At 36.3% G+C, this 130,991-nt stretch overlaps 15 protein-coding genes and 1 non-coding gene across 27 annotated transcripts; 8 read left to right on the forward strand and 8 right to left on the reverse strand.

Annotated features, from left to right (window-relative positions):
• Nucleotides 1-782: 782 nt before the first annotated feature.
• On the reverse strand, nt 783-2,604 carry LOC130735773 (uncharacterized). Its single transcript, XM_057587671.1, has 5 exons — nt 2,260-2,604; nt 1,878-1,973; nt 1,733-1,781; nt 1,473-1,596; nt 783-968 (listed from the first exon to the last, which is right to left on the reverse strand). The coding sequence occupies exons 1-4, from the start codon at nt 2,587-2,589 to the stop codon at nt 1,508-1,510; spliced, it is 564 nt and encodes a 187-aa protein (XP_057443654.1). The 5' UTR covers nt 2,590-2,604; the 3' UTR covers nt 783-968; nt 1,473-1,507.
• A 2,537-nt stretch (nt 2,605-5,141) lies between these two features.
• Nucleotides 5,142-7,505, reverse strand: LOC130740250 (probable polyamine transporter At1g31830). Its single transcript, XM_057592779.1, has 2 exons — nt 7,321-7,505; nt 5,142-6,863 (listed from the first exon to the last, which is right to left on the reverse strand). The coding sequence occupies exons 1-2, from the start codon at nt 7,321-7,323 to the stop codon at nt 5,409-5,411; spliced, it is 1,458 nt and encodes a 485-aa protein (XP_057448762.1). The 5' UTR covers nt 7,324-7,505; the 3' UTR covers nt 5,142-5,408.
• Nucleotides 7,506-11,349: 3,844 nt separating this feature from the next.
• LOC130740253 (acyl-CoA-binding domain-containing protein 1) lies at nt 11,350-13,073 on the forward strand. Its single transcript, XM_057592783.1, has 4 exons — nt 11,350-11,507; nt 12,219-12,336; nt 12,500-12,562; nt 12,840-13,073. The coding sequence occupies exons 1-4, from the start codon at nt 11,496-11,498 to the stop codon at nt 12,917-12,919; spliced, it is 273 nt and encodes a 90-aa protein (XP_057448766.1). The 5' UTR covers nt 11,350-11,495; the 3' UTR covers nt 12,920-13,073.
• Nucleotides 13,074-14,792: 1,719 nt separating this feature from the next.
• On the reverse strand, nt 14,793-16,285 carry LOC130740252 (RING-H2 finger protein ATL72-like). Its single transcript, XM_057592782.1, has one exon. It carries the CDS (start codon nt 15,442-15,444, stop codon nt 14,914-14,916), a length of 531 nt encoding a protein of 176 aa, XP_057448765.1. The 5' UTR covers nt 15,445-16,285; the 3' UTR covers nt 14,793-14,913.
• A 141-nt stretch (nt 16,286-16,426) lies between these two features.
• LOC130740251 (uncharacterized) lies at nt 16,427-20,790 on the reverse strand. 2 transcript variants are annotated; one of them, XM_057592781.1, is made up of 4 exons: nt 19,812-20,790; nt 18,137-18,192; nt 17,854-18,043; nt 16,427-16,971 (listed from the first exon to the last, which is right to left on the reverse strand). In XM_057592781.1, the coding sequence occupies exons 1-4, from the start codon at nt 20,463-20,465 to the stop codon at nt 16,621-16,623; spliced, it is 1,251 nt and encodes a 416-aa protein (XP_057448764.1). In that variant the 5' UTR covers nt 20,466-20,790; the 3' UTR covers nt 16,427-16,620. The 2 variants fall into 2 exon arrangements, with proteins under 2 accessions (XP_057448764.1, XP_057448763.1); XM_057592780.1 differs by having other exon boundaries at nt 17,854-18,046; nt 19,812-20,781.
• A 7,217-nt stretch (nt 20,791-28,007) lies between these two features.
• Nucleotides 28,008-46,338, forward strand: LOC130740255 (transcription initiation factor TFIID subunit 1). Of its 2 annotated transcripts, none has more exons than XM_057592784.1 (21): nt 28,008-28,596; nt 28,960-29,066; nt 29,907-29,969; nt 30,135-30,180; nt 31,756-32,004; nt 32,442-32,560; nt 33,941-34,097; nt 34,347-35,466; nt 36,551-36,753; nt 36,948-37,185; nt 37,912-38,248; nt 38,515-38,724; nt 38,942-39,034; nt 39,413-39,616; nt 40,586-40,789; nt 41,481-41,967; nt 42,136-42,320; nt 42,490-42,612; nt 43,428-43,490; nt 43,823-44,866; nt 45,678-46,338. In XM_057592784.1, exons 1-21 carry the CDS (start codon nt 28,551-28,553, stop codon nt 46,041-46,043), a joined length of 5,664 nt encoding a protein of 1,887 aa, XP_057448767.1. In that variant the 5' UTR covers nt 28,008-28,550; the 3' UTR covers nt 46,044-46,338. The 2 variants fall into 2 exon arrangements, with proteins under 2 accessions (XP_057448767.1, XP_057448768.1); XM_057592785.1 differs by having other exon boundaries at nt 43,434-43,490.
• Nucleotides 46,339-48,651: 2,313 nt separating this feature from the next.
• LOC130740256 (formin-like protein 14) lies at nt 48,652-57,858 on the forward strand. The gene is made up of 17 exons (XM_057592786.1): nt 48,652-48,880; nt 48,970-49,673; nt 49,775-49,996; nt 50,121-51,757; nt 51,978-52,104; nt 52,560-52,631; nt 53,471-53,569; nt 53,997-54,038; nt 54,138-54,218; nt 54,317-54,367; nt 54,451-54,532; nt 54,677-54,771; nt 55,371-55,442; nt 55,559-55,675; nt 56,500-56,568; nt 56,769-56,835; nt 57,206-57,858. The coding sequence occupies exons 1-17, from the start codon at nt 48,808-48,810 to the stop codon at nt 57,358-57,360; spliced, it is 3,765 nt and encodes a 1,254-aa protein (XP_057448769.1). The 5' UTR covers nt 48,652-48,807; the 3' UTR covers nt 57,361-57,858.
• A 630-nt stretch (nt 57,859-58,488) lies between these two features.
• LOC130740257 (urea-proton symporter DUR3) lies at nt 58,489-63,290 on the reverse strand. Its single transcript, XM_057592787.1, has 9 exons — nt 62,891-63,290; nt 62,599-62,706; nt 62,017-62,112; nt 61,808-61,890; nt 61,247-61,467; nt 60,766-61,028; nt 60,436-60,674; nt 59,437-60,086; nt 58,489-59,021 (listed from the first exon to the last, which is right to left on the reverse strand). Exons 1-9 carry the CDS (start codon nt 63,074-63,076, stop codon nt 58,726-58,728), a joined length of 2,142 nt encoding a protein of 713 aa, XP_057448770.1. The 5' UTR covers nt 63,077-63,290; the 3' UTR covers nt 58,489-58,725.
• Nucleotides 63,291-66,054: 2,764 nt separating this feature from the next.
• On the forward strand, nt 66,055-72,747 carry LOC130740259 (ubiquinol oxidase 1, mitochondrial-like). Of its 10 annotated transcripts, none has more exons than XM_057592796.1 (9): nt 66,055-66,454; nt 66,573-66,701; nt 67,917-68,405; nt 68,599-68,969; nt 69,089-69,301; nt 69,416-69,482; nt 70,634-70,659; nt 71,061-71,295; nt 71,410-72,747. In XM_057592796.1, the coding sequence occupies exons 1-4, from the start codon at nt 66,188-66,190 to the stop codon at nt 68,656-68,658; spliced, it is 945 nt and encodes a 314-aa protein (XP_057448779.1). In that variant the 5' UTR covers nt 66,055-66,187; the 3' UTR covers nt 68,659-68,969; nt 69,089-69,301; nt 69,416-69,482; nt 70,634-70,659; nt 71,061-71,295; nt 71,410-72,747. The 10 variants fall into 10 exon arrangements, with proteins under 10 accessions (XP_057448779.1, XP_057448778.1, XP_057448776.1 ...); XM_057592795.1 differs by having other exon boundaries at nt 69,089-69,278; XM_057592793.1 differs by having other exon boundaries at nt 70,634-71,295.
• Nucleotides 72,748-73,181: 434 nt separating this feature from the next.
• Nucleotides 73,182-85,442, reverse strand: LOC130740258 (uncharacterized). Its single transcript, XM_057592788.1, has 23 exons — nt 85,248-85,442; nt 84,597-84,879; nt 84,352-84,420; nt 84,131-84,268; nt 83,898-84,015; nt 83,406-83,488; nt 82,833-82,928; nt 82,401-82,569; nt 82,163-82,305; nt 81,956-82,042; nt 81,538-81,723; nt 80,754-80,921; nt 80,186-80,306; nt 79,989-80,058; nt 79,216-79,303; nt 78,965-79,085; nt 78,683-78,879; nt 78,426-78,534; nt 75,914-76,069; nt 75,388-75,490; nt 75,071-75,244; nt 74,255-74,400; nt 73,182-73,594 (listed from the first exon to the last, which is right to left on the reverse strand). The coding sequence occupies exons 1-23, from the start codon at nt 85,400-85,402 to the stop codon at nt 73,401-73,403; spliced, it is 3,174 nt and encodes a 1,057-aa protein (XP_057448771.1). The 5' UTR covers nt 85,403-85,442; the 3' UTR covers nt 73,182-73,400.
• Nucleotides 85,443-88,487: 3,045 nt separating this feature from the next.
• On the forward strand, nt 88,488-98,527 carry LOC130740260 (ATP-dependent DNA helicase Q-like 2). The gene is made up of 20 exons (XM_057592799.1): nt 88,488-88,746; nt 88,840-89,060; nt 89,493-89,639; nt 89,754-89,969; nt 90,614-90,718; nt 90,833-90,937; nt 91,073-91,195; nt 92,295-92,383; nt 92,780-92,816; nt 92,911-92,944; nt 93,531-93,583; nt 94,130-94,207; nt 94,541-94,606; nt 94,995-95,061; nt 95,145-95,198; nt 95,337-95,444; nt 95,579-95,643; nt 96,882-96,960; nt 97,378-97,601; nt 98,202-98,527. Exons 1-20 carry the CDS (start codon nt 88,674-88,676, stop codon nt 98,382-98,384), a joined length of 2,127 nt encoding a protein of 708 aa, XP_057448782.1. The 5' UTR covers nt 88,488-88,673; the 3' UTR covers nt 98,385-98,527.
• Nucleotides 98,528-102,370: 3,843 nt separating this feature from the next.
• LOC130740261 (F-box/kelch-repeat protein SKIP25) lies at nt 102,371-103,889 on the forward strand. The gene has a single exon (XM_057592800.1). The coding sequence runs from the start codon at nt 102,573-102,575 to the stop codon at nt 103,719-103,721; it is 1,149 nt and encodes a 382-aa protein (XP_057448783.1). The 5' UTR covers nt 102,371-102,572; the 3' UTR covers nt 103,722-103,889.
• Nucleotides 103,890-107,954: 4,065 nt separating this feature from the next.
• LOC130740262 (phytochrome-interacting ankyrin-repeat protein 1-like) lies at nt 107,955-111,007 on the reverse strand. Its single transcript, XM_057592801.1, has 3 exons — nt 110,349-111,007; nt 108,525-108,696; nt 107,955-108,425 (listed from the first exon to the last, which is right to left on the reverse strand). Exons 1-3 carry the CDS (start codon nt 110,478-110,480, stop codon nt 108,211-108,213), a joined length of 519 nt encoding a protein of 172 aa, XP_057448784.1. The 5' UTR covers nt 110,481-111,007; the 3' UTR covers nt 107,955-108,210.
• On the reverse strand, nt 109,592-109,724 carry LOC130741644 (small nucleolar RNA snoR86). Its single transcript, XR_009020530.1, has one exon. It is a non-coding gene; the product is annotated as a small nucleolar RNA snoR86 (small nucleolar RNA).
• A 7,899-nt stretch (nt 111,008-118,906) lies between the features above and the next one.
• On the forward strand, nt 118,907-121,258 carry LOC130740263 (trihelix transcription factor GT-3b-like). Its single transcript, XM_057592802.1, has 2 exons — nt 118,907-119,467; nt 120,261-121,258. Exons 1-2 carry the CDS (start codon nt 119,138-119,140, stop codon nt 120,852-120,854), a joined length of 924 nt encoding a protein of 307 aa, XP_057448785.1. The 5' UTR covers nt 118,907-119,137; the 3' UTR covers nt 120,855-121,258.
• Nucleotides 121,259-127,960: 6,702 nt separating this feature from the next.
• Nucleotides 127,961-129,518, forward strand: LOC130735774 (cytochrome P450 89A2-like). The gene has a single exon (XM_057587672.1). It carries the CDS (start codon nt 127,961-127,963, stop codon nt 129,464-129,466), a length of 1,506 nt encoding a protein of 501 aa, XP_057443655.1. The 3' UTR covers nt 129,467-129,518.
• Nucleotides 129,519-130,991: the final 1,473 nt, after the last annotated feature.

The following is a 130,991-nucleotide window of genomic DNA, read 5'->3' on the forward strand; positions in this document are numbered from 1 at the left end:
GGAAAATATAAAAGTGAATGAGTTTTGTAACTTGTCTTGATTTTTTTTTTTTTTTTTCATAATAAATTTTTTCAATTTACAATATAGTGATTTGAAGTTTTGTACTCTAAAAATGAAATGAATAATATCATTTTCTTTCACTTTAAATGGGTACCGGAGAATGAAATATCAAAATTGAAGTTATTGCGAGATTACAAAGTGACTGCACAAAATTCATCACCCATTTTTGCCTTTTCCCTTTAGTTTGTAGATTGGTATGGAGTTTCTTTAGGTTAAGCACATAACCAATGAGAATGAGTAGAGATTCACTCAAGAATGACATAAACAAGCTCAAAACACACTTATCTCGGAGAAGGCCACTCATTTAATTTTCCCTCTGCCTTCAATGGCGAAAATGATATCGTTTGAGGAATCTTATGACGATGCTCATAAAATCAAAATATTTTGAGATGTGGGAGATATTCATCAAGAATGGAAAACATGAGCCAAGAGATGATGTTGGGAACACTAAACAAAGGTCTTAATTTGCTGTGTTTGTTTAATGTGTATTTTAATTAAATACACATGAAACATTTAAAATTCTCTTAAATATAATTTGGTCTTAGCAAAAAGAAAATTAAGTGAAGTAAGCAAAAAAATTAAGAATCAAAATAACACAAGTAACATATTTGGCAGACAAAGCATATATTTTCTCATTAAGTGAAGTAGTTTCCTATACCTCATGAATACTCACTAAAAATAACTGCCTTGCTGCGGCAAATTTACATGCATCAAGACCACAATTATCAACAAGCCTAATTGTCAGTTTTTATTACACTGAACTGAATATTGCCTCATTCTTTTTTGTATCATATATGAGCTTTAAAAACAAACGAAGATGTCAACCAAAATGAAAAAAAGTTCAAAACAAAAATCCTCCCATGCTGAGTATAGCCTTCCAGAATCCAGGTTGCTCTGTTGTCCCATTCCTGAGCATCAAAATTTCTAATTTTAGATACTGTTAATATGAAAGGAAAGATGTCTAGGCTAGGCAGACCGCAGAAATCCATCATCAATCCAAATTGAAAGAATACTCACAAAATTCCATAAAATTAAAAAGAAATGGCAGGCACAAACCACATAGAAATCTAATAAAATCTCAATCCTTATCAAAATCAAATAGGTCTAAACCTGCAATATTTTTTCTGCTACAGAATTTCACTTAATATTTTTACTGGAATGTGTCAATACAATAGATGGACTCAAACAGAACATAAAGAAAAATCAGGCAAATTCATCATTTAATCTTAAATTCAATAGAAATAGTGTCTATAAATTCATCATTTAATCTCAATTCTATAAATATTTCAACAGAACATGCACACAATCATTCAAGCAATGAATCAATATCTGATACAGAGAGACTGGATTAATAGACACAGACACTAGCCTAATCTCATAAACCACGAAAGGCATCAAGAATTGACACTCACCATGAAGGAATCAGTAAGCATCCACCAGCTGAATCCTAATTCGACGAAATCCCATAGCGGTTTCGCAGGGAGTCAACAGCCTTCTCAAACGACTGCGAAAGCTCAGTGATAGAAGTCTTACATGCTGAAAGTTTCGAACAAAAATCAATACCAGACAAATGAATAAGTACTTGTATGGATATAGACTCAAATTCAGTATCAAGAGTCATAATTTCAACACAATGAAAACTAAGCCTAATTTGAAATTTCACTATACATACCACGCGATGCGCTGGCCTGTGCATCTGCCATGAACTCATCATAAGAAGCCTGAAAAAACAACAATCAGATTCTAAGATTCAGATTCTCAATTTCTCATCATCGTTTCCAAACGATAGTTTGAAGTTACAGTGAAGGAAGCAACACCTTCATCGCCTCTCGGCTTTCCGTAATCCGATCTGAGACTTTTTTGTATTCCTTCTCTGCTTCATCCATCACTTGCTGACATGCTTGACTCTGCATCTGAACATTCCAAAATAGAAACCGCTAAGCGATTCATGTTTAATCTACAGATCTAACTCAATTCAAACGAATTCGTAACTGGTTTTCCAGTGTTTGATTTAGCAATAATTTGATTTTCTAATTACGTTCTCTAATTCGATTTAGCAATTCAAACTAGATCTGAATGTTCTGGCAAAAGATCAAGCGTCAAGATCCTGTAGAAATCTGTTTGGCTTCCGAGAAAATGTGAAACGATCTCAGAAATACGATTTACAGAGATTAAGAGAAAGCGCGAGAGGGAAGAAACCTTGAAACGCTTGTGAAGGCGCGAGTGAGAAGCTTCGAGATCCTTGAGGATCTCAGATTGAGAGCGATCGAGTCGGCGCTTGAGATCGCCGATCCCTGAAGAGGCGAGACTCTTGAGTTCGGAGATGTTGCTCGGAGCTCCGTGATTGCGAGGTGGAGAGGTGCCGGTGGCGAGATTGACGGTTACTCTCTTCACGCCCTTGGAGGTGGAAGTCGGTCTCGAGAAAATCGCCGATTTCGGTGAATCTTCCGCCGGCGAAGCTTCCGGCGACGGCGTTTTGAGGAGATCGAACATCGCCGCTGGCTTGGTTTTCTTTCCTCTCTTCTTCATCTCTTTGATCTTCGAATTTCAAATTTGGCGGTTAACTTCGCGGGTATTTATAATATGGCGCTATTTCAAATCTGAAAATGCGTTTATGAACTTAAATTATTCCTATAAATTTTGAAAATCTATCATCTTAAAATAAAAAAAAAAGTATCAATTGCTCTACTAATATCAAATATCAATTGATTATTTTATTATATTGTAGTAAACAAGGGATGCTTTAACTCATGTTTTCCTTAATGACAAGAATAAGTGTAGTAAGATTCTCCGAATAGTTGATGATTGTCTAAACAAAATCAAAATACAAACAAACAACCAACAAATAAAATCGATCTCAAATGCATGATATGTATTGATAATTCATAGATTTTTGTAATTGAATTCAATAACATCAGAGCATAAAACATAAATAAAATGAAATAGAAAACAAATCAAAGAGCATATCGATAATGTCGATTAAATCTTTAAAGGCAATGAAAGATTGAGTTGCGTAGAGAAAAGTAGTGTCAGAGAGATATTGAGTGAGATAGACAAACAAAGAGGAAGTGTGAGAGAGAGAGAGAGAGTTCTAAGTAAGCAAAAGAGAAAAATAGATGGTGATTGTTGCATGTGAAATGAAACAACTACACACAGACAAAACATGAGAAAAAAATCTCCCGAACAATCAGTAAGCAAGAAATAGAGCATCTAGAAGGAACCTCGAACACATGAGACCCCAAGGCTAACCTCACTAATTTAATCATATATGGCCCATTATTTGTATGGAAAAGTTGGATAATGATATGTGTTTGATTTGGTGTTGATGTAAATGTAACGTAATTTCACATATTTTAATGTAAAAATATAAAATTTAACATGATGACTTTAATGTGGATCGGAAAAACATAACCTTATCATATTAAATTCGGCGTAATTTATATTGAGTTCATAAAAAATCTATAGACAAACACAAATAGTTTGTTTAAAAGTATTAAAATGATAATACTTCTTAAAGTATTTTTATTAAAATAAATTGTGATATGTTATTTTCTCATTTTCATAATATATAATGAGTATTCAACCAGACTCATTGTACACCAATAAAGTGTTAGTATAGTACAAAACAAACTACAAATCTCTTATACACATGCATCTCAACAGGTGACAACATCACAATATCCTTATTTGTATTTATCATAAGTTGTCTAACTCGCATCCATGTATAATTTCTGAGAGAGGATGAGAAAGGCTAAGATGCATAGGAAAGAAATTTGCAAGTGAGTTATTGAAATATCTTGAAAAACATATGATGCTGTTATCCCCATGTTTTGTCGTTTGCATGACGTCGCAGTCGTTGGTGGTGTGGCACATTGACGTGAGTGACTACGACCTGGCTCCACCAATTTGCAACACGCCACTATCACTCCATCAAGTAGGCCAACATGTGTTGGCTCGGTCCATAAAGACGGGCAATTTCATCACAATTGTGTATTAGATTCTCGCTGCTTCTATTAAAATTGTGTTAGTCAGCGATCTGTAAATACTTTTACAAATGACTTGTGATTCCAGAGACGTGTCCGAACTTATGGGATGGACGGAGTTGAACTCACCCGAACTTTTTCTCTAGCATCAGCTCAGCCGTGCTGTTAAACACAAAACGAAACGCAGACCCACCTCTGCGGTGCACTCCTGTTTCTTGAAAAGCTATTATAATGGACATGCATATTTGGTGGACCCTCTCAAAGTAAAACGTTTGTTTATAATAATACGCGTGCATTGACTAGGAAAAATCACAAAGCAGAATCAGCAAACTACTTTGAGATCATGTATGGACGCGTGGATTGATCCAACTTATCTTCAAATTTTGGATATGCACTTTAATTAATGTTCCGTACTAGGGAGATCTGACGTCGGAAACTGACAGAAAGTAAACCCTAGCAGAGTACTAAAAATATCACAAAAGGAATATTCTCATTAAATGTTCGAAATGTGCTTTTTACAAGGGGTTGACCTCTCCTTTTATAGAGGGAATGGTCATAACGTGGACTTTCTCTGTACTTGGGCCTGACAATCGGGGCCCAAGCCTCTATACATATAAGACAAAACTAAAGGAATTCTTCCAGCTGGCGCGTGGACCCATCCAAAAGAAGGGCGGGCTTCGACGTTGTTCCACAAACCCCGCCATGGCTGCTTTCGTTCATCTAAATGCTCGATTTGGGCGGGAATAAGGGATACTTATGTCCCGCCCCGTCCAATTAACATGTGCATAATTTTTCACGTTGACAAAAATTTAATAAAGTTGTATACCCCTTCTGATGTGATTTCAGAAAGTTTGGTGGATGACTTCAACTTGCATCACCACCCCATGCCAAAGAGATGGCTTTGAAACTGCAGGTTATTTCCAAATCGCCTAACAATACAGTCCTCACAGTGAAAATCGAACATAAAATTTTATAAGGTGAAGTGATTAGTCCTTGCTAACTGTAACTGAGCCAAAATCTTGTACACCCTTCTAGTGCAATAAACACTGTATTTAAGACATTTTCATGTTGGCAGCTTGAACAATTTGCTGAGCATCATTTTGTGAATGTTCAAAATATATAAAATTTCTGAAAAACAGATTTCATACAGGGAAACCAAACAAATTTATTTCCCAAGACATTCTAAATACTAGCTTCCTAGTTTCTAATTGTCATCTCAACTATAATCAAACAACAAAGACAAACAGCTATAAGTGCCAAAAGCATGGGATACAAACTGCACTTCAAAGATTGAAACTTAACTATTATGCTAAAAACCTTAAAGAGTAGATCTCATTCACATTATTGTTTTTAAACAAGAAAAAATTAAGTCACCAATTGAGAGCCCTCATCATTTATATCAGTGAGCTCAGAATTCTGGGAGAACTTCATCCATCTCTTTTTCTCCGCATATTTGAGACACGGCTGCATCACAAGGCCAATCGCCACAGCAATGAGGCTTATAACCAACACTTTGAGGGTGGAGAAATACAGCACAACACCAATCAGTATTGTAGGAGGGATACACATAAGAACTGCTCCTACTGTCCCTCCTGGTATCTTGTAAGGTCGAGGCGCGTTCGGGTATCTGATCCTCAACAAAATGAATGCATTGAACTCCAGAATCATTCCAAGACAGTACAAGAAATTTTCTGCAGCCACAATTTCTTGAAAACTCAGCCATGACAGTAAGAGAACACCGGAGGCCGAGAAAAGTATTCCGATAAGAGGGGTTCCATGGCGAGACCTTATCTTGAAGAACTCAGGCAACATTCCCCTTTCAGCCATCCCCAGCAGCTGGAAAGAGTCGCTGCTCATTTCAGCAACGAACATTCCCATGTTTGACATTGCTGCAGCAGCCTGAAGCCACCATCTCAGCCATACTCCTCCGATAATCAAAGCAATCTCCGAGAAGTAACCATCAGTCCACAACTCACGCTTGACAGGAACGGCACCGGTACCAATTAGAAGCGGGAAGAAGTATCCCAGAACAACTAGGATCACAGCATAGAACAATGCTTTTGGAAGAGTTTTCTTAGGATTTTCCACTTCTCCAACAAGAGTACTTATGGAGTCCCAATAATTAAGATTCCAGAATAGAGTATTCAAATACAAATTCCAGTCAACATCATGTAGATTTGCCCCTAACCATCTTGAAGGTTCTATGTCTGGAATTGACATAAACCCCATAACCACAAAAGGAAGGAGTGAGAAAATCCCCAAAGCAACAGCAACCCATCCCACAATGATTAAACCCCTATAGTTCAAGTAAGTAAGAATTATTGTAAGACCCCAGGTTGCAAGAACTCTAGGTAAGCCACCACCTACAGCAGGGACTGCTGACTTAAGATAATCAAGAAACAGAACTGGGTACAAAGCATTGTCTATCACCCCACTCAGCCATTTCATCCAACCTTGCTGAAACCCCCAATAAGGACCCAAAGCAGATGAAACCCAAACCACATAACCACTATTTTCAGGGAACATGGTACCCATCTCAGCAGTAATCAAAGCCTCAGGAACACTCCATATGAGTGGGAACAACAAGAAGCCAAGCAGGGACAGCAGAGGACCAGCAGCATGCACAGTATCCTCCACACCAAAAGGACCCCCTGAAACCTCATAGAAGATGAGGAACACAAGAGGAAGAACTGAAACTTTCTTCATGTGATTAGTCTTGGAAGAAGGGAATTCACCAATGGTTACATACTCTTCACCCCTAGTGAACTCCCTCATAGCAAAACAAGCTTGTTGTCTAGTATTAGCTGTAGTCCTCAATTTCTGCAATCAAAAAACCAAAAGCTTATACATACACCAAAAACACAGTTCAAAGATAACATTGCCAAACAAAGGATCAAAGAGTTTCAAGTCTCAAGCTATGAAATAAAAATCAGGAAGACACCACACCAGCTTTGTCAATTTTAGCAGCAAGAGCTCCTTCAATTATTCACAGAATCAACAAAAGGGTACATCACAAAATAAAGTAAAACGAAAACTTCAATTTCAGAGACTGTGATGAATCAAACACATACACAAACCCCAAAAAATAAAACGGATCTTGGACACAGATCTCAAATGACCAATCAGAAATAAGAAGAACAAGCCCCCTCAATCAAATTAACAAACCCCTTTATGGAAAAAACTAAGAAGAAGTTATTAATTCAATGAAAATTGGAACCCCATTAACAGAAAGAAGAAAAGCTGAGAAATGGTAGTGAGAAAAGGTTAGCGAACCAACCATGAAATGTTTGCTTACCCTGTCAGGGTAGAGGAGAGAGCATCCTCCGTGGTGAAAATCGAAGTTGAAGGAAAGCTACCATGTCTGCTACAATGCAAGGTTTCAGCGTGGAAGCGAAGAGGAAGAAGAAGAGGAACTTTTTTATAGAGGAAAACAATTCACGCTAGCTTCGCTTGGATTCAAGTGGGATGAAACAGGTCCCATGAGTAACTTTTATTGTTTTTTGGCTTAATTGCACTTTTGGTCCCCCAACTATTGCCTTCCTGCAAAAATCATCCCTAAACTTCAAAATTAGCAGAAAACGTCCTCCAACTATACATGCCGTTGCACTTTTGGTCTGCCGTTTGCCTTCCGTGAGAAAACTAACGTGAGAAGTTGATGTGACTCCCTCACGCGTGTCTCACATGACTTTCTTTAGAGAGCTTGATGAGTGGACAAGTCACATGCTTCTCATGTGACTCTAAAAGGGGGTAATCATGTCTAATTAGGGTTTGTAATTTCATAACCGTTTGAGCCTTTTAGAGTCACGTGAGAAGTATGTGACTTGTCCAGTCATCAAGCTCTCTAAAGAAAGTCACGGGAGACACACGTGAGGGAGCCACATCAGCTACGCACGTTAATTTTCTCACGGAAGGCAAACGACAGACCAAAAGTGCAACGACATGTATAGTTAGAGGACGTTTTTTGCTAATTTTGAAGTTTGGTGACGGTTTTCGCAGGAAGGCAATAGCTGGGGGACCAAAAGTGCAATTAAGCCTTGTTTTTTTTAAGGTAACTTGAATTGGTTTTTTAACTTCTGTTTTCCTTTATACTAGTAAAACTAATCTCTTATGTCACCGTTAGCTTATTAAGCGATAGAGTGATCGATGAGTTTTTCAATTCACAACATTTGAGATTTTAAGATAAAATAAATTATATTAGACCTAATTTTGTATAGAATCGGTCGAAGAAAGAAAAAATAGGATAAGTGAAAAGAAAATTCTCAAACAAACTCGTCTAGCAAAACTAGTACCTATATAACCTTTGCCGCAAGCAAAAAAACCAAATTAAGAGGGGTCTTGAGCTAGTAAAAACTCTGAAGTGTGACGGGCACCCGCTTTAGTTAGGAAATCTGCTTACTTATCAAATTACTTAAATGAAAAGTGATATACTTCTTTTTATGTTAGCAAAATTGTATCCTTTTCAGAGATTTTATTTATTGCATGTTAATAATAATATTAAATGATAAAAATATAACTATTTATCATTAGATATTTAAGCATTACATTTTCTTTTTATCAGATAGGGTGATTTGGAATGACCTTGTAAATAGATATTTAGGTTTCTTTTCTTTTTGAAAGAAATTTTACTTGTTTCATATGTCAAGCCTTATATAGATCACCAAGAAAGGAAAAGAGATACACTTTATGTTTATTTCTGTACAAGGAAAATAGAAAAGCAACACGACACATCTTTCTCAATAAATTTATCAAATATTCTGAAAACAAAATGTTCATTTCATAGACATCCCAGTTCAAGGGAGGGGCAGATCAGCTTGGAGAAAAATAATTGAGAGTTCAAAGTATGCTGTTTTTTTATAAATAAAAAAATTGCACATTCTAGAGATCCCTGAACTTTTCTCATCCAACCCACATATTCTCTTACTCTTACCACTTCAGCTGTTATTTGAGGACAATCAAAATATGCTTTGATACATAAATTAAAATAGTTTTTTTATGAACAATACACACATATATACACACACATATATATATATCGATAAAAGGGAAAAGAATAAACTAGATTATATACATGAACACTTACAAAACGATATTCAGTAATATGTATGGACCATTATATACAAACATTTAATTGAACAAACAAAATATTTAAATGTAATTCATTATATAAGATTTTTCTAAATTTGAGGGATATGCATTCCTCATTTTCATTCTTATGTAAGCGTTGTCAAATATTAAATTCCTATTATATGATAATAGAGCTTCTAATTTATTTGCATGACTTATACCCTTTTATACATTATAGTTCAAAGGTTAAGGATGTATTTGGTTTCACGTGTGACTGTGTGAGTGCACTTAAGTGTACATTTTCCCGACCAAATTGCTTCAATTCTTATCATTTGAGTACCTCATAGGCTCATACGTACCCCACGTGAGCAAATTGTGTTAAACATGCTCTGAGTTTTCATGATGGCTTGTGCTTTTTTATACTTTAAGTTTGATTATTTGTATAAGTTTGACAACTTTTTCAAGCTTTTGCATATTGTTGTATATCACCACATTTAAAGATGGATCACTTGCTTAAAAAAGCTAAAGAACAACTACCAAAAGCAAATGTTCAAAAGCGTGCTTTCAGTCAATATTGAACTCTTCAACTAATGAATATACACGAATAACATGAGTTAATATGAAATTAACTGGGCAGACTGAATAATATTTACAATTAAACTATAATTAGCTTAGAAATATTAATAAATCCATGCGGAAGAATATAGGTTATGTGAATATGTGAAAAATCACCATTTTTTATTAAAAGCGAAATAGTTTTTTTTTTTCTTAAAGCATTTTGATAGTAATTGCCCCACCAAATAGCAAGTAACCCTGCGTTGCTGTTGCTGTATATCGATGAATAAAGATTTGTTCGCACACTGACACTCAAGTAGTTCAACCGAGATATAAGAACAAAAGAGAAAAATAAGGAAATATAATAAAAAGGAATTGAGAAATAGAAAGAAAAAGTTAGTGGAAATGTAACGAAAGAAAATGTGGTGTGAATGTGTCAAAACTCCGTATTCAAGAAAAATGAATTGAAAAAGTTGAAAAAAGAAGTGAAAAGCAAAATTATATCTTTCATTAAGCGTAAGCAAGAGGTGTACTTTTTTTCATTTTGTAACAAAGTTTGTGGTGTGTATCGTGCTTTGGTATACGGTGGTTTGTACCTGAATCGTGGTCTGGAATTACAGACACGGAGGGGCTGGAAATGCAGGCGCGAGGCATCGGCGTCGTCATCGTCATCGTCATGAGATGGTTGTTGCGTTGCGGTGCGGCGGTTAATGGCGGTGGCAACTACAATTGACTTGGCTATGAGTATGGATCTTCCTCAACTGGAGGGTTTAGATCTTGGGCAGCATTCTCGCTGTACAGAATGTCCGAAGTAATATAAAAGATCGAAAAAGATAAAGCTTCACTGGGAACATTAGTTCATGAATTATGATCAGACACATTGCTTAGGAGGCTTATGAGAGTTGGGATGAAAACATATATCAAGTGACATATATCCAATAGACAAAAACAAACGGGCTTACTCCCCTTGGTCTCATATGTTCAGAGAGCCCTGTTCGAATTGCAGCTAGGCCATGGGCTAACCATTGTATTTGGGCTTCGCCTAAATTGCTAATGAATGATCTTTAATTTTTTTTTGACAGCAATGATCTTTAATCTTTGACACAAAAACAAATAAAAAAATTCATGTCTCTAGCTTCCTATCACATTCTTCAGCATATTTCATGTTGTTAGTTTATTTTTATGAAAGACAAGAAGATTAATTGTATAGATAGGAGGTGCATTATTTAATTTTAAGCCAGCATATATGTGTTTTTCATTGATACTTAAATTTGAATATTGAACATATTAATTATTTAATTTTCAAATGAACTACTTCAATGAAAATTTTAGAACTTTAGTGATATTAATTAATAAACAAAATTATGATCAAAATCAACAAGAGCGGCACAACAGCTAGATATATAACTAAACTTCTTAAACATATAGACATATAGTTCAGTGTTCGAGAATGCATAAGGAAAGGCATACCCCCATTGTGTTAGTAGTAGTAACTGATACATCGTCATCCAATCGAAATTCATTAAATTAAATATTGAATAGATAATGGAATATAACGAAATGTCAAAATTGAATTTAAAGGGAAAATAAACGATAAACCGTTTTACCTACGTTTTGAAAATAAATGGTGAGAGGAATATACTTTGCGTTGCGTTACTGAGACCGTGAGACGCACGTGAAACTGTTCCCACATCCTAGGCCCACACTCTTTGATCCATCCAATGTTTCAATTATAAGTACACCTCGAACGTAACGAAGCTAATCACAATCATCTCATCTACTATAACCACATCCAAATCACTCTCATTCTTCCAACCAAATCAAACAAACACCATGGGTTTGCAGGTTTGTCTCCAAATATCTCTGTGCTCTCTTATGTGTTGTTTGTTTTTCAATTTAGCTTAGATTGTTCTTGCCTTGTGTTTTTTTATTTCATTTCATTTTGTAAAATTTTTGTTGGGATTTTCAGATCCATGCCACTGTTTAATTTTTTCATGGGGTCATGGATTTCTGGTTAATAATAAGGGGGCATTTTTTTATTTGTTTTGATTGGTGGGTGTTTTGTTGAGGTTAACAAATAGATGGGAATTGTGGTAGGAAAGGAATCTATTGATCTGCATGTAGTCTTCAAGATACTGATTAAATTTTTTGAGGGTTTGATTTTCTTTTATGGATAAATGAATGAAAGCAGCTCTCAGATTGGTTAGGGAAATTGTATGTTTCAGTGATTCTGGTTATATTAAAAAATGATTTAATCAACTGTTTGATTAAATTATGGACAGAACCCAGTTGTTCAAATAATGTGATTAGCCCATTCTTTTACCTCTGTGAAATCAAAATTCATCAATACTACTACATGCTTAATATCAGGCAGTGGTGTGAAATCTGTTTTCTGTAGTGAACATGGATTGTTCTTAGAGCAGTTTAATCTGTATAGGAGTCTTATATTTGCTTATGAATATGTTCTGAATTTTGAACTGATTTTTATTCTTCTATACTGTGCTTTTAAAGAATGACAGTTTAAGCATCACACACTCCTTAATTGATGTCTTGCAGGAGGATTTTGATCAGTATGCTGTGAAAGCCAAGACTCTGCCAGACAGTACATCTAATGAAAGCAAACTTATTCTCTATGGATTGTTCAAGCAAGCCACTGTTGGACCTGTCAACACCAGTAAGAGTGCTCTTCTCTTAACCAATAGTATTCAAATCATTGTTTTTGACTGTTGAGTTCTCTTTATTACCTTACCTCAATAAGGGGTGAGATTTTTTAATCCTTCATGCTCCAGATATTCTTAAGGCTTCTCCTTGTTCATGAATTTGTATATGATTTATAGGCCGTCCTGGGATGTTCAACCCGAGGGACAGAGCTAAATGGGATGCATGGAAGAATGTTGAAGGTGAGAAAACAAAATTCAGTTTCAAGTGTCCTGCAAGTGTGTGTGTTCAACAGGATTTCACAAAAAACCACTTTTTTCACAAATGTATCCAAGCATAAAGCACTTCATTTTCAACTCATTTTTACTGTAATCAATTTTGTCAAAGTCAATTTTATTCCAAATCAATTGTGAAAACGATGATCCAAACACACTTTTCTATTAGACCGCAATGATCAATTTCTTTTTCCTTTTGGTACTTTAATGTTTTCTCATATACATAGAAATCTCTTTTTGCCAGGGAAATCCAAGGAGGAAGCAATGAACGATTACATCACAAAAGTGAAACAGCTGCTGGAAGAAGCCGGCTTGGCTGCTTGATAATATTGTGTCATGTGTTATTTTGTGATTCTGTTCCAAGAGTTTCAATGTGTTTGGAAATAAAACAATTGCAGTATTTGATGTTTGATCTAAAACTCTAATGTAAGATCTTATTTATTGGTGATGAGTTAGATATGTTGCTGCTTTGAGTTCAGTTAACTGTATCACTATTGAAAATGTTTGTAGACAAATGTTATGGACAAAGAGGCTTGATTGCCCATACTTCATGTTTGTCATTCCAATGGAAAAAATGACAAACTGTCTCACATAGGGTTGAGAAAACCGAAGTTTGTTGGCCTTTGGTTATCGGCATTTAACAAACGGGCTCAATGTGGTATAATTAGAACCATTTCAACTTTTGACTTCATTGCTTGATCTGACAATTTCATTTTCAACTCTCAATTGATATGAATTTGAATTTCATAAGATGTCTGAGTTTGGTTGACTATGTAGCTGCAGTGCTCTTATATTAGAAGAAAATAAGAAGTAGACTTATGTTTACTTGTGCCCGTAACTCAGAAATAGTACATGTTTATTTTTACTAACCACAATTGATGGTGGCATGAATGCTGTATATGGTGCTTGTGCTCATTTCTTCAGAATATAGCAGTTCGAACTTGTGGTTGTGTGTATCTCCGGCAAATACCACTATACACGAGTAGAATAAGTTGGTCATTTTTCCCCTTTCTCACCATCATGGTTTATAGCCACCCCCAACAGCCATCCCAACCACTTAACACCGGTTCTTAGCACTTGTTAATTTCTTCACCAATGTTGTTGCTAGACACGCTCTACCACCATATCAGCGCAACCTCCACTACGCCCCACTACCATTACCCAACTCCCTCCCCTCAACCGTACAACTCAATACTTTCCACTATATCAATCGTTTGAGACTAGCCACTGGCATCCTCCTCTACAACGTTGAATCTTCTACTTCCATTGATTCAAGGCGCCCACCACTGCCACTATCTCTCAATACCATTCACCATTGCTACTTAATGCCCTCCACCATATTTTCCGTCTGACATCCCTTTCACCGTGAGAGACTGACACCATTGTCATTTGGTACCCTCGTCCTCCACCACCACCATTTCCACACAGCATCCACAATCATCGAACCTAACACTCTCCAAGGCTACAGCCATTTGTACATTCCACCACCCCCACCTGACAGCCTTTACACATTGCCTTCTATTGCCACCACCACTACTACCATTGCCTATCATCCTTTACTATTGTCATTGTTGTTCATCACCCTCCACCACCACTATCTTTCATTACCCTCCACTGTCATTTCCACCAAGAAGGGTAATTTTGTAATTTGCATACTACAACCATCTGGATGAGGTTTGACAAAATGTTGAATTTTGGTCCAACAATTTTGTTTCATTATAATCTACCCCATTCTCTAGACATTGCATGAGCTTTGTCTTAAATGCAACCAGTATCCATACCAATATTTATGGGGCTCCTTTTCTTCACATGTTCAGTGATAAATCATGCAGGCCCTATGTTGTTGGGTACAATTTGCTAGATAGATCGTGTGTTGTCGTTTCAAATGGAAGGGCATGCAATAGTTGTTGGCAAAGTTAGGCTCTAACGTGTACAACCAAAGATGGAACTATTCAGAATCCACATGGCCTTACATAATAGCTATAATTTCCCTCACGAGCGACCACCTAATTTGATTTCATATACACACGAGGTGTCAACTTGAAAGCTGCAATAATATCTCACGTGCCTGCCCCACCTTTTCTTAGTAACTGATAGCTGATTTCATATACTGACTTATTGATCATATCTCTAGTTAATGCGAGACTTTATCATCTAAACAAAAGATGTTATGAATTATGATTGCTAAGAAGTATGTGAGCACACTATTACGAAAGTATGGAATCAAAGAAATGGCGCTCCAACCATGTAAAAAATTACATTAGCAAGCATATACATGTGTTTGCACTTGAAGGTTTGTCTCCTTAAAACTTAGCACTTCACCATCTTACCAACCCATTGTAGAGGACACCAACTGGTTGCATATCTATGCTGTGATGTGGCGCATTCAGTGACGGAGAAGGGGTAGCAGTAGCACTGGCGCGGCAAATGGGGCAACTTGAATGGGAATGGAGCCACGTATCAATGCACGGTACGTGGAAAGAGTGCAAGCACTCCGGCAACGTCCTCAGCTCCTCACCATCCTCGAAATCTCCCAAGCACACTGCACATGTGTCGCTTTCAAGATCATCAACGTCGTCACCGTCATCTGCTTCAACCTTCTTCTTGTGATACTTGTGTATTGGAATCAAGTGTGCCATTGAGGAGGACGCGTCGCTTTGGTCGAGGTTCAGCGTTTGAGCCGCCACATCAGGCTGCTGTTCTGGTGGGTTTTGGTTTGTGATGCGTTGGTGGAACATGCATATGGTTATGACATGGTAGGTTGAGACAACAAAAGCTGCTGAACCCATGGCAATAAGAAGGACGACAACGTTGTTTGACAAAGGATGATGACCATCGTCATCCGCCATGGATTAAAGATCATGTGACGATGCCAAAAAGAAATGGTGGCAATGTTCTTGATTAAGTCTTATAAGAAGTAACAGTGCCGGCCAAATATGACAAGCATATATTATGTCAATTAATCTACATGTATGGACGGTGAATGCAAGAACATTGTTACTATTATTTAACCTCTTCTGATTAAACATTTTTGTTCTTATTGATTTTGTCAACAGACTCAAGACAAATAAAAAATGGGATTTAATACAATTAATGACAGTGAACCAAATAAACAGACAAACAATAATGCCCTCTAATGCATACATAATGAACAATGTAAAGAAAATAATTTCATAAATAAGAACTGAAGGTAAAGCATTCAAACCCATTATGGTGTAGATTCATAAAATCATAGGTATGCAGTTTTTAAACTTGAAGTAAATATCTGTGCATAGCACAAATAGAATCCAACGATTTCCATGTATATGAGACAGTGCAATAATATTTCTCAGCATGGATGGAAACATGTCAGATTCACCTGGTTCTGCATTAACTCTCAACATGTGGCACACAGGAAATAAAATTAGAGCTAAGTTAACTGCTGTAGCAGAGTTTTCAAGTTTCAACTAATCAATGAAATTGAATGCGGAGTGAAAGAGGAAAATTACTTATCTTTTGCTAAAACTTAAAACCCATATCAAAATGCATTGATTATCACCATTTATATGATTTTAAAAGCACAAAGGACGTTTCCACAAATTAATACAATATAACTGCATTGGGCCTTGTCATTATAAGGACAATAGATTATGAGACAAAAAGAAGACAAGTGAAGAATGGATGAAGAAACATAGAAAGACAGACAGGACACATAAACAAATTAAGAAAAAGAGGGGATGTGTGCAGGTGTTTCTTTTTTTATTTGAAATGTGGAAAATATTAACTGATATTCTTGATTCTCAACTGTTACCTAGTTAAATTTGAGTAGTTTCATCTGCAGAAGGACATGCATTTATGAAGCTCATGGGGGTGAAGACTGAAGAAGAGCATATTTAAGATACCAATACAAGCAGAAGTGGTATATGGTTTCACATTGATATCCAACTACCACTTTCGTGTATTGAAACAATATACATACATACCAAAACAGATAATTTGTTAGGCTGAGAAGTGAGGCTGAGTTGTTCCTACCAGCTTCTCAGATTCTATTGAACAAAAGGATACCTAGAAATATAATATTCTCTTACACGAGAAGCGCCATCCCTTGCCAGAATCCCCTCGAGATCGCCAATGATTCTGGCCAACCATATCTCCAAATTTCGCTGGAGATCTTTGAAGTTGTTCCTTATGGAGTCCAGAGACCGTCTTGTGGTAGGCGTGGCCTCACTTTTTAACTCATCCCTATAAAGGCTCTTCCCAATTTCTGTTTGCAGTGCCATTAGTTTCTGGCCAGTCTCAGATGCACCCTGTTGAAGCCGAAATGCTTCCAGTAAAAACTCTGTTTGAGTTTGTGTTCGAAATTCTGAACTGAGAGAGGGTTCAGAGGGATCACTGGCCTGCTCAAAAAGAAAGGAGATGTAAGGACCAAGAATGCAAACGGTCTCCAAGTTGAAGTTTAGCAAGATGAAACAATAAAATAAAAATGTCAGCAGAAGCAGGCTTTGTTTGGGTGAAACATACATGCAAAGTAGTTATTGCCCCTTCCTAACATAAACTTCAAACTGAACTTTCTCCAGAACACATTAGATTAGTATATCCACATACATAAAGAAGGTACTAATATCATATTTTCAGTGCTTATTACACTCTTGGCTCATGATATTGCATCATGCTTGCATGAATTACTTGATTGTGATTCAGTTGTTGGCCTAAGTTTCAAGCACAACACAATACTATAAATAATGCAAGCGATCATTTCTCATCTCCCGGGATGAAACAGCAGATAGAGGTACACAAAAACACAAGGTAACGGTTTAAACAGATGATCAGTTGGCATTAAGCTTCCCAAACCCCACAAACAACCATTGTAGGTTTACCCCAATATACAACACATGGAATAAAAATGGCATCCATGCACCACAACCATCAATTTGGGAACAATGATCAATCCACTACTTGCTTAACATAACAGACAATTTATGAACAGAGCATCACCATAATTTATCATTATCCAGACTCCATAGAGGTTTACAGGACATTGACCAATTGAGAAAATGTACTGATGAAGTTTATTGCAAGACTGTTGACATAACACTTTTTACAATTCAATTGACATCAAAAGACATATTACAAATATAGATATCTTAAGATAATTGGAGGTTGTTGAAGTATTTTTAGCAAGAGTGAAAAAGAAAAAACTAGGATTCCAATTTATGGATTTATCACAATTTGCAAGGTTAACAAAACACAAAAGAAGCAAGGGAACATGAGTTACTTACTATTCGTCTACATAAATCGTCAATTTTTTCTGAAAGTGCTTGATATCTCTTTGCCTGCTTCTTTATTAAGGGTGCCACCTTGGATAGATCACTCTTAGCAAATTTCTCCAGGTTCAACAATTCGTGTTCTAGTAATTTAAGTTTAGAGGAAACTCCAGCTGAATCACCATCTACCTTCCAGGGAGACTCCCTTCTGGGAGAAAAAAAAATTACTTCTTATTCAGTTGGGGATTAATGCCAAATGATACAGAAAATATCTACATTTAGATTACCAATTATTTACCTTGCAACAAATTGTTTCGCGCTATACATTGATTCAAGTGACTCATGCTGTACATCCTGCAAGAGTAAACATTTAAAGATCAGAAACTGACAATAATGTTTGGTTGACAAATGACAAGTAGACTAGTTGCGCATATGATGCAAAGTAAATTACATAGATAAAACACAACAACAACATTGTGACTTTCATTTCAGGGGGAATATATACTGAAATGTGAAGTCAAATGACCTTAGGTTAGAGTGGCACTAGTTAAAGCATGTATCCTTGTCTTATGCCTTTTAACTTTTTAGGCAGAGTAGTTCTTTGATAACTTCCAAAAGCAAGTATTAGGAATGGAGGTGATTACTAATCTGCAATGTCAAATGGTTGAAGGGTGGTCGATGGATTATAACAAATACCTAATTTGCTAAGGAAATCCCTTCAGATTAATTCGTTGGTTGATGCTTCTAAGAAAAGTCATTTTTCATATACAAACTAACATTAGTGCTCTAGGGGCATTTCAACCAAGATAACAAGGAGTATAGAAACATGAAATTACCCACTTTATGGACAGGTAACAAAGGAAAAAAAAATCAAATTGACCAGAGAAATCAACTACAGAACCAATTATATCAATGCGGTAAGAAGAGAAGACTCATTTCCCCCTGGTGGATGCTTTATGAATATTGTTATTCTTTACTTTATGTGTTTTCTTGCTTTAAGAGGAAAAGAATGCAAGAAACTGGTATTAGCAAGCAAAAAGCAAGATGTTTATCCATCTCAACCATTACATACTAACACACTCCAACATCAATGGCTTAAGCAATTAGCAACCATGTCACTGATAAACAAACAACCGGAGGGCAATGCTCCTAGATGTCAGCACCGGATAAGAATAGTGACCAATCCCTGCTGAAATTGAAGTGGACCATGCATAAAAGCAATATAACATCCAACACGGGACAAATTGCAAACAGACAAATAACAAGTGAAACGATGCATGCATGGCTCCACCACTATGAACCTAACAAACACCATCTAAACTCCAAAGTTAAAAAAAATATAAAAACTCTCATACCCCAGTTTCCATTAAAATACCATTTCTTTTCATCATACAAAGCCAGCCCTACCGTACGAATCTCCAAAAGTTCTATACATTTAACATTGGAAATTGAGTAAAAAGTAGAGCGGTAAAAGAACAAGGAAACAAGGTCCAGACTCTGAGTAGGGGTTTCTTTAACCAGAAACCTAAAAAGCTGGTGACCCTTTTGAAAAAGAATCAAAACTTTTCACCACAAATCATAATTAATTTATGCTAAATTGTCATTTACCAACCACTTTATATTAAAAAATGCACTTTAGGCCCCGTTTGGAAAAGCTTATTTGAGCTTATGTAACATAAGCGCTTAAGCTTAAGCTAGTGTTTGGGATAGCTTATGAAAAATAGCTTATGTTTAGCATATTTTCATAAGCTATTCAGGAAAGCTTATGAAAAAAAGCTTATGTTTATATATAGTTTATTTTCAATAAAACTTTTAAAACAACTTATAAATAAGCTCTTATTACATAATGGTTGCTAATTTGGGTTGACAGTAACAGAATCAAAATGTAAGTAAAGAGAGCTCAAAAAAGGTAATGGCAGTGAAACATGATGCAGTAATTATCAATTTTTTGGTTGAAGATTCCAGAATGAAACCTGCCAGAGTGAAGCTTTTTCTGCCCAGAATTTGGAAGCAGAAGCCATGAACTCAGCATCAAACCCATTATTATCAACTAGGTGCTGAGACTGAGACTGAGAGTGGTGGTGTTTGTGTTCATAGATAACCTCCACTCCCTCTTCCTCCACATTCCTGGTGGTCCCCACCTCCTCCTCTTCCTGCTCATTGTGAAACCACTCCTGATTCTTCTTCCCACCATAGTGGTCCCTACTCTGGCAACCACCCAACCCTTCCTCATGAATCCTCCTCGACATGAACTCAATCATCTCGTCTCTCTCCGCCACCTCGCGCTCGAGCTCCTCCGCCCTGGCTCTGGACTCCTCCGCCGCGGCCCTGAGGCGCGCGATCTCCTCCCCCGCCGCGTCGATCCGGCGTAGCAGGCGCTTCTCCTCGTCGCGCCAGGCGTTGCGGTGGGAGGCGAAGATCTCGGCGACTCTGGCGTTGGCCTTGGAATCCTCCCGGCGGCGGGAGCGCATCTGGGACAGCTCCTCCTCGGCGCGCGTGAGGTCACGCGCCTTGGTGCGGAGGTTGGTGGGGAGTAGGGCGAGGAAGACGGAGAAGCTGAGGCCAATGTAGGAACGGAGGAGGTGAGCGTCATCTTGTTGTTCTTGGTCTGCTGCTGCTGTTGCCATTGCAATGGCAGAGGGAAGAGAGAGAGGTGTTTTTGGTGAGGGAGTGTTGTGGTCACAGAAGGAAAAGGCAACAACAGGTTTTTAAAAGTAGTGTGTTTTTTGGAGTTTGAGAAGTTTAGGAAACAGGGAGATAGAAGAACTGTGTGTGTCCTTTCTTTGTCGTTTGCTAGTGGGAGCTGGCGTCTGCATATATTGGGATTCTCTTTGCTGTTTAATTACAAGATGCCTCTCTTCATCATAGATGTGTATCTGAGTAGTATCAAGGTCGATGGTTGATTTGATCATATTTAATGATTTCATGTGTCGAAAGTCTTCATAAAAATGTAGTGATCAGGTGGTGTGTTTCTTTGGTGGAGAGTTAGATCAGTTGTGGTGCAAGAATTTGAAAGGTTTTTGTTTGATATGAACTCACACTTAAGTAGAGATTATTGTGATATTAAGTGTGAGGAAGTCTTACATTTAATGAATAAGAAAGCGCTTGATGTTGACTTGCACTTGATGAAGAAATTGTTAAGATATTAGGTGTGAGACCGGTCTTGGGCTTAGGAGGGTGGTTTTTTAATCTGCTTGTGTAGTGCTTGTTAATTCATGGCACAATTGGGTTAGGAGGTTTCTTATTTTACGTCAGTTATACGTGATTGTAAGGTTCTAGCGTCGTACTTTGAGTCTTTTTTTTTGCTAGGAAAACGGGTAATCAGACAACTGATTTTGTTGCAAAATTGTCTTATGATTAACCTGATGTTGTCTAGGTAAATGATGCTCGCCCGGGTTTAGTTGCTTTCCTTCATACGGATATATTGAGTGTTTATGCTGCTTAATATAATTTCGTTTCATCTAAAAAACCTAAAAAAGTGAGATTGAAATACTAAAAAACCTAAAAAAGTGTTAAGCAATAGGTGATATAAAATAAAAAATCGTGGTAAATTTCAATCATCTTTTGACTCAACATGTTCATCTCATCATGACTCAAAAGTGTTAAGCAATAAGTGCAAAGGAGGATGGTTGGTCGTATTTGAGTTCTATTAGAGCATCTCCAACGCTAGTTCTTATTTATTAGTTCTTAGCACTATTCATGTGGGTCCGTATTGCCACATGTGTTTAAGCAACTCTCAATCAATTTTGCTCCAACCATGAGTTCTTAGTTCTTACCACTATCCATTTGGTCTCACAACCACATTATTTATACTTTCTATTTTCATGAAGTAATAAAACAAAACTCATAAAGTAATAAAGTAATTTGGATGAGAGAAAAATAATTAATATTTTAAGCTAAGAAGTCAAAAAGCAAAACTTCTTATATAAAAAATGAGTTCTTAGTTTTAAGAACTAAGGAGTCCATGTCAGCACTTCCAATGGTAAAGTTCTTAGTTCTTACTCCCTCTGTCCCTAATTATAAGCTAAAGTTGTAAAAATCACACTTATTAAGAAAGCCGTAATTGATGCATTGGTTTTCAAAGAAAGTCTTAACTCTAAAATAAGAACTAAAAACCTTGCATTGGATATGCTTTAGACCATCTCCAATGGTTTCAACATTCAACTGTTGGGTCCAGGTGGGCCAGCATCCTGCCTGCAGGTAGCATTCGAAACGGGGCGATGTCTGCTACGCTAAAAGAAATAATGTTGCGCCCTCACTAACACCAATTGGTTTTGGCGTAGTGGTAAGCGCGTGATCCTACAAGTGGTATCAGAGCCAGGTCCCGTGTTCGAATCCCACGGAAGGCATGCTGTGCGGTCCAGGTGGGCCAGCATCCTGCCTGCAGGTAGCATTCGAAACGGGGCGCTGTCTGCTACGCTATAAGAAATAACGTTGCGCCCTCACTAACACCAATTGGTTTTGGCGTAGTGGTAAGCGCGTGATCCTACATCAACACCCTCATTCCTCCACTTTTTCCCTTCCCAACACTCAACATCACCTTCTCTCTCCAGTTCAACACTTCATTCAACTTTTACCCACTCCAATGGGTTTTTATTCAACTTTAGTAGTTGGGAAACTGATTTGGATGTGGATAATTGTTGGGAATTTGGTTAGAAGAATTTTGGGGGTTGAAATGGTACTTGTTGGGATCCATTTCAAAGCAAAGGGGATAATAAAAAGATAATAAGATGAATAAGATGATGGAAAACTTGATTTTTTTTCTGTGTCCAAATCAAACGAACCAAGTCTCTATTTATAGAGAAAAAAAAATTATATTTTTAATTTTTTTTTTGAATGAAATAATTGAGTTGGAAAGATTAGAATAAACGAAAATCGTCCGGACCAATAAAACTCTGCCACGTGTCCCACTGCAGACCATCTCTCTCTCCTCTGACGCGTGCGTGGCACGCGCCTGTCGGTGCCCAACCGATGCGTGCCACGCGTCCCACTTCCGGAGCCGCTGGGTCCCACACGCTGCCAAACCTGCAGCGTTACGCGCCTGACGGACACCAACCAGGGCGTGCCACGTGTCTCCGGACGCAGGTTTCAACTCTGTTTAATTTTTTCAACTCCTCTCTCCCCCTTTCAACTTTCAACACTTCAATTCAACACCATTACACACCCCTTTCAACATTAATCACCCACATTTCAACACCATTGGAGTTAGTCTTAGTGATTGTCGTTTATTGAGTTATGCTTTTGATTCAATTTCTGTTATGTTTGTTCGCCGTAAGGGCAATGCGGTGACAGATTTTTTGGCTAAGAACGCGGAAGCTTATACCGACATGGTATGGGTGGAAGAGGTCCCTTTAGCCGCCGCACCGCTTATTGATGCTGATGTAATGAACCTTTTGCCGGCTGACCTTTAATATATTTGCAGTTGAATTTCAAAAAAAAAAAACATTATCACGGTTATTTATCATGCATCCAATATGCACTATATTGTCATTCAAATTTACCTATCATAATTGATTTATATTTCCCCTTAAGGGGAACCAAACACACTGATAAATGTGGCTAACATTGACCTCAATCCGTATTGAACACACACGGAGTCATCAACAAAATAAAAGGGTCACGGGAACAATTTTGAAGCATTGGATTGGAGGAATTGCCCAAAGAACTGGATAAGCTTGTCTTAGCAGTATTAGAAGGAGCTAACCATGTTTGGAATAGGATGATTATCTGCCTCCATTATTTGTACCAGGAGCTTTTCAATGGAAACAAGCTAGAGAACAGAGGACAAACCAAAAAGCTGAAAGGGAAAGAAGAGAAGACATAGCTTGATTGGTCAAGTCATAGCCTCATAGATCCTCCTTTTATTTCGCTTCGCCGGCTTGCTTTTTCTTGGTTACAAATTACTTACTCAAATTTACAATTCCTTTCATGCAAGAGGAAATGATAAAAATAGAATAAATAAGGGTAAAATATACTTGCTCTCTTAAAAAATTATCACAACAACATTCAACCAAAATCCACATTTCTTGTAACTCTCTCTATCAATTTAATTGTGTATTGGTAAATGTTAACGGAATATTTAGTTTCATTATATAGGCAAATTAGTCATTAAAAGTGTTGAACATTCACAATTTTGTTATAGAAAAATAATTGACTTCAAGTGTATTTGTAAACACTTTTTCTCAAGTTGACTCATATTCCTTTTCTTTTTAATTTGGAGGGCTTTAGCCAATAATGATTCTTTCACACCTCTAAGAGAGGTGAAATGAGGTGAAATGAAGAGAGAGATAGGAAGAAAAGAAAAAGTAAGAGAGAGAAAATATGAGATGTGATAGATGATAAGAGGAGAGAGATAGAAATAAAAATAGGTGGAAATGAAGTGTTTAAAAAATGAGGTGTGTACGTATCATTACTCGGCTTTAGCCCAAAGTTGACTTATATTCCAAAGTCACATTTGTGAGATGGAAAAATTTGATGGATTAGAAAAGAAAAAATTCATCTATTGTAATATGTTCATAAACACCTCTTCACAGTATCAGAGGTGGGTGGGTGGGATGGTCAAGCACAGTGAGGGTGGGCAGTGGCGGAGCTTGACCGAAATATGTGGGGGAGCCATGCTTATAAACCATAAGTACTAAAACCAGCTAGCAAGACATACACCGAACTCATTACACCACAAAGTTTCCTTGTTTCTTGGTAGTTACCATTAAAAAAACCCAAAAGAACTCTAAATGTTCAAACTACCATTTGGATTACAACATCAAGAAATGAAAAAAAAAATATATAACTTCTTTTGATATCATCCTTTGTTGAGAGATTATAACAAATATAGCAATACATAATATCAAAATAGAAAGTTCATACTAAATTAAAGAACACCCACAGCCAGATGTATCGCCAAAAAATTTAACCACCTAAAAAAATGGTGTGCACTAGATACCTGCTTCACCATTTCCATGTAAATATTATATTAATTGGAACCAATATCAATAGATGTGAACCAAATATAAATCCACGACATGACCACACACCTATGGAAACCTAAATTCTTTTCACTCATGTTAATTTATTAGATTACTTGACACTTGTCAATATTTCCCAGCACAGTTGAAGATAAGCGCAAAAATATTGGACCATAAAAGTAACAACCATAAAAAATTCATTTCACTTCACAAATCAATCCTTCTACTATATAATAACAAGATCTTTTTAGAAACATTTGGGGGAGCCACCTGTCATGCAAAAGCTCCGCCACTAAGGGTGGGGGAGTGAAATGTATGTAAGAATCAATTGAAGGGCGAAATACGGGGTCACACTGATAAATTGATGTGTAGATGCTTCATGCTTAGTGGCGTGCCCATACATCACTTAACATGTCACATGTGCAATTTTGTTGACTTTATAGTGTTTAAGAGTCACATACTGTCTTTCTTACAATATAAAATTCATGAAGTCTACTTTTTTAGGGACGTAATTAGAGCGCCTAACACTTTCAAAGATAAAATTATATATTAATGAAGTTTATCCATTTTAATTCATAATTAATTATTTTAAATAATAAATAACATAAGAAATTGTTAGAAATCCTTAGTTAGAACCACACAACACCACAAAACCTTAGGCTTAAGGCAATGGGTGTGTGTGTTCTTTATTATATATGCACTTGTGCACTTGCTAATCTTGGCAATGTGAGACTTCTTTGAGTTACCACTTCATTATCTCTATTACTCCCCCTCAATTGGGACTCCATTTTTTTTTTTTTTTTTTTTTGCCTGTGCCTTGCACTCCAGCGGGAACATCAGTGGTCGTCGGACTTGTGCTCCTTCGTCTGAGTCTGCCTTTCGACTTTCTTTGTCTGGGCTAGTACTCTAGCGGGAGCATCGGAGTTCCTTGGACTTGTGCTCCTTCGTCTGAGTCTGAGGCCTTGGCTTGCGCAAATGGGACTGCCATTTTTGCTTTTTTTTTTTTTTTTTTCTCGGATTTTTACTTTTTTTTTTCGTTTTTTTTTTTTTTTTTTTTTTTGGAAGCGGAAGTCATGGCTTGGATCAGACCAGCTCTGATACCATGTTAGAAATCCTTAGTTAGAACCACACAACACCACAAAACCTTAGGCTTAAGGCAATGGGTGTGTGTGTTCTTTATTATATATGCACTTATGCACTTGCTAATCTTGGCAATGTGGGACTTCTTTGAGTTACCACTTCATTATCTCTATTAGAAATATATATATATATATATATATATATATATATATATATATATATATATATATATATATATATATATATATATATATCTTCCTTTAATATCAAGAGTTTAAGATATGTCATAAAAAAATTATTGTGTTTTATTTGAATTTTTTTTATCTTCATTTAAAAAAAAAGCTTGAATGGGTGCATGTTACTAGTTGATGCTTTGTTTAAGAGTAATCCTTCTGTTTTTTTGGTAAAAGAGAGTAAATCCTTCTGTGTTTTTTTCTTCTTTTGTTTTCCTCTTGGGGGCCGTTCTTGCACCAAAAATTAAAGAAAAATATATAAAATTAAATTATATATAACATGCACCAATGCAAAATAGTTTATAGATGGGTATATGTATTTATCCATAAGCTAAATTACTTATAAATAAGCTCAAAGCAACTTATGGACAGCTTAGTCAAGTCATAAACTTACATATATGTGTTAAAATAGTATTTCAATTGATTGGCGAAGACTCTAATATTTATTCAATTTGTGAATATTTGCATCTCAAATGATCGATGAAAATCAAATTCAAAGTTAAAGAAAAAATAGAATATTCATGAATCAAATCACTCACTCCATTGTAGTTTTGATAGATCTTTTGAAAATAACTATTTAAAAAGAACTAATCAAATGAGAATAAAGATAGAGTCACATTCTACATGTCAATACGACACTAATTAAATTTTGAGTAAGAGAAAAATCAGCCGATTTAAAAAATCGTGAGGGTTCAAGTATCTCTATCCCCAAAAGAACCTTTTTATTCTCTAAACCAATCACTAATTTTTTTTTTCTATGTGAACGATTAACAATACGTAATCATTACTACTATTGAGTTTTTACAAAGTCTTTCTTATTTTTTATTTAGTTGACATAGACTTTAGTCATTTTATAAACTGAAGATGATTCGTCAAGAATGGTCGAGATAACTCTTACATAAGCTCTCATATACACTTGTATAAGTGCTTATGTCACAGGATAAATTCAAACTAATTATTTCAAATGGGCCCACATTAACATTGTCTCACAACAATTGTGCTTGGAAGTCACCAATCGCTTTCTCCCTAAACCTAAAGGATATTATGCTCCTCTTTTTTATTAGGGTTTATCTGATACTCATGTTTTCCTAGTTGTTGAGCTAAGCATGACTCTTATCTCATGTTCATGGGTTGGGTTTATTAGGGTTTGAGGTAAACTATAATTTGAACCGATCATATTTGATTGGTTGGACTAGGTTTGATCTTTTAAAATATTTTTAACAAATCCAAACCAATGAACATCCCTCCCATCCCTCTTCATTTGACATATTTTGAATTTGAATGCAGCTTCCTAAATGCTCTAAATGAAAGAAACAACATGCATGGTTTATATTTTACAATTTTTTTATAAACATATAAGACTCAATTTTACAATAAATAAAGAGTTAGTGTATATAGAATTTACATGACAAAACACAAAAGGCAAAATCCACTTATTTTTAATTTCGTCATTATCTCCCCATTTATGCACTATGAAGAACAAAAAATTAAGTTCATACATTATCTATTATAGAAAAAGTTTGATGCACCGATAGTGTAAATTTTTTTTACACCGTCAACCAATCAAATTTAAAGAATGTGAGAAAATCTCTCTTTTCATTTAATTTCTTTAATTGACATGTCACATCCTTAAAATCTGATTGGTTGACGGTGTAAAAAAACTTTACACCCGTCGGTGCATCAAAATTAAACTCTATTTATTATAGATTCTAAACACTAAGATAGTTTAAAAAAAAAAACACTAAGATAAGGATTTTTTTATTATCAAATATTAATAATATAATAATAATAATAATAATATTTTTTTATATTAAAACAGATACGCAGAAAATGTAAAAAGAATTTCGAAAAAGATATTTATTATTTACTTCGCTTCCTTCAGCTACAAATACCCATCAAGGGATGCAGCAACAACAACAACGAGAGGGAACCCAATTCCCGATCACCGAAAACCTCTGTTTCGCCGGAATATTCCATTCACCGTCGCTCCTTCTGATCACGAATAGGTCAAACTAAGCCTCTGCTCTGGTTCTCGCTTCACCGAATCTCGTCGAGGAAGCCTGAAAACTGCGCGAAATCGGAGGGTTTTGATTTCCGGCACGGAGCATCGAACGCGTTGCTTTCTGAGCTGGAATTGGTTCAACAGCGTAGGGTTTAGAATCTTGACGCGAATTTCGTTAGGGTTCGTCGCCGGCGGTGAGGGGAGGAAACCTAATTCGTGAAGTTCACTTTCGTGAGGGTCTCAACAAGGAAGAGGAAGATTGCAAAGTGATAGGGCGCTAGTACAGTTCCAGAGTGTAGGGTTCTGATCGGGTTGAACAGCCACCGGCGCAGAAGGTGCGGGGAGAAGATAGTGATGGGAATTGACCTAGGCTGGAAAAACTGTGCACGGTTGATTCTTGTGTAGTGTTGGGATATAGGTTCGTTCTGCAACAACATGGGGTACGATTCAGATAGCCCCTGGCGCAACGGGAGGGAAGAAGGTATGTTTGTTCAATGGTGATTATGGATTAGCAGCATGAGAAGTTACAGATACTAGGAGAGTAGAATAAAACTACACTAGCTTATCAAACTGCACAATTTGAATGTATTTCTAATAGGTCTTAGTTGATTTTCTTTTGCTTGTACTGGGTGTTGATAAGAAATTAAGCTTTCTTGTATTTAATACATGGGGTAGTGTTCAAAATAGGATTGGATGATGGCATTTAAATTCTAAGCTTATGAATGTATAATGAAATCTGTGACATTAACATTCGGTTGTGTTCTTAGTTGCGTTCGTTTACGTGGTTTAGTTTCTTGCTTGGTATAGTTTATTAACTCACTGTTTGATAAAATGGAATTGATAGACGATGAAGAAGAGTACGAGGAGTCTGACAAGGGTAATCGTTTTCTGGGGTTCATGTTCGGAAATGTTGATAACTCTGGCGATCTTGATGTTGATTATCTTGACGAGGTAATTTTATGTGGCATTTGATTGATGTTACCTGTGAACTTGGCCGTCAAAGTGAATTGAGAATCAAGATTGAACTGATGCATGCATATCTGTTGTTGTGTTTTTGGATTACTGGCCTATTTTTTAATTGTCTGTTATTTTCCATGATTCACTATGTATATGCTGAGTAGTTATACAGTTTAGAGTTTCTGAAATTTCTTAGCTGTTGCAGTTTGCATGATTGGTTAGTGGAAAGTTTTTAAGTTGCTAAACTTTTATATTAGAAGATTCAAAACCACTATTACTGTGAAGTTCAAAAACTTGCATTGTAACTTTTCAGAAAACAAAAAGAAGGCAGTTAGGAAGCTTTTGTACAGTATGGATGTCTAAACTAACAAAATAGCGTGGAATTCAACTTTGGAGGATGTAGTTTAGTTTAGTGTGCAAAGATTCATTTACAAAGGTTAAGATCAATTTGTTACTATACAAATAAAATTAGTAATTTATCAAATGGGTTTAGGCACCTGAATTTACGGCTGAGTTCTGAGTGCAATATGTGCTTGACCTGAAATTTATTTACAATAAGATTGATATATATACTTTATGCTTTTAATTTCTTACTACTTTTTGCGATGCTGAATTTGGACAAACCAGACTATCAAAGATCTAAAGAAGGATATATTGGAGGTTCTAGGATAACTATCTTTTAGGAATGGATTATTTTGAAAATCAAATTTTTTTGATCATGGAATGAGCAATTGCATGTTCTAAACTGTTTTGTGCTTCCTTGATTTATTTAATAGTAATGTGTTTTGGTGAAAACTGTAAAGTTGGTGCTAAATAAACAAATTTCCTTTTTAGGATGCAAAGGAGCATCTTTCTGCATTGGCGGATAAGCTGGGTCCATCACTGACAGATATAGATGTAAGCAGATCTAAATATCATTATCTGTGTGTATTGTTGTGTTTAAAAGTCAAAATGCTACCTTTTGATGTGGCTATCAAGTGTGTAATTGTCATTGTTAACTTCTATATTTCATTGTTTGTGCATCTTCTATTTTGTGATGATAATTATGATATCTGTTTGCAGTTGTCAGGAAAATCACCACAAACACCGCATGATGTTGTTGAACAAGGTGAAGTTGTCTGCCAGGAAAAACTATATCATGCAGTTTTTGATGTTCTGTTGGTATCTTTTTTTTCCCTCATCAACTGAGAGCAATTCGCCCGTGTTTTATTTCTAATAGAATTCTTTCCCACATGAAGTATTCTTGGTGGAAAATAAGTAGCTATTTTTCTTTTCTTGTCAACGATTTTTTTTTCTTATATCTAATATATTCTACCATGCTATTGGAGGACAGGAGTGGACAATTCTTGGTTGTACTCTCCTTTCTGGAAAATATAAAATTATCATTTTTGTAGATTTATGCCGTTAAAGCTGTTGCTAGGGGTTGGTAAGAGCTAGTGGTACAAGTCCATAGAAATAGACTAAAAAAGCAGTCTGATATGAAATTAGAGTGATGACTCGTAACTGGTATTGATGGACAGGCATGGATAATAGCCATTCATTAATGGCTAAATAGTGTATCCTGGCTATTCGCTGGCTTCTATAATCTGGGATCCTTCTGGATATTCTTTGCACAATGTGCACAAATGAATTATATTTTAGGTAGAGTGCATCTTATGAAATAAATTGACGTACTGAAGACTCCATCAGACCCTTATCGGGATTCAATCAATGGAAGGAGGTTAAGGTTTTGTACAGCAGTGCACTTTTAATGGGTTTTTGAGCATTTGAAAAAATGCAAGAAATTTGAGCGAGTGGGTTTCTTTAGGTGTTGTTGATTGCGGATGGTGGGTCACAGCGGAAAGCCAAAATCCCGCCATACATGACAATTAATGGTGGAATATGGTGGAAATGGTGGCCATATGACAGGATATTTGCTATAGTGTAAAGCCAAAAAACCGCCATGGTGGATATTTGATAATACTGGTTTCTTTTTCCTTTTTTTTTGGGGTGGGGTAGGTTAGTTTTTCCTGCATTCTACATCATGGGAAGTTCCTTTTTCTCTCATTAAATGACCTAGCAATATGAGGGCCTCACATGATGGTGATGGTTTTGATTTGGATCTTATTGTGGTTTCTTGGACATATTTACCAGGGGTTTTGGGAAATTTTTTAAGCTGATGTTTACTTATTTGATTACTGTCATTTGTTGTTAGGACTTGGGAGGATTCCTGATCCTTCTGCTCTAACATTTCTTCTCTCTTGGATATTTTATTTGACGAACCTAATGGACACCAAAAGCTTCTTTGACCTTTCTAATAGTTTGAATTTGATGGGGAAGTAAAGCTTGGTAAAAAGAGAAAAATCAGGCATCTCTTTCCCCCCCCTAGTCTGTGTTAAATAGCCAGTTTATATGCTTCTGTCCAGATTTCATCTTAACTACTTTGCAGCATGACAAGTAGGCATCATGTGTTTTTAGTCACATATGTTATCTTTTTCAAATAGTTAACCAGTCAATCTTACAATAGATCTCAAAATTAAGTTGCTTAACAATTTCCCTGAGTACTTCTTTGAAATGGTGAAAACTCTGTCAAAACTACCTGCTTGTACTCCTGCTACTGTAGGATATCTTGCTTTATGCCTGGTATTTGGTTTCTTGTGAAGTCTTCTGTTTAGTTTGCTAACTGGGATTCTTTTAATTTCAGACTGTGGTGAAAAAGCTGAAGATGCAGTTGATTATGAAGATATTGATGAAGAATATGATGGTCCTGAGACTGAAACAGCCAATGAAGAGGACTATTTACTGCCCAAAAAGGATTTTTTCTCTGGTGAAGCTTCCCTTGAAGCTTTGGCGTCCAGATCTTCTGTCTTTGATGATGAAAATTATGATGAAGAATCTGATAAGGAACAAGACTTAGTGACCAACGATTCTAAAGTTGACAGCTCTTTAGCTGGTAATATTTTCTTACTTGACTTGCATAATTTTGCTACAGCTATTGTACTTTGTGTGCTTTTTTAACTTGATGTATGGACTTACATGTTGTACTTGCTCTGGTCTTCACAGTTGCACTGAGGCTCGCCCTCTTTACAAATTGTCATATTAAATTAAATTTAACACTATTCAATTATATCATTTGATTTAATATTAAATCGAGTCTGATTTGAGTCTGATTTCGACCTTGAATATTCAGCTTGAGTTTGTGAATAATAGCTTCGTGTTCGAGCTATGCTTTAATACATAAGGTTGACCCAATTTAGCTTAATTCAAAATCTAATATTATGTTCTTAGGAAAGAAAACTAGAATTGCTAGGTTTTCCTGAATAACTAGTTGGTGAATATAATTTTGTTTTGGAGTCTTGCAGTTCATTTATTTTAGCTTTACTCTTTCAGGGGAGCAGGAAGAGAATTTTGTTGATGCATCTAAAGGAGACAGGGCTCTAGAGCATGATTTACAAGCTGGCTCACAGCAGACCGAAGAATCGGACACTGATATACAAAAACTTGATGAGGTCAGTTTGAAGCTTGCATATTTTGTGATACATGCTAGATGTTTATTTATGTTTTTTTTAAACTTCATTTTCATTAGCTTGAATGATATTTTGGATGGGTACTTCTCTGATGGTTAAATGAGAAGATAAATGCCGGCTTGAAGCTGCGAATGTAGGGCATTCATGTTCTATAAGGAATATGTAATGTTAGATAACTATTAGTCTTTCAGTTGAATATAAACAAATGCAATTATTGAGATTTCAGATAAAAAAGTTGATGGATGGCTTAGTTGATATTATTTGGACTTGCTAAAAGAGGGCTGGTTGTCTGTATTATAAGCAGGGTAAAGAGAAGAACACCGTCTATTGATAAGATATTGATACAGAATTTAAATTCCTTTTCCTTTACATATAATGTGTCACAAGCCAATTATCCCAAATGTTTAAGTTGTTGTGTTTTAAGTTATAAGACACATTAACGATTTTATATGATAGTTCTCCCATGCTCCTCATGCAAGAACCCGTTGGGCTAGGAGTATGGATTGTGCACAAGACCACCAACCTTGTGCTGAAATTGAACTTATTATTAGAATAATCGAGTGAAAAGGATTGAAGTTCAAACCACTTGGTCATAGATGCTCTGATATATTTTCGTGAACCGATTATCATAAAAGTTTAAGGTGTTGGGTGAAGACACATGAATGGCTTTGTAATGTGTTTCTAACAGAATGAAACAATAATTAGGAAATGGAATCTTTAGAATGAGTCTACTTCTTGCCATTTAGGGCAAAGCTTGTATGTAATGAAAATCAAAGTCATTTTATATTTAAAATAAAGATAAGGACATATCTTTCATTAGCATGAACTCTGCTCACACTATGTTGGTGTGAATGAGCTCAATATTTGCCAATGCCATTCTTATTCTTAATTAGTTAAGGAAGTGCATGTTTGGTTTTGATGTTTTTTGGGAAAAAATAGCTTCGCCCAGTTTTGTCTAAAAAAAGGTCTATATTTAAGATTTAATTATAGGTTATTTTGCATATAATTCTCCTCTTTTTTTCATATAATGGTTTTACTAGCTTATTTACTATTTTGCTTGATGCCCTTCTTTAAAATGCAAAATATTAGGATGCTGTTTCATTGTGGTGCTAAATGATTTGGTAAAAGCTATAACGGTAGGTTGGGCGGAATATAAGAGATTAAAAGATTGCTGTATAATTGAATGCAATACCTTGATGATTAGTAATTGTAGGTTTAGCGCAGGTGTAATACACTGGGACAAGCCCAGTCCATTAAGTATTGCACACACCGACATTGATGACGATTTTGTTGACAGGATTATAATATTATCATGTTGACTTTCTATTGACATGTTAATGTCTTAACTGATGAAACAAACAGGAAGGGCCTGAAGTTTTAAAAAGGTCTATGGCTGCACCGTTGCCTGTTTTGTATGTGGAAGATGGGATGGCAATTTTACGCTTTTCTGAAATCTTTGGTATTAGTGAGCCTCTCAGAAAGGGAGAAAAGAGAGAGCATCGACATTCCATTCCTAGAGGTATTTACTTAGAAAGAGGAATGTTTATCTGAATTTTGTTTGTAAGTGTTGGAATCTGTTGATATTTTCTGGGAGAGACATGATTGGAAGGCTTAAATAGTTGTAACACAATGTGTACTGATTTTGAATTAAATTTAAAACTGGCATTGGCAAGATTTGAAAGGAAAAATGAGATTCTAGCTTTCTCAAATGTTTGTCATTAAGTTTCTGTCCCAATTTTTTTTTACTGATTTTGCTCCTGTATTCCAGATAGATACAAGTCTTTGGATTTATCTGATGATATCGTAGAAGAAGATGAAGAGGAGTTCCTCAAAGGATTCTCTAAGAGTCTCCCACTTACTAAACAGATTTCTGTAGTCCGTAATGATGCATCAGAAAGCAGTGATGTTGACTTAGAATTTCCAAAATTTGGATTTCTTCATGGGGATGCTACAATGGCTGGGAAAGATGATCGGCAACCAAAGGACTCTTGTCTTAGTGCTGAACCATTGAAAGTGGATTTCACAGAAGATCTTCTGTTGAAAGATCATCATCTGACGCGGGCCAACTTTTATCCTCTTGATCAGCGAGACTGGGAAGAGGAAATCCTTTGGGGAAATTCTCCTGTTGCCAGTGATATTAATGTTGAGAGCTGTGAAATTTCTGGACCTGAACTGGGAGTTTCTGGTGATTGTGAAATCGAAATTGAAAGTGGGATCCAGAATCTCCAGTTAGAGCCCCAGCACATGCTGGAAGAGAAAGATCACAATTTCTTCATGTGCTACTCTCCTGTCACATTAGATAGCTTTGGCTCAAGGGATTCTACTGGGGATAAATCCAATTTAATGTCAAAAAGTCTATTTCATCCCCAACTGTTGAGGCTAGAATCCAGATCTGAAGTAGATGGTTCTAGTCTTGCAGATGGAGGGGGGGAAGGTATATCTGAGAAGCGTAATCAAAGTGGTCAATTAAAGCGTTTTACGAAGTTTATGTCACAAAACAGAGACCTGATGGAGGGCTCGTGGTTAGACAAGATAATATGGGAGGAGCAGGGTAGGCCTATGATGAAATCAAAGCTTATATTTGATCTTCAGGATGATAAAATGCACTTTGAAGTTTTGGATAACAAGGATGGTACACATCTTCGCGTTCATGCTGGGGCTATGATTTTAACTCATTCTTTAAAATCAAGCAGTGTAGATTCTTCTGAGCAACCAGGACATGGAGTTCAATATGGATGGCGATATGTTGCTAATGACAAACACTATTCAAACCGGAAAACTTCCCAGCAACTGAAATCGAATTCAAAAAAGCGCTCAGCTCATGGTGTCAAAGTTTTTCACTCACAACCTGCATTGAAGCTTCAGACAATGAAATTGAAGTTGAGCAAGTAAGACTTTTTATTCTGAGGGAGGGCTTTTGGTATCATTATTTTGGTTCTTGCTTGGTTTGCCTGGAACTGAGACATTCTTGCTTACTTGGGATATTATGTTTCTTAAATCAAATTATTGTAAAATCTTCTTAGATGCAAGCTTGTTTGATGTTTCTGTGGCTACTTGATACCCGATATGGTTAACTCTTGCCCTCCATCCAAATGTTTTGGGTTTTCTATTTTTCTTGGCTTATTTGTCCTATTCTTGAAGACCATAACTTGTGTCCACAGTTTTTATAAGCCAGGTGCATATGGAAGAAATTGAATTTATTCATGTGTGGTTGATCCTTTGTTGGTAAATAATTAATATCCATAGGAGACCATACGTCCACACCTATGATATATTAAATTCAGAAGGTTCTCAGCTGTTACATGAAGTGCAGGGAAAGTAAGCGTGTTGTTTGGAATTTAGTTCACGTGTTACTAATAAATTGCTTGGAAGGGTATGATTTGACCTCAAACTTGTTATTATGGGATAAGGTTATGTTTATGGCATCACATTGGCATTCTGCTCATGACTGTATCAACTGTCAAGGGTGGCGTTGGTGTTGGTATTGCTGTTTTGTAGAGTGATTGACTTGGCATCATTCCTGCATTTGTGTCTTTCTTCTTACTCCTTGATGTATCTAGTATTTTCTGTCTTGGAGGATATGTTATCCCCTGTACTTTTTGGTTATAGACCTAACTGCTGAATACTGTTAGCTAGAGAGAAGTATTGCTATGTGTTTCCAATAAACCTTTTGAAAAAAAATCCAATTTTAGTTTCATATTTGTGTCCTATAATCGCGTATGTGAACTGTAATGAAGATCTTCATTGTTTGTAGTATTTGACACATTCCATGAAGATTTTCATTGTTTGTAATTTTTGTTTCATATTTTTTTATGTTGTTGTGTTCATAATCAGTCTCCAATAGACAACCCCATTCTATATGTATGAGTGAGACATGGCAGTTTATATTTTTATTTGGTCCTTTAACATCCATTTTCTACACATACATTATAGATTTTTTCTGTATTAATAATCTTAGTTATTCTTTTGCAGTAAAGATATTGCAAATTTTCACCGACCTAAAGCATTGTGGTATCCCCATGACAGTGGAGTGACTGTCAAGGAACAAGGGAAATTGCCAACACACAGACCCATGAAAATTATTATTAAGAGCTTGGGTGGCAAGGGTAGTAAACTGCATGTTGATGCTGAAGAAACTCTTTCTTCTGTTAAAGCTAAAGCTTCCAAAAAGCTAGGTTGTTAATTTTGTTTTTCTCTCTTCTCTAATAATTTTTTTCTGTTTCTGTAATAAAACATATTAAAATTTCATAATTATTTGAAAAATTCATTTTGTTCCTTAATATTTTGTTTCTTTGTCTTGTGGTCTTATCTTAATCTTATTTTGCTTTTACCCCCTTTTTTCTGAGACTGATGGGATTTTTTTGGGTAGATTTCAAGGGATCAGAAACAGTGAAATTATACTATTTAGGGAGGGAGCTTGAAGATCACAAATCACTTGCAGCACAAAATGTTAAACCAAACTCCTTGATACATCTTGTCCGTACAAAGATACATTTGTGGCCAAGGGCACAAAGGGTTCCGGGTGAGAATAAGTCGTTGCGTCCTCCTGGGGCATTCAAGAAAAAGTCTGATCTGTCTGTGAAAGATGGACATGTTTTTCTGATGGAGTAAGTGACGTGAAATTTTTTACTACTTTTTATGTGTGCCATCCAATGGAGCAAAGTTGTTATTTTGCAATTTTGCCTCATTTTCCATTACTAAGTTTCTTGTTTGTGGTTTACATAGTGCCATTTCTTTCTTTATGTTCTCTAGCATGGGAGTTAGGATGTTTTCCTTTAAATTATTTTTATGGGTTTTATCCCATCATTTTCCTTCCGGGTAATATGAATGTGCATAATGTCATCTGTCTTTTTGTTCTCGACCTTGAACTTGTTTTATTTGATTTTTTTCCTACTATTTACTTTGATAAAAGAATTCTTATCAGAGAGAAAACAGGGATACCCTTGGGGGACATATAATATGTTCTCGTAGACTGGCAAACTGAGGAAGAAATAAATTCATGATGTGTTTGTTCAAGGTATACAAATATATTCCCTGAAAAGTGGGTTTGGGAATATACTATTCCTGTGTTTGGTATAAGTTCTAAAAAAACACATTCCTAGGTATTATTGATATCCAGGAAAGTACTGACCCATGATTGATCTACTTTTTATACACATGATCAGAGCAATGTTGTTTTGACAGTGCACTGCCTTGATTTTAATATTTTGTCAATGATTTATTTTCTGCAATGGTGATACTCTGTTACTTTGTTTTCCCTTGGTACTTTGTGCTAAATGAATGAGGATTGGTGGATACTCCAATGGGAAGCTCATTGAATTTGTTCTCATTAGGTATTGTGAAGAAAGGCCTTTACTTTTAAGCAATGTGGGAATGGGTGCAAGACTTTGTACATACTATCAAAAATGTTCCCCGGATGACCAATCTGGCTCCTTATTACGCAACACAGACAGTAGCTTGGGGCACATCATTTCTCTTGATCCTGCTGATAAATCTCCTTTCATTGGAGATTTAAAACCTGGTTGCAGTCAGTCATCACTTGAGACAAATATGTACAGAGCACCCATATTTCCTCATAAAGTTCCATTAACTGACTACCTCCTGATTCGTTCAGCAAAGGGAAAACTATCGTTAAGGCGGATCGATAAAATTAATGTTGTTGGTCAGCAGGTGTGTAAATTCTTATAAACTGTTGTTTTAGAGTTAATACTTGCCGTCTACTCTTCTTTGAATTCTTTTAATTTCAACTGAAGGAATTTCTTTTTAGGTCACATTGTTTTGGTAACATCTTCAATGGATGGGATGTTATGATCTGTCATAATTATGATTTCTACTTTTTCTCGAGTAGCTTTTCCTCGTAGGATACTGCAATTTGCCTACCTAATCTACATCACTGGAAATTTGTCAATGAATAAATATGTATAATTCATTTGCAGGAGCCTCTCATGGAGGTATTATCACCTGGAAGTAAGAATTTTCAGACTTATATGATGAACAGGCTGCTGGTACAAATGTGCCGTGAATTCCAAGCAGCAGAGAAACGACGCTTGCCTCCATACATTCGTATTGATGAGTTACTGTCACAGTTTCCTTACCTATCAGAAGCGTCATTCCGTAAGAAAATCAAGGAATATGGAAATTTACAGGTATTGGTAGCTCTAAAAGCTTATTATCCAAGTAATATATGAGAAATCGATGATGCTAAGCAAAGAGAATTTCTTTCAGAAGAAGGTTTTGAAGATGTATAATTCTGCAAGTTGATTTTGCTTTGAATTTATGTGATTCATGAATTGCAATATAACTCCAATTTCTGATTGTACTTTCTTTATACCTGAATGTTTCATTCAATGTGTATTGATGCAGAGGGGAGCCAATGGACAGTCAGTTTTGGTTAAAAAGCGAAATTTCCGCATGTGGTCAGAGGATGAATTGAGAAAAATGGTGACACCAGAGCTTGTAAGTTTCTTCGTTGATGAATTAAAACATCTCTTTTCCATTGACATGCATGATTACCTGTAATACAGCAGGCCATCTTTAAATCATGCCATGGAGGTTTGAACCTTCATTGTAAAAAATTATACCACCAGCTGCATGATTTCTAGAATTCTCCTTTCTGGTCCCTGGTGCTGTTCTTTTTGGTAGTTCAATAGTGAGGTTTTTAAAAAATATAATACATTTTCAGGGTCTAAATGCTGCTTAGCTTGGTGTGTGTGTTTTAAATGAGTATCAACGCTTGTAAATCTTTGTCCACAATTTGGGTACTTCTGGTTTATTTTCTGTTATTTTTTTTAAAATGATTCCTTATGTGTTTTTATCTGTTTTAAATCATTCGAGGTTTGTGCCTATGAAAGCATGCAAGCTGGACTCTACCGTCTAAAACATCTAGGGATAACTGAAACACATCCAACTCATATTTCATCCGCAATGAGTCGGCTTCCTGATGAAGCAATAGCATTGGCTGCTGCATCACACATCGAGAGGGAATTGCAGATTACTCCTTGGAACTTGAGTAGCAATTTTGTAGCCTGTACAAGCCAGGTGATCTATGCTTAAACTGATTTTAAGATGATTTAGTGTTTGCATCTATTATATCCTGCTTAAGGGCTTAATTGTTGAAAATATCTCAACATGTGTCCATTTGATTACTTATTAAGGTAAAGGTGAAATTGGGTTTAAAATCTAAAAAGAAAAGAGAAAGGGACAAAAAACAGAGTTGTCTGCCAAGGATGAATACTAGCTACCGTAAAATCATCTCATAGTAGATTATTCTTGTCAGATGTATATAATTGAGTTGCTGACTTGTATAGCTCCTTCACTGTAGCATTTGCACTATTTGGTGATTTAATTTTATACAAGAATTTCAAGCTTGATAATGTGCTGCAGGTTTTGACCAAGAATCTTTTACCAAGTCTCCTTGAGAAATGTGTTCTCTTAACTTGCTCTCTTTGATCCCCTATCCTAAAAATGCTAAATATTATCTTTTATACTTTTCGACCTTCTCTTTTATATTTTTCAAATTGAAAATTTAGTAAAAAAATAGAAGTTTTTAGCCTCATGTGATATATTTGTACTTTTTTAATGTGATATTAAAAAGAGAATGTATACTTTAAAATTTGCATGAATTTTTATTCTGAAAGGTATTTGTTCTCTGTGCACAAGTGGATCTACAATTGATGCTACTCTTCCGCTCATAAGTGTCATATAAATTCAATTAAATTTTAATGTAAGTAGAAGTAGACATTTTAAAAGAACACATGCATTCATTTACAATTGTTTGTGATAATTTGTTTCTATGGATAGATATAATTGGCTGTACTTTATTCTATTTTATTTATGACAGGATTTATGTTTTCAGATTATAGGGATTAATTCTAAATAATGTCTTCTGTGTAATATTACATTTTTTAGTTCACTGGTGATTTTTTTCTATCTGGTTGTTTTTTCTTATAGTAAACGACTAAATAAGTCATGAAAATTTCCATCACCCATGGAATTTTCTTTCGACAGGGTAAGGAAAATATTGAACGGATGGAAATTACTGGTGTTGGTGATCCATCAGGTCGTGGCATGGGTTTTAGCTATGCTAGGGCACCTCCAAAGGCGCCAGTGTCTAATGCAATGGTGAAGAAGAAAGCAGCAACCCGAGGAGGTTCCACTGTCACTGGTACAGATGCTGATCTACGTAGACTGAGCATGGAAGCTGCTCGAGAGGTGTGTCACATTTTAATGATCTGCTATGACCTGTATGTATTTTTGTGAACCGTAGAGCTTAGTATGAAACATAGCTTTTTCTTTTTGACAGGCAAATTTTTTCCTCCCATTTTTTACTGATCTGTTTGTGGTGCTGTGAATGAAACTGATATGAGTAGAGAATATTGGAATGCAATGATTTATATGTTGCACTTTATAAATAAAAATTAGTGCTCTAAATGTTTTAATCCATAAAGAATAATTATTACGTCCTTGAGAAGGAGTGAATATTTTATTTTATCTATGAAGTAGTTCATTTACTTGAATCTGAATAAGCAAGTATTCCACAAGCACCTTTTTTTATCACCTTTCAAAACATATTCTTCCTTTTCATTAAACTCAGACCTACATTTGATTTTGTGAAATATGATCATTTTTCTTATTGGCATTCTTTATTTCTATTTTCACTCTTATTACTATTTGTGCGGATTTTTTAATCCAAACTAATTTCTTTCGGCCTCAGACGGATCTAATTAATTGCTTCAGTAGCAAATTAATTTTATATACTTCACAAAGAAATTATGTCTCCATTGCACAACTTTCTTTTCGTTATGTCCAACTGGTCTCTGACTGCAACACTATAATGGTAGTAGTATAACATATATAATATGCAGAGGTTCCTTTTTTAATCTCAAGTATGCTGTTATTCCAGGTTCTTCTTAAGTTCAATGTTCCTGAGGAAATAATTGCTAAACAGACCAGGTGGCATCGCATTGCTATGATTCGCAAACTTTCAAGTGAGCAAGCTGCATCTGGGGTTAAGGTTGATCCAACAACAATCAGCAAGTATGCTCGTGGGCAGCGCATGTCATTTCTTCAGTTACAGCAGCAGACCAGAGAGAAGTGCCAAGAGATTTGGGATCGACAGGCTCAGAGTTTGTCAGCTATAAATGGTGATGAAAATGAGAGTGATTCAGAAGGGAATAGTGATCTAGATTCTTTTGCTGGAGATCTGGAGAATTTACTTGATGCCGAGGAGTGTGAAGAGGGAGATGAGGGCACAAATGACTTAAAACGCGATAAGGGAGATGGTGTTAAGGGTCTTAAAATGAGAAGACACCCAACTTTGGCCCAGGCAGAGGAGGAAATAGAAGATGAAGCAGCTGAGGCCGCTGAGTTACGCAGGTTGCTTATGGATGGTATGAATGCTTTATTGACCATTTTAGTATCATTTCCAGACCCTTTTCAGCACTGAATGCGTAGACATTGGTCTTGCCTAGAAGTTGTAAATTGGATTACTACTTTGAAATTGATCTCAGACATTGCTTGTAAGATTTGACCTTTTTATCTGGTAATATTTTATCCAGATGTTGAAGCTGATAGGAAGAAAAAGAAGAAAGCTAGGGTTGTGGTGGATGAAGCAAGATTAATACCAAAGCTGCGACCAAAATTCATCTTTGACAACACTGAACAAGTTAAGCAAATAGCAAATACATTGCAACTAGATGGAGCTAATCATTTTAGAGAGGATTCAATTGCAGAGCTTAGGGAGGTAATACAAAAATTAGTTTAGTCACACGATCCATTCATGTTCAAATTCTTGTTTAGTGCACTTATTTTACAGTTTTTTTGAAGATTAGATCATAACTAGTTGTTTAAACTTTAAATAATGAATTTCATACTAATAAAGCTTAATTCTTCTATTTTGAATGTTTTGACAGGAGGAAAATTTTCCTGCTAAAAAAAGCAAAACAATGAAGGCCAATAAAGCGAAAAAGAATGACATCACACCTATTAGTGTACCCAATAAAAAAATCAAACTAAATATGGGAGAAGGAATTAAGGTAAGTATTAATTTTAATCTGTTTAATCTCATTGTTTTCTGCCCATTGAAAATCCCTTTTAAGATGTTGCATTTTTATAGAAAGTAATCGTTTCTGACACAATTTATTTGTGTAGTGCTTGTTGATCTGTGTTTTAGTCTCACTTTTTACTTGGGTACCATCCCCTTCTGAAAGTGTACCTACCCAAATTTTAAGATGGTATTAGAGCATATCCTAGACCAGTTTATTGGTGGCCACCCATATATAGTAGTCCAACCATAGATGTCCATTCCCACAAATTCGACGCTCCATATGTCCACCCCTAAGGCGTGTGGGGGTGTGATTAGAAGTCTCGTATTGACTAGAGATATGACCAAATAAGTGTTTATAAAGGGTAGGGCAACCCGCAGCCTATGCTATCTCTTGGGGTAGCCTATCCCAAATTTTAAGGTTGACAATGTTGGATAAATCTTCGCAGCTGATAAAGAAAATTTGACCATGAAGGCCAAATCTACAATTTATAATGAATAGCTGCTCCTGTGAATTTCTTTGGTGTAATTTTTTACTTTTATCAGTAAACTTGGGACAGAACAAAATTCATGAAGGCCAAATCTACAATTTATAATGAATAGTTGCACCTGTTGAATTTCTTTGGTCTTCCATCTATGTTTTTCCAGATTGAAATTTGAAATACATTCTCAGTATTTTGCATATGTATTATTTTTATGTTCATCTCTGCTTTTGTGCATGAATTGTGATTGCGTTATTTCAGCAATATTGTTTTAATGTTTTTAATTTTTACTCCTGCTTCTGAAAGCATCTTTATATGACTGGAGAACCAGGTATTCAAGGAGAAAAAACCATCAAGGGAAACTTTTGTTTGTGGAGCATGTGGCCAGGTCTGTTGTCTCTTGGGTTGTTTACAGCCTACTACTAGCCTTTTAATTGTTTCAGTAAATTCGTTTTTGACACCTGTAGCTCGAAGTTTAATGTTTTTTATAATATTTTTAATTTTAATAGCTTCTGTAGATATAAAAATTAAGTTGTAACTTGTCTAGTGTATTTTGAAAAATAGTTGTGATCATGAGACTACAAGAATGTTTCCGACAATAATAATTAATATAAGTTATGTAGCAATTAATGTAAAATGAAAGGGTATTGAAAGTTATGTAAGTTTTTGCACTCCATGCTCTTTATATATAGTATTGTAATTATTTTGGTGATGAACCAGCTTGGGCACATGCGGACAAACAAGAACTGTCCAAAATATGGTGAAGATCTAGAAGCACAACTTGAATCTACTGATATCGAAAAATCAGGAAAATCCATCTTTGTTGATCCCTCTAGTCAGTCCCAGCATAAAGCGCCTTCCAGAAGGTCAATATCAAAAAGCTCAACAAAAATTGCTCCTGTTGACAATTCAACAAAAATCCCATTGAAATTCAAATGCAGCTCCACTGAGAAATCTTCTGATAAACCTGCAATAGAAATATTTCAGAGTTCCGACAAGCCAGTCACTTCTGACTCAGAAACTGCCAAGTCTGCTAAGGTCAACAAGATAATTATTCCCAGCAAAGTGAAACCAGATGATACACAGGCTGAGTCTCTTAAGCATGCTATTGTTATACGGCCTCCTGCTGATTCCGGTCGAGGTCTTGCTGATTCTCACAAGTTTCCAATTAAAATACGGTCGTCTACAGAAATTGATAGGGAGCAAAGTCACAAAAAGATCATTATAAAACGTACAAAAGAGGTTGTTGATTTGGAACTGGACAGTCCTGTTGCAAGCGCTGGACTTGAACACAGAAAAACTAAAAGAATTGTTGAATTATCGAATTTTGAGAAGTACAGTAGGCAGGAGACCGTGTATTCAACCGAAGGTTTGGTAAAATGGAAAGGTAATGAGGATAGAAGATGGTGGGAAGAGCAAGAGAAACGGAGAAATGAAGTGAGGCTCAGAGAAGACAGAGCAAGGAGGCATCACAAAGATGAGATCAGGATGCTCAAAGAGCAAGAAAGGTTAGATGAGTTAAAAAGATATGAAGAAGATATTAGAAGAGAGAGGGAGGAGGAAGAACAGCAAAAAGCTAAGAAGAAAAAGAAGAAGAAAAAACATGATTTCCGAGATGATTATTTAGATGACCCCAGATCGAGGAGATATGACAAGAGGATGCTCGAAAGAGACCGGAGTGGAAAGAGGAGATCTGCTGAGTTGGGAAATATTGGTGTAGATATTATGCCACCAACAAAGCGCCGACGAGGGGGAGGGGGAGAGGTACATTTCTATACTTTTTATTTTCTTTATTTTCGTGCTTGTTTCACCTTGGTGTCCTTCATACATGTCAAGTAGGAGCAAATCAATAGCTACTTAGTCATTTTATGACTTTAAGATACTGGCATCTTTCTAGCAATTTTGAGGAAAGGTTAAAAAAATGTGAGGACTAGGAAGACAGCAATCCTAGGAACAATTTCATGCCATAATTATTTTTGCTGTGGAATTAAGATATTGTTTGTAATTGTAATTCAAGTACTCGCAACCTGCTTTTCTTCTTTAGTTGTTCTGATTTTGCTACAAGTGCAGCAGTTCGGATTATGCTATAAGTGCATTTACATTCTGCCGAATGAAAGTCACCATGATTTCGGCTATATTTGAATTTTTGTCGACAAAATGTAAATAGACGTTAGCACTCACTTCGAGGCAAAAAAGTGAAAGAAACTAGTTATGGATTAGGATGAAAGCCCATTCACGTTGTACTCAATTGATATCCAAACACACACTTATAGTTTTAGGGATGTCAAGGCAGATGCAGGGAGGTGTCTCCTGCAAGGAATATACTCTTCATCCCCTTGACAGAGGCCTGCTGACCTTGTTTTGTTATTGGGATGTCCTAATTATATGTTCGTATACTTCTCTTGTTCAAGGGTTTTGTCTTTGTGATTCATTTGCTAAGAAAGAATATCAGTTTTTTTGGGGTCTATAACGGCGTCATTAGTTGTGGTGCTTTATATTTTATTTAGTAAACTTATGATTTCTTAGTTTTTTATCATAGTTTTTGAGTTCTAAACTAACTGGAGTTTTCGTAAAGGTTGGTTTGGCAAATATATTGGAGGGCATTGTGGACGTCCTTGTGAAAGATAGGCATGATCTGTCTTATCTTTTCCAGAAACCGGTGTCGAAGAAAGAGGCTCCTGACTACTTTGACATTATAGAGAGGCCAATGGATCTTTCCAGAATCAGGGAGAGGGTACGGAACATGGAATACAAGAGCCGAGAAGATTTCAGACATGATATCTGGCAGATCACTTACAATGCTCATAAATATAACAACGGAAGAAATCCTGGAATTCCTCCCCTTGCAGACAGGCTTTTAGAATATTCTGATTATTTGTTGAATGAGAATGATGATAATCTCACTGCTGCGGAAGCTGGTATCGAAAATAAAGATTTCTAAGTACTGTCAAATTCAGATCATGATCTTGTGGTTAGGTAGAGCTGTTATTAAGCATAATGTAGTGTCCGTTCTGGTTTAGAAAGAAAAGAAAAGAAATGCCTCCTGTATTATTTTTTTAGTTATATAAAAGAGGTTGTAAATTGTATGTAGACGAGGGTGATTCCTCCCTTTATTTAAGAATCCTTTGATATGTTTAGAAAGAAGAAAAAAAAGCAGATGCAGATTAGTGCACATAAGAATCTTTACTAACTATAGACATTTTTGCAACTATTACTGATGAAGAAACCTTTCAAAATGATTTTTGCATTTATAACCATTCTTCTTTAAGGGCTCGTTTGGTGACCAGGACAGGATAGGATAGGACAGGATAATAATCATATCCTGTTATCTATTGTTTGTTGCGGCAGCAGGATATGATAACACTATCATGTCTCCTATCCTATCCTGTCAATCATGTGTAAAAGTTATCCTGAGGGGGGAGCTATGATAGAGCAGGATAGGATACCAGTTATATATTTCCTTTTCGTATCCTAACTCCAAATTAATTTATTTTAATATTATATAATTTATAATTTATAATAATATTAATTAATAAATATAAAAATATTAATTTAACTAAAATAAAAAATAAATAAAATTATTATTCATAAATAGTAAAATAGACTACTCACTTACAAATATTGATTTATTAATAATAATAGACTAATTCAATATTTTCATCTCTTATTATTTAAAAATTATTTATCTACTTATATATAAAGTATTTTTAAAATAATAATATTTTTAATTTAGTTAATTTTTATTGTTTATCACGTGTCACAACTAAGTGAAAAACATTGATTACAAATATTGATTTTTTTAATAGTAATAGATTAATTTTTTTATTTTCATCTCCTATTATTTAAAACTACTTATCTACTTATATAATAATTTATAATTTAAATATAAAGTACTTTTGAAATAATAATATTCTTAATTTAGTTAACTTTTATTGTTAATTATCACGTGTCACAACTAAGTGAAAACCAATCGGTTAACTGCATAGTTTTATTTAAAATATAGGGCATCTTCAAAACAATAAAATAGGCTAATTAATAAAATTTAAATTAATTTTATTTATTTTAAAATATAGACTCATTCATGAAAATGTAAAGAAATTAAATTTAAAAGAATGATCAATTTTAAATGTATTTTTTATTCAAATATAAATCTGATACATTTTTCCTTATCATATCCTGTCCTTATCATGTGCACCTCAAACACAGGATATGATAAGAGTCTATCCTGGTCTTATCCTATCTTGTTGATATCCTGTTCACATATCATATCCTATCCTGACCACCAAATGAGCCCTAAAGGTTTCTTCGGCTTTGTTTGGTTGGATGGATAAGTCACGGGGTGATGTCAACATTTTGAGACAGACAATTTAAGAATTTAATACATGGAAAAGATTTCAACTTCATAGTCAATATTCATAATTGACCTTAGTTGTTACTTCTGTACTAAGGCCATTTCTACTGGTTCTGCCGTGTGTTTTGTGTTCATTGAGAAATTGAAGCATTGATACACAATGCATACCGGAGTTGCATGATCATGTGGATAGTGGATTCAAAACGGAAAATGTTTTCTTCACACCTCATTTTGAGGTGGAAGGAGGTGAAAGAGGAGAGAGATAGGAAGAAAAGAAAAAGTAAAAGAGAGAAAATATGAGATGTGATAGATGATAAGAGGAGAGAGGTAGAAACAAAAATAGGTGGAAATGAAGTGTTTAAAAGATGAGGTGTGTATATATCATTACTCGTTATGCCAAGTGTGCTTGTACTTTAACAAGCAAAAATGGGTAAGAAATAAGGTCAGTTATTTGTGTTTTCAACCACTATTTTTAATATTGAAATCCGTATAAAAAATCATCAATTACTAATATCATTAACTACTGATTAACTAACTTGATTATCATTCTGTAAAAAAAATAAACAGAAACGCTAGCTAGCCATGGTCAAAAGTTAGTGTTATAACTCTTAGGTTGAAAGTTCATTTTTTATAGATCATACACGTTCTTGAAAATACATTTGTCATTCACCACATCAAATTGACACATATAATATGGTCAATTGCTTCTTGTGAATTTTCATGAAGATCGGTTCGGTTGTAAAGAAAACTTACTTATGTCAAGTTTCACCCTCTCATTATTCATTTAGTTTTCTTTTACTTTTTCATTTATTAAACACAAAAATAATGATGAGATAACTTTAGATGGTTAATTTTTTTCCAATTGAGATAATCCTTATCGAATATCGGACCGCACTACACCTAGTTAGAATTGTGAGAGTAATTTAGTAAAGTATACAAAAGTGGCGAGCAATATCTAAGATTAGATTGTCTCTAATCCACCAACACGTGTTAGCTCAGTTCGTAATAATTGATCACTTACATTAAGGGGTTTGTAACCCACCCATACCTTTTTTTCATGGAAAATAAAGGAAGGCTCTAATTATGAACAATCCCTTTTCATTTTGTTTCTTACCAAAGGTAACAAGTAAATGGAAATTGGAAAACAACAGAACTCACTCATCTTAACTCTATGGTGTGTGAAGCAGCAAAATCAGTTTTCCTTTCTTTACTTTCTTTCTGTTTAGTCTTTAGAAACTTATTTTCAAATTTCAAAACTCTCTTTTCTCTTTCTAAAACTCCATAGCTACGAAACTGAGCTCCATTCTCAACCCAGAACGACCCACATGCGATTCTGCACTCCAATCTCCAAATCATGTCTCTCCTCAGCAGATTCTTCTACAAGAGACCCCCAGATGGCTTACTCGAATTCATCGAGAGAGTTTACGGTAACAAAATCTCCCCTTTTCATTCCCCATTTTTCAACAAAAATCCCCAAATTTTCATCCATTTTTTCTTGTTTCATTGAACCATGCAGTCTTCGATTCATGCTTCTGCACCGAAGCATTACCCGACGGAATGTACCAGCTTTACCTTCACGAAATCGTCACCGAATTGCACGAAGAGTTTCCAGAATCTTCCTTTCTCGCCGTCAATTTTCGCGACGGCGGGAAGCGGAGCACCTTCGCCGAGATCCTCTGCGAGTTCGATGTGACGGTGATGGATTATCCGAAGCAGTACGAGGGTTGCCCTCTTCTGCCACTGTCTCTTGTTCAGCATTTCCTTCGCGTTTGTGAGAGTTGGCTTTCACTTGGGAACCACCAGAACGTGATCTTGTTCCACTGTGAGAGAGGTGGTTGGCCCCTCTTGGCGTCCCTTCTCGCTAGCTTCTTGATTTTCAGAAGGGTCCATAGTGGTGAGCGTAGAACCCTTGAAATGGTGCATAGAGAAGCACCTAAGGGTTTGTTGCAGTTGTTGTCACCGTTGAACCCTTTGCCTTCTCAGCTTCGTTACCTTCAGTATGTGGCAAGGAGGAACATTGCACCTGAGTGGCCACCACCTGAGCGAGCTTTGTCTCTGGATTGTGTCTTCCTTAGAGGGATTCCTGGTTTTGATTCGCAGAACGGGTGCCGACCCATGTTCAGGATTTTCGGCAGGAATTTGTTATCCAATGGTGGTCTTTCCACCCAGATGATTTACTCCATGCATAAGAAGAAGAAGACCTTGAGGCATTACCGCCAGGTTCGCGGATTTTTTTAGTTTTAGTTGAGTTTATTGAGTTAATGTCGCTTCATATGCATATTTGAGTTGTTTGTAATTTTTTTACTGGTTTATAATCTCAGGCGGACTGTGATGTGATTAAGATTGATATTCAGTGTTTAGTGCAAGGGGATGTGGTATTGGAGTGTGTTCATTTGGATTTGGATCCGGAGAGGGAAGTCATGATGTTTCGTGTGATGTTCAACACGGCTTTTATTCGATCCAACATATTGATGCTGAACTCTGAAAACCTGGACATTCTTTGGGATTCCAAGGAACGCTATCCAAAAGGCTTCCGGGCTGAGGTGAGTGCACATTTCTGCATTGTGTGGAAAATTATGAATTATTACTACTTGTGATAACTGTGAATTTCCCTTGGAAGTTGGAAGGTTACTGGTTGTACTTATCAAGTGGAATTTTGTAATTTAGGTTTTGTTTGGGGAGGTTGATAGCATAAGTCCTCCAAGGGCTCCAACAACAACCATTTTAAATGGCGAGGAGAAAGGTGGATTGCCCATTGAAGCCTTTTCAAGAGTTCAAGAACTTTTTAGTGGCATAGAATGGGTTGACAGTGATGATGCTGCCGCCGTGTGGCTGCTTAAACAACTTACAGTCTTAAATGATGCCAAAGAGTTTTCAAGGTTGCAAGGTAAAGGAAGTTTGTATTCATCACCTGCTGACTCTGAAGAAGAAAATAATGAATCAAGCACTGCTGATTGTTCAGATGAGGCCTTCGATGTTATTCCCAAGTCTTCTGCTGATCCTTCAAAATTATTGATGTCGGATACCCCTGATTTGGTCCATATAACACCTGATCAGTCATTGGCTGAGAATGTTTCATCACCTCATCATGCTCCAAGTAAGGAATATTCACCTCTTTCATCTCCGTCATCACCTTCCGCAGTTCCGGCTATGCAACCTCTGCTTCCAACACCAGCACAAGCACCACCACCACCTCAGCTTCCAACTCCACCTCCATCATCGTCTAATACGGAGCCTCTTTCCAATAAAGATTCTCCTCCTCCACCAATGTCTAATAAAGAAGGCCCTCTAGCTACACCCCCACCTCCACCCCCACCTCCACCCCCTCCTCCTCTAGGTCATAATGTCAATAGTACCCCCATTCCACCTCCTCCAGAACCTGTGCGAACAAGCTCAGCTCTGCCACCTCCACCTCCACCACCTCCTCCTCCAGGTCGGACAGGTTTAGTGCCACCACCTCCACCCCCACCTCCACCACCTTCCTTAGGTTGTAACACTAATAATGCTACTATTCCGCCTCCACCTCCCATAGTTCACCACATTGTTGACAATGCTTCTACATTGCCACCACCGCCACCACCACCACCACCACCACCTCCTCCTCCTCTAGGTCATAATGTCAATAGTACCCCCATTCCACCTCCACCTCCTCCTCCTCCAGGTCGGACAGGTTTAGTGCCACCACCTCCACCCCCACCTCCACCTCAACCTTCTGGTTCTGTACGAGCAGGTTCAGCCCCACCTCCTCCACCTCCGCCTCCGCTAGGTCCGTCACGAACAAGTTCAACCCCACCGCCTCCACCTCCACCTCCTCCAGGTTCTACACGAATGAGTTCAGCCCCACCACCTCCACCTCCACCTCCTTCGGGTTCTACACGAACAGGTTCAGCCCCGCCACCTCCACCTCCACCTCCTTCAGGTTCTACACGAACAGGTTCAGCCCCGCCACCTCCACCTCCTCCGGGTGCACGAACAAGTTCAACTCCACCTCCGCCGCCAGCTCCTCCTGGACCTGTAAGGACTGGTTCAGCTCCACCTGCACCAAAGCCTCCAAGTGCTCCTCCTCCACCAAATGGTCGTGGTTCATCACCAGCGCCACCTCCACCTCCTGCAGCCAGGACTTCCTCTGTTGTGCCACCACCGCCAGGTAAACCTTCTTCAGTACCAGCAAATGTTGGAAGAGGTCGTGGGACTGCTAATGCTCCTAAGAAAACTTTGTTAAAGCCCCTACATTGGGTGAAAGTTGCTCGAGCAACACAAGGGAGTTTGTGGGCTGATTCACAGAAACAAGGCAATGTTTCAAGGTATGGATTATTGAATTTTCTTACAGATATCATCTGGCTTGATTCTCCTAAGGATTATGACCATTGTGAGTTGTTATGCACACACATTGTTGATTTTGTTGTACACTCTGTGGTTGTGGGCCTTTTTGTTTAATTCACTATATTTGGATAGGACCTTAGGAGGATGGGATGCTATGTCCATTTAGCATTTCTGATTTCAGATAATGAAAGTTTTTGTTAGGGCTCCTGAAATTGATATATCGGAACTTGAGAGCCTGTTTTCAGCAGCATCAACTTCTGATGGGAGCAGTACTAAAGGTGGAGGTCGCCGTGGTTCTAATATTAACAAACCTGAGAAAATACAATTGGTATGCTATTACTCCTTGGCAGATTATTTAGCCACCTGATACTTAAGAGTTTATTTGCATAACTAGAATATTCTATAGTGGTACTCAGCAATCACTTTGCTATTAAATGGCAACAAGAGATAATAAACATCAAAAGTGTGGTCTCAGAAAGATTTTTTGTGCTCTTGCTAATTGCATGTTAAATGAGAAAGGAAAAAAATCACATAGATATTGGATTGCAATTTTGTTTACATTGGCTTGAATTGATACATAAATTTCTGTAAAAACAAATATTCCATATGCAGCTTGCAGGCGTATTAAGATAGGGTACCTTAATATGATTTTGTTCTGTGTAAACCTCTAATTAAATGCAGATACCGTAATACTTCCCCTTTATTGTTTGGCCTGATTTATTGTTTGATTAATAAAATATATGTATAACTAATAAACCCTAATTGCATTTTTCCCACTGCCAGGTTGATTTGCGTAGAGCATATAATTGTGAAATAATGCTCTCCAAAATAAAAATTCCTTTGCCAGATATGCTTGTAAGTTTCTCTATCCTTTTGTTCAGTTTACTTGGAGGCTTACTATTTACTCATGAAAATACATCTTATCTAAGTTGTATCTACTGTAAATCTTGTGTTAGATAATTCCTGAACATTTTTAGCACCATCATACATGCATATCATATTTAGATAGAGCACACTAGTGTCCATTTATCCATGTAGCCATTGGTGTTGCATTGATGTTAAAATATGTCGACAAAGTGATAACGTTAATGTTTAATTAATTGTCTTAAAAGATACCTATTGGGATTGAATTCTCAAGGAGGTTTCCTCATGTTCCTGCTCTGTTTTTCTCATTTGCTTCATTACATTATTCTTTTATTACAAAAGAAAAAAAAAACTATGGGAATATGATTTTGTTTTTCTATGTAAGTCTATTTATCTGCTTTAACTTTTGTAAGCTCATGTATTTGAGTCTGGCGGTTATAATTTATTCCCCATCGCTTTCTGAATGTTACTATAGAGATGTTAGGAAGCCTGATCTGGGTATTGGGGATTTTTTTTTATTGTTGACAATGTCAGGTTTCACCTGTGAGTTCATTAGACTGGATGTTGTAAGTGGTTATGCAAAGTTATGGCATTAAAGGAGGTTAATAGTCCTTCACGGGTGTTGATTGTAATATTCGGTTGGCGGATTTCATCAGCATTCCTTTTTTTTTCATTAAAATTAAAAGTGCTTATGTTTAGCTGCGAGTTTTACCCAATATGAAGCATTAATTTTCTTATACTTTCTTTTGTGATTGAGTTGATTTTAGATGACATTATTTTTCATGTCTGTTAACATTTGTGGATTTTGTGGGTTTTGTTTTTGGATCCAGAATGCAATTCTGGCGTTGGATTCTTCTGTTCTGGATATTGATCAGGTTGAGAATCTCATCAAATTCTGTCCCACAAAGGAAGAGATGGAGATGTTGAAGGTACTCCTCTACTCTCCTCTCAGTTGTGCAGGAACTTCTAAAAAATTCCTCTCCTCTCCTCTCCTCTTCTCCTTTGAAAGGAGAAGAACTAAATTTAAAGAAGGAGAAGATGAATGTTATTTCTCATTAATACAAACCTTACATAATGCAATTCAATATATAGACCAGCTAAGTACTTACTTTTCTAAAATTAAAGTTGAATCCTTGGCTACTAATACTCTATCCTAATAATTTACAATAATAACAAAGATGGTCAATGTGGGAGGGTGGGACTATTAAAACAAATATCATAATATTTTGGTATTCCAGTGAGTATATCTTGGTTGCAAAGGTTTAACCATCATATTCTGTTGTACTTGGTTCTATTAGGGAATAAGGAAATGTCCTTTTTGAACTTTTTTTGGCTAAAAGTCTTTCTGTTTTTCAGAATTATACAGGGAACAAGGATATGCTTGGAAAGTGTGAGCAGGTTATTTCTTTCTCGATTCCCTTTTTAGTCTATGAGTATGAATCCTTCAAAATGCTATATATTGGTTTAATAATTCTTTTATTTTGATATATTCTTCAGTTTTTTATGGAGCTGATGAAGGTCCCACGAGTGGAATCCAAGTTAAGGGTGTTTGCTTTTAAAATAACCTTTAATACTCAGGTATGTTATCTAGGTTATTTTTATCTATGTTTGGTTTTGCATGCTATTGTTATGAATGATATTTCATGTTTAACTACCTTTCTTGCTTGCTTCTCCAGGTGAGCGATTTAAGGTTAAATTTGAACACAATCAATGGTGCAGCTAGAGAGGTACTGTATTGTTTGATGGCTCTTTTTGAATATTATTAAGGCTTTATTGGGTTGCATCTTTATGTTGTTGCTTATGCTAAAAGGTGAAAGAATCTGGGAAATTGCGTCAGATAATGCAGACTATTCTTACTTTGGGCAATGCCCTGAATCAGGGAACTGCACGAGGTTTTTTGTTTACTATAACCCTACATGATTAATTTTTAAATTGACATGTAATTTCATTTCCTGGTTCACCTCAATATTTTTTACAAAATGAGAATTTCTATTTATGTTGTTCGTAGATTATATTTTCTATGTTGTTCATTGCAGGATCAGCAGTAGGATTCAAGTTGGATAGCCTTCTTAAATTATCTGATACTCGTGCAAGAAATAACAAAATGACTTTAATGCATTATTTGTGTAAGGTAGATATGTCAATTTTAAATTATAGTTTTCATTTACTATTGTATTTTGAAGTAGTTGTAGACTTCTCTATCCTGATGTTAATATTCTCATATAAAAGATTATGTGAAAGAAAAGAAAAGCCATTTTCTTTCAGAAGAAATGTCACCATAAATTGTCGTAATAAGGCTACTTTGTTCTTTTCTGGGCATTATTAGAGGCTTATGGATCATAACTTGAACAAGTCTAAGGTGGTATTTGACTTGTTTTTTTGTATTTTCATTTTTGGATGATTAATTTTTTTGCACAAATAATTACAAGATACCACTACTTTTGCAGTAATTTTGAAAGATATATGTCAGAGAGGACTGTAGAAGCATGCTTGGGTGACTAAAAAATTATTATATCCAATAAGCTTTTTTGTACTAGTTCATATATTAACTTTACAATATCTAAGTTCTAACTTAAATTTTTATATATTTCCTTTTTGTTCAATTCTAGGAATTTTATATTCTTCTGTTTCTTTGTATTTGCCTTATGAGTACTGTAAAAATTCATCTTTTGTTTGGTATTGGTGCTGCTTTTGATACTATATCTTACCAAATTTTATTCGCTTCACTAGCTGATTGCTGAGAAAATGCCCGAATTGCTAGATTTTGACAAGGATCTTGTCCATTTGGAAGCAGCTTCTAAGGTACTCTCTTCAACGCCAATACTTTCTATTCACTTTTGTGATGATAGATGAGCTCCGGGTTGACTTGCGTTAGGTTAATTGTTTATGGATTTATGTTATCTGTGTCCAATATCTAGATCCAACTAAAAGCATTAGCTGAAGAAATGCAAGCGGTAAGCAAAGGTTTAGAGAAAGTTGAGCAGGAACTCAGTGCTTCTGAAAACGATGGAATTATATGTTCAGGATTTTGCAAGGTAAGGAATAAAAATAGTTCCTTTTACATTTTGCTGATATGCATGCATTATTTGTCTGTTAATCCATTCCTCATCATACCCATCTCATCTCCTCAACTAACAAGTTTATGCATAAAAGAAATTGAAGCCTCGGAAGCAACTTTGGCTTGCCTTTCTATTTGCTCTATGAAAAGACTAACCTTTTGGTTGTAGAAAATAGAATGCGGAGAAAGAAGACACGAGTAAGTTTTGTATTATTTGGTATGAGAGAAATAGGAAAGAAGAAGCGGACAAAAAAATGTCAAGCTCCCTCTCCAGTCCACTTGTTTAATTGGATACCAAAGTGGGAACAAATAAGATTGTGTTTTTTGAAAGAACAAAAAGGCCCCTAGAATTAAAAATGGTATGATGAGACATGGAATTTGATGAGTATGGTGAGATAAGCAAAAAATAGGAGTACTTTCTCTTTCTTTTCTTCTTAATTTGGAAAGAAGATAAAAAGTTAGGGCCCTATGACTTTTTTCTCAGCCAAACATACATGTTTCCCAAATTCTCTGCCTTAAATTTTTTTTCTCCTCCAATTCCGTTCAACCAAACTTTGCATAAAGAAAATCATGAGATCATACATTCAAGGAATCAAAACAAAACTAGATGTTTACTTAGGGTAATTAGTAATTACTATATGATAACTTATATTGATAACATCTGTATATTGTGGATCTTCACCAATAGATTATAAGAAGTAAACAACTTCTAGCTAATAGCTATCATGCATCTATCTAAGTTTTTTAGAAGACATGTCTTGTGTCCCCATGATTAATTTCTAGTAATGTATCTCTTTACAGGTGTTGAAGAATTTTCTGCATACTGCCGAAGCTGACGTGAGGTCACTTACATCATTGTATTCTGAAGTGGTGAGTCCAGTCATAGTTATAGTTTCTCTTTTTTCCCTCCTTTTTTTAGGTGTTGTTCTTGGCTGGGAGATTGAGCATGAGATTGCCTACTCAGATGAGAGTTTAGTGTATCATCCAGTTAATGGATAGGTCTATGTTGATAACTAATTCTGCCAACATTCTGCTTATTTTTCATTTTTGGTCATAACTTTCTTTTCCAGGGTAGAAGTGCAGATTCTTTGTCCCAGTACTTTGGGGAGGATCCAGCTAGGTGCCCCTTTGAACAAGGTTTGTTATTTTTCAAAGTATATTTTTTTTGTCTAAATCAGAAGTCAGTATTATGAACCATGCATTGTGTTTGAAGAAGGGCATGAAATACACCCGAGTTAATAACAGTGAGTAAGGTCTGTGAAAGCTCTCTGGAATACTTTGAACTTGATTGGTAATGTTTGTATTGCTACTTGATTGTCATGAATAGATGATAAGAGAGACATGAGTCATGCTTTTAGCCTCGATATTTCAAGAAGAGCAGAAAATGAGTTATAAGGCGCAGAGCAACTAACCTTATTATCCTGTGATTGCACATAAAGCACTTCTTTTTTTAAGGAAAATATATGTCGAGATTATATTGATTGTTAAACTTGTGTTCTTGTTGCAGTGACACAGATACTTGTTGTCTTTGTCAAGATGTTCAAGAAGTCAAGGGAGGAGAACGAAAAACAAGCAGATGCTGAGAAAAAGAAATTAGAAAAAGAAGCCATGAAGGAGAAGGCAGCAATTAACACGCATTCCAAAAAAGAGGGCGTTCGGTAAATAGTACATAAACAAGCAATAAGCTGGTTACTTTCAGTTCAAGCATACTGCTTCATACATTTTGGACCATCTCAAATGCAATTCATGCATATACACGCACCATTGGGATCTCCACCTTACACGACAATGCCGGCCGGTGTGCCTGGTTTTTGAGTTCCTTCTAGTTGCACCAACAAGCACTGCCCTTTAAACTGATAAAGGAGAATTACATTAACAGGCTGGTGATCTTTTGTAATTATACCACTAGGCAACTAGTATAGGAAATTCATGTTCGTTCCTCTTTAAAATAGAAGAGGTATTGAAAACAGAGAGAACAAAGAAAACTGAATGTATGAGAGATTCTAATATTCTGAATATCTCAAATGATTACAACAGTGAGAGTTCAATATATAAATAGTTATAGGAATTGTAAAACTAACTAATAACAGTGCTAACAAACTCTTAATCAGAGAATACAACTAGCTCTAATTGAATCGAGACTATACTCTTTTTTTTTTATGCATCGGAAAATTGAAACTATACTCTAATAAGAGGCCATATATAATTTTTTTAATTCAAATTTGCTTTTAGTTTTGAATGTTGCTCTTCTCAATTTGTAATCTAGCTGCAGCCTGCGGATAATCTTTTGTAGTTCAAATGCACTTGGGATATATGGTAATGAATTCTTCACGTGTGTGATGTATGCCATAATTAGCATTCTTGTTGGTGAATAAAGCTCAAAGGGCAATTTATTAGCCTGTACATACCCCATATTGTGAGTCTCGTTGTAGCTCTTTCTAATAAAAAGTTAAGTGAATGAAGATAAATAAAATGGTTTATATTATATTTTTAACACAATCTTTAACATGAGTGAGGGCAGTGAGGATTGTGCTTTAGACTATTAGATAAATAGTTTAAAATGTTGGATGAAAATATTAAAAACACTCCTTTTATTTGATAGTTTTTTGAATGAAATGAACTTGGTGTGACTTGATTAGTGGCCAAGTGGACATTTTTAAATTTCAGACATCAAACTAATCCATGAAAGTTAAAAAGAATCTCAATCACCCAAAATCGTTTGGTTTGGCTTTAAATCGCCTTAGCTCACACTCTTAAGAGTTTGGCTTAATTTTTTTAAGTCTCAAAATCTAGAACTAAATTGAATTTTATTTTCTTGTTCACTTGTTTATATTCCTGAGATTGTATTTATATATTCATTATACTTATAGACACTTTACATCTCTCCTGGATTTCAATTATTTGTGTGTAAATATTACACTGTAACATGTGATAGACTTAAAGCTTGAGACAATTGTTGGAGATCCATTTAACTGATCAGCTGAGCTCAACCAGAAACACATGGAACTTCAATTCAACTTGGTCTCATTACATAGGAAGTGAATAAGCTTGTTGCTCTGAGGCTTCTAATTTTTTACCCTTCTCCTTCTCAAGCAAGTAAAGACTCTCTGCATCTGGTATTGCCTGCATGATTGAATGCAACTTGAAATTTAACTCCTCCACCTTTTCCATGAGCCTGTCATTTGTAAACATGCCCAGAAGCACAATCTGTATGGTTTCCCAGCTCTCCATCAGGGGTAAAACAATTATCACAGCAGAACCAACAGTTCCCCATGCTATAGCAATCACTGCCCAGAAATAGAAGTAGCCCTTGCTAAACTCCCCTGTGAAATGAACAAATAAACATACATTAACTTGCATGTTCTGTGACATTGCAATTATAAGAAACTCCAAATCAAGTTAATTTGTATCTTAGAATTTGGGTTAGGCCATATCTCTACTCAATGAGGGATCATAACACACTCTGACGCCCAAAGTTGGAAATCTGGAGCTTGAAATTTGCAAAAATAGACAACTGCAAGTGGTGCATATATGAGCGGTCTCCAATAAACAGAAAGATAGACTCTGGAATCATCTTAAAATTTGAGTTAGTTCTAACTTTACCCCAAAAGTTAACTTAAGGGTGAAGGTTGCTCTTCCTTACTCTACTCTATATATGGACTCATGACTTTATTATGTCATATCTCTAGTAAATGTGAGACCTTAAGACTTAAGAGTACTATTTAAACTCAAAATTACCTGCTGGGAGGGAGAGAACAGGCCATAGTATAACTATCAAAATAGTGAAACCAACACCCCACTTCACTATCCATGCTTTGGCTCTGATTAACTTTTCTTCTTTGAACTCTTCTGCTGGAACTTCAGTCTTTTCCTTTTCAACCACTGTGATTTGCTTGGTGGTACTCCAATCATAGTTCTGAGGCCACAAAATGCTGCAGATAGCATGAATAGCTCCTCCACTCAGTATGGAAACAAGGTTCCCAGCAAGCATTGGTGCATTTCTGCCAGTTGTATCAAGACTTATCCTTCCATACTCTATTTTTGTAACAGACAACCATGTGATAATTCCCAGAACACAACCAACTGTTGTTCCAAGAATGGCCCCAACTGCATTTGCTCTTCTCCATAGAAGCATGAAAGCAATAGGAACAACTGCTGAGCCAACCAGAACTCCCATTGCAAGGTACATCCATCCTAAAGAAACTCCAGCCTTGTTCAGTATAACTGCTAGCAACCCCATGAAACAACCAAACCCTAGGACAACACACCTTGAGACTCTGAGGATTTTCTTTCCACTTGCATTAGGATTTATGTAAGTACGGTAGATATCATATGTGCACAATGAAGAAACTGCAATAAGTTCTGATGAACCAGCAGAAGTCACTGCCCTGATAAGTACATCAAAACCATCAGGAAGTTAAACAAGGATGCTCAGTGTGTGTTTGGATCAACTTTCTTACAATTGATTTTAGATAAAGTTGATTTTGGTAAAAAATATTCTGGTAAAAGTGAACTGAACCGAGTTGAAAGTGAAGTGATTTATGTCTGGATACATTTTAAAAAAATGTAAATCAACTCTGGAACCAAGAAGCTACTCGTAGAAGCTTCTCCGCATAATTGATTCTGATCTGGCTTCAGATTCAATTATAGAAGAGGTTTCCAAACATAAACTTACAATTGGAACTAGATTGTCAATACATAAAAAGTACTTACAAAAGGAAATTGATTGTAACTTACATAAAAAGCATGGTAAGAAGAAGAATTGATCCTCCTTTCCCCATCAATGCAACAGCAGTAGCAGGGGGAACAAGTCCTCTACCTGCCTCACTTTCATTGATTGGTAAATCAAGAGCCAGGGCTCCAAGACCCAGTGATGTTGCCAAAGAAAATGGCACTGCAAACCAGACCAAGCCTCCCAACAAGTAGCCCTTATGAGTTGATGAAGGTCTTGCAGCAATGGCACTCACCCAATATCCCTAAACATATTGTCCCATTTCAAGAATTATCAATAGATAAGCCATTTGCAGAAATCAAACAAACTGAAGATGAAAAACACTTCATGCTTACATTGTCAACAAACACGGTGCCAAAGTTTCCAACAATGTTTATAATCCCAAAAACTAAGCCCCCTGAACTCAGCATGGTTAGATAAGAACCTTTGTGATTCCCACTAACAGGACCACAAGATTGTCCATGGTGTGATAGAGGCTCCTGACATGTCCTTGATTTGCTTGCAACCTCAAGCAGGCGATTGTAAACAACACTGGGGCTACCAAGCTCACTGCTAGCCGTATATACAAGGTACACAAAAATGACCAAAACAATGTGCACTGAAAATTGAAAAAACAAACACCAGTTCAACAAAAAAAAAATATGTGAAAGTAGTAGACACCCTAAATACACTCCATTTATTTCTGTCTCTTTTCTTATCACATCTATTATTTCTCATACTGTGTATGAGAGTCTGCACTATGCGGTTGTTCACGAATCTTACTCAAAAAAGTAAATATTGTTGGGGGGAAGTTACAAAAGTTTAAGTAGAAATTACCTATGACAGAATGTATATAGCTTGCTAAGAAAGTGGCCTTTAGTCCACCAGCAAGTGTATAGACAATTACACCAAGTGGAATTAGAAAGCTAGCAGCATAAATGTTCACTCCAGTTAATGCATTTACAACAGCAGAACCACCAAGAAGCAACATAGCCGTCACTATTATATTTGTCAGGAAGCAGAAGAAGAGGAATACAATGTGTGCGGAAGTCCCCCAACTGTGGTAAAGAAACTTTGTTATCACTAGAGTTGCAAAAACTCACACTTAAGCAATGTAGCAAAACATGAAACAGAAATGGTGCTTTAACAAAAATAATTCTAGCAAGAAGCAACAAAATGCAACTTTTGGAGTAGAAGTGCATTGACTTGTGTTCCTACAACTCAACCAAACACACACTACCACGTCTAGATCAGCTTCTATTACATCAAATCAATTTTGAAATCAGAAGCTACTGATAGAAACTTCTTCTCAAAATTGATTAAGGCTTCAGAACCAATTGTAGGAAGTCTTCAAACATTCAATTACTTTACTCTAGTTGTCCAAACCAAGTTACATACCGGGCCTTGACAATTTCACACACAGTGTGAGCATAAGGAGCCTTTCTTTTGATCTCTATAGCCATGATTCCAAACAACATTACCTGTTCATTGTCAATGCGTCATTGAATCTCAGCCTTACTTCACTTTCCAAATTCCAATTTATCAAAATATAGGGAAAAATAAGGCTATCTGCAAAAAAGATATAAGTTATAATATAAGCTTCATGCCTGAATGGTAGCCCCGCTAGCATACCAGAAAGGTCCACTAATTCCATACTCCCAAGCAACGTTAGAGCTCTGCAAGATTGTTGCAGCCCACGTCCACTGCAGCACAAATTCATTATAAGAAAAGAGACATGAGAAAGGTACTTCAAAGTTTATCAAAGTGTGCAATAAGAAACTATCTATTGGTCACATTTTTTCATCAGGACCTTTTGGTCACATAAAATAAGAGGACTACTACCTACTTCTTTTTCAAAAACTGGACTTAAGTTTAGAATCTTACTAAGTGTTTATATACCACATGGGTTCAACTTAACAGAATTTCTATCTCTTCTCAATTCATAATATTTTTAAATTTTTTATCTCGAAGTGAGTGCTAATATCCATTTGTATTGGTTCCAATTGGTATCTATATGTTTGGATATCTGTTGGCACCAATATGAATAAGTGTTGACACGCAAACAAAAAGCGAATGAATTTTTTTTTTTTATGAATTGAGATAAAAGTTCGTTCACATACTTAAAACGCATCAAACTTATAGTGATTTGGGCAGGTGTTGAACAATAAGAGGCTATCTAAATGAATTACCTGAGACACAATGACACTAGCAATGAGTCCTGTCTTAACATTTCTTCCTGCTGTATTGAACCATTCAGACGTGTGACGGGACCCTACATACCGCTTCTCCAGCCAAACCTGATCAACAACAAAGAATGTTAATTTGTATCAAATAAATTATCATAACTTAATGATTATTAATAAGATTCCATGTCACAAAATAGAGTGGTGGAGTTACAAGTATAATCATGAAAGTATCATAGTTATTTTGAAAAACATGGGACCATCAAAACTAGAGAAAGAAGCACATGCATTTACTAACCAAGAAAGAGGTGAAGACAGCAAAGAAAGCACCAAAACCAAGAATAACTGAGTAGCCAACTCCCTGATTAAGCACTGGTTTGCCTCCAAAGAAACTGCTTTGTCTCACACAGCCACCTCCACTTTCAGACACATGATAGTATTTGCTAGAAAATTCAAACGGTGGACACTGTAATGGAGAAGCCATGAAAGGAATACACCAGCAGGAACTGCTTGCCTTAGTTACTGCTTGCTGTGGATCATTCAAAGAGAAGAAGTTAAAATAGCTATGCAGCTATTCCTTAGCTAACTCCAAAGTTTTGAATTCTTATAAATCATAACGGAGACTTTGAAGCTTATCGCTTGGTGGATACTGGATACAGTACAGAGAGGGGTAGTAAGTCAAACTAAGAAGGTATCTAAATTCCAAATTTTGTATTCAGAGGAATCTATAGGATGGATCTATGTGTTGAATTATTGGACACTAGTTATTTTAATTAATATTTTGTAATGTGTCTCAACTCTCAATGATTGGATATTATATGAGTTGAAACTTTTTTTACGTAATATTTAATTTTGATCTTTAATTTTAAAACAAGCGAGTTATGTTATTTAAAATAAAGTGAACAACTTAGTATAAGCACTCATGATAAGAGAATTTATCACTGCTGCCCGAACAGTTCCCTGGTGAAAAAATATGAACAAATTCACTCGTGTTTCAAATTCAGAGGTTTTAATTAAAAATAATTTATTCCACGAGAATAAAATCATATTTAAGCGCTATAATCGTGAAAAATACAATTAGCAGAAAGACATTAAGGTGTATGACTATGACCATTAGATTCATGAACTTACATGTTAGCTGAAGGAGTTCGATCACCATCTATTTGCTAGTCTTGATATTTGGAGAAGTTCTATCGACTTATTCTATCCTTAATTGCATTTGTAGTGCTATGACGGTTTTGGCTCTCTTGGATTTTTCATCTAAGTTTTTTTTCATGATTGGGTTAGGCTTAGCAGCCCAAACAACACACTCACAACTACAAGCCTCTATATTAGATCTTTCAGGCACTATGTGAAGCAAAAGCAACATAACAAAAATTAGGGAGCGACTCATTGACACAAATGTCAAGCTCCAAACTCAAACTCTCAATTTGAGTCACAAATGTCAAGCTCCAAACTCAAACTCTCAATTTTATATGCATGAAGTTATTAAATTTTCATTTTCATTTCAAATATTTTAGAGTTTATGATAAATTTATGGGTTAATGGTGAAATTAGTTCATGAGTTTGTAAACGAATTTGATTTTAGCCCTCTAAAAATAAATGAAGCGCGGAATTGATTTTTTTTGGGGTTACTAAGGATTGGAAATGAGTCAAAGATCATAAACGTAGGATCATAACAGAATTCATAAATCCTACAAATCTTGTAAAATACAACAAATCATAAATATGCATTGAAATTCATATATGCATGCATATAGAATACTAGCATTTTTTTTTGGTCAATTAGAATACTAGCATGGGGTTCTTATATATGGATAGAAGCCTTTTTGTTTTGGTCAATAGAAGTCCTTTTTCTTTTTTTTTGGTCGAAGGTCTTTTGTTTATGTTTCTGTTTCTCTTGGGTCAGTTTTCTTTCTTGGCTCGACCCATTTGCTGGTTTGGACTTTGGAATATGACAGACATGTACGTTATAACTCAAAAAAAATAATAACTGATACGTAAATGAGAGTGATTCCAATTTCCAAATATTCACCTAAACTGAGACCTAATCAACAATTAATTTTTCCTTATTTAATAAGATTATTGTCAGAAATAATTATTCTTTCTAGAAATAATTATTCATTTCTGTTTTATGTCCTTAACTTACTCTATTCCATTTATCATCTATTTTCCATAAATCAACTTATATTTGTTTTTTTAAAAGCCAACTTATATTTGCGATGAGTATAATTTTGTTTTACTCTATAACCAAGCGGTCTGGAATTCAATCACTTTCGCACTCATGCGTGAATTACAACATATGGTTATGTGAGCTTGTGCATTGTCAATGTTTTAAAATCAAACAAACTCTGGCACATGTTAGAAATAATAATACAAAACTATTCATATGTCTCTTTTTTTTTTGTACATCGTAAAATTAAAAGCAAAAGAAAAGCGACTAAAGGGCTAACAGATCCCTAGCAAAAAAGGGATCAAGCTGGTGAGAGGGTCCTCTAATCTAATTAAGGAAGACACATTGACGAGAACTACCTAAGTCGGCCAAGCAATCGGCCACATCATTAGAACTTCGAGGAATGTGTTTGATGAGCTCCACACACCACTGACGGTGCAACATGCTGTAGATATCCATGAGACCGCTAGCTAGTGCATGGTAGTGAAATGAGTTATCACGCAAAACCTCAACTAGCTCCAGGCAATCCACCTCACAAATAGCACTGCGAACACCAGAGTCCCAAAGCAAAGAAAGACCCAACCTCAAGGCTGCCATCTCCGCCACAAAGGAATCACCTCCACCCTCACCCGCCATGAACCCAGCAACCCATTCACAAGCCGGCCCCGAATAGCACCACCCATAATTAAACAACTAAGCTAGATAAACTTCTCGAAATAATTTGTTAAGCGTTTATTTTAGACTGAAATATTTCTTATTTATTTTTTTATAAAATAAAATCAGAATAAAATATGTTACCAACTTACCATAAAACTAAAATATATATAGTAAAATCATGTCGTAAGTACGTGTATGTACTATTTTTGAAGTCGGTTGCAAAAAGATGTACTACTATTTTTCTAGACCATTCGCTGTACGTGGACCAGAGAGAGTTCCTGACTTGGAGAACACGAAAATCCAATCTACTTGTTCTCCAAGAAATTAAATACCATTATTGCACCCCATTAATTCATACTAATTCATTCATAAATTATTAACAAAGTGATCCCAACTTGATATATAGTATTACATTACTACAATTTGCCACAAAATTATAATTTACCTGAATCAAATAATAATATAAAGATGTAGAATACAACTTTGATTTTGATTACTAAAAAAAAATCAAATATTCTAAATATAGTAACAAATAGAAAAGATTATAAATTAGAAACGAATAAAATAAAAAATCGCAGAATCAATCGTTACATGCCAACCTAAACACGCAATGCAAAAATATATATAAAGACCCTTTTCTTAAACCCTGTCTGTTACAACCAAACACAACCTGTTTTTTTCTCTGCAAATTTTCTTTCTCATTTTCTCAGGAAACAAACGCTCTTATATTTTCTCTCTGGTTTACAACGTTGCTGGAACATTGCTATGATGATGATGAGGCGTGGGGTTGTGAACACTGCGCTGTTGGCGGCGAAGGGTTCTTGGGTTAGAGCACCTGCTTCTGCTTCTTCCATGTATGGTGGTGGTTTGAGGAGTTTCTCCACCGCTATGGCAGAGAAGGAGGTTGAACCTTCTCCTCAGCACAGTGCTGGTGGGAAGAAAGATGAAAAGGGGGTTATGAGTTACTGGGGGATTCAAACTTCTAAGGTTACCAAACAGGATGGTACAGAGTGGAAATGGAATTGCTTCAGGGTATGGGTTTATGTTTCTTGTTTCTTTTTATTTTCTTTCCCTCTTTCTTGGAGGAAAAGAAAATTTAGAATTTTCTCGGGAAAATAATAATGAATGGATTTGATTTGTTTGTTTGTAGCCATGGGAAACTTACAAAGCAGATGTGTCAATTGATCTGGAAAAGCATCACCCAACAAAGACGTTTATGGACAAGCTGGCCTATTGGACTGTCAAGAGCCTCAGATACCCCACTGATTTGTTTTTCCAGGTAGCAATTCTTTCAAATTTTCAATGCCATTCTTCATAATTTCAATTCTTTTTCATTAATATATGGTGCATATTTAATTGCAAATTTGTGTGATTTATAATATAAAATTGTGGATTTGATTTACTCCTGCCTTTTTGGTATTTTTTTATAATCTTTTTTATATATTATTTTTTATTGCAATATTAGTTGTATGAATTATATACATATATAAAAACATTAGTACTAAATAATTTTTTAATAATTCATGACACAATTTGTATGCTCTCAAGGCATTACTCATTAGTCATGATTAAATAAAAATCATTGTTCATTATGCTGGATTTTGTGCATTTGACACTATAGGAACTATTGCAGAGGCGTGTGCCAAACACAGGTTATCTAATTTTAAATATTGGAAAGAATATAATAATGAGTTGTAGCCGGTATATTATAGTATTGAATAAAAAAAACATAATACTGGACTTGAAAGGTACTTTTAATCTCCACTATTGTACTTCATATGTAATAATTTATCAAAAAACAAAAACCTATATATCCTACAAACAAAAAAATTGCTTCATATTAATTATTATAATAAAAAAATTACACAAACCCTCAAGTTACTTTTGTGTTCGGCCATCTTTTCAGTTTTCTTTTGTTTTTTGCCTTAAAGTCAATCATACATGATTCATGTGATGCTTGGCTGGTTTGGCATGTGGTTTGATTAGGCCCATGAACAAGATTATGATTGCTAGTATTTTAATTTTTTTAAATCCACTTGCTACAACTACTATTCAATAACATAACATTTTTCTCAACAATGAAATTACACCCTTCAACTCTATTTCCAATACTCGTTTAACGTATGTGAATCCCATCAAATTTGAGTGCACATTAATTTCAACTAATAAAATAGAGAGCGTTTGAAAGTGAGTTTACTAAAGGGGTGTATTATAGTGTAGTTAATTGCAACTTCTTTTTCTCATTCTAAATCAATGAAAGGAATTGAATCCTGAAACTTAACCTTGCCTTTATTTCTTTATGAAAGCATAAACAATCAAGATCATGTTATAAATATACGTGTGGAAGGTCTTTCCCAACATTTTTCACGCTCAATCTTGAAGGGAAACTCACTTTCATTGTAGTATTAACTATTAAGTATTTGTTGCCCCTTGATGAGTTTTGTATTTTGAATTTGATGTAACTTCTTAATCATATTGTATGAAAATGTAACAGAGAAGGTATGGATGCCGAGCAATGATGCTGGAGACAGTGGCAGCTGTGCCAGGCATGGTAGCAGGCATGCTGCTCCACCTGAAATCGCTGCGGCGATTCGAGCACAGTGGTGGATGGATCAAAGCACTCCTGGAAGAAGCAGAAAATGAGCGTATGCATCTGATGACCTTCATGGAAGTGTCAGATCCCAAGTGGTATGAGCGTGCTCTTGTGATAACTGTCCAAGGAGTTTTCTTCAATGCATACTTCTTTGGCTATTTGGTCTCACCTAAATTTGCGCACCGCGTGGTTGGTTACCTTGAGGAAGAGGCTATCCACTCCTACACTGAGTTCTTGAAGGAGCTAGACAGTGGTAAAATAGAAAATGTTCCAGCTCCAGCCATTGCCATAGACTATTGGCAGCTTCCACAAAACGCAACTTTAAGGGATGTTGTCATGGTTGTGAGAGCTGATGAGGCACATCATCGTGATGTCAACCACTTTGCATCGGTAAGTTTCACAGTTATATCCTCCTATTAAACTAAAATCCCCTTTGAATGCATACCAAAGGACCCTTATTGAAGCTTATCTCGTGATTTTTCTAGTAGATAAGTTCCAAAACCGGCCCCAAAAAAAAGTGCTTCATGTGATATGTTGTATGATTCAATAATACTGATGGTATTTTAATGTAATGAATGTGCAGGACATAATCCTCCAAGGACGAGAGTTGAGAGATGCTCCTGCTCCAATTGGTTATCACTAAAGTTCAACATGTTGGCCTGTTTTGGTGTTGGATTAATATGGAAGTTTTAAGACTCAAACTCTGAAGTAATTTTGGCTACAAATTTAATAAACTCTGGTGACTAAAAGTTTTTATGGTTTTGTCTAATGGTGCTAATGTATATACTGTGGACTCCTTAATTCTACTGCACACTCTTGAGGGTGCAAGTAGAGATATATGATATATCTCAGAGAGCTTCATTGACTCATTCTTTTCATTCGCGATTCCTTCAATTTCACTGATATGGAATTTATACATCATCTGAGGAATGCTGCTATTTCATTTTTAGAGAGGTATTGGATTCATCAATGAGCAAAAAGAATTTTTAAGTTTAAATCTATCATAGATGTGGCAATGACAGAATTTTTTTCTTCTATATAACCATTAGATTTAAATGTTACTAATTGTGTAGGTTTCACAGGAAAACCTACTATGAAAAAACTAGATATTCTGCTTCTGAGAACCACCTGTTGAGGTCGAAGAGTCTTCTTTGAGGAAGAACTTGATGTTGTTTTCACAAAGACAGGACTCTTTGACCAATATGTTGCAAGGTGCTACTACTACTATGCTGCAGGCTCCTATTGCTCTTTTGCTTCTTTGAAGTAAGTTTGGAAGCAAAATTGAGGTGAATTGTTAGTTAGGATGAAGTGTTTGGAATCAATCTCATGTCATATTTTAATCATCATAAGACCAAATGTAATTCAGCTGAAAACTTGGTTTGTCTTTCAATTTTCTACAGATATTGAGGAACATCTTGGAGAGTGAATATTCTAAAAAGCTACCAATCTTCTCTAATCACTTCCCAGGTGTCATTTTCCTCCTTTAATTCATCACGAGGATAACTAGGCAATTGCTACACTAAATATGGAAACCTAAACGTGTTAGAAACTACGCAATTGCTTCCAAGATTGCTTAATAGGTTAAAACTAACCAATCACGTAACTTCGTATGTTTGACATATTTAACTTTATTGTTATTTGTCATTATCCTAACTAAAAATAAGGGTTGGCGTACCTCTTGAAAGCTTTGCTAAAAGTATGCAAATATGTTTGTTTCTGGAATGTAGACAAGGTAGACATTCCTCTGTTCCTTTACATGCTCCTTATTCTGAATAAAAAGGTAAAGTAAAAGTTATTTGTAGGGTACAGTGTAGAAAGTCATAAGAATTGACCATTTTGCATACATAATATTATAGCATGCTCTGTATGAATTACAGATATATATTTAACCAGTCCACTTCCTCCCAAAGACCAATCATGAATGGGAATTCTTGTGATAATCAAGATTAAAATTTATGAAATGATCATAGAAAGCTGCATGGTCTTTTAAAAAGTTTTATGATTTTTTATTTTAAATTTCTACTTTTCATGGCTAAATTAAATTTACTGTTAATATTTACCTTTCTTTTTTTTTTGAATGAATATTTACCTTTCTTACTTTCACTTGATATATGTCTCGCCCATACACATAATTCCAAAACTAACAATATATGATTTTCTATAAGAGTGAAAGAAGTTAAAACTAAATAATTACTGTGACTTTTTTAGTTTTCTATTATAAGGACTGTGACTTTCTTAGTGGGTTACATGAATACATGTTGATGTTGGCCAGAAATATTTTAGTAATCTATAAAAATAGTATGTGTATTATATTCTGTAAATATAATATGTAAACAAATAGTATAATATTTACACACGCAAGTAGCTAGACACCTAGCTAGTTGTTTTTTATATATAAAAAACGCAGAAACGTATATCTTGTTAGGAGAATAATACAAAGACATCAAAATTTCACAAGAGATAGGAATAGAAGAGTGTGAAATAAGAAATGTGAATGTGATGGATGGTTTGATAAGAAAAAATAAAGACATAGCTAGGAAAAAGAATGAATGAAATATAATGAAAGTAAAAGTAGGTACAAATATATCCAAACTCACCCTGTTAAAATACTTCTACAGGTATGGACATAAACCACAAATTGCAGGTAAACGTTGCAACTATGTATTGTCTAATTTTATATTTAAGCACAGCCTTTAAAAGAAAAATATTTAAAAATCTCCTGGTGGGATTATTTTTTTAATGCCAACCTAAACAAAAGAGCAAGGCATATATTTTTGCGGTATTTATATGTATATGTATATAACCTCACCACTAATTCATGGATATATGCTTCTTCTCCTTTCTCCTTTCTTTTTTTTTTGTTTTTTTTTTGATTTTTTTTTTGAAATAAACAAATGGGAAGCGTTTGTTTTGCTTTAAATTTATCTAACATACAAATCCCGTTTTTCCTGGTATTGAAACATAATTTTTTCTCTTTTAATTAAAATTATCAATCACATGATCTTTTGATAGCCTTCCAAGTTTTCTTCAATACATATTTCTTAGGCTATTTGCTCTCACCTAAATTCGCCCACCGTGAGGTTGGTCACCTTGAGGAAGAGGCGATAACTCCTACACAGAGTTCCTGAAGGAGATGGACAAAGGAAAGATTGAAAATGCCCCAGCTCCAGCCATTGCCTTAGACTACTAGCAGCTGCCACCAAACTCAACTTTAAGGGATGCTGTCATGGTTGTGAGAGCTAATGAAGCACATCATCGCGATGTCAACCACTTTGCATCGGTAAGTTTCATAGTTATATCCTTCTATTGAACTAAAATTAAAGAAGTTCTTCATTACGTTATGTTGTATGAGTCAAGAATACTTATGGTATTTAACTGTAATGAACTACTGCAGGGTATACACAACCAAGGATGAGAGTTTTTTTTTTTTTTTGGACAAAGGTGTATGGAATAAAACTCAAAAGGTTGTCAAACGACACTTACAACATGCGAGAGTAAATCTCTGAGAGCTACCACAATGCACACAATCATAAGAAAATAAAGAGCAAGCATGCCTACTCAGCTGAAACAATCAGCATTGAACATGATGTAAAAACCCTTGAGACAAACAAAAGCCCCTCAAAACCCAAATTAACAAAGCGCCATATGACTTCTGAGCGGAGAAGATATGAACAACTTTAACCAGCGCTCCCAAACCTACAACCCGACTCTGCCGGATTAGTAGCGTGCCGATGAAAAGGAAGCCTACGGCGTGGCTTCAGCGGCAACAAAAGGGGTCATTTCACAGCTCTGAGAACAAGGCGATGAGGGAAACTTCTGACGATTCCAAAAACACAGCAGCAGCAAAAGCTGAAGGGGGCGAAGGATGAAGTAGGTAAGAGAAGCCCAGAAGGAATGCCAGAGATCATTGTGCCGTGAGCGAAACCAACATAGTGGAGGAAACCAACAGAGTGGAGAACCAGCGTTGGTACTGTGGCCGGAGCTAAAGGTGGGAATCGGAACTGTTACCACGAAACAGTGGAGCACAGATCCAACCTACTTTCCTTACAAAACAGATTCAACTCAAGGTCACCTCTAGCAACCTAAGGTGCCACCAGAAAGGGACGGAGAAGAAGATGGCCTCAGGCACAGGTTACAGCAGAGCAACACGGCAGGTCGAGCTTCTGGACCATTGAGGCTAAACCAGAGACCTGGTTCCTTTGAAAAAGACATGAACGCTCTAGATCTGGAGCTTTGACACCCGGTGGTTGAAGGTGGTGGCGGATTTGGCGGTGGAGGCAAATGAGGCGGATTTGGAAGAAACAAAACCCACTTATTTGGGTAAGAAATCCACCTAATGTGGAAGAAACCCACCTGATGTGGGAAGGAACCTACCTAATGTGGGAAGGAAGCTCTAAAAAGCAGAAGGAAAGCCTCCATGGTGGAGGAGAAAACCCCCCAATGGGGGAGGAGACCCCCAAAGGGGGTTGACGGCGCTGTACACCAAGTTGTGCCCTAGCAGAGGAGTAGTTAGGAAGAGTTTTAGCTGATCTAGGACGAGAGTTAAGAGAGGCTTCTGCTCCTATTGGTTATCATTAGAGTCCAATCCGTTATTGTTTTGGACTTTGGGTGTTGTACTGTGAAAGATTAGGTCTCAAAGGTTTAAAGTTGAGCTACGTGATATCTCATAGACCCATATGTTGAGGTGGATGTATATATCATATATGTAGTCTTTTGGGTGTCCTTGCTAAGATTATTTTCTTCTTAATACTATATGTATTACCTATACTAGTTTTAATACTAATATGTGTGTTGTGTTGACAAAGCTCATTCAGAAGTTAGGGATATTAGGGATATTAGGGATACTATACTTTAAAAGACAGATCGATTCATGTGGTAAATGGAAGGACATGGCATCCATGAGTTTATTAAAAAAAGGAAATGCAATATTACTTTTGCATATGAATTAGTCAGCTCTGAATCCTCACAGAATCTTGAATCTTGAATAACTTTCAGCTCTCATACTAAACATGGGTTTCCAAAATTCTGACATAATTCATACCTGAATTCCTACACGATCCATATTATAGGAGTTCTGCATTGCTGTCAGATTTTAGTTTAGTATATTCAAAAATGTTCCATATTTTCTTAACTTGTTCATAGTTAACATTTGCAGGTTGCAGCGAATTTCCTGGCAAAGAGCATACCTTGTAGTGCGATATGGATTGATAGTTTGATATTGATTACAGTACATGGATGCTTTTCCTTCGTTTGAATTCGACAAGGCATACTAGACCACAATTTAGTACAATTGTCTGGGAATTATCATATGCAAACAAAAGAATCTATAACACTGTTCTGCCAATTCTAAAATTCCAATACTTTGAGTAATGACCAATTAAGCGATTACTCAATTCTCATAACCTCATATTGATGGGAAATTCGAAGTGGGGATTCCTTTGAGACGGGCCTGCTTTCGGACCAAAGCTCCAAGTTGACAGTGCCACAATCCCAGTGAACAAGACACTTGAATACCTCAGTAACATTAAATCGATTGACCAGTGCAAAGCCAAGACATTTATCAATAAGCCTCCACTCACCTGAAATGAAATTAAGGCAAATATTTTATGAAGAACTATTTTGTGCTATCCAGAGTCAGATGACTAACAATGACATAGAAACTATACTACGACTATACAAAAATAGTTAACAAAAAACCTTACTTGTTAGACTCCACTAATAAGATCATAAGAACATTGATTTTATATAATGAATGGTGCATGTACCGTTTATTCTTCTTTTGTATTTTGTTTGTGGAGGACAGTACAGAAAGATGGGATGTGGAGTAAAAGCATGTTAGTCAACTTACTGGATGAGTTGTCTTTTTCTATATACATGTATGGATTGAATACTTCTTGTCGACACATGAACTATTACTTTGCCCTAATTTGATAGATAATACTTATAGGTTGAGTGACACTTTGGCAGTGTCTCTTTGACCATTTAGTTTACAATGTTGGACTCTCGGAACCGCAATTCTTATCATTAATTTAAATTTAGCAAAAGATAGTGACGTGAATCTATGCTTTGGCATGTTTCAAGTATAGTGAACATAGCGTAAGAAGGCATTTTCGAAATATACAAGACATTTTTTGGCCCTCTATCATGATTTTAGCATGCTTATTCAATTATTCATCTCAGTAGAAAATCCAACATTTTGTATTAGTGAGGAACTAGGAAAAGGATAAAAAGGCCATTACCATTAGGAATAAGGCTCCCTTCAAAGATTTGCTCCCCACCATCAGGAAAGACTTCATGCGTTGATCCATCAATTGAAGTGAACGAGATAAAAGAGTCCGCGGGGTGCAAAAGACAGAATGTTGGGTGAACTCTTAAGCAGACCAACCTGCAGACACATAAGGAAGAATAGAAGAAATGTCACTAAAAAAATATTTAAGTGGGTTCATTAGAGTCTCAAACTCTCCACTAGAATCTTCACGCACAATATAGTGATGACTGATAGACACACAATTTGTCATCCAAATCAAATACATCTTCAAAAAAAAATACAGTCTTCTAATTGGCTCTACCAATCTTTAGAGCAAGTGGTTTTGAATGAGGATATATCCTTAATTATGAGTAAAATAAATTTGGGAAGTATTCATTTTGATAGATTGAGTTATATGGAAATTCCCCCTAATTTTGAAAGAACTTGCTTAGATATGGTTAAGTAAATTTAATTTGGTGTGGAATTTAAAAAAAAAATTGTATTTTAAAAATATTTGATTTTGTATGTGAGTTGTGACAACCAAATTGTAAAATCTGTAATTTTAGAAAAGTAAATACATGTTAAATTTTAGCAGATTTTTTTTTTGTATCAACCAATTTTTGGGCTTGCCAGCCAAACATCTCAAAATGTCACAAGGATGTTCGGAACACGTGGAAAAGCTATTGGTAAGCATGAGCAGGGCCAATCACTTTATTAACCACATCCAACAGTAAACCAACCGCAAGGATGGGAGATGCCCCTAAGATAAATTTAACTTAATAATATCATAAAGATAAGACGACCAAACCTTGAGAACCCTCCAGAACCAGCTCCAACGCTGTGGGCTATTATGTTAGAGTCTATCTGGATGACATTTGCAGCATTCTCCGGAAAATAGATCTTCCGTTGAAGAACCAATCCTCCACCAATGTCACCCTCTAATAGCACAGATTCCTCCTCTCCTGCATGCTCAAGTTCTCGACTGCAAGGGAAAAAATTGCCAGACATGTTGAATACAAGAACATGCAAACAAATAAAAGTATATACAAGAATCAAAGTGGCCTTTGGTGGCTCTTCAACAAAAAAGACACCCCAAAGAAGCAGTGTAATACAAGGGAAACTTACTCAATGACAGAGTATTCTTCGGAACACCCAGCTGAACGATACTCTGTACCACTGTACTCCTCATACCCGCTGATATCAATCCTGCTATGGAGCCACTGTGTTCCTGGAAATTTATTGTTGATCATGAACAATATAATGCATGTAGTTCTTGCTTTTATTGCTATAAAACTTCTGGACTAAGTCCTTATTCCTAGAGTCTAGAACTATATGGATCAGAGAACTACAACGATTAAATGAAACCACAAAGAAGTAATGGGGAGAGTAAAAGGAATTTTATACTTTTTGTCACAACTAACAACACTTCCAGTCTCAGTAATTGAGTATATTATAAACAAGTTCCTTCTAACTGTGAGGAAAGAAATATTCTAAATGCTTAACTGCTGGATCGTGCACAAAACGTGAATTTATTATTTTATTTTATTATGAAGAAATGGCATTCTCAGGAACTAAATCCAACCAAGATTCTTGTATGTCTCCAAACATTTCGGATAAGATTAAATAAATGACTAATGAACAATCAATTTACCTGAAGGAGTGTGTATCATGGAGATGATTCTACCTCCAATCCAAGGAACCACTTTAAGAATCCACTCACTACTTTTCAGTTCTATGGGAGTTCTTGAAAGCTCTATTCCTTTGGGTCCAGAGACCTCTTCTACATCAGGAATTTGAATTGCTTTTTCTGCAAAACATTAAGAAAAAGGTAGAATATCATAAAGAATTGGCATTTTTAGGCTGCTTGCATGCGGTTAGATACAATTCAGAAGTAAAGTGCAACATAATATGCAGAATGATAAAAGAGGGAAAAGAACCAACAGAACAGATAAAAATATGGAAAGAATAGCATCTAAAAAGAAAGGTGAATACCCAAACCAAGAATTATCTCCAATCAACGTCGTATAATATAGTTTGCAAGAGACAAACATACTATAAAACACTAAATCTATACTAGGGTTAAGCATCATATTGGTCCCTGTCTTTGTCTCACCGTCTGATCTAAGTCCCTCGCCGGAAACTTTATTGCATTTGGTCCTCGTCTTTGAAATATTTTTGGGGCGGATCCTCGCCGGAGGGCGGAGCTCCGGCGAGTGCTTAAATGGCACGCTGACTAGGCTTAATGAGATGATGTGGAATAAAAAAATAATGAAAAAAAATAAAATAAAATACACATCAGAAATCTTAATTTAACTAACAAAAAGAAAACTAATTAAAAAAACTAACCCTAAATTAATTATTAAAAATAAATTCCCCAAATTCCCTATCAAATTAGGTTCTAATCCCTTACCAACTTCCCAGTTATCATTATCATCATCAGCATCACATTTTCAGCTTCTTCTTGTTATCATCATCAACATCACCGACGCAATCAACCACCACCACCGATCCTCGAAGAACCGACCACCACCACCGATCACTGCTTCTAAACTCTCCATCTCCAAGGCAAAGCCCTCAAATTTTTTTCCCTAAACTCTCGATCTCCAAGGCAGAGCCCTCAAATATTTTCCCCCAAACTCTCGATCTCCGTCCAAACGCACCATGAGCCTCGTCGACGAGGAGCTCTCCCTCGAACCTGCCCTCATCGCTCTCTCGTTCGTCTTCAACGGGAAGATCTGGTGCAGATCGTCTTCCCTCAATCTGGGTCGTTCCCTCAGATCTTCTTCATCACCAAAGGATCTCCTCTTTCTCTCTTTCTCTCTTTCTCTTTTTCATGGTTTGGGGTTTGGGGTGAGGGTGAGGTTGCAAGTGGGTGAAGGTGAGGGTGAGGGTGAGGGTTGAGGTTGGGTGAGACCGTGGGTGAGGGTGAAGGTGAGGTTGCGGGTTGGGGGTTTGAGGGTGAGGGTGAGGCTGCGGGTTGGGGGTTTGAGGGTGAGGGTGAGGTTGCAAGTGGGTGAAGGTGAGGGTGAGGGTGAGGGTTGAGGTTGGGTGAGGCCGTGGGTGAGGGTGAAGGTGAGGCTGCGGGTTGGGGGTTTGAGGGTGAGGGTGAGGTTGCAGGTTGCAGGTGGGTGAGGGTGAGGGTGAGGCCGGGATGTTGCAGGTTGCATGTGGGTGAGGGTGAAGGTGAGGGTGAGGGTGAGGTTGGGTGAGGGTTGGGGAGCGTGGGAGGAAGGAGGGGGTTGGGGTTGATGTTGCTGGGGTTGGGGTTGATGTTGCTGGGGTTTGAGGTTGGTGTTCTGGGTTTGTGTTGTTGTGTACTGGGTTGCAGAGTTTTGAGATTGGGAGGTTGAGTTTGTTGGTTCTGGGTTTTGTGTTGTTGTGTACTGGGTTGCAGAGTTTGTGTTTCTGGGTATGAAATCATGATGATTGAGAGGTTGAGTTTCTGTTTCTGAGTTTTGAGATTGGGAGATTGAGTTTGTGTTTGAATCCTCATGCTGAAATGATGATGACGATTAAAAGGAGAGGGAAATGATAATGGAAAAGAAAAAAAAAATGGAAGAATTTTTATCAGATTTGTCAAAGATTGTTCATATCTAGTTTGGTTTTGGGGTGTTTTGATGATGATGATGATTCTGGAGTGTTTTTTTTTTGAATTAATTTGGGGGAATTGAAGTTAATTTTGGGGAAAATTAGTTTTGTTAATTCATTTAGGTTTAGATTTGTTAATATATTTAATTTTAGTTAATATGATTAATGATCTGACATGTAATTTTTTTAAAATTTTAATTTTTTTTTTAAATCCACATAAGCATAACTAACACAGTCAGCGATCCAAATCATCACTCGCCGGAGCTCCGCCCTCCGGCGAGGATCAGCCCTAAAAATATTTCAAAGACGAGGACCAAATGCAATAAATTTTCCGGCGAGGGACTTAGATCAGACGGCGAGACAAAGATAGGGACCAATATGATGCTTAACCCATCTATACTACAAGAGAAAATGTAGCATCAGCAGAGAAAAGAATGGTCAAGAAAGTGAAAGTTTGACCCAATGATAAACCACTAACACCTTCCTCGTTGGGGCTCTGCGCACTGGGAAAAAGCATAAATACCACAAAATAATATTCAGAAACTGACCAAGTAAAAATTTGAGCAAGCACATACCCAATTGCTCCTTGCAATGCTTCTCAGAAGAAGATACCAAGTTCAACACGTCCTCTTCTGAAGGCAAAATTATTTGTACTACTTCCCCATCCATTCCCCACGTATCAAGCTACATACAAAACTAAACTGTAAATATTAAGATCAAGTGCCCAGTAAAGGATAGATCAATAAATAAATCAAGCACAATTTTTTGAAATTTCTTTCTATATACAAGTTTCATCTTCTTCATAGTTTCCTGTCTCAGAGAAACCACATACCACTGCATTCCCACCTAGCAATAATCGAACATTGAGGTGGCGTTTAGGTCTTTCCCATGATCCTTCAGTTTTGTGCACACTCACGGTAATAAGAGATGATGATCGGCGTTGAGCCACATAATGGGTTAATAAATAATTTCCCTGAGTGAATTCATATCCATCGCCATCATCCTCAAATAGAGAACCTTCAGCTTTCCCTGTCATTGTCAATGATTAAATTAAGAGCAAGATGCTCATCTTAAGAGTAGAGACCATGGTAAAAAATATCAGTTATAGACTTACCGTATTCATCTAAGGCCACAAGAAGTGTCAACTCATCCAATGGTCTGGCTTCTCCAACATGCTGACCAGGAAGCCCTACAGGAATAATTGAGCCACCTTTTAAATATAAAGCTGGCAAATCCTGAAATGCAAACAGAATAAAATATAAATGAAATAAGACCTTTTTTGTGAAAGCTTAAAAAAATGAAAATCAATAAATAACAATACGACTAAAATTAAATGCAAACTAAAAAGAGCAGGAAAAAAAATACCGGATGTGCATCACCAAAATCAAAACCCAACCATATCCCTCTAGGCAAAGAAAACTCCAATTTATCCAACCTCTGACTGCGTAAGGTGCTGATCAAGATACAGACAACACAGTAAATCAGCACAAATTGCACATAAAGGTGTGTTATACAGCTTTCTACCAAACTTCAAGTATAAGTAAACATGAGGTCCACAACCTAAAACACATCTGAGCTCCAAAGGCGAACAAGTACACATAATTAAATAAATACAGATTGCAAACGAATAAAAGAAAACATTGTGTTTTCATTCTGAATATTTACACATCTATCATGTAAACTGGAGAGTGTCAGATAAGGTGCAATTAACTTAAATTAAAAACACAACACTAACAAAAAGAGCAAAAACCAGTAATCGATGTTCATAAACATGGATATTGTGCCTTAAGTCTCAACAAAGATAGATTACTTATTATACATTTCTCTTGTGCTAAATAGTATCAATTCTGCACACATACTGGTAATGACTTTATTATCTTATAAAAGGAAAAAGAAGGATAAACATTGTATATTTACCAAAACAAAATTGAACTTTATTCACAACTAGAAAAAATAGCATGTAATTTTTTGTTTCATTTCGCCTTTTTCAATAACTGAAAGCTATATCAAATTTGCAGCTAGAATGCATAAAACATAGAAGCATCAGGGAAAACCAGCCTATTGCTTGTAAAGGCATCTCTAACAAAATAGCAGTGTCATCAACATTGAACATAGACAGAGTAAGGAGATAGAAGAACCTTGCGTATACTAAAACTGGACCAAGCAGAAACGAATTTTCAAGTTTCCTCAGCCTAGGATCCTTTGTATCTGTTAAAAGCAAGAATAAACATTTGTAATGCATATGAATAGTGTTCAAATATTTTTACTAAAAAATAAGACACAAGAAGCAACCAATAGAATACCGTAAGAAAAAACCAATAGAACAAGAACCCACCAGCAAAAAAAGTAGGGGTTGCCACTGGAATGCCCTTCGTATGTGCAAAATAAAAAAGAGTGTAGATAAGTGGGATAAGGCGGTAGCGTCTCTGCAATGCCAATCGGCAGACTTCTTCACACTAAAAGTTAGAGATGAAGTTAGTGATGCACGGTTTTGAGCATAGAAGTAATTTGAAATTCTGAACATCATTTCATTAAGTGAGGAAAAAAGAATTATAAGGACTGTAATTGTCTCATCCTCTCTCACTCATCAGAGAAAACTTGTCATTAGCCTTCATGCGCAGTGCCAGGTTCACATAGTAAATAATCCAAGACATGTACTCTTTCTTCTTCTTCTTTTTCTGTAAAATGTTTTGATGGGTAACTAATGCGTAAATTTACCTAGTGTGTGCACAGCTTATCAAATAAACTCATGCTTAGCTCAATATACAGCCTTCATAATTTTTAGTCCACGAGATATACAAGAAAAACAAGCAGTTTAAACTTAGAATTAACATAAATATCCGACATATGAAAGGTTGAAACCACAAGATTGATTGATTTTATACAGTCAAAGATGAACCGACCTCTTCCCCAAAAGACCAGGGTTCATGATCGGTGGTTCCAGCTTCAGAGTGCCCTCGGCAAAAGGGAAACAGGGAAGCTATACCCATCCACCTTCCAAAAAGTCTTGGTGTTGCATTTCCAGCAAATCCACCAATATCAGGACCTGAAAGTGGTTGACCACTGAGTCCCTGAACAGAAGGAAAGTAAAGTAAGAATGAAAAATAGAAAGTATACTTAATGTTACAGTTTATATTTAAAGTTGAAACAAAAAAAAGATATTGTAGCAAGGCCATAATATGTTAATTCTTCAGGCACTGAACCACACACTCGACAATTATGAAAAAACATGTGCTACCAGTGGGAGAATATATTTACAAAAAGCAATCTAGCTCTCACTCCAAACATTCAGTACCCAAAATTAAACTTAAAAATAGGATCCAATTCCAATAGCATCATAAAGAATAGCACACAACTGTAACTTCAAGAAAACTTGGGAAGGGATGGTCCATGACATTATCTAATGTAGTCGAATGCTACTTGCAGTCATCTTTTTCTTATGAGCGTACAATAGTGTACCACCAATTAAAGGTATCATTAATCATTTGAGTAATTAATGTTTCAAAAATTTAAGCTAATAACTAATTGGCATAACTACTTCTATCTGCTAGGCATATGAGGTGTCCAGTCGAACCAGAAAAGTGCATTATATAGAATGCCATAAGGAAGGGGGATTACAAAGCTAAGACAATATCAAGTGACAATGTTGCTCAAGGGAAGTAGCATCCAGGCTAATGAGATTCTTACCAGCTGAAGTACCATGGAGATACTCATATGAAGATGTTCCCAGGTTGAAAGATTATCTCCACTCCATGTTGCAGCATATCTTTGGCTGCCAATAAATCCAGCTCTGGTGAGAACAAAAGGACGCTTATTTTTGTTTGCTAGTTTCATGCCTTCATAGGTTGACCTTGCCATCAGCATACCATACACCTATATCGAACAGTCATAACAAATAATACAAGTTCAGAGGACACCATACTGCAGAATAAGACAAAAAACACTAAACAAGTACAAATTCATAAATTAACTTCAGAATCAAGATGCAATACAGTATCTTATTATATAGCAAAGTGCCCCGGATCCCACTTGTCAGCACTGTCCACAAGTTTATCATAAAATGACATGTGACTGCAAAAACATGATTAAGGGCAAAGAATATTACATTATGATAGAAAGAATGGCTCTGACAACCTCCAAGTTCACCATCTCCTCTATGAACATTGCTCTCAGGCATTGTTTTTGTCACAACCTGGAAAAGAAAGGGGTAAAAAAGGTAGAAATGGAACAAATTAATAGTCACAATAGTAAGATTTGGAACATATGTTGTTTCATATTAGAAAGAAAAAGAAAACAATGAGATTATAATTACCTTAAAGATAGCTGGTTCATTCATATCATTCCATATACCATCAACACCGTTGGGAATGAAATCTTTAACCAAATTTGCCCACCATGCACGAACTTTTAACTGTGTATAGTCAGGGAAGACACAAGGTCCAGGCCAAACGTTCCCTGAGAATGATATATGGGCTTAATGCTTCACAAAGGGGAAAGAAAGAATGAGAAGGCAAGAAGCACAGAAGCATGAATCTACAAAGACAACTTACCAACAAATGGTGTTCCATCTGCTTTTTGCACCCAAACATCATTTTTAGAACCACTGTCATATACAAAATAACCCTCTTCCTGCTTGATACCAGGATCAAGCATCCAAATAGCTTTAAAACCACTATCGTGGAGGTCTTTTGCTAAAGACTTTGGATCTCGAAAACGCTCCTAAAGATAATTTCATTAAAAAATTGTATAGACATTAAAAATGACTAACCAAAAATTTAACCATGAATTTTCTAAATTACTAATGCAAGTTGCACAACTAATGTCAGGCACCACAAGAAATTTATACAAACCACGCAATACATCACTTTAATTAATGAGTCACAGACTGCATATACATATCAGTATATCACTAAACAATTTATGTGCACAGCTAAAAAGATCTTATGCAAAAAAAAAAATTGATACAAGGTAAAAAAACATGCCTTGTCAAAGGTAAAACAACGAAAACCATCCATGTAATCAATATCCATCCATATCACGTCACAAGGTATGCGCTTTTTCCTGAATGTCTCTGCTACCTGCAAATTTTAATTGTTAATAAGTCAAGAGAATATAAAAGACACGCAAAAAAAACTAGAAGCCAATAGATAATTAAAATATATTAAACTAAAATCTGATAGTAATACAGAACTCCTAAATATGTATTCTAAACGTGTATACATAGCATATAATAAATCTGGTATGAGATGCATCAAACTTTCAGAAACCCTTGTCTGGTATGAGAACTGAAAGTTAAGATTCAGGATGATGTAAATTTGTATCGTGATATCTTGCATGTTATAATACAGGCATACCAGGCAGAACTTAAAAGGATTTCCTTTTATTCTTAGCCAACCAAATAATAGCAAAGTGAAAAAAAATGATAACAATAACAGCAATCAGAAGAAAATGTGCCATACTCAGCATCTCCAGCTCATGTTTTCTACATAAAAGAATTTAATTAATCACAAAGTCATAATTACTGAGAGAGACAAGGTAAGAGTAGCACCAAGTACCTTCAGAACTTTCTGATCAGACATATAGCTCCAACGGCATTGATGATAGCCTAATGACCATTTTGGGGGCATAAACACCGTTCCTGAGAAAAGAACGGCAGATAAATTACAGTAAAGCAGTTATTAGTTACACAGAAGATAATAGTTCACTAAACTCACATTGCGTGCTTTCTCGATTTGAAGAATATAAAAAAAATAAGAATAATATGATCAACGATGTCTTTATTTTAGACATGGATTTGAATAACCCCTAGTTTAATAAAAAAGCATATTATACATATTAAGAATGTTTGCGTGCACATATAACACATTAACATATGTTGCATATGGAACCTGATTTCATGTGGGGGGTACTGAGTTCATCAAATGATATGGACTACCCTCTCTCCATGAGGATGACAGACTTCAGTCTTGTCAAACAAAAGAATTGCATAAAGTCTACTTATATAAAGCTATATTATTTATAATTGAAGTCGTCTTTTAGAAAATTACCAATTGCTTTTGATAGAGATATCAAAACTTCTGTGGGTGAAGCAAAAGGACCAAATGTAATAACAGGATATGAGGATGAAGCAACAAAACGTATTGTTGATTCTTTCCTCAAATCAATCTGGTCATGAGCAGAACAAAAGACCGTCAAACAAGATCATTAGATCAACATAAAAGCATAGATATCTCTTTAGGGTTAACCTCAATAAATGATATAAAGTCAAATGTTACCACACCTCACAGCGCCTTGTAGTGTCAGCAAGAATTCCTACTGATTCTCCATTTGGAAGAACAGCTAATACCCATGGATGTGACTGGTATAAGGATGTAGTTCCAGAACCATAACCCCATGCGTCCGTGTTCCATGTGAAAACCTGAAAAAGAAAATATTACTTGTGAGTACATAGATAGTCAGAAAATCCTTTGAAAAACTTAAAATTTCACAAGATTGACTCACTCTTTTGCCTGTCCTCTCAAGCTGTCCACTAACTTCTCCAGTTCCATAAAGGGAGGAACCTATAGGTAGCTGCTTCAAAAACAAATTCAATCAAATTTTTGAAGCCAGTAAATGGCATGAGCACCAAATTAGACCATGACAAGAGATAACAAACAAGCATGCAAACAACATTAAGCTAAAATGCAACCAACATTTGTTTTAAGATGACAATCAAAAGATCGAACGCTAGAACGAAAGTAACTGACCTCAAGTTCGACAACTTGCTGGTCTAGCAGGCACTCAAAAGTAGGGTTGTATGAAGGAACCTTGTCAGTAGCGACGGGCGTTTCTCTATCACTGCTATTGACAAAAGAAATACTGGGATATGCTGCCTCTCTATCATTAACAGAACAATCGAATCGAAACACCCCATCACACAAAATTGGCTCAAAAATCATATTCCCTGATCTAACATCGCTACCACTCGTCACTGTCTGACCTTCATTACTAGCCATTTTGGTTATAACCCTCTCACAGTACCAATTTTTCCTGCAAGCCAAAAGTTGCACAGAGTAACACCAATGCAAGTGTTCAATTCATTTGTTCTCCAAGAAAACAAAAACATGCAAATTCAGAATAATAACAAGAATAGTAAGAATACAGTATTCAATAACAACGAAATATCATCATGTAAGTACTTTGATTTCATCATTTCAGTGACATGAAGTCAAGTTCATAATCAGGTGAAGAAATTGTTCTATCTCGTTGTGAATTTTGATGAATAAGCTATTCAAGCTACCATAGGGTGAAATCTGATTGATGATTGAACATGCAGGAACGAACTAGAATGGAATTTGAACGAGTGACAGTTGCAGAAGTGAAGGCAAATTGGTACGGCGAAGGAATGAAGAAAGCACCTGAGAGTGATCGCTGATGATGAAAATGGCTTGTTCGGAAGACGACGGTGGTGTTGAAGGGAAGAGACGAGCAGCGACGGAGATGGTGGAATCGCTCCGGCGTTGACGATGCTGTAACTGTCACTGCAACTCAACGCTAGTGTGGTATCTAGCATCGTTTCTTGCGCCTCTTGGATTCTATTTATTGCATTTTTTATTTTGATAAATTATTATTGTTCAGTAGTGGTATTTTACGTCAATTGACTACACGTGTTGGGAACTTGCTAGTGGAAGAAAGAAGAAAGGAAAGAGAAATGGATGAGTAAATTCCACTAGTGTTGAGTCACTGTTCGATAAGGGTTTGATTATTTAATGGGCATTAGTTTTAACACCCCTCTTATTAATCTCACACCCTCTTTTATTTTCTAAATTCCCTCAATAGCCTCTCTTATAAAAAGATAATCAAAGTGTGAAATAGTATTTTCACACTCGCTAATTGTGAAACATTTTCACACTCAATGAGTGTGAAAGTGTGAAAGTATTACACACTCACTAAGTGTGAAACGCTTAAAACGAAAGGAAGAAAATGAAGAGAGAATGAACATACTCGATTCACACAATTGTGTTTCACACTCAAGGGTGTGAAACACAATTCAGTTTCTCACTTAAGATCAGGAGTGTGAATGGACCAACTGTTGAGAATTTTATTTTCAATTTTAAATTTTTCGTTTCTTTAGAATTAGATTTCACACTCAAGTGTGTGAAACATTTTCAAATTTCACACTCAAGAGTGTGAGTTATTGAACTGCTAATAATCTTATTTTTAAAAATATTTTTTTTGGTTTTTTTATATTTTCATTTCACTCACACTCAAGAGTGTGAAGGAACCAACTGTTAAGAATTTTATTTTTTATTTTAAATATTTCGTTTTTTATAATTAAATTTCACACTCAAGTGTGTGAAACATTTTTAAATTTCACACTCAATAGTGTGAGTTATTGAACTGTTAATAATTTTATTTTTAAAAATAATTTTTGGTTTTTTTTTATATTTTCATTTCACACTCAAGCATGTGAAATATTTTCAAATTTCACCCTCAAGAGTGTGAAGGAACCAACTGTTAAGAATTTTATTTTTAATTTTAAATATTTCATTTCTAATAATTAAATTTCACATTCAAGAGTGCGAAAAAATGCAAGCTCACATCTTAATGTCAAACTTTCCCTTGTATGGTTTGAATTTACCACCCTGCTCACACGCTAATGTCAAACTTTCCTTCCCGTTCAAGGTTCCATAATCAAACCTTATCATAACAACAACAAAGTCATTGTCCTTCCCCACCAACCAAGCCCAATCAAAGACTTTCATGCCGATTTTGGAATTTTTACAAACAATTATTATTTAATAAAGTCAATCAATTGTATATATCATATTAAGCACATGAGATATGTGAATCTTATTAGTGGTGAAGGCTTCTGTACAATCTACCATAACAACAGGAGATAATGCATTCATGTGATCTATTGCATTCATTAAATCTTCATCTTCATTCAATATGTGACCCCATTCTTTCATAGCATCCACTTCATTATATACTTCTTTCACATGATCCACTTTGATATGATCCCCTTCAGCCACATTATCGACTTCCTCAATGAGTACAAGAGACATGATTAGCTATCATGAAATGGAAAAGAGTAAGAATCAAAAAGAAAAATTCGCAAACAAGTAAATTTCACACTTTTGAGTGTGAATGGAATAACTATTTCCCACTCCATAGTATGAATTACAAACCAAATTCACACTCTAAAGTGTGAAATACGAACAACAGTGATAAAATGAAATTTTCACTTACTAACTGTGAAATATTTTCACACTCACTGAGTGCGAAACACTTAAAACGAAAGGAAGAAAGTGAAGAGAGAATGAACATACCTCGGTTCACACTTATAAAGTATGAAATGTTTTCACATGTATTAAGTGTGAAAAGTGGCAACGAAGAAAATTATGAAATGAGAGTAAAAGTGAAGGGTGGTGTGACAAACAAAGATGATGGTAGTGATAAGGTAGGAAAAGGTATATGTTTGGAATGAAATTAAATTTTAAGGGTATTTGAGACATTTTGGTGCATAAAAGAGGGTGAGATATTAATTAAGGGGGTGTTAAAACTAATGTCCTTATTTAATTACCACATACAACACTTCATACTTTTATTGTGATGTAATGAATTTGTGAAGAGAATAAGATTTCATTAATGTTACTTGTACGCCATTTTGGTAGATAGCCAACAAGATGTATAAGAGAGTTGGTTGATTGTGCATTTAGTTTAAAATTCAATCTCTCAAATGATGTAGATAGAAAATAATTTGTTGGAAGAGACATACTAACTTATGGTGATCTCATAATCTCAAGAGATTATTAGTCTCATGACTGTTACTTGTTGGAATATCTTGGGGAAATAAACTATAGTGATGAAAAGAGAATATAAATAAATGACGAATGTAATATGATAAAAATAGTGAGATAAATATGGAAAAATGAGTATTTATTGGTGTTACCCGGTGGTGATGCGATGGTAGGTGGAGGTGCAAATGGAGGTAGTTGTGGATGGTGGTGGTGGCAAAGGTGATGGTGGAAATGGAAGTGGCAGCAGTGCTGATGGTGGCCATAAAGGTGGTGGTGGCGGGGGGTTGTCGCTTGGTGGTGACAACGATGGTGTGGAAGGTGGCAGCAACAGCGGTGGTGGCTATGGAGGTGGCAGCGACAATGGTGATGTTGGCAATGGTAGCGGCGTTGATGGTGGTGACAGTTGTTGCAATTGCGAAAAGTGGTGGTGGTGGTGATGTTTCCCGTGGAGATGATGGACATGAAGCGTTTGGGTTGTGGGCTAGTGATGATTTTGTTGGGTTTTAGATTGCATGTTTTTTTGCCCAAATTTGTTTTTTTGCATGGTTTTAATATAGAACATGGAAGACTAAATTTGCAGGGTTCTAGGTTTGTGAGGTTGGGTGCAAGTGAAGATTGTGGGGTTTGAGTGAAAAGAGGATGAAGAACACTCATGAATTTTGAATATTAAGAACTTTTTGTAAAATTTATTTTTAATTAATTACTTTATTTTAATTATACACGTGTAAAATAAATACTATTAATTAAAAATTACACGCATACGTGCCAAGTCAGCTATGATCTGCCACTAGGCAACACTACTAAAGACAAGTCTTCCAACGATGACTGATCCCAACATTTCCCTAAACACAGAGAGCTTCAAGTGAAAGTCAAAATATTTATAGGCTAGGGATGAAAGTGAAGTGTTTTTCAAATACAGGGACTAAAATGACAATGCAAGATCTCGCCATTCACCATAGCAACATAGCTGCTGCATCAACATGGCGTTAGGGTTGGTTTGCTCGGCCTCACTCACAGAGTCACAGTGACGCGGTGGTGATAATGCTAGACATGGATAACTACGACGTACAAGAGGAGCTTCTCAACATCGAGGTTGAGATTCAAGACGTTCAAGGTAACGCAAAAAACACGCTTGCGCTTCATTCAAATGAAGCTTTTCTCCAAATTGCATGGACTAATTTTTGTAAATAAATTTATGGTTTTGCAGATCAAATAAATGCCTTAATTGAAAGGCAAGAGAGGCTGTATGAGAGAAAATCCGAGTTGAGTGATATATTGGAAGCGTGTAGAGAATCTGGAAACCAGGTTAATAATGTGGCTCAAACCACTGTTGAAAATTGGAATGGCCCATTTCAATGGGATTCTGAAGCTGATGATCTTAGGTTGAATATTTTTGGCATTTCATCTTACCGTGCAAATCAAAGAGAGGTAAAACATTTTTATTGAATGTACAATGTTTTGTTCTGAGCTGAAGTTATCTTGAAGTTGAGAATTAAGATTACATATAAATGTGTTGTATTGTGCAGAACATTTGATTATCAATGGTTACGTGACTCGAATTGTTGTATTCCTGTATAATGTTACTTGCCTGATTTACTTGTCATAATGATTAGTTTCTTTGTATTCAACTCTTAAAGTGCTTTGCTTAATGATGCTCTCATTTTCTAGATATATTTGTTTTAATGAGCCAGATAGTGTATTTTTTTTTTCTGTTTTCTAATGCTGTCGCCATGAGTGTATCAATTAACAATAATCAAACTACTGGCACTTAGGATTTTTGTTTGTATATCTTTTTCTTTCCTACTTGAGATTGTGACTTCTGTGTACAATTTCATTAACAAGTTGTCTCATTGATGTCAGATAGTAAATGCCGTATTGAGTGGAAGAGATGTTCTGGTGATTATGGCTGCAGGTGGTGGCAAGAGCCTCTGTTATCAGCTTCCTGCTGTTCTTCGTGATGGGATTGCTCTAGTTGTCAGCCCTTTGATTTCATTAATTCAAGATCAGGTGCATTTCACTATATTTTTATCCACCTCCATTTTTTGGTTCATGAATGTTTTCATGGATTTTAAATGTTTTTCTCTGCCTTTTTTTTTACTTGGGTGGAGGGGATTGCTTTAGGTGATGGGTTTGACTGCTTTGGGCATCCCAGCACATAAGTTAACTTCAACAACAAGTAAGGAAGATGAGAAGTTTATATACAAGGCTTTGGAGAAGGGTGAAGGGGAGCTCAAAATATTGTATGTTACTCCTGAAAAGATATCAAAAAGCAAGAGGTTTATGTCAAAAATTGAAAAGTGTCATCATGCTGGTCGCCTCTCACTAATTTCAATTGATGTGAGTTCATATTGACATGCTCTATAGAGATGTTTTGCATTTCGTTTGCCGATTTCACATTTTTTATTGAACATCATATGTTGTTGATTTTAACAATGAATGCAGAAGCATTCCTGGATTTTTGTTGTATTTTTCTTCATTTGCTGGTTTTTAATTGCTTGTTTTAACTAATGCAAGTATGCAACTATGCATGGATCCATCTTAGGTTGTGTGAACTCGGTGATTATCACGAATGAAAACAAAAAACCTGTTTAGATTGAGAAAACATTATTATTTTTATTGATTCTTGTTACTAATAATTTTAGAAGTGCCTTCTTATTTTCACACTTTTTCTTCAAATATTTGTTCATGCTTCAAAGCCAATAGGAGTCATTGATGCGACTTCTTATAGCTTAAGCTTTCGGATTGATTTGGCTCTTGATAATGCCCAATTTTTCTTATTGCTTCTCTAGCTTGTTGTCTGTTTTTAGTATCATTCGTAATTGGTATTGGACATATTCATCATACCATGTGAAATTAATTGTGCTGTTTATCCTACATGTCTAGGTTCATCGTTACTTCTATTCTGCAGTGGTCTTGCAGTTTCATCGCAATGTTGTTTAGTTGTATGACAGTACAATTTCTGATTATGTTTTTGTATGCAGGAGGCACATTGCTGTAGTCAGTGGGGTCATGACTTTCGACCTGATTACAAGAACCTTGGTATTCTTAAGGTTCAGTTCCCTAATGTTCCTATGGTTGCTTTGACTGTAAGTCTTTATCTTCAAGTATCTGTCAACTGTCAAGTATTATAAATAAAATTATTATATTTGCATTTTCTTTCCTTACTTAATTTTTATTTCTATATTTACTCTTGTTGTCAGGCAACTGCTACTCAGAGGGTCCAAAATGATCTGGTAGAGATGTTGCATATCCCTAGATGTGTCAAATTTGTCAGCACAGTCAATAGGCCAAACTTGTTTTATATGGTATATTTGCAATTTTTAATTAACATGTGTTATCGCCAAAAAGAAGAAGTTATGACATTGGCTTCAATAACAAGTCAAAAGGAATTTTATGATCTATGATCAATTGATCTCATAGTTCTATATTTTACATTGCAGGTGAAGGAAAAGTCATCAGTTGGTAAGGTAGTTATTGATGAAATTGCTGAGTTCATTCAAGAATCTTATCCAAATAAAGAATCAGGGATCGTATATTGCTTCTCTAGGAAGGAATGTGAACAGGTATGCCTGATTATGGCTTTCTTCTAAAGTTACTCATTTAGCCATACATGTTTTGAATGCAGAATATCTAATATTGCCATCAAGAAAGCATAATGCACACATTTCAAAAGTGTTTTTATTGCCCTTGAATTTCTTTGGGATGGGATAATATTTTTAGCCTCTTTTTTGTGTTCTTCCCATGGTTGTTTCGAGGGTGTTTCCATCCCTATTATGCAGAAAGATGGGTATCATTTCTTCCTTGTACTTCCTTCGTATTCTTTTATTCTTGTTTTTCCTTTTGTGGTTTCTAGGATATCCTTGCCCTCATTGTACATTACATCTTTTATCTGTAATAATTTTTTTGCATCAAAAAATTGCCTGACCTTGATCTCTAAAATCTAAATACTGAAAATGAGTTAATTGAAATACTATGAAAGTGTTTTATAATTTATATTACCAGAAATCCTTTTTGTTGTTAGTGAAATCATCACATTAGGAATAGGATCCTTGTTGAAATCTGTAGAGCGTTTCCAAAGTAATAAGGCATGTAGCCATCTAGTTAGCATTATTACTTCACATAGGTAAAATTGGGTAGCCCAGTGAACAAGCTTCTTCCAAGGTGGGGTTTGTGGAGGGTTAAATACTTAGATGTATGGGTATTATTCCACCCGTGTTCCGCATAGGATGGAACAAACTATTTGAGGATTCTGGTGTTCAATGGATTTCAACACAAAGTGTGGCAGGGTTCATGGTGCTCATTTTAACGATTTTGAGAGACTACGGAGGGTGCACAATTTTGTTGTCACATTTGCAGTGTTATGGTGCCTTTGGTTGTGAGAAATGTTTGCATTGTTAAGGATCTGTTCCAACAATATCTACGGAGTAATGCTAATGCAAGTGGTATTCTTGTGGGTTGCTAATCATATGCCTTAAATAAGGCGAATTAGTTTCCTAAAATTTATGTTTCTTTGCATCCTAGTTTATGGTTCCAATATGAAAATACTTATGTACTAGAATTCCAGTGTAATGTTTGCATATGTTAGTGCTCCTTGTCATATCCACCTTGTGACTTGTGAGGCAGAGTAGATATTTATCCCTTCTGTTGTCAAGATTATTTTAGGTTGCAAAAGAGTTGAGGGAGAGGGGAATTTCAGCTGATCATTATCATGCAGATATGGATGTAAATGCTCGGGAAAAAGTACATATGCGGTAAAGTAATTATCAGAATGTTTGCACTTTAACATGCTAATGCTTTACATGTTGGCTGAGTTCTTACCTGTTTGTGGCTGCTGAATATGTCACTGAATATTGACGTTATGCCTGCCGGTGTCTCAGAAAGTAAATGAATTTTAGTATTGGTTGTGAGCTCTATCTTACTCATTAAACCATGAACCCCTATGTAAGAAGACTTTTCCTGAATTTGGATCCTAGGTTCCAATCAGCAGTCTTGAAACAGCAATAAATCTCTTCTGTTTTCTGATAAAATTTGAGACAGCTGGTTTTTAATCACCATTTGTTTTCTTTTGAAGATATAGTAGATTGTAATTGATGTGATGGTGGCACTATCAAATGAGTTAGTGAATATATGCATGTTTAACATTGCAGGTGGAGCAATAACAAGCTGCAGGTCATAGTCGGTACGGTATGTATCATAATACTGTCACTCTATAACACATTCATTTGTCACTTCTGGCCTGTTACTGCATTGAATTTTTTTCTTGTAATTTACATTTCAGGTAGCTTTTGGTATGGGAATCAACAAACCGGATGGTTAGTATCAATTTTGCAAACTTTCTCGAAATTCCTGAGTACCTTCTTATATTGATGTATTGTACTATTGATAACAGTTTTGCACCTGTAATTGGTTTTTGTATGAAAATATAGTTTTTGCTTTAATATCAAACTTTCACCACTGAAATACCTCAGACGTCAGTTTCATGATGTCATACTATTATTTTCCACACTTTTAGTGCAGATACGGATGCACAATGAACTTTTTTTCCAGTGTGTTGGTATTTTACTTGTGTGTTACTGATGTATTGTTTGACAATGACTCCTTTTCTGGCTGTGAAAATCAATGTTCTTTTTTGTCATGTGTGTGATTGTTAGTGATGTAATGTCTCTTGCAATCTGAGCTCTTTTGAAATTTCTGAGATATCTTGTCCAATATTCTTTCCATGATTAAATTGTTTCAAATTGATGCTTGTATTGGAGGATTATGCATCTTGTTTTGTTGCATAGAGAAGCCTGTTTATGAATGTTTTTGCAAATGGGAAGTCCCTGGGTGGTCATGCATATTGTATTTTCTTTACCTTCATTGAAGCTTGCAATATTTAATGCTGGATTTTTCATGTAGTCAGGTTTGTCATCCATCATAGCTTGAGCAAATCAATGGAAACATACTACCAGGTTTTGTACTGATCCTGATAAGATTTTCTCCTGTTACATATCCTTATGTTATATGTCAAGAACCAATTACTCTACAAGCTTAATCCATTGGGTGAAGAAGGCCTAAGAAGTTTTTTTTTTTAACTAACACAACCTTTCGACAAAAGTTCTGTTGGAGTTGAAATGTGGACAAAGCCCATGCTGGTCATACCTTGTACTGAAAGTTAATTTAATGGAGAGAAATGGGGGTTTCAAGGATTGGAACTTTGACCAGTTCGCCAAAGAGGCTACCCAAGGACTATTGATCCTAAAATCTTAAGCTATTAGGTAAAAATCTAAGGTTATTTCTCCGGTACCCATCTAAAAATTAAGGGGTTTCGTACCTTTTTGTCTTGAATGGTTATTTTATCTTCTGAAATAAATTTTTATAATTTGCAATCATAGTCCTAAATAATTTAAACAATACACAAAATAAGTACTATACCCTCTCTTTTTATAAGGATACTGGAGCAACGCCCAAAACCTAAATGTGGCTTTTGTCACCATTAATTTTTTTTTTTGCAACAGGAAAGTGGTCGAGCTGGCCGAGATGGACTTCCTTCTGAATGCGTATTATACTTTCGACCTGGTGATGCTCCCCGGCAGGTAAGAACTTCACAATTACATCACTCTTGACTTCAAATTTGTGCATATTTATGTCTTGTTGTTTTGTGCAAAAACTGTAGCTAGCAGGATATAAGATCTATGTAACTTGAGCGCACACATTTTTCTAGTGGATTTTGAGTGGCCCCATCTTTACATTTAAGAATATAGAATGAGATTAGGTTATCTGGAAAATGAAAGTGGAAATAATTTTTTTCTTACATGCTTGTGTGTCTAGACTCTAGAGATACTTGTGCATGATACTTATTGAGATGCATATATAATTATAGATTCATTAACAGTGTAATCACGTTTTATAAATAACTGTTTTCTCAGAGTTCAATGGTCTTCTACGAAAATTCAGGATTGCAGAATCTCTATGACATTGTACGATATTGTCAGGTAGTTTCTTCTATAATATTTGAAATGTACTACTGATAGTTTATCTCAGTCAATGCACATTCACTCCTTTATTTATTGAAGCTTTAGTTAGAACATTGGTTTCTTTTGTCTTTCCCTTTTTATTTAGGTGAGGGTTCTTAATAACTAAGACTTATTGATGGCCTATCTTTGGAAGTATGAACAGATACAAAACAACATATGACAAAATTTAATTTCATCTTGATTATATAATGAACACACCTATGCAGTCATCCTTTTCGCTCATATATGCTGGACAACCTAATGTCACAATACAAAAGAAAATTATCTAAAGTTTTCCCCCTCTTTTCAACCTTCTCTAATTTGAACAATAAATATAATTTTCCATTTGTCCTACTCTTTAATCCAGTCCAAAAGACAATGCCGCCGAAGTGCCTTTTTCCGGCATTTTGCTGAGCCACTACAAGAGTGCAATGGTATGTTATCATTTACTTCTCTTTTTTATTTACCCCATTTTTGTAGCCTTGTGTCATCAAATTATATACTCTTGATGTTACAGGGATGTGCGACATTTGTGCATTCCCAAATGAGGTGACACAGGTGGATGTCTCTGGTATGTTGCTTTGGCTTTTGGTTTGATTTTTGTCTTCTACGCTTCTTTCCCCCCTATATTTTCTTGTCATAGTAATGATTTCCTTTTGTTTTTTTTTTTCTTCTTGTCTCTCAACTTTTACATGGGGATATTTTGCAGGTCATGCGAAACTGATGGTTTCTTTGTTACAAGATATGCAAGGAAATGATCAAAGGGCAACAATGTTGCAATTGTTCGATAAAATGAAAATTAAACAGAAGGAGCTAGGTTGGTTTGTTTTCTCCTCATTTTCTTTTTTCTTACTCAGCCTAGATATTGTCTTGTGTCAATCTGAAAATGTTTCCTGTAGTTAATTTATCAAAGAATATGAATGTCAAATTTTACTCCATTGAATTTTGCAGGTACTGAGTTAAAACGGGAGGAAATTGAACATCTCATCTTACAGCTTTTACTGGAGCGTGTTTTGGTAATACATTTTTTGCTTTATTAATAGTGTGTTTGGTTTAGATTTGGAAATCAATTTTGGATCCAAAATTGATTCTAGACAGAAGCTTCGTAGCGCAGCTTTTGAGTAGAAGTGCATCGGCTTTTGTGCCCCCCACTCAACCAAACACACACTAAGTTAGAAAATTTCTTGTTCTAAAAATTAATTGTGCATTTGGTGACAAGACAAGACAACTTTGTTAATATTTTGAAGCTAAAATTAAAGAGCAAACTCTAAACACATATATGAAGAGTGAAGACCATAATTTAAGTTTCATTATTTAATATTTATCTTTTTATCAACTTTTAAGGCTAAAATATATGATCATAACTATAATGTCCATTTGGTGGCTTGTTGGTTTATTTTGTTACAAATAGAACAGAGCTGTGGGTCAGCGACAAAAGTTGAAGTCCTTGGGGTAATAAAATTAAATTGCCACCCCACACAAAAGAAATCACATTTGCTCTGCTACCTTTAAAATCACCGATCTTAGCTTTCTTTTCTGCAGTGCAACTTCACTTCTCAGCAGAATGATATGCATTGAACTGCTAGAAATCAATCTTCAGTTCATTCATAGGAACAGAAATAACTTTGGATCTCAACTTTTTTAGAATCTCCCACATCTAACTTTCCCAAAACACCGATAAGGGCTATTTTGTAAATTATCAATTTTTTTACCTCAGTTGAAAAGCTCCGATAAGCTAAAAACTTAGCTAAACTGGGTCTTACTCCCTTGTCAGAATCTAGATTCATTTGCAGCACAAATGTAGCTCAAAACCCAATTTATTCAGAAAGACCATAAACAGATTCCTGAGGAATGAGGATTGCCTCAAATAAAACTAGTGAACAAAGAATTTCCATTTCCCATTTACATCAACACACATGGAACCAGTATTGCAATCACATCATGATTGTGCTGACTATTAGCCATTCATATGTTTGCATGAGCCCCATTTTAATGTAATTTCGAAAGAAACCTTGCAATCCAACCCAACAGAAAATATTGTGTAACAAAACATGCCACTCTACTTGAACTTTGAATATCAACATCTGTAAACTTAGGGAAGTGTAGTCTATATTAACTTTACTTTGGATTGCATTAGATATTAGTTTAAGTTTTAAAGCTTCAAGCTTTTCAAGTTGACCTGCGCTGCTAGTGCAAAAGTGCACATTTCAATTCCTTTTAAGTGGGTGATTTAGAGCCAACCCTTTTGATGTAGAAAGAAGAATTTCAGCATACGCCTTATGCTACAAATGCTTACGTTGCTGTAGGGCCGTTGGCGAAGCAAATATTGCAAGGTACGCTTTGTAAAGCTATTTTATCATGGCAAAAGCTATTATTGTCTTCTGTGCTACATATTTACTCTATGTGCTGTTTCTTCATTCAACCTTGAACTTCTTTAATAAGAAACTGATTCAACTAGTTGGGCTGATTTTTCCCATTCTATGGCTGATTTATCTTATTTGCATTGAACTTTTCTAATTTCCTCCAAGATGCTTATGTGAATACATCTGCATTCTAAATGCAAATTGCCATGGACACATGTTGATTAGTGATTACCAACTGCCTATGCCTGTTTTGATATTATTTGAAGTTGTCTGTGCCACTGTTACCAATAGAGCTGAAAACATCAGATTTTCCTTGTTTCTTGTTGTTGATACTTTTTTCTGTTGTGTATTTGAGCCCTGCCCTGACTGACATTGTTTTATGCGCAGGGAAGAAGACCGTGAAGCTTGAGATTTATGCTGAAGAGAGAACTAAAGCTGGTGTAAGATCATTGAAACGCTGTCATGGGTCCTCATCCTCTGGTTTGGAACTAAAGCTTGATGAGCTTAGAAAAGAACTGGCTTCTGTTCATGGGGGAATACTCCCACACTCTGTCTTGTCCACTCAACAAATCAGCTTATTATGTTCTCAAAAACCAAACTTGCTGGAACAGGCAAGTTTTCTCAAAAAAGAATAAGTATTTAGGATTATTTTAATTTTATTTTATTCAGTTTTCTGCTAAGAGTTTTATTAATGAAGAGATGAAGGACTAATCTTATTAAAATGTTGAGGAAGTTATAAGTTAGGGAATAAGTTCGGTTAGATGACTTAGGCCCCGTTTGGAAGAGCTTATTTGAGCTTATCTGATAGCATAAGCTCTTATGCAAGTGTTTGGGAGAGCTTATGCAAACAACTTATAGCCTGCCATAAGCTGTTTTGAGCTTATTTTCATAAGCTATTCAGGTTAGCTTATGAAAAAGAGCTTATGCTTATATATAGCTTATTTTCAATTTATTTCAATAAATATTTTAAAATAGCTTATGAATAAGCGCTTATGACCATAAGCGCTTAATTAAGCTGTGTTTCCAAACGGGGCCTTATAAGGTAGTTAGAAAAACTATAAGCTAGCTGAAATAGTCAAATGTGCTCTAAGGAGTAAGGATCAATGAATAGTCTGAATAAATACTAGTTTAACACATGAACACTGTTTTGAATTGTCCACTGCCTTGAATTTAATCCAGAGTGTTATAATTTTTGTGTGGTGCTGATGCAGTTGGAAAAAGTGATTGGGAAATTGAAGACCGAAAAGTATGGAAAGAGAATACTTGAGCAAATTGAAAAATATTCAGATTTCAAGCCGACTGATGAACAAGTAACTGATGGTAGAGCCGCAAAGAGGTCAAAGACCAAGAAGAACCTTGTTGTTATTGACAGTAGTGAAGATGAAGAAGCATGATGTTGATTTTTTACCACAAAAAAAAGCATGATAAATGTTGGTGTCTTTAGTGTAGTTTATGCTTTCATCAATATAATGTCAGAAGAATTGAGAAAAATGGAAGTATATACGTTCTTAGTTGTACATAGTTTCTTACAAACTAAGCTTATGCCTCATCTAAAAAAGGAAAGAGAATACGGACAAGAAATGACAGGGACATGGAAATGTCCTTATCCATAAAAATATGTGATGAAATTAATGAAACTAGAATAGAGGCCGTACCAATAATTCAATAATTTCTAATTTCAAAAGGCAGTCGTAATTTTATAATCTTGGACCTTAAATATATGATACAAGTTGAAATGGAGAAAATTTTATTTTATCCATTGCCTAGAGTCAGTTATTGAGAAAAAATAGTAAAGAAATAAAGTAATTCAGCCAAGAATTTTTTTTCTTTGTCTGATGTTTCTACCTAATTTTCTTGATCCTAAAACTCTCACTGAAGTGTAGCTTATTTTTACGATACCAGCACTTTATTGGTTAACACTAGTTTTTATAAAATTTATGACTAAACGTCAAGCAATTTTTAATAATTAATAACACTAGTATTTTTAAATTTTATGATCAAAATTTAAGTGGATGGAGAAATTTAGAATTTAAAATGAGTTAAGAATAACACACGACAAAACTGAGATTTTGAATATACTGGTACTCTACTAGTGAAGGACACGAGAGAATGGTGTGGAACGGTGGCAACATATGGAGGAAGCCCGAGATGACAGGTAACCATGGATTGGGTTTGGATCCCCAGAGTCATGTCTCATTAATTAATGTTGGAAGCACTCAAAAAAAGTGATTAATGATTGAAACGGACAAAGAACTGTTTCCTCTTTCCAGTTTCCATAACTAATTAACCTTTTTTTGTCAATATGTATTTCACGTTTTAAGGAATATCAAATCTCCTTCATCAGTTCATCTGATTGTATTTGTTGGTGAATGGAAAAAAAGATTGGTTTGTGTTTTTATAGGGAATAAAAACATATTTAACCCATTATGAATGTCATATAAATTCCAATATAAAACAGGGTAGGTAAGAAATGTGTTTTGAAAAAAAAGAGACTATTAGATTTCCATTGATATCAATTATTAAATCAGAAGAGGTTGCTTCTCGTGATAACTACTATGCTAATAGCCTATAGTCACGCTTGAAAAAAGTGAGCAGGTAACATGGCAGTGGCACGTCCAGAAACCTTTATGGTAAAACTATAATTGTTTTTGTTTTTATGTCCTTTGTTGCCTCTCTAAGCTAGTATTTTCTTTTGTGGGAGGCACCGAATGTTCCTTTTCTCTAAAGTTTATGGGTGTTTTGCTTTTGGTTGAACTTACGCTTTGTATGATGATTTATCGACCACTTCTACCTTTTTTTTCAATGATGTTTTTTTCTAAACGGTTAATGATGTTAATGCTTGCATAATCATGATAGAATTAAAGTGTTGGTTAAGTGGAGTAATAATGTAATACACAATTTCATATTTTTGCCGTAAAAAAAGGTATTTTTTTTAACTGTAAGTATTTCCTAATGGATTTGGTTTCAACATCACTATATAGTAATTAAACTTTGATACTACTAATATTTAATCTATGCTTACGTTTAACACACAACACTTCTCATTCAAGTTGCTTAAAATAGATTGAACATGTGGACCTAAAATAATGTACCACAAGAAGCAAAGGGCCGGTTGTTATAAATACGCTGCTTGATACGCGTATTTATTATCTTTAGGGATGCATGAATCTGGCATACCATGAAATTTTTCTTCAAATGGTTTATTTATTTTAAGAAATATTTTTACTTTAATTTTAAAAATATCTTAAGTGTTCTAAATATTTGTCCAGAAACAACCATTTTTTTGTAATTTTCTGCATATATACAACTCTAAAAAAAACAAATTAAATATCTGGTACTTAAAAAAGAAAATCTAAAATCCAAAAACCTACTAAGTGTGCATAATATTTCTATATTTAGATCATTTTGTGAAATTTCTTATTTGCATACAAAAAACACATTATTTTATGTTACAATATATCCCAGCATCTAGGAAGGATCAGATATGATCTCAAGCATCTCAAACATTAAATTTAAATAAATCTGGGGAGATATTTAGGTTTTCCTATGATATCAACTCTAGCCTACAAGTGTGAAATGGTAGGTTCTAAGAGCATCCACATTGGAGTGAAGGTTGCTAACCCCATTGGTTAGTTGTAAATAATATTGCTGTTTTTCTTTCTTCTCATTGGTGCATGATGATTATGTGAGAAGTTGGTTGCCAAAAATGAGCAATGGTTGCTAAAAATGAGCATGGTTGCTTCCATAAGCAAAATTTGCTTAGAGTATGATGGGTACTTGGGTTTGGGAGTATGTTCAATGGTCTCCTCCTCATTCCCAAAGACCTCTAATTTGTTGTCATATGTTCACATAAATAAATAAAATGAAAAAAAAAAGTCTACTACTTCAAATTGCACAATCCATTGATTAAACTGCGTTGAAATACAACATGAGCTAAAACTCAACACCAAGCAAGTATGTGAAGTCAATCATTCAAAATTTGAAAGTAGACAATCATGAAAAAGACACAACAAATTTGTTACATTTGATGTTTGAATTTTTTAAAAAATGTTTGTCTATAAAAATGAGTTTTTACTAACATTATTTTTTTATTTCTCTTAGTGGGTTGAGGTTAGGGCAATGTGCAATTTCTGTAAACTATAGTTTTTTTTAATAGCTAAATACTTTTTTTTTGTGCTAGTATAAACGTGCAATATGGTATACGTGGACAATAGATCCTTATTTCATATTTTATCAAGCAAGCACGCTTAACTCTAGGAACAATTCAAGTGGTAAGAGTTGGAGAAAAATGTCTAGTAAAAAAAACTCTAGAATTTTTATGAACCGAGTCCTTAGACACAAAATTCGTTTTATTTTATTATTGTAACTTATGAGTAGTACCTATCAAATATTCAAATCTTATTAATCATCAATAGTACAAACTCATATTTATAAATTACTAAAATACCTTTCATTCTAATGTGAGACCGATTTTGTTATGTGTCAGTGTTCCTCCATTTATAAGTCTTACCAGTAGCACACTCCTTATTATGTCTATATCTTCTTATTGTACCGACGATCACTTACCATCCTTCTTGATCCAATATCATATTTTTTATTAAATAAGTTCAAACAACTTAAATAAATTTAAATAATAAGCTATAAATAGAAATTTTATGATCATGATGGTGCGTGTACGCCTCATTAGAATTATATATCTCACTATATCTTATTTGTCCACTCAGCAAACATCTCGGGCCGACGAGGATGAAGGGTGCCTTCTTGTGCAATGAGAAGACACAGACAAGAATAAATTTCAAGAAATACTTTTAGGTGAAAAGAAACATGACTCAATCAAACTTTTACCATAACAAATGGTATTCTCATAATGCGCAGTTATGAGAAAGTTAATGAGAACTTATAAGATTTGATAGCTAGTAATCATAAAAAAAAAAAAAAGTATTTTCTTTTCTTATGCTTATGCTCATGCTTAGTTCATTGAAACTCCAAATTCAATGTAAATATATTTTATTTAGATTTGATATAAAAATAAAATAAAACCATTATTCAATTTATTATAATCACAAAAAACCTATTTAGATATATCTTTGAGTAATGATATGTACACACCTTATTTTTTAAACACTTCATTTCCACCTATTTTTATTCCTATGTCTCTCTTCTTATCATCTATCATATCTCATACTTTCTCTCTCTTACTTTTTATTTTATTCATATCTTTCTTCTCATTCCACCTCTTTAGAGGTGTGAAAGAATCATTATTGTATATCTTGAGGAAATGAAATGATAATGATAAAAAAATGTGTGGGGGAAAAAGTATAGAACTGACAGACTATTGGTATAATACATAAACTATTATTGGGCAGCAGAGCAGTTGGAAAGGCAGCATGTCTTTTAATGAATGCTAAAAGCTGAAATTGGCAGACTCCCTTACTTTTGCTTTTTATTTCCATTCCAACTTTGAATAATCCAAACAAAACCTGCCCACAACTGCATCTCTTTAAACTCACAACCAATTCACACCAAACCCCACTCATCAAACTCCCATACTAGAAAATCTCATATTAATTCAATCCAACTCCATGGCCACCACCACCACCACCACCACCGCCGCAAAACGCCATAAACTCCTCCACCACCACCAGGAGGAGGAGGATGAAGAACAACAGCCTCTAATACCTGGCCTCCCAGATCACATAGCTCAAATCTGTCTCTCTTCCATCAACAACCCTTCTCTTCTCTTCAGAGTCTGCCACTCCTGGCGCCACCTCATCTACTCTCCTTCCTTCCCTCCTTTCCTCTCTCTCTACGCCATTCTCAGCTCCCACTCTTCCCATTCCGGCGACGGCGGCGACTCAGTTCAGTTCCACAATTTCGACCCAATCTCACAAACTTGGCAAACACTCCCTCCTCCGCCGTCATACTCGCCGCTCCTCCTCCGCCACCCCTCCTTCCTCTCCCGCAACCTCTCCATCCAATCCATCTCCCTCGCCGGAAGCCTCATCCTCCTCGCCGCCACCACCTACAACCTCTCCCCCGCTCTCTCCCGCCCCTTCATCTTCAACCCCCTCTCCCGTTGTTGGTCCCTCGGCCCCCCTCTCCCCACCCCCCGCCGCTGGTGCGCCCTCGGCTCCTCCCGCGGCGCCGTCTACGTCGCCAGCGGCTTCGGCTCCATCTTCTCCGGCGACGTCGCCAGGTCATTACAGAAATGGGAACTCGCCGCCGCCTCCGGCGGCGACGAGTGGGAGAAGAAGGCTGAGCTGAAGCATGGGAGGTTCAGCAGGGAAGCGATCGACGCGGTGGGGTGGAGGGGGAAGTTCTGCATGGTGAACGTGAAGGGCGACGCGGCGAAGGAAGGGGCGGTGTACGACGTGGAGGAGGACGCGTGGAAGGAGATGCCGGAGGGGATGTTGTCTGGGTGGAGAGGGCCGGTGGCGGCGATGGCGGAGGAGGAGATGTACGTCGTCGATGAGGTGAAGGGTGCGGTGAGAAGGTACTTGCCTGAGGAAGATTCATGGGAAGAGGTTTTCGAGTGTGAGAGGCTGAAAGGAGCTGAACAGCTCGTTGCAGAAAAGGGGAAACTCTGTGTCGTTTCTGCCGCCGGGATCTCCGTGGTGGATATCACGGTGGCGCCGCCGAGGGTCTGGGTGGTGGAGTTGCCGGACGGGTTTGAAGCGGTGGCTGTTCATATCTTGCCAAGGATGCCGGTAACTGATTCCGTCAAAGCTTGATTTATTTATTTTTTTGATGTAAAAAAAAAAGAAAATGAAAAGAATGAAAGTGTTTTTATTATTATTTTAATTTTTTGTGATGGTGAGTTTTTGTTGGAAAGATATGATAAAAAGGCAATTTTGTTGTACTTGGAAGGTGGAATAATGGAGTTTTTAATTATCTTGTTTTGTGGGTTGTGTCCTCATGAGAGCTGAAAGTGAAAATTTGTCTTCAAGTGTGTGGTGGTGTATGAGATATTGAGATGAGAGATTTTTATTTTTTCAATTATTTTTGGTTGTGAGTAGTGTGTGGTGTGGGTGTGTGGAATATTTATAGAACGGTGGGGGATGTTGTCATTCCCATTCCAATGGTTGTGTTATGTTCACATTTCAAATGTAAGAAATGCAATTGGAATCGGAGAGAAAGATAGGAAGAAAATAGAGATAAAAATAAAATATGTGAGTGTAAATGTAATATAATATCAGAGTGGCGGCAATTTATTGGAGATGAAATAAATAATCTTCACCTTCCCTTGTTGTGTTGTTGACTACTAATAATGTCAATGTCAATGTCAAGTGTTTGAGACTAAGCAATGAGATGTGGGCGATTCACGTGGCAATTGGAGTTGGAGCTGAGATCAGACATGAGGTGTGGTTGGGATTTTATGTGCATACTCATCCTTATCACGGAAGTAAAATATTCCTGGGTGTTTGTTTTGGTGCAGAGCAAATGGAAACCTAATTTACATTTTGATGAGTTATGATATATAGATATTCCTTCCACTTTTTTTCCACTTTCATTTTCTATTATTTTTCTTTTCTCTATCAATTAAATCACATATTATATCTTTACTTTTTCTCTCTTATCTTTTTATATCTTTTTTCCTCCACTTTTTCACACCTAAAAGATGAGGTGTGAACATATAATTATTTAATTTTGATGAGTTGGATTTGACATGAATTAGAGAAGTAACATTTGTCTTTTTAATTTTAATGCATATTTATATTGAATTTGATAGAAATTTATGATAGTTCACACTCATGACATATATCTAGAATAAAAAAAAGTAAAGAAAATAATGATTATGATATATATGATCAATATAATAAAAAAAGAGATAAGGGACAAAATTGAAATATTTGTGGTTGTGGGGTGTCTATTTAGGTGTTAGGCATTCATGATATGTGGAAAGGAAAAGGTCATGATCTTGTATTTATGATGGAAAGGAAAAGGTCGGAGACCAAATCATATTTGGCTGACCAAAAAGAAAAGGGATGGGTGAGATTTAAATTTAGTAAGAACAAAATCTTGTATTTACCAAAAAAAAAAAGTAAGAACGAAATCTTGTGCTTTGAAATAATTTATCACGATGAGTTTTACAATAAAGTATTATCTTAAAAAATCAAGAGATTTTAGTAATTCACAAATGAATTTTTATGGTTATATTTTTAATATGCTTCCTCACGTAAAAGCTCACTTAAATTTAAAATGTAAATAGTGCAAAGACTCATTTATATTGTATTAAAATTTAACTTTTTTTATTAAAATAATTGGGTGTGGCAAGAATCAAACTATAGATCAGTTGATCATTGAGGTTCCATTACCATATCATAAATTAATTACATCAAAAGCTCAAACTTTTGGGTAAATGGCATATGAATGATTGATGGTATTTATAACAAGTTTCTATCAAATTGAACTTTTTTTGAAATTAAGTTTACTTATGGCAATTTCACTAGTACCAATCTAATAGTGAAGAGGTTCATACTTTTAAGCTTGTCACGATTTCTTTTATAACAAAATTTTATAATTTACCATTTAATCATTGAGAAAAAGTTTCATGCACCGACAATGTAAAAAAATGGCTTAATTGCACTTTTAATCTCTGATGTATCGTGATTGTGCGATTTAACTCCTCAATGTTTAAAACGAGCGATTTTAATCCCACTTGTTTTAATTTGTGAAAATTAGGTCCCTCCGTCAGTTTACTGTTAAATTGCTAACAGAGTTAGCCTATGTGTCACTAATTAAATGACATGGATTTGAGAGATTTGCCCATGGGATGCCACATCACTAAGTAAATAAAATAGAAAATTAAATAAATAAAAACAATTACTGCCAAAATGCAGAACGTGAAATCAATATCTCACAGATCGATCTTCGCTCCCTCACCACCATCTCCGCCGCAACCTCGGCCGCCTCCCCTCTCAACCTCAAGTCCCGCCTCCGCTCCGACGAGACCTTCTGCGGCCTCTTCCTCCTCTCGTTCTCCCCCACTCTCGCCGAGATCGCGGGCCTCGCCGGCTACGGCGGAATCTCCGAAGCCCTCCCCTGCCTCCACGCCCTCGCTGCTTCAGGCACAGCGGCGACCCTCCGCGTCCCGGACACCACCGCTGCGTGAGCCAAGAAAGCCCTCGACTCGACATGGGTTTGCAGTTGGATCTGAGCGCCAGAGGAAGGTGCTGGCGGCGAGGGAGAAGCCAACATTCTGATTTTAATGTTGTGCTACCTGATTTTCACTGGTACTGGAACCAGGATCTGCATTCTCCACCAAGCAAATGGGGTTTTGGGTCTGGACGATGGTGGGTCTCCGTTTCTGAAACTCGAATTGCCTTTCAATTTTTGTTTGCGCAGAATCTCTACACGCATCTCTTTCATTTCTTCTTTTCTGATTCTATCTTCATTCTCTGCTATTTCTGGGTTTTTTGCTTGGGTTGGATGGTGTGGGGAAGAAGAACAGTGGATGAGAACTGAGGGGGAAAATGGGGGTAGGGTTAACAACCATGGTAGTCATACGGTGAGACCGGTTGAGGGTTTTTGGTTTAGGGAGGCAGTGGTAAAGAAGGAGGAGAGGAGGATGATTTGGGGTTGGAATTGGGGCTTTCACAGGTTGAAGAAGATGAAGTGAAGATCAACGTGACATGGAAAAATTATAAGAAAAAGAAATGCTGAAGTGGTAAAAAATTTAGTAAAATATTAATAAATATTCCAAATCAGCAATTTCCGTTAGCAATTTGATAGTAAACTGACGGAGGGACCTAATTTTCACAAATTAAAACTAGTGGGATTAAAATCGCTCGTTTTAAACGCAGGGGAGTTAAATTGCACAACCTTGATACATAAGGGACCAAAAGTGCAATTACAACATCAACCAATCAAATTTTGTGAATATGGGAAAAATGGATTTTTTGTTTAATAAATTGACTGACATGACAAATTTTTCAAATTTGATTGGTTGATGGTGTAAAAAAATTTTACAATATCAGTGCATCAAAATTAAACTCTTAATCATTCATACTCTAAATAATGAATTTAAAGGTTCCAAACTTTCTCATCTAAAAAGGCATCAAAGAAACGCCTTTATTTGTATTAGCACATTTTCGACCTTCTTGTAACATTTTAGCAACAATCTTGTATAAGAAACCAATAAGAGAAATTGGTCTAAAATCTTCAAGTCTTTGTTGTGACACCCTTTTGACACTCAACAAAATTAAAAAAATTAGATTATATGGGCCTGGTCATTTCATATCTTCACAACTCCAAAAAGCAGCTCTAATTTCTTGCTTCTCAAACGGAGCACAAAAATTGAATCAAAAAAAAAACGGAGCACAAAACAACGCATTATCTATCTCATCAAGAGATGCAAAAGACACTTCATCCAAAGTTGGTTTGCACCACTACTCCTGCTGAAATCGCTCCTCGAAAAATCTCCACACAACCTACTTATTTTCAACCTACTTAATCAAAAGTTTTAACCAATTGCAGTAGTTAGTATATTGTTCATTTTACTATAGCCACTAAGCAATTATTCTAAGGATAGAACTTGGGTCCAATTGCTTACATCCATTTTGTATTATCTTCAAATAAAGCATTGCAACCTGGATTATCTCATAATTGTTGTTAATGGAATGAAATTGTGAATAAATCCAGAGTTTCTTTCCCATTCTCATAGTACTGAATCAAGTTCTCATACAATTGAGTCCACCTTGGTCATGCTTTCCCCACCATCACCCTTTGTTCCGCCAGCTATTGTTGCTCCATGTCTCTCCTCCGCCATTCAAGCCACCGCTGCCCATTGTCACTTCGCCTCACATCACCATAAAATACTAGGCAGTTTTGTCCTTAATACACAATAATCAGTGAACACACTTTTGTGAAAAAGAAACTATTCCAAAACAAACAAATCTACACATTTTAATCAAAGAACCCAAACAACCCAACAAAAATTAAAACTGATAAAGGTTTCACAATGGTTCTCAAAAACGAAAAATATATTAAAATTGCAGGATGATACCCATTTCATTGTCCATATGGAAAGTGCACCCACCAAGAAAATACACGCAACATTAATCACCGTACATCATAGTTTCCATAATAAGAGCATCCAAAGTACTAAAATAGTAACTCAGTCCCATGAAGCAAATCATGCATAGTAAGTTGTTTGTTTCAATTCTACATTTATTCACACAAGATAGAGATCCAAACATCAACCGAATCCCAGAAAGCAAATTAACTTTCAGAGCTGCAAGATGTCTCCCCAGCAGATGAGTCTACATGTCGAATTCGCTTCATCTCTTCATAGGCCCATTCAAGTCCTGGGCAGTAATGAAGAGGAGGATTAAATCGGCAATCATTGATGTCCGGTGGCAAGAAAGCTCCATTCTCTATCAAGAACTTCACAGCATCCTTCCTCCTCTCTTTGGCTGCAATGTGAAGTGGAGTCCCTGATTTCATAAGAAGAACACTCGTGAATATGAAATTTAAAATTTTAGACATGCACATAGGTAGTATTAAAGGCTTCAGAGAAAGGGATATAAACTTACAGCCACAAGCCCCTTTTGTTCTGGCATCAATGTTGGCACCACGCTCAAGCAGTTCATCCATGACTCCAAGGTGACCACCTTCAGCAGCGAGGTGGAGGGGTGTCACCCCTTTTGATTTAGGGCCCCCTGCAGACACATTGACATCTGTTCCTTCCTTGAGAAGTTTTCTCACCTGTTTAGGAACACTATTAGCAGATGCTCGTATTTGACAAACTTGAGAACCCTTTTGGTCCAAATACGAGGCAATTCTAATTCTTAAAGTAACAATAGATCATGAACAAGCCAATGGTTAACAGAACATCAGCTGAATGGGGGACAAGAATTCAAGCACACTTCGTGGTGTTGTTTGAGCTGAAATTTTGGAGGGGCCTAATAAACACCACTGTATATTAGATTATAGAATGAACACCACCAAGTGCTCTGTCAAACACCCAGATTAATTACAAAAGAAACAAAATTTCAATATTCTGACAGAAACAATTTGAAGAAAAACACATTATTTTCTACTTCAAATCAAGAATTCACTTAAAGCAGTGAGAAATGAGTAGTGAATCAAAGGAACTCTTAGAAAAAAGAAGGGAGTAGGCGGTGAAAGATCTGAAATAGGGCAAGGAGAAGATGCATAATCTCTTCTGCTATTTTGTTGTTCGGAGTGAGTAAATTTCAGATTGATACCTTTAGAAAAAAACCATTTTGATTCTGTGATGTTTGTTTGGCTTTATCCCTCTACGAGACAGTGAGAAAGAAAAGGGAACTCAACTCAACTAGCAGACAGACCCAGATGAAGAAATAGTCTCCCTCTTCACTACAACTCAGTTAGTATCATTATGCATAGCAACTACTTGTTAATATTTTTTTCTGGTCCCAATAAGATTTTCACATTAAAAAATAGTATACAAATTCAATAATAAAGGACAACCTATTCTCAAAATATAAGAATTCAAAAGGAACAATTAGATAAAATAAATTGAATATTCTAGGAAAAGACCAATAAGAAACATTAAATGTAGAAACAGCCATGAGTCTTCCCCATTTTCTTTGAAAGGAATTAAAGTAAAAGTGGGTTAAATGTAGCGACATGTTCGAGGCCATCATCAAAACGACTTCAATCAACTTGATAGGCACGGAGAATCGCAATGGTGATTGTTTTTGCCAACCTTCAAGGCAAGGTGCGCCATTATTTTATAGACGCTCTTGCTCTGCAAATTGGCTTTCATTTTCAATGTGAAATTATGAATAACAAAATGACAAAGAAAAACCAACAAAATGTATGAGCTGAGAACTTTGCTATACACCTCAAGCTCACGTTCAATAATCATTAACCAAGAAAATGCAGCAGCTGCTCATTTTCATTCCTGCTACTATACTATTATATATATCACCCTAGTTTATTAGACTATTACATGTATGAGGCTATGAGTATATCACCCAAGTTAAAAAGTATTTCCCCTGTCCTTCTGAAAAAAGATGCAAGAATTGAGGGCAATAACAAATAATAATCCTGCATCTCATGAGTCATATCAGAGTTTGGGCAATAAACATCATATTTTAGAGTAATAGTCGTAACTGCAAAAACACGAGCAGATCATCTAAATTCAAATATAATCAACCATTAAATTGTGTGGGAGCCTCAAATTTGCTAGATAAAGCTACCCAACATCTCTAAACTTCAGTTTTTCCTTATCACACAACTCAATCTTGTATTTGGGCATCTCTCAAACCGAAACATCACAAGTAAACAACATCTAATTATCCAATTTAATCCATAAAATTCAGTAATCAATAAACAAAAGCAAGGAGCTGATTGAAAAAACAAAAACTCACCAGTTTGATATCACCTTTGCGAGAACCAACATGAAGCAAGGTCCAACCCCTGTCATCGGTACCAACCGCAGGTCTCAACAAGCGCCTTCGCGAAGGGCTCTTTCGCAATTCAAATGGCTGTTCCTCGATCATATCTCAATCAACGCAACAACAAAAAAAACCGTGATGATAATAAATAACAACAACAACAACGAGAACAACAGCAATAACAAAATACCCAAACCCTAGAATCACACAAGGTACTGGGTTCTGGTACAACCAGTTTCAATCTCAGATTGCAGGATACTCAACGGAATCTGGAAGATGGCTTAATTTACATGTTTTTTTGAGGAATTGAAGAGATTAGGGTGGTGAGGGAAGGGGAATTAGCGAGAGAGAAGAGAGTGATTGGCGATGCAATAGGGTGCAAACGGATTCAAGCCGGGACCGAAGACGCGAAGGTTGTGGACGACGAAGATTGGATTCATGATAATAGGAATCGATTGAGGAGAGGGTTGCAAGACGGAGAAGGAGAGTGGTGAAGAGGAATCAGATGAAGCCTGGTTTCATCGGGGCGGTGGAGATTGGCGTGTACAAGGAGGAGGAAGCGGTGGTAGGAAACCCTAGGAAACCCAGATGAACTATATCTTTCCAATCTCGTTGTTGTGCGCTTGGTACTCTCTACTTATTTATTGGTTGGTTTTTTTTTTTTGAAAATACTGATTTATTGTTTTTTTGGTGATAGAAAGAATATCTTAATCTTAATTGTTTTCATTCCATTGCCCATTAATTAAAACCAACCCATGCCAACAGAATATCTTTTTATCCAACGTGGGACTCGTCTTCATAGTTGGGGCGCACAAATTTGTTAGAGGAGGTGTATGTTACCTTTTTGAGTGATCTCATTTTGGTATTGAATGAGACTCCCTTACCTGCAAATCTGCCAACGATCATCATGTTGACAACTCCATAAGATATAGACTTTATGTTCCTTCCCGGTATGGTTGAATCATAGGTCATTTCTTTCCCTTCTCCTTATCAAGGTTGGGGTTTGTTGTTGTTGTTGCTCTTTTTTTTTATTATGTTACCTTTGGACTTGACCTCGGGGGTGATCAGGACCTTTAGCGCCACCAGCCACCTCCTTATAGGCTTAGAGTTCTATGATGTCGAAAACTCTGGCATTTCCTGCCTCCTACATTGCGATCGCGGCAAGTGTAACGACCTAATTGTGCTATTATGATTAGGTCGTCAATGCAGTCTTGAAGGTTTATGCATTCACAGGCTGTATGCCTGTGTTGAAGAACACCAAATTGACCGACATATTAAGGCCCAATGCATTATTTTTGAATCACGCTAAAAGAACCAATGTATTTTGGTCCAATACTTGTTACTGAGAGCATCTCTAATGCAAGGTTCTTAGTTCTTATTTTTGAGTTAAGAACTAAGAATCGAGTTCTTAACCACTCGAGGAGATGACGTGGAGTTCTTAGTTCTTAAAAATAAGAACTAGATTCTTATATAAGGAGTTTTACTTTTTGAGTTCTTAGCATAAAAAATTAATTTTTTTTCTCTCATTCATCAACTCATTCAATTTAATTATTGAATTAACATTTAAATTTAAATCAATAGTATATGAAAATAAAAAATATTACTAATATAATGATATTGTGGGACCAAATAAATAGTGCTAAGAATTAAGAATTAAGAACTCATGGTTTGAGCAAAATCTTCAAAGAGTTGACGGGCCCACATAAATAATGCTAAGAACTAAAAACTAAGAACTAGCCTTGGAGATGCTCTAAGATAGTCCTTTTAGCATTCTTCAAGTATCATGTGAATAGTGGAGACAGAATAAAACATCCCTTATAAAATCAAATATTGAATAAATGTAAATTTTAGATTGTGTGCTTTAATTCCATCTTATCTTAATATTGAATTAGAAGTAATCATTTATTGTTACCATAAAAGAAGATGTAACAAGTGATCTGAAATGCAATACACGTGCATTCAGTCTCCCATATGGCTCTGCTAGGGTTTGAGAAACCCTAATAGCCGCCAGTGGAGTTTTTTCTCTAGTCCAGTGTTTTCTACTGGTAGTCGTCTTCCGTTTCTTTTGTGAAGCTTCAACGTCTGTCGTGTACAGCAATGGAGGCCTGGAATAACATCGAGTTCTCCACAGAGGAGAATGAGACAATTGTTTTTGACACTGGTACCGTGACACAGGACCCAGTTGAGAGCATAGTTGTGGGGAAATTGTGGACTGCTGAGAACTACAACGTGCGTGCCTTCAAAGATACTATTCTGGGATTGTGGAAAACGAGGCATGCAGTCAAAATCGCTGACTTAGGGAAGAATCTCTATTCTTTCCATTTCTCTTCACCTAGGGATTATGATCTGATCCTTAAAGGGCAGCCATGGACCTTTAATGGATACGTGATTGCCATGCAAAAAATCCAAGGAGATGAGCAGCCATCCGACATCAAACCTCACACCTCCCCGTTCTGGGTGCGCATCTACAATCTACCTCTGAAGCTTCGATCAGAGGAGGCCATTAAGATGATTGGAGGATCCATGGGAGAGGTGATAGACATTGATAAAACTGAAGGTTGTGCAGTAGGGAAGTATATGCGAGCCAAGGTAGTACTAGATCTCAGGAAGCCTCTCAAACGAGGGTCAGCCATACAAATTGACCCAAAAAAGGCTGGTAGAATTTTCTTTAAATATGAGAGATTACCAGATCTTTGTTTTGGCTGCGGAAGATTAGGGCACTCTCTGAAGTCCTGCCCAGAAAAGGATGATGATGATGAGGAAGATGAAGGACCACAAACTCTTCCCTATGGCACTTGGCTGAGGGCATCTCCGACCAAACTGATAGTTGTCAAAAAGGAGGGGTCATTTGAAGCCAGGAGAAAACTGATACATGAGACACCTAAGGTCCCTGAGGAGGTTTCCAATGCACAAACTCAAGAACAAAACAATAACGAAGGGGGAAGAGAAGATGAGTTTCCACAGGACACAAATGGAGCATCAGGAAAATCTACAAGTGCAGATGCAGGACTTGAGCAGGTAGCAGAAGTCCTACAACACATCTCCTTGGACCCTATCACACATCCTGTTCCTCCTGAAGTTAACTCTGGTGAGGAGAACTTACCTGCAATAGAATCGACACCCTTAGGCAAGGCACGTCTAGAGCCAGAAGTTGCACCAAATGATCTCCAAAACCAGGAAAAGGAGGTAATTGAAGGAAGAAAGGAGGACAAGGGAAAGAAAACAAGCTCCTGGAAGAGACTTGCAAGGCAAGGCCAGAGGTCAGCAGTTTCTGTCCCCCAGGTGAAAATAGGTGAGAAGAGGACTGATATGGAGATAGATCAGCAAGAAAACCCGGACCACAGCATGGAGAAGAAAAGCAGGGCATCCATGGACATTGATATTTCATCGGCAGTGCTGGAAGACCAGCACAGCCGGGACCAATGAAAACATTCAGCTGGAACTGCCGGGGGCTTGGGACCCTCCGTGCAGAACGAGCTCTCTCTAGGCTCGTTATTAATGAAGACCCCGACATAGTCTTCCTCATGGAGACTAGGAAAAAAAGTGGTGACATGAAGAAAATTGGTTCCAACATGGGCTTCAAACATATGCTAGTAGTAGACTGCAGGGGAGATGGAAGACGAAAAGGAGGTGGCCTTGCTCTATTATGGAGAGATGATATAATTGTAGACCTCCTCTCTTATTCTTCAAACCATATTAGTGCACTGTATAAAGGAGTTGGTTAGGATCCAATTCATATCACAGGTTTTTATGGACACCCTGAAGAACACAACAAATATAAGTCATGGCAATTGCTACGGGAGCTCCATAGAGAGGTTCAAGGGCAGTGGCTTTGTTTTGGAGACTTTAATGCCATAATATCAAATTCTGAAAAGCAAGGAGGCCTGAATGCAAGGGTAGAGTCTCTTGATGCTTTTGTCCAATGTATCACACACTGTGAACTCATTGACATGGGGTTCTTTGGTCCCCAATTCACTTGGACGAATGGTCGCCAGGATGATGGTAATATACAGGAACGACTAGATAGAGGAATGGCGAATAAAGCTTTACTTGATATGTGGCCTGCTTCAGAAGTTCATCACCTGATACGCCACACTTCTGACCACACACCCCTACTTATTAAGCTTCTAAGGACCAAAGAGGAAAACACACGGAAAAAAAAAGAAAGTCTTCAGGATGGATGCCTACCTAGCAAAAGAACCAGATTTCAATATGTTGTTTCGCAGTGCCTGGCAAGACTTTGACGGAAATTGGGAGGAAAAATCAGAAAGTGCACGTGAATTAATAACTCAGGTCCAGAAGGAGAAAGGCAACCTTAGACAGCGCATTGCACTTCTAGAGAAGGACCTGGTTAGAGCTCAATCGTGGCCCCCCACTAGAGACAATATTGAGGACAGAAAAATGATGGAAGAAGAGTTATTGGGGCTGCTGGAAAAAGAGGAGATTTATTGGCGATAACGATCTAGAGCTATATGGCTAAAGGAGGGTGACAAGAACACAAATTTTTTCCACAACAAGGCCAACCAAAGACAGAAATGAAACACAATCAAGAAGCTCAAAGATCAACAAGGCAACTGGATCCATGGAAGACAAAAAATTGCTGACATGACCCGAGACTATTTTATGAGACTTTTTGGCAGCGAAAGCACGTCAAGGATTGATGAAGTTTGCAGCTGCATTCCAGGAAAAATAAACCATGCGAATATGAAAGAGCTTGCAGAACCTTTCACATATATGGAGGTTAAAGAAGCTCTCAATCAAATGCATCCATTAAAAGCCCCTGGACCGGACGGTTTCCCAGCTCTCTTCTTTCAACGGTACTGGACACTTGTGGGTGAGGATGTTGCCACAACAGTCCTATCAGTTTTAAACGAAGGTGCTGATCCAGCAAGCATCAATCGCACATTTGTATGCTTGATACCAAAGGTTAAGTGCCCTGAAAGTCCGAAGGATCTCCGGCCAATAAGCCTTTGCAACGTGATTATGAAGATAGTCACCAAGTGTATAGCAAATAGACTTAAACCCATGCTTGGTGACATAGTCTCGGAGCAACAAAGCGCTTTCATTCCGGGTCGACTCATAACAGATAATGCCTTAACAGGATTCGAAGTTTCCCACTACGTGAAGAAAAAGAGGAAAGGAAAAAAGGGGTATATGCGGTTAAGCTAGATATGACCAAGGCATATGACCGCATAGAGTGGAATTTTTTGGAGAAGGTGCTCACAACAATTAGGCTACCACAACAGCTCATATCTGTCATTATGAGGTGTGTCACCTCAGTCTCCTATGGGATTCTGGTCAATGGAGAACCCACCCCTTTCTTTTCCCCCGAAAGGGGGTTAAGACAAGGGGATCCTTTATCACCTTACCTTTTTATTCTGTGTGTTAAAGCTTTTTCAGGTTTAATCACAAAACAGATACAGAAGAATAAGCTGCATGGAGTTAGTGTAGCAAGAGGAGCCCCTCAAATAAGCCACCTCTTCTTTGCTGATGATAGCTTGATTTTTACCCGAGCCAACATGGAGGAAGCAGCTGAGCTCATGAAAGCCATTGAAAAGTATGAGCAAGCATCAGGCCAACTAGTCAATTTAGAGAAATCCGAGATCTCATTCAGCCGAAACGTGCCAAACACCAGCAAGGATATGATCCGTAACAGGATGGGAGTAAAGGTTGTGGATTCTCATGACAAGTACTTGGGCTTGCCAACCATCATTGGTAGATCAAAGAAGCAAATTTTCTCAAAGGTACAAGAGAGAGTTTGGAGGAAGCTGCAAGGATGGAAAGAAAAGACTTTATCAAAGGCCGGGAAAGAAGTCCTCCTCAAATCCGTGGCTCAAGCTATCCCAAATTATATCATGAGTTGTTTTCAAATACCAAGTGGAATTTGCAGCAAAATTGAAGGCTACATGGCGAATTTTTGGTGGGGACAAAAAGAAGGAGAACGAAAAGTGCACTGGACAAGCTGGCGGAAACTTTGTATGCCAAAGGACAAGGGTGGTCTAGGTTTCAGAAATTTAGAGGACTTCAATAAAGCTTTGCTAGCCAAACAGGTTTGGAGACTTCTCACCACGGAAGGCTCTCTTTTATTCAAGGTGTGGAAAGCCAAATATTTTCCTAGAGGATCTCTCCTAGATGCCAAGATAGGCTACCAACCCAGTTACGCATGGAGAAGTATTTGGAATGTATTGGAAGTGGTAAAAGAAGGTCTAAGATGGCGGGTTGGCAATGGTAGAAAGATAAATATATGGCATGATCAGTGGATTCCAGGCCCAGGAAGTGGAAGAGTTCTCACAGCTGCAAATAATCAGCTTCATACAGTGGCAGATTTGATCCATGAAGATACGCGCATTTGGGATTGGCAAACCATCAATATGAACTTTAACCCTCAAGAAGCGGCAGCGATCAGAGCTATCCCCCTGAGCTGGAGACAATTGGAAGATTTTCCATATTGGCAATGGAGTAAGGATGGTATGTTCTCTGTTAAATCCACTTACTATCATTTGCAAACCAAAAAATACTCTCATATGCCCAGTTCAAGTTCTCAAACCTTCCCCTGGAAAAAACTATGGACAGCACCGGTACCCAACAAGATTAAGCACTTTATGCACCGTGCCATAAGTAATAACCTCCCTTGTCGTGAAAATTTGAGGAAGAAGGGTATACAGGTTGAGGAAGAGTGCGCTCTATGTGGTCTCCATGTGACCGAATCTCTGCAGCACTTGTTTCTTGAATGTCCCTGGTCTAAAGCCGCCTGGTTTGGTCACCCTATGGGCATTAGGACAGAAGCAGTAGAAGGAGACACTTTACAGTGGTTCAAATCGTGGTGTGTTGCGCACAAACCGGAAGAATTGGCCTTACTTTTCCAGGGAACATGGACCATCTGGAAAGCTCGAAATGAGCATCTTTTCAATGGTAAGCTTGCAGATCCTATGGCAGCTATGCAAAGAGCCATGCTTTCATTACAAGAGTGGAACGATGCGCAAGGAATAGAAAAAACGAACCCCCTGGAACCCACCGTCAGAGTCTGGAATCCTCCACCCCCAAATAAGCTCAAGATCAATTGCGATGCCGGGTGGACTGGAGATACAGCTACAGGCTTTGGATTGATAGTCAGAGACCATGAGTCGCGTATGATAATTGCAGCAACTCACATGGAGCCTTGTCGTTATGATCCAACGGTGGCAGAAGCTTTGGCTATGCGGTGGTGCTTGTCAACGGTTGCTGAGTTCGGCATGGAAGAGGTGATAATTGAATCAGACTCAATCATAGTAATCAAAGCCATGCAGAAACAAAGATGCAAACCAGATATTGAGCCCATCATCCAGGACTGCAAATTCCTAGCACAAGCTTTTCAATCCATCTCTTTCTCTCATGTCAATAGGCAGGCTAATAATTCAGCTCATGTAATAGCTTCCTTAGCTTCTAATTTTCCTTCTCATATTTGGTGGGATAATCCCCCTGCCACAGTTGCAGAAGCTATTTTTGTAGACGCTTATTCTACTATTCAATGATATTGCCGTACCGGTATTAAAAAAAAAAAACAAGTGATCTGAAATAGAAATATTTGGTGTCAAAGAAAAAAGTGGCGTATAAAAATTAGGCAGAGACTATTTGCGCCTCCCCGTTTTGCTAAGTCCGCCATCTCCTTTTTTGAAAATTCCAACATTGCCCTTAGTAAAAAAAACATAAAAAGCTAATTTTAATTTTTACTTCCCACACACCATCTCCTTCTTCCTCCTCACCCTCCTCTTAATCCTCCTCTTAATCCTCCACTCCTCCACTCCCAAGTTCTTTTGGGTGATCTCAAGTCAAGAATAGAAGCTTACCCATGTAAGTTTTTACCTTTTTCCGAGCTTTTTTTTCAGCTTTTTTTAGCTGACATCGCGATTTCGCGACTTTCCGACGTAACTGGTTAGTCCCGCCCTTAAAACTGCGGTAATCAAACAAATTACACGCTCCCGCTAACATACATGCGGAAGTGTTAAATTTATACCTTCCGCTAACTTGTTAGCGGAAGTGAAAAACTTAGTCATTTCCCGTGGTTATAACTGCGGATGTGTTATAATTTTCAACCTGTCCGCACTTATAACTGCAGTAGGTTCATAAAACATGAGGCATCTGTACGAGGTTACTGTAAGCCTCTTTAATAGCACCAATTTCCCGTTGTTATAACTGCGGATATGTTATAATTTTCAACCGGTCCGCACTTATAACTGCGGTAGGTTATGAGCCCTGTGTAAACGGTTACTGTAAGCCTCTTTAATAGCACCAATTTCCCGTGGTTATAACTGCGGGTGTGTTTAAATTTTTAACCTGTCCGCAGTTATAAGTGAGGAAGGTAGTTTTTTTTTTTAAAAATTAAAATTACTGAAGGGTATTTTAGTCTTTTTGCAGTTTTAGGGATGACTCACTTAGCAAAATAGGAGGCGCGAATAGTCTCTGCCTAAAAATTAAGAAAACTATTTGTTGTTTAATTTGTTTTGCTCAACAGCCCTATCCAAATTCGAAACACGGTGTGACTTTGAAACCGACAATGAGTAACGTCTTAAATGAGGTTTTTGAGGTTTTCACACGCTAAGTGACGATGATAGTCAACGATTCTTGTCTTGTCGACAAAGAAAACTCATCAAAACAAAACGCAAACTTCGAGTTTCACTCAGCTTCTGCACAGCGCTTCCAATCCTTCAAAAACCCTAATCCCAATCTCACTTCGCTAGTTGGTTTGATTCAAACGACGTCGTCGTGGTAGTGGCAGAGGGAAAATGTTCGGTGGTGGAGGTGACGATACCCTTGCGGCTCGCCTCGGCATGGTGATGCCGTCGATGGTGAATCCGTCAACATCGTCGATGATGTCCGGTGAGATGTCTGTGGCGCCGGTGAGGGAGGAGAGGGGTCCGTCTCAGCCTCAGTGGACCCAGCAGGAGACGAGGGAGTTCATAGCGATCAGGGCGGAGCTGGAGAGGGACTTCACTGCGTCGAAGCGGAACAAGACGCTTTGGGAGGTTGTGAGCTCCAAGATGAGGGAGAGAGGCTTCAGGAGAAGCCCTGAACAGTGCAAATGCAAGTGGAAGAACCTTGTCAATCGCTATAAGGTATCTCCCTTCTGTGTGTTTTTTTGGGAATTGGTTTGGTTGATTGTGGCGTTTCTATTATTTGTGAATTTCCATGTGAGTTTTGCATTGTTTTCACATACTCTAAAACAAACATAGAGCTAATGAGATGATTTCTCTGGGTTTATGATTTTGGCTTTTAGGGTTCATAACAAGGTTACTATAATTGATTGATATATGCATTTGCAGTGTCCAATGTACTTATGATTGCATAAGTAGCTAAACTTTCATTTCGAAGCAGAAGCAAGAGGGGATTCTCATAATCTCATTGTATCTTTTGGTTGATGTTCAGTTTATGGTTTGCTAATGTGAATAAATAATATGCATACCTTTATATCACACATCCCTTTCCCTGCAATTTGGAGTAGTTCAGATACAACTTTTGTGTATGGATAACCTGTTGTCATTTTATTGATGTAAGTTCATGTTTATGATAGAGTAATTTGTTTGACGGGTGTGCTCTCCCATTTAAGCTAAAATTCAAGACTCCCCCACCACCAAAAAATGGAGTGTGTGATATGGTTGTTTGAAACTCAGTGACATGGTACCCTGTACTCGCTAAAAGGGTATACTAGTGCATATTGACATCCCCTGTGCCTATGCAGAAAAATTCATATAGAGCCATAGGGAGTCAATATGTGCGGTGGGGTAAAGTTCTGTAATCTTATTGGGTATGCAGTTATGCATGATTTTCTTATATTCCAAAACACCACAAAAGCTATGTTTTTATGATGGAAGTGTTCACTTAGTAAATTACACGCCAATGTTTATGCAGGGAAAAGAGACATCTGATCCAGAGCATGGCAAGCAATGCCCATTTTTTGAAGAATTGCATGCAGTTTTTACCCAAAGGGCACAGAACATGCAACGTTTGCTTCTTGAATCTGAAAATCGTTCAGCTCAAACAAAGAAAGGGATGAAAAGGTTAAGTGGGGATCGATCCTCAGAAGAATTCTCAGAAGATGATGAGGTTGGAGATGAGAGCGAAGAGGAGAGACCTGCCAGAAGCAATACCCGCAAAAGGAAAGCTTCTGACAAAACTGCAATGGAGAAGTCTTCAAAGGGGAACAATCCAGGTAATAATACTAATAGTGCTAGTATTCAGGAAATGCTCAAGGAATTTTTCCAGCACCAGCTAAGGATGGAAATGCAGTGGAGGGAGATGATGGAAAGGCGTGCACATGAACGACAATTGTTTGAGCAAGAATGGCGGCAGACAATGGAAAAGCTTGAGAGGGAGAGATTAATGGTTGAACAGGCATGGAGGGAGAGAGAAGAACAAAGGAGAATAAGAGAAGAGAATAGGGCAGAGAGGAGGGATGCATTGTTGACGACCCTTTTAAACAAACTCATTCATGAATCTAACTAAATGAGGCAAAAGCTTGGGTTCCTTGTAGCAAATTTCTTTGTTGTTTCCATATAGTACATTATTCTCAGTTTAGCAGAGAATGAACCAAATTTCACAGCAGCTTTAAGTTTCAGAGAATTTTGGAAAGGAGTATATGGTGAACGCAGTCAGGAGATCATTTGAATATTATAGGAGTATATGAACAATTTTTTTCTATAATTGACACAGAATTAGCATTTTATATGGATTATTTAGGGATGCTTTTGTTTGGCATTGAGTTTGGGGATATATTGTAACAAAAAACAGGTATGGGTTTCAGCCAGTCTGTAATTTTTCTTATATCTGTACATACATTATATATTTGCCTACTTCCCTCCATGAGAGAGATACATGCAAGAATGACAAGTTTGTTCACTAGATAAAAACTTTGCTTCACTCAATGGAGTGACAAGTTTTTTTTTTTCTCTGGACATGAGAGAAAAAAAATAGATTTTTTATCGAGCTCAATGGCGTAGTGTAATTCATATTGCCGACCTCAATTAGTGGGATAGTGCTTTTGTTGCTATTGTTGTTGTTGTATGGAATGATGTTCATGTGACTAACATTTCATGCCCAATCATTATGAAATGTAACATAGGCGTTGCTTTCCCCCTGCAATGTGCTGTGAAAAGAAGAGGGCATATTAACCATGACCATTTAAGGTATCATTTGAGTGTTGAATCTGTTGATTGATTGATTTATGGACATTTGTAAATTGAATGTGAGGACTATCAGCGTGTTGCATGTTCTATTGAGGTATACGCCTTAAGAATATGAGACGGGGAAAGGCAACTGATTCAAACTTTTAAGTTAAACATATATTAGCATATTTCCCAGGTAGGGTTAGGTTCTGTAACCTTTTTGAACATTAATCTTTTAAGAATTTTCTTTGGTGTTTCTTTTTAGAAAAATATGTCCAAGTACTTAAAAATGTGATATAAGTGACATATTGGAAATAATGTTAGGAAATGTGTAATCAAAAGTTTACTATTATTTAGTCTAAAATAAAAATGTAGATGTTCTCAGTTTGAACAAGATTACCTCCCAAAAAGAAGACGCACCGGGATCCTACTTCTATCTCATCAGAAGCAGGTGCCCATGGAGGATATCTTTATTAGACCCCCAAAAAAGTCAATAATTATAATGAATATGTAACTTTTATTATCCATTTAAAAAATTATTATGATTAATTAGTAACATTTTTTTGTTACAAGAGGAAATTTAATTAATTTCCTAATTATTTTTTCGTTTCAAATGTTACTAATTATTTTTTAATTAGCTAATTATTTTTTTAACTAATTAAAAAATAATTAGTAACATTTGAAACGAAGTCATTTTAAAAAAAATAAAAATAATGCTTCTTTTTTGCCAAAGAAATGCATATTTGAAACGTTTCTAGGATTAATGTTTTTATTTGGGTTAATGGTCAAATTGGTCAATGAGTTTGTAAGTGAGTTTGATTTTAGTCAATATGAGGAAAAATTATGTTTAGTGACGGTCATGTTTACAATTATTAGCGGTTTTTTTACCTCCACTAATCGTCATTTTTCCTCATAATGACTAAAATTAAACTCGCTTACAAACTCATGGACTAATTTGACTATTAATTCATTTTATTTTTATTTTATGAAAGATGGTGAAATCTAAGGTGCTCTGTAGAGAATATGGTGTAGCCATGCACCATGATAATTTATTACGATTTGGCGTCTAAATCAATTTATATCATTATAGTTGAAATCTAATCCATATATACACATTATGTTTTGCAATATATGATACATTCTGAATCATAAATTCATCCAGAGTTTAGTTGAATTCAATTTAAGGTACTTGACCATTTCTTACTTTTTGTTTCGTAGTCTTTTTGATACAGCTGCAACTCCAAATATTTTATATTTCACGCTAAATATTACAATGTGGAAGACCACAAATATGAGTTAGAACTTAGAAGCAAATATAGTGTTAAAAGCGTGAACAGATCAACATGACATCAAGCAAGCATGTAAGTGAAATTTGAAAACAGGAATTAGTGCCTTCAAGAAGTTATAAATCACTAGTCTGCTTAAAAAAAATTGGTCTATTTCTTCCGAATTAAATAAGTGGAATTCTTTAAATATATATATGAAGAATGAGATATACACAATGCTTGGTTTGACATTTTCATGTGACACAAGAGTATCTTTACTTAATAATTTCACAAAGTTGGCACTTTTAATTATATAGAATCTATATGGTCAAAATATAACTCTATCCAATACAGGCTGGAGCTACAGATGACCTTATCTCCCATGATTCCCAACCATAATGAAGGGTAATGCAAGTATCTCCACCCCAGTTTTACCAGAGCAAAAGAGAACAGGGAAAAACAAGGTACACAAGGGGCAACGGATTCGTGAAAACCTTACTTATTGACCATGAGTGGGTTACAATAACAAGAGAAAGAACATAGCCTTTTTCTAGCTTAGGTTTAATATTGTCATTCGCAGTTTCTTGTTAGTTTTTAGGAAAGTGTCCCACCTTGGTGGCGCAAAAAAAAGTTACTTAATTTAATTTTGTAGACTACCTAAAATGATAGAAGTTTTTTTCATCCTTTATGATCTTCAGATAATGTACATTAACAAAATCAAATTCAAACATGTAGCACTCTGCCCTGGAAGCAGGGAATTACATTAAAAACATAGAGGCACATCTAGAGAGCAAATTTTCTTGTTGGAACTTTTGTACTATTTGCTCTGAAGATTACTCACTAGCTTGACTCTGCAGGAGGTTCCTCCTTCGGATGTTTGGAGCCATAATGATCAACGAGCTGCTTTTGATTTGCAAGTTGAGCCTGAACAAAAAGTGCAACAACAATATGAAGAATCATGATACAAGAATAGAAGATACACCCATAAGGTTCTATGGCATATATAAGATTACAAATGATGTTCAGAAGTACAAGAGTTCAATAGCATCAGAAAAATTCCAGACAATAATATAAATTGAATGGCTCCATTAACCTATTTAATCAAAGTGCCAATGCCATGAACACAATGATTAGCACTGATGATTATTTGAAGTCTATCAAAATGACATTTCATAAGTCAAATGGTAAAAATGAAGATATCAACAAAGATATTCTCCACACTCAAAAAGACTACATATAGGAGACACCTAGTAGGCTAGTACACACATTAAAATATTGTTACTTGACCAGTCAGTTTAAGCATGATCAATAACTTATCTTTTAAAACAAGGAAATGAATTATTTTGTAAAAAGGAACATAGCACCGAATTTCTGAATAGTTAATCATAAGGAGGAAAAGTTGTCCTTACAACTCTATGCACATGATCCTCTAATCTAGTTCCTTTTCATGGATGAATAAGCCTGACAGAAAAATTAAAACTGAGGATCATAAAACAGGTAGTGGTAGTACAACACTATGAACAAGGTTCTCTAGTGTAGTTCTTTTTCAGGGATGGATAAGCCTAATCATAAAATTTAGTCACTGAGGCATAAATAAACACATAAAAAAGTAGGAACTAAACTCTATCATGGTGTACAGGTATGCATGAAATTATATAGACAAAACCCATATCATATGTGCAGCCGTGATTACGTACCAAAACTACTTTTGTATAGTTATTACATTTACATGCAGGCATGGTTAACAACTTAGCGTTTACAAGCAAAACAGACTTATACGTCAACATTTTATCATCTTCATCAAGTGAAGAAGACAATTGAGATTTGACTGCTTGTTGAAACTTGAAAGTTAAAACGAATTCCCTGAAAGTTCTTTCAACCTCATAAATCCTACTAAATAGTGAGGTCAAACTTACAATGGGTAATGATTTTGGCATTCCTAAGATACCTTTTCTGTCACAAGCCTTTGAATAAAAAGACTTAGACTCTATTGTGTTATGCAAGTTCCACTAAATTTCTATCACAACAGGAGTTCTTATTCAAAGATTAAACAAAGATCTTCAACAATAGTATAATAACCATTTAATAACTAATATGAGGGGATCTTATCTTTTCCTTCTTCTAGGGACACTATCAGTTCGATTTTTAAAAATGAATCATGGGAACACCATTATTTTCCTCAAAATTCTTTCCTCAATACATTCTTCAAGGCTAAAGTTCATGCATAAATTCAATTTGCAAGTGATAAGTTTTGCTCGCCAATCCACACATCTAAGAAGCACTTAGAAGAAAAGTAAATGTCAGGTATATAAAGCACACTCTTAAAAGACAAGGTTTCTTTCAGCATCAGTCATCAACCATTTCATTGCTGAAGATGAAAGACAATTCAGACAAACTTCACTGCTATAGGTTACAAGAATTACACGACATGCACAAGCATGAGAATCAACACATGAAACAGGATAACAGCAAATAAATTCAAGCTCCACCTAAGTTGGACCATCATCTGAATCACAGCTTCAAACCATCCAAGGGAATTACAGGTGTTAGTAATTACGTGACAACAAATTTAGCTACAGATTACTTTTTCCTCAACTAGAAGCCAAGCATCCAAATGCTATTTTCTTATCTTATGAGTTAGAACACTAATGGATCTATGGCATGTTTGTCCACAAAAGTTAAAATTCAAAAATGTAGACTGGACTGTAGCAATTACAACTATAATGCCATAATTTGTAAAGGGCTATGTTTACTGACTCGTTCACAAATCACAACTAATCTAATCACCCAGCCAAAGTAGCAAAATCCAAATGGTTCCCTGACACTAGATGAAACCAAACAATATCAATTGCATTATTGCCAAAAAAAAATCATTAAATTTTAGCCAATTCATCATTTCAGTAACACAACAAAATGTGAGATTATCACAAGTCATAAAAAATGAAGACTGAATCAGTATCTAAATAAGACACTTGCACAAGTTGCTCCCATCTAATATCCCTTAAAGGCACCATCAAACAGCAGCAGTAACATGCATTCCAGGCTTCGATCATACATTTTGAAAAAAATTATGGACTCAGTTACTAAACTACAAATTATGAGCTGGCAACCTGCCAAAAAGCCAACTTGGCCCAAAGTGGAAGATAGCATTAATTTTAAATAATCAAGACAACTACTAGTTCAATGTTATTATCCAAAACAATAATTGAATCACTTGAAGCCAAACAAAAAGGCCTTCCCTTTCAGCTGAATTTATCAATGACTGAAGTAGAATTTTGCATCCAATCAAAATCTTTCAAATTAGAAAACAAAAACAAGTGATTCGGTGCCATAACCTAGAGGCAATTACTACATGAAATTCAAAGTGAAATCAATAATAGGGGTAATTTGCGAGTACCCATTAATCAAAATCGCAACTTTTTTCGCGTGAAATGAAAATTGATAAGAATGAGATAAAACCTTGCAGATGGGGCAGATGACCTTGAGACCAACAGCTCTGGCTTCAAGCTGAGAACCCTTTCCCTTCTGATTCTTCTCTGCGTTTTTCTTCTGCGCTTCGATCTTCTGCTTTCCCCGCGTCATCTCTCTCTCTCTCTCTGCAGCGTGCGATCGATCGATGGAACTTGAAGAAACAACACAGAAATATGAAGAAGAAGACGAATGAGATGATAGAGATGAAGAAGAAAGAAAAGAAGAAACCTAAGTGGGCCCCGCTCTCTCTCAAATTTCGATCTCTTCTATTTGTTTCATACAATTATAATTTGTAAAATCACTTATTTGTTTCAAAATCACTTATTCACATGTTCATCAATTATTATTATTTTTTTGGTGCAAATTATTATCATTATTGACCAAAATGTCATTTTATTTAAACACAAGTATCCTTAATTGGGTCAATCTTGTTCGACAAAAGTGTACTAAAAGCTAGAGGTAAAGGGCAGCTCATAAGAGCCGAATTCTCGATCTTAGGAGTTTAAACAACTAACTTTAACTACTGCATCAGATATTCATTAATATTAAAGGAGCATCTAAAAATATTGTTAGTAAAACTATTTTAAGAAATATATATATATATATAACAAACTTTTTATGTAAGATACAAACAAATTAAATAAAGATAAATACACTTTTTTTTTTTAAGATGAAGGGGTTAGGTCCCGAAGAAACAACGCCAGACTACAGGAGCATAAAGAGAGGCGAAAGCCTCATCAATGTCCTGACATAACATATGATGACATTTCGCTAACGGAAACTACATATGATATTTTGCTAACGGAAACTGCAGAACCTGAGTCCCGAAACCAAAAACATGAGCAGTCTTAACTAGACTATCCGCTACTGAGTTGACTTCCCGCAAAACCCGATGTAATTGGATCTCCACATGAGGTGGGATAGCACGACGAATTGCCTGGACCAATTCCAGGTACGAACTCACCAGTAACGCTGATGACGAAACCGCCTCACAAGCCTCCGCCGAGTCACTCTCGATCCATCACCAATTTCTTATATCTTTTGTTTATAAAAATTCATTTTTAAATTATTTTTTATAATAATATTAATACATAACACATCACCATATTTCTCAAATAGTATCTTTTACCATAATTATTAATGATTGTGGGAAGTGGGAGCTATGGATTCCCACCATTAGAAAAATGTGTATTGCCATTTTCAGATTATATTTAAGAAACGTTCATATCATGACAATTACCTGACAAACTTAAAAGAAGTGGGACTATTATTATTGTAAGAAAGTGTGACTTAATCATGCAGTATTAAGTTACTCCATCTTCTTGCAAAATTGTTTTGGTACCAATTATTTTTGGAGTTCTTCTTCCTCTCTCTAATTGAAACAACCAACACTTTCCTAAACTGCAAGTCATAAATACTGTGCGTTTATTTCACATCTTATCTTACAGTTACAAACTTATATTGCTGATTACCATATCTCAAACATTAATCAATCAAGGTGTTGTGACATCTGAAGGGAGTTTTCAATAATAAATGGTGCTATTGCAAACTATAAAACATTTAATGAGATAAGTATAACAGTCACAAATTTATCATAACTGAAAGTGTAAACTACACTTAACATAACCTGCAATTTATAAAACCTCAAATCACCATAACTCAAAAAATGTGTCAAGGAAGGGGGTTAGACTAGATGATTAGAGAAGGAATAATGGAATTATGGTTCTATCTTGTAGCATCAATATCTCTCTACATTTTTCTTCATGCCCTTCTCACCATCATCAGAAACAAAAAGTTACCACCAAGCCCTCCAACCATACCCTTCCTAGGCAACCTTTTCTGGCTCCTCAAATCCTCAAACAATTTCGCTGCCCTTGAACCAGTCCTTCACTCCCTCCGTGCAAAGTACGGCAACATTGTCACCATCCACATTGGCTCCAACCCTTCCATTTTCATCACAACCCACGAAGCCGCGCATAGAGCACTAGTAAAAAATGGCACCGTTTTCGCTAGTCGCCCCACAGCTGTTCAAACCATCCAAGTATTCTTCCCTAACCAGCACGTCGTCAGCATGTCCCCTTACGGCGCTGTATGGAGGGTACTCCGCCAGAATTTCATGCAAGTGATTCAGCCTTCGCGTCTGGATTCATTTTCTCACTGCCGCAAGTGGGCATTGGATGGAATCAAGAAAAGTATCTTAACAGACATAGAATCAGGCAACAAAGAAATTCCAATCAATGATTATTTGAACTTTGCAAAATACGTTCTGCTCAGTTACATTTGTTTCGGGGAGAATTTTGATGAGGAAACCGTAAAAAACATTCAGAGGGTGCAACATAGTCTGGTTCACAATTTCATCAGGTTCAATGTGGTAAACTTCGTACCAATTTTGTCTAAAATTGTGTTTAGAAAGCTCTGGAGAGAGATTTTCCAGATTCGTCATAATCAAATGAGTTTGATGCTTCCTATTATTAAAGCACGACAAGAGAAAATTAAAAGTGGAGCTGAAACAGAGTTTGAGGCGTATGTGGATACTCTTTTTGAGATAGAACTTCCTCATACTGGGAAAAAGCTGAATGATGAAGAGTTGGTTAGTTTATGTTCTGAGTTTTTACTCAGCGGCACTGATACATCAGCTGCCTCATTGTCATGGGTTATGGCGAATTTAGTGAAGTACCAAAACGTTCAAGAGAAATTGTTTGATGAAATTACTCAAGTTGTGACACCTGGTGAGGACATTGAGAAGGAGCATTTGAAGAGAATGCCGTATTTGCATGCTGTGGTGTTGGAAACGTTCCGGCGGCATCCACCGGGGCACTTTATATTGCCTAGAGCTGTGACGGAGGAGACTGTTATAGATGGTTATAGGATACCGAAGAATGCGATGGTGAATGTTCTTGTGGCAGAGTTGGGGCGTGATCCAAATGTGTGGGAGGATCCAATGGAGTTTAGGCCTGAGAGGTTTTTGAAGGATGGTGACAAGTTTGATTTAAAGGGGTTTGCTGAGATTAAAATGATACCGTTTGGTGCAGGGAGGAGAGTTTGTCCTGCAATTTCTATGGCAGTGCTTAATGTTGAGTACTTTGTGGCTAACATGGTGAGGGATTTTAAATGGACAGTTGAAGACGGGTGTGAGGTTGATCTGAGTGAGAAGGAGGCTTTCACTATTGTGATGAAGAATCCACTGCGGGCATGTGCGTCTCCAAGGAACACTTGAAATTGATTTAGTTTGTCCTTGTTCAGTGTCTTATGCCTGATTTTATGAGTAGTTTTTAAATGACAGAATATGATTTTTGGTGAAAAAAGTAATATTACGCCGGATAAGAATATAGAGGACGTTCATCATCGTGATATATTCCTAATTTTATAGTTTCATTACCATTTCTCACCTGACCCCAAAATTTTCTATTTTATTTTTTAATGATGGAATTTTTTTCTTGTAAGAACAATGACAAAAGAAGAGGCAAAGAAAACTATTATGAAGAAATGTTACAATGTTTTTTTTTGAACATATAAATGTTACATTGGATATATGTGTGTGTGTTCTGATAGTTGGAAACACTACCTCCCAACATTCAGGAAGAAATTGGTAATCAACTTTCCACATTGGCGGAACTTTGAGTTGACATAGAGGAGCCTTCGCTCCTCCAAACAATCTGAAAAATTCATTTATATATATGCTACTTCATACAATTGATTATTTAAATGATATATTATATAGATTGTTTGAAACTTTGACTTGTTTCATAGTGTAACGTGACAAACTTTACCAAAGATAAAAAATAATATTTCTTTTATGTGAGTAGCTTGTACATTTTTATTTATTAAGTATGACAGTATGAGATTTGCGTTTTAGTTGCTAGACTCTTAGTACAGAACATTTTCCTTACAAAAATATGATCAATTTTATAGATGAGAGTTTATAGAATGTTAATAAGACTTTAGTGTTTTCTAAAATATAGAAGGGTACCAGTAGTGAAGAAATTTTATTAAAATGGTAACCTCAAGTAGTTTATAAAAAAAAAATCAAACTACTGAAATAAACTAATCATTTATTAAACACTTTAAAAGAGCTTTTAAACTATCAAATAAGTTTTATACTAGCTAAAAAGTCTTGTCAAACATAGCCTTAGGATTTGAACCAGTCGGTTGTGAAACTTATCTTAAGCTTTAATTATGGTATTTTAGGTAAGCTTTATATATAGTTAGTTGTGTTTTTATGTGATTTTAATGATTACTTTTGTATAAATTAAAACACCTATGTACTTGAACTAATTTTTTCATAAATTTTTTATTTTGCTGATATTAAAATATTGATTTTATATATATTTAAGACTATTTTGGCCCCTTCAATATTTTTGGTGAAGTTCTGCCACTGATTTCCACAGTATGAGTCCAATTCCTCATGCAGGCCCGGGTAGTGCCTATTAAGTAGACAACTCCAATACCTGAGTAAAAGTTACAAACAAGCTAGTCCGACCTATATCACGAAGAACGCCTACGCGTCCCAACTCCAAAATAACATATGGCACAAGCCAGTGAAAAATTCTCTCCTCCTCATTCAACTAAATTCACATAAACCAACTGCCTGCATTGTGAACCGACTGCATCTCTAGCAGACTAACTGCACCCCCAACCATCTACTTAATTGAGGCCTCATGTGCAACAAACATCCATTACGCACCATCCAAAAGTCAGTGTGCCTGTGATCAAGAAGTAAGTGTAGCTCTTGAAGCCCTTGC

Source organism: Lotus japonicus, chromosome 2 (genome assembly GCF_012489685.1).
Source record: "Lotus japonicus ecotype B-129 chromosome 2, LjGifu_v1.2".
Classification (NCBI taxonomy): domain Eukaryota; kingdom Viridiplantae; phylum Streptophyta; class Magnoliopsida; order Fabales; family Fabaceae; genus Lotus; species Lotus japonicus.

Excerpts from the sequence above, each read along its gene's own strand:
- LOC130740262 (XM_057592801.1), bottom strand. The coding sequence starts at position 110,480 with ATGATCGAGGAACAGCCATTTGAATTGCGAAAGAGCCCTTCGCGAAGG. Across the intron at positions 108,697-110,348 it reads GCAAAGGTGATATCAAACTG|GTGAGAAAACTTCTCAAGGA; the intron begins GTGAGTTTTTGT and ends GTTCCTAAACAG. Across the intron at positions 108,426-108,524 it reads AACAAAAGGGGCTTGTGGCT|GGACTCCACTTCACATTGCA; the intron begins GTAAGTTTATAT and ends TTATGAAATCAG.
- LOC130740259 (XM_057592790.1), top strand. The coding sequence starts at position 66,188 with ATGATGATGATGAGGCGTGGGGTTGTGAACACTGCGCTGTTGGCGGCG. Across the intron at positions 66,455-66,572 it reads GGAAATGGAATTGCTTCAGG|CCATGGGAAACTTACAAAGC; the intron begins GTATGGGTTTAT and ends GTTTGTTTGTAG. Across the intron at positions 68,406-68,598 it reads ATGTCAACCACTTTGCATCG|GACATAATCCTCCAAGGACG; the intron begins GTAAGTTTCACA and ends ATGAATGTGCAG.
- LOC130735773 (XM_057587671.1), bottom strand. The coding sequence starts at position 2,589 with ATGAAGAAGAGAGGAAAGAAAACCAAGCCAGCGGCGATGTTCGATCTC. Across the intron at positions 1,782-1,877 it reads AAAGCCGAGAGGCGATGAAG|GCTTCTTATGATGAGTTCAT; the intron begins GTGTTGCTTCCT and ends TTGTTTTTTCAG. Across the intron at positions 1,597-1,732 it reads ACAGGCCAGCGCATCGCGTG|CATGTAAGACTTCTATCACT; the intron begins GTATGTATAGTG and ends CGAAACTTTCAG.
- LOC130740260 (XM_057592799.1), top strand. The coding sequence starts at position 88,674 with ATGCTAGACATGGATAACTACGACGTACAAGAGGAGCTTCTCAACATC. Across the intron at positions 93,584-94,129 it reads CAATGGAAACATACTACCAG|GAAAGTGGTCGAGCTGGCCG; the intron begins GTTTTGTACTGA and ends TTTTTGCAACAG. Across the intron at positions 97,602-98,201 it reads AACCAAACTTGCTGGAACAG|TTGGAAAAAGTGATTGGGAA; the intron begins GCAAGTTTTCTC and ends GTGCTGATGCAG.
- LOC130740255 (XM_057592784.1), top strand. The coding sequence starts at position 28,551 with ATGGGGTACGATTCAGATAGCCCCTGGCGCAACGGGAGGGAAGAAG. Across the intron at positions 40,790-41,480 it reads GCATGGAAGCTGCTCGAGAG|GTTCTTCTTAAGTTCAATGT; the intron begins GTGTGTCACATT and ends CTGTTATTCCAG. Across the intron at positions 44,867-45,677 it reads GACGAGGGGGAGGGGGAGAG|GTTGGTTTGGCAAATATATT; the intron begins GTACATTTCTAT and ends GTTTTCGTAAAG.
- LOC130740261 (XM_057592800.1), top strand. The coding sequence starts at position 102,573 with ATGGCCACCACCACCACCACCACCACCGCCGCAAAACGCCATAAACTC.
- LOC130740252 (XM_057592782.1), bottom strand. The coding sequence starts at position 15,444 with ATGGCGGATGACGATGGTCATCATCCTTTGTCAAACAACGTTGTCGTC.
- LOC130740263 (XM_057592802.1), top strand. The coding sequence starts at position 119,138 with ATGTTCGGTGGTGGAGGTGACGATACCCTTGCGGCTCGCCTCGGCATG. Across the intron at positions 119,468-120,260 it reads ACCTTGTCAATCGCTATAAG|GGAAAAGAGACATCTGATCC; the intron begins GTATCTCCCTTC and ends ATGTTTATGCAG.
- LOC130740253 (XM_057592783.1), top strand. Across the intron at positions 12,337-12,499 it reads TGTTGGACCTGTCAACACCA|GCCGTCCTGGGATGTTCAAC; the intron begins GTAAGAGTGCTC and ends TATGATTTATAG. Across the intron at positions 12,563-12,839 it reads TGCATGGAAGAATGTTGAAG|GGAAATCCAAGGAGGAAGCA; the intron begins GTGAGAAAACAA and ends TCTTTTTGCCAG.
- LOC130735774 (XM_057587672.1), top strand. The coding sequence starts at position 127,961 with ATGGAATTATGGTTCTATCTTGTAGCATCAATATCTCTCTACATTTTT.
- LOC130740257 (XM_057592787.1), bottom strand. The coding sequence starts at position 63,076 with ATGGCTTCTCCATTACAGTGTCCACCGTTTGAATTTTCTAGCAAATAC. Across the intron at positions 61,891-62,016 it reads CTAGCGGGGCTACCATTCAG|GTAATGTTGTTTGGAATCAT; the intron begins GCATGAAGCTTA and ends GACAATGAACAG. Across the intron at positions 59,022-59,436 it reads TGTTCTCTCCCTCCCAGCAG|GGGAGTTTAGCAAGGGCTAC; the intron begins GTAATTTTGAGT and ends TTCATTTCACAG.
- LOC130740256 (XM_057592786.1), top strand. The coding sequence starts at position 48,808 with ATGTCTCTCCTCAGCAGATTCTTCTACAAGAGACCCCCAGATGGCTTA. Across the intron at positions 49,997-50,120 it reads CAAAAGGCTTCCGGGCTGAG|GTTTTGTTTGGGGAGGTTGA; the intron begins GTGAGTGCACAT and ends TTTGTAATTTAG. Across the intron at positions 54,533-54,676 it reads GAATCAGGGAACTGCACGAG|GATCAGCAGTAGGATTCAAG; the intron begins GTTTTTTGTTTA and ends TGTTCATTGCAG.
- LOC130740251 (XM_057592780.1), bottom strand. The coding sequence starts at position 20,465 with ATGGCAACAGCAGCAGCAGACCAAGAACAACAAGATGACGCTCACCTC. Across the intron at positions 18,193-19,811 it reads AAAAAGCTTCACTCTGGCAG|GATGTACAGCATGAGTCACT; the intron begins GTTTCATTCTGG and ends TTACTCTTGCAG. Across the intron at positions 16,972-17,853 it reads ACGATTTATGTAGACGAATA|GCCAGTGATCCCTCTGAACC; the intron begins GTAAGTAACTCA and ends CTTTTTGAGCAG.
- LOC130740258 (XM_057592788.1), bottom strand. The coding sequence starts at position 85,402 with ATGCTAGATACCACACTAGCGTTGAGTTGCAGTGACAGTTACAGCATC. Across the intron at positions 84,421-84,596 it reads AGCAAGTTGTCGAACTTGAG|CTACCTATAGGTTCCTCCCT; the intron begins GTCAGTTACTTT and ends TTTTTGAAGCAG. Across the intron at positions 82,570-82,832 it reads GTTGTTTTACCTTTGACAAG|GAGCGTTTTCGAGATCCAAA; the intron begins GCATGTTTTTTT and ends AATTATCTTTAG.